This window comes from Loxodonta africana, chromosome 1 (genome assembly GCF_030014295.1).
Source record: "Loxodonta africana isolate mLoxAfr1 chromosome 1, mLoxAfr1.hap2, whole genome shotgun sequence".
Lineage (NCBI taxonomy): Eukaryota > Metazoa > Chordata > Mammalia > Proboscidea > Elephantidae > Loxodonta > Loxodonta africana.
The window spans coordinates 75,505,484-75,649,662 of NC_087342.1; the positions used below are offsets into that span (position 1 = coordinate 75,505,484).

Consider the following 144,179-nt stretch of genomic DNA (forward strand, 5'->3'; position numbering starts at 1 on the left):
AAAGAAAAGAAACACAAAAACTACCTCCACCAGAAATCAGCTGTGCTCCTCCATTGCAAAATAAGACGTTCTGGAGCTTGTCTATTTCTTCCCTAGAGAAACATTGACTAGAGGGTGCTCCTTCATTCTTCCCCAGGAAGCCTTTGAGAAGGGTACTGCAACCCCTGGAAAAGATCAGGTGGATCAGGGCGTGAGGATTCCCTTCCAGACAGGAAAGAGGATCCCCGTTGGATCCGCCCTGTGCGTTCCTATATCCTGGAGAAACGGCCTCTTCTTTGTGCTCCCTCAAAGGCTAAAGTTGATTAATTTCCAATTTAGGGCAAAATGTAATAGGCAGAGTACCTCTGTGAAAACACCTAAAGAGACTTTTTATCTCCTGAGCCTTGTATGGTCCATGGATATTTAGACTCTCAGGGCACTTGCAGGGGATAACATTGGTTCACTATATTAATGACATATGATTCATTGCCATATGAATAGAGAATGATCCAGCTCCAAAATCCCATTCAATGTATGGTTTCTTGACCACTCCTGGCACAAGCTGTATTCACGTGGATTAGATATTTGTGTGCAGGAAGTTTATTAGGGAATGATATAGGAACAATACCTGTAAAGCAGTGAGCGATGCAGGGTTAGAAGGGGAAAAGTTGACAGGTAGCAAGAGAGGCCTGAGCTGATCCCATGAGGAGCCTTGGAAATGGGAGGGCCCTTCAGAGTTAAGGCAAGAGAGTCAGACCTTTATAGGTATGTATTGAGCGTCCATTACTGTGGGCTGTTCAGAGAGGGAACATGGCCTTGACTGAGGCAGTTCCTTTCAGCTGAGGGCAATTCCTAGAGAGGACCTCAACTTTGTGCCATGAGGGAGCAACACTTGTGGCAGCTGGGGAAATGAATGCCTTGGTCCTGAAAGGAGGGAACCTGGGTGTCACAACCCAGCACACAACACAGAGAACAAGGTTGGAGGCAGGCTTAGCAGGCAGCTGCTAACCAGCAGAAGGAAGGTTGTTAGGTTACTGCAGTAATTCAGGCAAGAGATGTAGATAGTTGGGTCAGATTGGTAGCAGTTCAGGAGCTGAGAACTTTGTAGCATGTCGCAGGAGCACCAACAGGACATCCTGACAGGAGGAAATGTTGTGATGCCTAGGTAAGAAGTGCATTTCATTATCCAGCTTTTGATTTTAGAGGACACTTGAGTCATGAAATAATATCATATCCAATTTATGATTAATAGGCACATGAACCTTCATACTAAAAAGTAATAGAAATGAAATTAGAAATTCTACCATTGATCCAATTCTTGAAAAGCTCCCATAAAAAAAAAAAATGGAAAAACATAAGAGCTAAAATCATAATCATGCTATGACTATTTCTTTTATATAGAATTTTAAAATATGGAAGTTATTACTAGCTTAAGATAATAATTTCAGATGAATGTGGGATTAGATTGATTACTTTGCCAAAGGCTTGCTCTCATTTAAAATGGTAAAGATTAATTTATATTTTTTTAAATAGCTTCTTTTCCCACAAGGAAGAATTAGGAATCTTTTGTCAGGGCCAGTGCTGCCAAGGAAATCCATGTGACTGTGGATGACATCAATTTTGAAGACAGTGTCTAAAGCAGAATCTCTCCTAACAAGCTGTAGAACTCTGTGTCCCTAATGAGCTATTTTAAAAATATTTTAAAGAATAAAACAAAGAAAAATATTGACCAAATTATGCTACTACTATTTTTTATGCCCTAAAATATTTATTTTAGAAAATGAAATCAACTTCTATAAATGAAAAGTAGGAATGGATTTTTTCCCCAAAGGTATTTAGCTAGTGACAGTGAAGCATAGAATCTTCTAATTCATCGCCAAGTGTTGCTTTCTGATTCATAGCGACCCTTTTCAGAAAAACACCCAGGCAAATCAAGACAAAAAGGAAAGCCTTTTCAACAATTAGTGCAGGGACAATTGGATATCCACACACAAAAAGAAGAATTTAGAGCCTTCCCTCAAACCATACACAAACATTAACTTAGAATCCATCATAGGCCGAAATGTAAGACCTCAAATTATGAAAGTTTTAGGTGTAAACACTGAAGAAAATTTTTGTGACCTTGGGTTAGGCAGAGTTCTTAGATATAACACCAAAAGCACTATCCATAAAGAAGAAAATTGACTAACAGGACTAAATCAAAATTTTGTACTTCAAAAGACACCATTAGAAAAATGAAAAGACAAACCATAGGTTGGGAGGAAATATCTGTGAATGAAATATCTCATGAAGGACTTGTACCCAGAATATGTAAAGAAATTTTATAAATCAATAATACTAAGATAAAGAACCAAATTTAAACACACAGAAGATTTGAATAGACATTTGTCCCAAGAAGACATACAAATGGCTAATGAGCACATGAAAAGATGTTCAACATCATAGTTGTAAACCTAGAAAAAAAAAAAAGGAAAAAGAAAAAAGCCCAAACTCTTTGCTGTCGAGTTCTAACACATAACCACCATATAGGAAAGTAGAAGTGCCCCATAGGGTTTCCAAAGACCAGCTGGTCAATTTGAACTGCAGACCTTTACTTAGCTGCTGTAGTACTTAACCACTATACAACCAGTGCTACTCACAGTCATCATGGATGTATAAATGAAACCACATTGACATAGCACTTCACACTTACTCTGTGCCTATACCAGAAAACATAGATAATAACCTGTGTTACTGATGATGTGGACAAATTTGTACTCTCATACAGTGCTGGTGGGAATGCAAAATGACACAGCCACTTTAGAAAACAGTTTGACTGTTTTTAAAAAGGTTAATAATAATTTTAACATATTGTTGTTACCGGTTAAATTGAATCCTCCAGATATATGTGTTGAAAATTTTAACCCCTGTTTTATCTGTGTACAAAATCCCATTTGGCAATAGGATTTGTTTGTTCTGTCAGTGAGGCCATATCGGTGTAGAGTGGGTCCTAAACCTACTAACGCTTGAGATGAAAACAGCAGATTAGACTCAGAGACAAGGGAGCACACACTGGGTGGAAGACAGGTGCTACCAGCAGACAACGGACACAGGTGAATCTACGTAGAAGCACATAAAGCAGCACAGGAAGTAGGATCACAGGCCGCTAAAAGGTTAAGTTGGCGCCACTGGGGATTGAACCCAGGATCTTCTGCATTTAAAGCAGATGTGTTAACCACTACGCCATGGAACCACTACAAATATAGTCCCATGGACATCCAGAAGAACTAACAAAACTGTATTGGAAGAAGTACAGCCAAAATGCTTACTAGAAGTGAGGATGGCAAGACTTCCTCTCATATATGACGTGCTATCAGAAGGGATCAGCCCTTTGAAAAGGACATTCTGCTTGGTACATGAGAGGGTCAGTGAAAAACAGAAAGACCTTCAATGAAATGGACTGACACAGCGCTGCTACAATGGCCTCAAGCATAACAATGTTTGTGGGGATGGCACAAGACCTGGCAGTGTTTTGTTCTCTTGTAGGGTCTGCTGTGAGTCAGAACCAGCTCCATGGCACCGAAAATCAACAAAATCAAAAAGTTGAACTAGATAAGGAAGGACCTCCCCCCAGAAACACACATTGAAGTTGGTCTTCTAGCCTCCTGAACTGTGGAAAAAAAGAAAGCAAAAAAAATCCTGTTCTTTAATCCACCCAAAGGACTGGTCCCTCCTGATAACAAGTGGAAAGCATCTAAGAGGAGGTCTCACCAACCTTGCTTCTAATGAGAATCCTGGCTGTACTTCTTCCAAGACATTTTGTTAGTTCTTCTGGCAGTCCGTGGGAACGTACTTGTTGTGGTTGCATGGTATAGTGGTTAGCGTAACTGCTTCACATGCAGAAGATCTTGGGTTTGATCCCCAGTGGAGCCAGTGGTATTTCAGTCACAGCAGCACTAAGAAACTAAGACATCATTATGTCAGGGAACACATCTGTTTTGCTACCTTTGTATTGGCAGAGATTGGCACACAATAGTACATCAATACCTGTTGCCATCAAGCTAATTCACTGTTCCATAGGGTTTCTGTGGGGCTGCTGCTAACACTTTAGTTAGCAGCTGAGCTCTTAACGTCAATGCTACCAGGGCCTTTCTATATCAATGTATGTGCTACATGTTGGGGGAAATCCTTCAGCTGTCTTGGGGAGGTGAGGCAGGCACAGAATTTTAGTGTGATGTGAGGCCCACGGAGCTATGGCTAGTCTAAAGATTAAATCTTTCCCTCGGGAGCAATTCTCGGGGGGTCAAGCATTGTCCAATCTTCTCTCAGAACCAGTTCCTCACTGATTTGAAAGTCCATTGAACTAAACTTGTCTTTGTTCTGGGATAGTGACAACTAGACCAGTGACCAACATCATGATAAATGGAGAAAAGATTGAAGTTATCAAGGATTTCATTTTTCTTGCATCCACAATCAATAGCAATGGAAACAGCAGTGAAGAAATCAAAAGATGCACTGCATTGCATAAATCTGCTGCAAATGATCTCTTCAAAGTGTTGAAGAGAAAAGATGTCACCTTGAAGACTAAGGTGTGCTGACCCAAGACATGGTATTTTCAATCGCATCATGTGCATGTGAAAGCTGGGCCATGAATAAGGAAGACTGAAGAAGAATTAACACCTTTGAATTATGGTGTTGGTGAAGAATATTGAATATACCATGGACTGTCAAAAGAACGAACAAATCTGTCTTAGAAGAAGTACAGCCAGAATGCTCCTTAGAGGCAAGGATGGCGAAACGGCATCTTACATACTTTGGACATGTTGTGAGGAAGGATCAGTCCCTGGAGAAGGACATCATGCTTGGCAGAATAGAGTACAGGGTCAGCGGAAAAGAGGAAGACCCTCAATTAGGTGGGTTGACGCAGTGGCTGCAATAAAGATCTAAAGCATAACAATGATTTTAAGGATGGCTCAGGACCAGGCAGTGTTTCCTTCTGTTGTGCATAGGGTCGCTATGAGTCAGAACCGACTCAACACCACATAACAACAACAACAGTGACATTACCCCAAAAGTATGAAGGATAAGTAGTTAAGCTCTTGGATTGAAAAACTAGCACCATCTCGAAGGAGTTATGTTTTTATATGGCTATTTATCTTGTCTGGAAATGCAGAAATAAATCCTTCATACTGAATTGTTGTAAAACACAAACCTTTCAGAAGGATGGTGGGCCATCCCAAGTTTTGTATTGAGTTCCTGTGCTAATCAGGCCTCCTTATCCTCATTCACCTCTGAAATGAGCTCAATCTCTTCAAACTGTATTTCCAGCACCCTTAAAACTTTGACACTTTTATTGTGTGCTTTTAGGTCAAAAAATCTGTGAGCTCCCAATGTACAGGGTGCTAATTCAGCCTAGCCTCCCCACATAGTAGAGCCTTCATGTTCAGAAATGCTGGCTGTGGTATGATGAAGTTGTTACACTTGATAGCTACTGATGGGAAAGCTGACCCCAAACAGTGTGAAGGTTAAAAAAAGTTAAAACTCTCTTTCTGATAATAGAAACTAACCTGCAAGTGAGGGATGTCCTGGGCTGAAATGATCACAAAGTTATAATAAAGCAAGAAGAAAGAGTCTATTCCGCAAATGTTCAAAGGGGCAAAAATGGAAAATAGACAAGCATACTGCCAGAGCCATGTGTGCCAGAGTTCAAGGAATGTTACATAATTAAGCGTATATTAACATTACAAATGGGTAATATCATTAAAAGTTTCACCTTTTCAAACTGGCTAAAAACTGCTAAATATACATGATTCTACATTTTGAATTGTCTTTCTTCAGAAGCATTGGTTCAGATTTGAGTAATGGCAGTCAGGAAGGTCTTCACTGGGTGAACAAATCTAAGACAAAGAAAAGAGTGGAAAATACGTGGATCTTTTATGCTCTGTTTAAGATTGTTTATATGAAATTTTCCGTAAAAGATGCTTTCTAGGTTTTCCTAGCTATGGTTTTTATACCTCAGGACCCAGTTGATCTGTCCTTGTGAGTCCAGCTCCAGCTAGGTCACTTTATACTCACGGACAGGGAATAATGGCCCCAATTTGAACTCCTAGGTCACTAGGACCGTGTCCCTTCACCTCTTCGGCAAACACACTTATTGGAGGTCAATACCCTTGGTATAGTAGAAGGAACCCGAGGTATGACATCCAGTCACATCTGTTTCCATATAATATTTATTACATTGTTACAGAAAAGGGAAAATCAGTGATCTTTCTAGATCTCATTTTCATCATTTGCTAGTTGAAAAATTAAGCCAGAATACTCCTCAGAAGGGAAGATGTTGAGACTTTGTCTTATATGTTTGGACATGTTATCAGGCGGGACCAGGCCCTGGAGAAGGTCACATGCTAGGTAGCGAGTCAGCAAAAAAGAGGAAGACCCTCAATGACATGGGTTGACACGGTGGCTGCAACAATGAGCTCAAACATAGCAATGATTGTGTGGATTGTGCAGGACTGAGCAGTATCTCATTCTGTTGTACATGGAGTCACTATAAGATTGCACCTAACAACAACTACATTCTGTGCCAGGCATGGTTCTAGTAACAAATGCTACAGTAGTAAACAAACAAAAAAAGTCTTTTGAGTTTTCCCTCAATGTAGAACAAATCCGGCATTCCTAACCAAGACCAGATTTACTGAACTGATAGAGACTAGAGGAATCCCTGAGACTATTACTCTAAGACACCCTTTTAACTTGAAACTGAAGTCACCTCCAGAGGCCTCCTTTCAGTCAAATAATAGATTGGCTTAGAAAATAAATATCACCTGTGAGGAATGTGTTCCCTTAAACAATCAACTATATGAGATCAAATGGTCAACATTGACCCAAACACAAGAAGGCAAAGAAGGGTAGGGAAGCTAGATAAATGGACATAGAACAAACAGAATGGAAACAATGAGAATGCTGACACATTGCAAAAACTGTAGCCAATGTCACGGAACAATTTGTACAGAAATTGTAAAATGGGAACCTAATTTGCTGTGTAAAATTTCACCTAAAACACAGTAAACATTTTTAAAAACACACAAAAAAGTCTTTTCCCTATAAGTCTTACGTTCCAGTGACAAAGAAAGGCAAAATGCAAACTGATTATGTAAATTACATAGTTTATTAGATGTACATAAATATATTGTCAAAAAATCAGGAATGAGGATAAGGTGTTCAGGAGTAGTGAAACTCTGGAAGTCCACGGTGGGTTCACTAATAATGTGATATTTGAAGAAGATGAGTTAGTGCACATTTCTGGAATAGAGTGTTGAAAGCAAAGGCAGTGGCTAGTGCGAAGGTCTTGAGGCAGAAAGATGTCTAATGTATTTAAAGTACAATGACAAGGTCAATAATAACTTTAGCAGAGTGAGCAAGAGGGAGAGCAGTAGGAGAATAGGTCAGAGAGGAAATTGGGTAGGGAGCAGGGACATTATGTAGAGTCCTGTAGATTATTACAAGGATTTTGGCTTTTTTTTTTTTTTTTTTTCCTCTGAGTACAGTAAGGATCCATTGATGCGTTTTTAGTACAGAGAACAATAAGGAGTCATTGTCGGGTTTTAAACATTCCTTAGACAGGATCTTGTTAAAGTAAATGGAAGCAAACTCAAGACATAATGAGAGATATTGATAATATTCTGGACCCCTGGTGGGGCATGGTTAAGAGCTCGTTGGTTGCTAACCAACAGCTCAGCAGTTAGAATCCACCAGCTACTTGGAAACCCGATGGAGCAGGTCAGCTCTGTTCTATAGAATTATCTTGAGTTGGAATCAACTCCATGGCAACAGGTAATAATATTCTACATTAGAGAATATTATGGCTAAAGCCAAGCTAATAGTAATGGAAGGATCTAAGAACTGGCCATATTGCAGATATATTTTGAAGATAAAGCAAGGACAATTTTCAGAGTGACTGGATATGCTGAATAGAGCAAAAATGGAGTCAGTGAAGATCCCAAATTCTTAGTCCTAAACAGCTGAAAGGATGGAGTTGCACTTAAATGAGACAGAGATCAATATGTTTGGAACAGTTTCAGAGGATAGATATGAATTCCACTTTGGGATATGTTCAGGTTAAGATGCTTACTGTAAGACTTCTAAGAGGAGATAATCAGTCGGCTAGAGATACACAATGGTACTCCAATGAAGACCAAGGAGATGTAAACCATGAGATGATGAGCTTAGCCAGGGAATGACAACAAAAAACAGAAGAGGCCTGAGGATTGAGATCTGAGACTTTACAATGTTTACCCAAAAGCCAAAGAGGTCAGGTAAAGGAGTTAATCAGGTAGAGAAAGTGCTTGACAGTCATATGGATATAGTGCACTAGACCCTGAAAAAGGGATGGGGAGAACAAGATGTCAGATGGACAGTGGCCATCAGACACACAACCCATATCCAAGGCCATCCCCACTCCCAGCATCATTTTCTTCACTGAAATTTCTATCTTAAGGCTTTATGTCACTTGTTTCAAAAACCTATTTCTTCTTCTCCCCACCCACCCCTTAGAGGTAGAGCAAAGATGGTAGCTGTCACTATCTAGGATTAAAGAAATAAAGGTGACGTTTGATCTAGGTTTTATGTCAAAGAGGCTATTTTCAATAGTTCAGCTGGGTATGAGGTGAGTAGAGCAATGTCTTCTCTTGACCCAGCACGGGCATCAAACCAGGGACCTTGTCTTTATTACTACCACCTAACCACCTGAACTAGCCTGCCAGGAGTAAAAAAGTTATTTTACATTTAGAAACTGCTAAGTATGTTGGCTCCCTCATCACTCATCAAACGAACCCTCTCATTTACCCAATCTTAACTGTTACTAAATGACACCATGTTTTCAAGTTTCTCTTTATATTTTCTATTTCCCTTTTCCACACTCCTGCAAAAAGAAGAAGAAACACAAAAACTGTACCTCCAGCAAAAAGACGGTCTGGAGCTCATGGAATTCATCCGAGAGAAACTCTCACTAGAGAGGGTTCCTTCATCCTACCCCAAGAAGCCTTTGAGAAAGATTCAGAGACCCCTGCGAAGGATTTGTTGGATTGGGCCCCAGCTCAGGACATGAATATTCCTCTCCAGAATGTCCCAGGTGGATCAGCCCCACCTGCTACTAAATCCTGGGGAGATGCCCCTTCTCTGTGTTCTGGGAAGGCTAAAGTTGATTAATTACAATTTAGGGCAAAATGTAATAGGTAAAATACCTCTGTGAAAATATCTAAAGAGACTTTTCACTCATGAGCCTTATATTGTCCATGGCTAGTAAGACTGTCTGGACATTTGTAGAGGATGACATGGGGTCACTATATTAATTGCCACAGGAATACAGAGCGATCCAGCTTCAAAATCCCATTTAGTGTATGGTTTCTTGGACCACTCCTGGCACAAACTGTATTCAAATGGGTTAGATATTTGTACACAGGAAGTTTATTAGGGAATGCTATGGGAACAACACCTGTGAGGGAGTGAGGGAAGCACGATTACAAGGGGAAAAGTTGACAGGCAGCAACAGAGGCCTGATCTGATCCCTTGAGGAGCTCTGAAAATAGGATGGCCCTTCAGAGTTGATGCAAGAGAGTCAGACCTTTATAGGCATACATTAGTCATTACTGTGGGCTGCTTTCAGAGAGGTGACATGACCTTGATAGAGGCAGTTCCTTTCACCTGAGGGCAATTCCTAGAGCAGGCTTCAAATTTGTTCCATGAGGGAGCAACACTCCTGGCAGCTGGGGAAATGAATGCCTTGGTCCTGAAAGGAGGAAACTTGGGTGGCACAACACATCACAGAGAACAAGGTTGGAGGCAGGCTTAGCAGGCAGCTGATAACTAGCAGGAGAAAAGTTGTTAGGCTACTGCAATAATTCAGACAAGAAATGCAGGTAGTTTGGGCCAAATTCGTAGCAGTTCAGTAGTCGAGAATGTTGTATCATTTTGAAGTAGCGCCAACAGGACATCCTGACAGGAAGAAAGGTTGTGATGTCCACAAGAGAAGTGTATTTCTTTTGATTTTACTGAATACATGAGTCCTAAAATAATATATCCAGTTTATGATTAATATGCACATGAACCTTAGTACTCAAAAATAATGGAAATGAAATTAGAAATTCTACCATTGATCCAATTCTTGAAATGCTCAGAAGTAATGAAAAGAGAAAAATATAATCCCTAAGAATATAATCATGCTGTGACTATTTCTTTATGTAGAATGTTGAAATATGGACGTTATTTGCTATATTAAGATAATGATTTTAGGTGCACGTCATACTAGAGGAATTGACTACGGTGCAATTGGCTTCTTCTCATATAAAATGCTGAGATAATAAGCTGATTAATCACAAGATAATGATCTTAGCTTTTATGATATTAGAATAAAGAGAGAAGAGGAGAAGTTTGAGGTCTGAGTTCTGAGGCTGTCCAATGTTTACCCAAAAGCCAAAGAAGCCTTGGGATCCAAATGGGCAACGCTGTGTTCCTCTTTAAAGCAGTTACTTCTTTCCTACTCATCATATTCAGATTGAAATCTAACCTCCATACTGTACAGGACCTTCCCTCACCTCTCTGTTCTTGCACCTGTTATTCCACTTACCTTCTCTTCTCTGAGGGCTCTGATTCAAACCTACACCTGAAGCTCTCTGTACTCCACTTACTCTCTATCCTCTTTACCCAAGATCAGAATCCCCCTTCCATTCAACTGCTCTTCAACCAACTCATTTTTTTTTTTTTAATTAACTGAAGTGTTGTTTAGCCACCAATTTCGTTATCATTAGGACTGGGGGTGATGCCCCTTTTCTGTGCTCCTCTGAGAAAACCCTGTGATTTTTATCGGTTGTTCTACTCACCAATTTTACTGTAACTAAATTACTATGGGAAAATTTCTCATAATGATCACTTTAGGTGCCCCTTTCCTCCTTCTAGCATTTCATTTCCCTAAGGCCATCTGGTACTTCTATTCACCAGCATGAGATTGGGCTGCTCAATAATTTCTTCAAAATAAGTATTAAGGCAAATTTTTGAGAAAGGTTAATGAAGAAACATAGGTGTTGAATGGAATCGCTGTCTAACCTGCAGATCTGATCTGAAAATAGTGTCAAGCTTGAGATTGTGCTAATAAGAAACATGCTTTTCGCCTCCTTTACCCCCAGTATTTTCATCAGGTTGTTTTTTAGCTGCCAAAGAAGGAGACATAAAGTGATCTTTCTCAGAGACTGAGAAATCTCTCTAGTCAAAAATTTCTAATACTTGGGAACAAGCACATTTTCGCTGCTGAACACCTGGACCTATACTCGACCGTTGGAAAGTTTAATTTTAGAGCCCTGGTGGTGAAGTGGTTAGGCTGGGGCTGCTAATCAAAAAGATGAGCAGTTCAAATCCCCCAGGCGCTCCTTGGAAACTCCATGGGGCAGTTCTACTCTGTCCTATAGGGTCTCTATGAGTCAGAATCTACTCGACAGCAAGGGGTTTGCCTTTTTCGTTTGGTGGTGTAGTGGTTAAAAGCTCAGCTGCTGACCAAAAACTCAGCAGTTCAAATCCACCAGCGGCTCCTTGGAAACCCTATGGGACAGTTCTACTCTGTCCTATAGGGTCCATGTGAGTCAGAAACGACAGGGAGGCACCTGACAGGAACAACAGAAGAAGATTGCTTCCAGTCTCTAAGGGAAGGACACTGATTCAAGACAGCTGAAATGAAATGAATAACAAATAAGAGTCAGATACATCACAATGGTCATCTTCCTGCTATAAAACAGATTTAAGGGTTTCGGACACAGAATTTACACGTTCCAGAACAGAATTTATGAGTGATACAGATTAGAACTTGGTTTGATGCTCAGAATAGAGCTTCATTTGACGTCTAATAGACTCACTCGCCACAGATTACACTTCCATAGATCCCCACCACCCTCACGACCCTCGGATAGCAGAAAACTGGGCACAGCCCGACACCCACACCCTCTGCTCCTCGGTCTCTCTCGCTAGTGCCGAGGCACAAATTGCCGAGGGCCTACTGAAACCAGCCCTTCGTACTATTTCCTAAGGGTTCACGTTCAGTCATCGGGAGATGAAGATCATTGCGTCTTGCACCAGCAGAGAAATGAGATCAGAATTTATCAAGAAATTTCTTGAAACTTGCCCGTGATTTTCCTGGTACTTGGAAAGGAGTTGGGACCCTGGGAGTAGCATTTGCTTGACTATGATTTCTCGAGTTTTGATACTGCTGATTATAAGAATGGGAAAGTACAAGGGGAAATAATATTTCTCAACCTGAAAATATCCTGAAGGAAAGCACATATTTCCTATCAATCAATTACAAACGGGAAAGCAATGTAGAGAAGCGAGTTTCCGTAGTGTAGTGGTTATCACGTTCGCCTAACACGCGAAAGGTCCCCGGTTCGAACCGGGCGGAAACAAACTGGGCGTTGCATTTGTGAGTTCCGAATTTCACTGCACAAACTCTTAATCGGAACATGCTTCAACGAATCCCCTAACCTCCGCTTTCCTTTTGTAGCACCTGACTTTAAATTAAAACAATAATGTACTTGACTTGCCTCCTCGCCCGCCCCCGGACGCTTGTCAGGTTTTCCATTTCCCACTGGGTTACAAAAGTTTCTGCACCCGGTAGAAAAGCGAGGTCTCCATCGTTCTCTGGCACAGGATTCAAAGTGAAGAGTCCTGAGAAAATAGAGTGGCTGCTGTGTACAAAAAAAAAAAAAAAAGTTGCTGTCCGGTCACTTGCGACTCACAGAGAAATATGGGACTCAGCATAAAAAAAAAGGGCCCCATTAATTTTCCTACAGTAGATCTTAGACTCGAACTGCTGACATTTCAGATAACAACCAAGCTGTTAAGCAAATCGCCACCAAGGCTCTGTACATGAAATAAAACAAATTAAAAAAAAAAAAAGCCCATTGCCACGGAATCAATTCTGACTCATAGCAACCCCATACAACCGGGTAGAAATGCCCCCACAGAGTTTCCAAGGAGCACCTGGTGGATTTGAACTGCCAACCTTTTGCTTAGCAGTCATAGCACCTTACTACACCACCAGGTTTTCCAGACATGAAATTGAAATAAATAAATAAATAATAGGGGGTCTTAAAGGTATGTACGTGCTTGGCCAAAAGTAGTGAGGCTGAAGCAGGCTGCATAGACTAAAATCTATTTTTATTTTCAAGTTTGGTAAGCGGTCGTAGTTAATGCTGGAAACCACTATGTGTGAGTGTTTGTTAAAATCAGTATGGAAAGTTCCAGAAAGGAATAACAGTACAAGCTGAAACTCATTATTTTCATTGTTTCCGTACCTAGGGGTGGACTGTTCCATGAAGGGTACTGTATCTTAACCAACAAAGAACTGTGCCACAGGGAAGTTATGCTCTCACAAAGGAGCTTATTGTAATTTCCTTTTGACTGCCCTCAGAACCTGTTGAAAGTCACCAAACCAAGAACAGATGTTGCCAGGCTGTTCCCAAGGAAATGGAATCTAGCCAACAAAGATTCCTTAAATCAATCATGTATCCCCATAGGTGATGTTTCCCACCTTTGACAATCATGTAACTTTTCTTAATTTACTTCCTTCTGTAACAGTATATTGGAGACTCCTTGACTGTGAATCAGTGGCTTCTGCTAGTCTCTTGTGCCCAGTACACACTGGCAAAGTCCTCGTGGCAATGATCATCTTTGTCCTTGTCCTTGCTTAATAAAAATCTCTTTAGATTACATTTGACTGTGGGGTCAGTTTCTCCTATGACAGACGAGATGGTGGCTGTCAAGGGAGTGAGAAATAGTCACAGTCTGGATATATTTTGAAGATAGAAGAAAAATTCCTGACATACTGGGTGTGAGGTATGAGAGAAAGAGTAAAATAAATGATGACTTCGAGGAATTTTTTGCCTCAAAGACTAGAAGAACTGAGCTGTCATTAACTGAAATGCTGAAGCTTGGATGCAGTAGGATTATTAGAGAAAAGTGGGAGTTCAGTTTTAGACTTGCTAACTTTTAGATGCCTAGTACAAAACATCCAAGTGGCAATGCCAAGGAAATCAGTTGTATATACAAGACATAAGGTTAATGGAGTGGTCTAGACTGCAGATACAAATTTGTGAGTTGCAGGCATATAAACCAAAAAGCCAAACCCATTATGATCAAGAAGTTAAGGGCTCAGCTGCTAGCCGAAAAGTCACCAGTTCAAACCCACCACCCACTCCATGAGTGAAAGATGTGGCAGTCTGCTTCTTTAAAGATCATAGCCTTAGAAACCCTATGGGGCAGCTCTACTGTGTCCTATAAGGTTACTAGGAGATGATGTAGGCATACAGATGATTTAAGCTATGAGAATGGGTGAGATTCCCAGGGAGTGAGTATATATAAATTACAGGTTTGAGGACCAACCTGTGGGACTTTCTAATATAGAATGGGTGAGGAGAGGCGAAAGAAACAAAGGATATTGAGAAGGTTGAGCCAGTGAGGTAGAAAGATAGTCAGGACAGTAGTGTTTTGGAAGACAAATTTAAAAAAAAGAAAAAAACTTTTAAGACAGTAAGTATGTTTATTGACACTGAGAAGTTGTCTTAATTTCTTAGTGCTGCTGTAACTGAAATACCACAAGTGGTTTTCTTTAAGGAATAGAAATTTATTTTCTCACAGTTTAAGAAGCTGGAAGTCCAAATTCAGGGCACTACTGTAGGGGAATGCTCTCTCCCTCTTAGCCCTGGGAAAAAATCTTTCTCTTCGTTTCTATACCCCCAGAGTTCCTGGTTCCTTAGTAATCATCAGGTGTGTTTCTCTCTTCCTCAGTTTGTGCTCTCTTATCTCAGTGCCAGTCTGTTCTTTTTCTATCTCAAAAGTGATTAAATTTAAGACATACCCTACACTGATATGGCCTCATTAACATAAAAATAAAACTGATTCCAAAATGGGATTAAATCTCCAGGTACGGAGGTTTAGATTCTATCACATATTTTGGGGAGACATAATTGAATCCGTAACTGAAGTCAAGGAAGATAAGGTCTTGAAAAAGTGAGAAGAATTCATTAGTAATCTTGACAAGGAGATTCCATGAACTGATGGTGTAAAAAAAAAAAAAAAAAAAAAAAAAAACCAGAATGTAGTGGATTTAAAAACACAAGGAGAGGAATTGGAGACAGTAAATCTGGATAACCCTTTAGAAGTGATTTTTATAAGGCCATCTGAGAAACAGGGTAGTACCTAGAGGGGTATGTTGGGTCAAGAGAAACCCTTTTAAGACAGGAGACAAATAGCATATTTGAATGTTCCTGGAAATAATACAATAGGCACAAATTGAGAGGTTTCACACATTTAGTCTGACTTTGGCACACTTCTAGGTAATGGTAATCCAGAAAAAAAAAAAAATCTGACTTTGCGGACAAATATTATGGTGAAGGCCAACTGGTAGACAAAATTTTAAAAAAGAAAAATATGCATTAAGTCTGACTGCGATTATTTTAACAGCTCAAAGTATCAATTTCAACATTATGAAAGGGCAGTGCAAGGGATGAGTTGTGAGTCACAAAAAAATCAGATAGAGAAAGTGCTTGAGGGCCACATGGTAGACAGTGCGCTGGACACTGAAAAAGGGACAAGGAGAATGGGATGCTCTTATGGACAGCGGCCATCAGGCGCACACCCCATCCCCAAGACCATCCTCACTCCTAGCCTGGTTTTCTTCACTAAGATTTCTGTCTTAAGGCTTAATGTCACTTGTTCCAGAAAACCGTTTTTTCTCGCCCCACCCCCCTTTAGAGGGGGGTGAAGGGGGTATAGTCGCCATTACTGTGGATTAAGGAAATAAAGTCGAAGTTGGATCCAGAATTGGTGTCACAGAGGTTATTTTCAAACTGCAGCTAAGTATACCGCAAGGTTTTTTTTAAAAAAAAATAAGCTCCTTTGGCCCGTACGGAGATCGAACCCGCGACCTTGGCGTTATTAGCACCACGATCTAACCAACTGAGATAACCGGACGCTTGAACAAGAGATTCTTTCTTATTTGAAAAGATCGCAGATTGCTCACTCCCTCGCCATCCATCCAAAGGATACTCACTTTTACACAATGTTAACCAGGACCAAATGACACTGTGTTGAAACTTCTCTTTAGGTTTTCCGTTTTCCCTTTCCTCACTCCCGCAAAAAGAAAAAGGAACAAAAACTCTACCTCCAGCAGAAATGAATTCCTCCTCCTATGGAAAATAAGACGTTCTGGAGCTCGTCGATTTCGTCCCGACAGAAACATTCGCTTGAGAGGGCTCCCCCATCCTACCCCAGGAAGCCTTTGAAAAGGATGCAGACACCTCCGGGAGGGATCTGGTGGATTTGGTCCCCGCTCAGGGCGTGAGGATTTCTTTCCACACGGGAAGGAACATCCCCCGTGGATCTGACCAGCGTCTCCCTGTATCCTGTGGTGATGCCCCTTCTTTGTGTTCTGTGAAAACGCCCTGCCCCGTGGATCTCTGTCGGTCCATTTTGCGATTTTATTGTCATTAACTCCCTATGTTCCTCTTTCCTTTCCTGGAGGACGACGACTGTGTCAACTCATTCTTTCGTCCTCTGGTAGCCCCTGTGCCCGCACAGCACAGTGGTTGACTCAATAATTGAAGTTCACGAACGGGAAAAAGCGTACAGAAAATCATGTTTGCTGATGATCAAGTCCTAGAAAAATTAAAAGGCTCTAGATTTTGCTAACCTGAACATACATTCTTTCAATAACTACCTGCAATATTCAAACAGTGGAGTTCAAGACGCTCAGATTACTTCGGAGGTGTCAAGCTGCTCTCTCTGTCCCAAGCACCCCCAGAATAAAAGGGACTCTGAGACGAAGAAGCACAGACATCATCACCATCTCCCACTGCTCTGGGGACAACTGCCATCTCTAAACTCAACACAAAGTGTGTGGGTCCGCCATACCAAGTGATGCTTAAGGAAGAACCTGGAAAAAGGCAGCTAGCTTCTAGCTAACCAAAAGAAGAAAAGAAATGTTAGGGGAAGGTAGAGAAAAGGGAGGGTACAAGAAAGAAAAGAAAAATATATCAGAGTTTTCATTCTCAGCCAGTAAATCAAATAAGTGGTACAAGAAAACTGCAGACACAATTCAAAGAATTAGGCATGTGTGAAGCAAAATCTAAGTATGTTTGTCATCCCAGAGATGGACAATATACAGTTCAGCCTAGGAAACCACCCCATCCCCATGCATCTGGCCCTACAGCTTCACATTCCCAGGTCATATCCCTCCAGCTGCCCAGGCCCAAGTGTGGACCCACAGACCTCCAGAGTTCAGTCCTGAGGACCTTGAGCCCTGCTTCCTAAAGGGTCATTTTCTTTCACTAGAAAACATACACAAGAGAAACTGCCAAGGGACAATATTGAGGAGTTTCTTGAAATCAAATCCTTCGCTCTTGCCAGCCTGCCTGTGTTTTTAAAGGAACTGGGGACTTGAGTGAAGACTTTGACTGTTATGAATAATGGCGTTTGGTTGTTAATTTTAATACACAAATACTATCAGTGAAAGAAATGTACCGTCCCCACGACAATTTCCTTGAGGAAAAGACGGCTTCAAGATTACTCAGCCTGGGGTATCTAGAAAAACACTATTTTATCCTGTGGAGGCAACTTGTTTCTGAAGACAAGTTTCATTGTAGATGAGGTTATCGCCTTTGCTCAATGCAGGGAAGGCCTTGCTTTGAAAGCAAGTGGGAAAATGTCTGTTTTTTCAAAGTTAGAATTGAATTGATTTTGTATGGGAGATTTTCCCTCCTAACCCAGCATGTAAGAGTGAATATATTTTGACCAACATTCAAAAAAGCTCATGCCATCCCTGCACTCCTCGGCTTGAAAGCATGGCTTTGTTTCCCTAGAGGCCTTGAGACCTGGGTGTTTGCCCCACCTCCAGTGTGGATCAGCCCCTCCCCTCCCCCATTTCTCTCTGTTTCTGTGTATTCCAAGTGGGTGGAGGCAGGTGTCAATGGAATGAGGTGCCTGCCTCTTAAACCCCAGTCTGCAAGGTAAAGTGGATCAGGCTTCCTTCAGAATGCAGGGAGTGGGATTTACTGCCTTCTGGCAAGTGAAGATTTCAAATTCTAGAAGGAAAGGGCTCCCTTCCAAACCAAACTCTAGGACCTTCAGGGTCAAGACAAATGTCATTAGGAGTCTCCATCAATTTTTCTTTTCTTGCCAAATGTCTTGTTCATTTGGTCTAATTAACATGATGTTATTAATATAGTGAGAAAGACGTCTGGTGCATTATATAATAGAATGATGTCTCTGTATTTAAAGTAGAGGAAGAAATTCAATAGTAACTGCAGCATAGTGCGATGGGGAGAGTCCTAGGAGAAAAGGTCAGAGAGGCAAACGAGTAGGGAGCAGGGAGATTGTGTAGAGATTTGCCGGTCATTATAAGAATTTCATTTTATCTTCCTTTTTAATTTTTTTGAGTGCAGTAATGAGCCATTGCTGGATTTTAAGCAATGAATACAATATGGAGTCCTTTTGGGTTTTAAAAAGGACCCCTTAAACGTTCTATAGAAACCATCATGTTAAAGGAAATGGAGGAAACCGCAAAACATATTAAGAAACACCAATAATACTCCACATCAGAGAATATTATGGATTGGGGAATGTTAGTAAGAGTTAAAGTGTGGAGAAGTGGCCAAATTCCAGATATATTTTAAAGATAAAGCAATGAAAGTTTTCTGAGTGATTGGATAGGGGAAATAGAGCAAAAATGGAGTCAGTGAAGATCCCAAATTCTTAGTCCTAAACAGCTGGAGGAAGAGAGTTGAAGCTAAGTGAGACAGGGATCAATACGGTTGGATCAGTTTCAGAGGATACATATGAATTCCAGTTCGGAATATGTTAACTATAAAATGTTTATTCTGAGACTTCAAAGAGGAGATATCCAGTAGGCTAGAGGCACACAGTGGTCCTCAGATGAAGACCATGTAAAATGTAAACCATTAGATGTTGCCTCACCAGGTGATTAGAATCAATAGAGAAGAGAAGAGGCCTAAGAACTGAACTCTGAGAGATGTTCCAGTGTTCATGCAAAGGCCAAAGCCGTCTTTGGATCAAAATGGGCAATGTCATGTTCCTCTTTAAAACAGTCACTTCTTCCCTACTCACCACATTCAGATCAAAATTTAACCTCCCTACTGTCGAGAACCCTCCCTGACCTCCCTGATCCTGGGCATATTATCCCACTTACCTTCCCTCTCTGCACAGTCTGAATGAAACCTCCAAGTGCAGCTCCCCACACTCCACTTCCTGTCTACTCCATTTTCACCCAAGGCCAGAATCCCCCTCCATTCAACTGCTCTTCAACCACTTTTTAGTTATTTTTTTAATCAAAAAAAGTATAGATTCGCCACCAATTTCCCCAGCAAGTCGGGATCCTCAGGACTGGTGTTGATGTCTCTTTTCTGTGCTTCTGTGAGGGAACCCGGAGATTTTTATGTGTCATTCTACTCAGCAATTTTATTATAACTAAACTACTGAGAGAACAGTTGTCATAATGATTAGTTGAGGTGCACTTCCCTCTTTCTAGTTTGCCATTTCCCTAAGGACATCAGGTACTTCCAGTGACCACTATGAGATTGGGCTGCTCAATAGTTTCTTTGAAATAAATATTAAAGCAAAGTTTTGAGAAAAGTTAACAAATTAACATATGTGTTAAATGGAATCTCTGTTTATCCCGCTGATCTTATCTCAAAACAAAAGAGAGTCAGGGTTGAGATGGTGCTAATAAGAAAGAAACATGCTTTTCCCCTCCTTTACCCACAATATTTTCATCAGTTTGTGCTTTAGCTGCCACAGAAGGAGACATTAAGTGACCTTTCTCAAAGGCTCAGAAATGTCTCTTGTCAAGAGTTTCTAATACTTCCCAGACAAGCATATATTCACTGGCCAGCACTTTCACCAGGACTCTGCCTTGGGAAAGTTTCATTTAGAATCTAGTAGAAAGCCCATTGTTTCCAATACGGGCAGTTAGGACAGTGATTTAAGACTGTAAAAATGGAATGAAGAACAAAGAAGAGTCAGGTACATCATAAAGGTCATTTACGCGCTATGAAACAGATTAAAAGGTATGGGACACCGAGTTTATCGGATATGAGTGATACAGAACTGAAGAGAAGTTCATTTGAGGTCTAGTAGACTCACTCGCCACAGGTTTCACTTCCACGAAGTCCACACCACGCCCACGACACAGAAGTGGGCACAGCTTGAGACCCATACCCTGTGGCCCTCAATCGCTTCCGCTACTACCGGGGCACAAAGTGCGGAAGCCCTACTGAGCTCAGATGGTTCCTACTAGTTCCTAAAGGTTCAAGTTCGGTCACCAGGAGATGAAGATGATTATGTCTTGCACCGCCAGAGAAATGAGCCTAGAACTTTTCAAGAAATTCCTTGGAACTCGCCCGAGATTTTTCTACCTGGTGCTTGTGAAGGAATTGGGTCCCTGGGAGTAACATTTGCTTGGCTATGATTTATCTTGTTTTGATATTGTTGATTCTAAGAATCGGAAAGTGTAAGTGAAAAAAAAAAATGCTCTTCATCCATGAACACATCCTGGAAAAAAGGCACAGATTTCAGATGAAGCATCTCTGAAGCCCTAAGGCATTATCACAAAGAAGTTTCCTTAGTGTTGTGGTTATCACGTGGCTTCGTGGTTATCACGAAGTGTAGTGGTTATCACGTAGTGTAGTGGTTATCAAGTCCGCATAACACCTGAAAGATTCCTGGCTGAGAAAAGGGCGGAAATAAAACTGGTCGTACTTTTCGAGAATTCTGGATTTGCTCCAGAAACTCTTCATCTGTATACCCTTACGTTTCAACCAAGCCCCTAACCTTCCCGTTGCCTTTGCAGTCCCAGACTTTAAATTCTCAGAATAGCGTAGCCAGCTTGCCTCCTTGTCCGCCACAGCAGGCTGTCAGGTCCTCGGTTATCTCCTGGGTTAGAAAATATCTTACACCTGCTGCAGTAGCTAGCCACAGGAGGAGGTGAGAACCCCGTTAGTTCTCAGTACAGCATTCAGAGTGAAGGGTCCTGAGACTGCAGTGTGGCTGCTGTATGCAAGGAGGATCAAGAAGCCAATTGTAACTGCAGCAGAGTGCGCAAGGTGCACAGAGTACTGTTGTTGTTGTTAGGTGCCGTCAAGTTGGTTCCGACTCATAGCGACCCTATGCACAACAGAACGAAACACTGCCTGGTCTTGCGCCATCCTCACAATCGTTGTACTTGAGCTCATTCTTGCAGCCACCATGTCAACCCACCTCCTGAGGGTCTTCCTCGTTTCCACCACCATGTACTCTGCCAAGCATGATGTCCTTCTCTGGGGATTCATCCCTCCTGACAACATGTCCAAAGTATGTAAGACGCAGTCTCGCTATCCTTGCCTCTAAGGAGCATACTATCTGCACTTCTTCCAAGACACATTTGTTCCTTCTTTTGGCAGTCCATGGTATATTCAATATTCTTCGCCAACACCACAATTCAAAGGCTTCAACTCTTCTTCGGTCTTCCTTATTCATTGTCCAGCTTTCACATGCATATGATATGATTGAAAATACCATGGCTTGGGTCACACGAACCTTTGCTCTTCAACACTTTGATGAAGTCCTTTGTAGCAGATTTGCCCAATGCAATGGGTCTTTTGATTTCTTGACTGCTGCTTCCATGGCTGTTGATTGTGGATCCAAGTAAAATGAAACCTTTGACAACTTCAATCTTTTCTCCGTTTATCACGATGTTGCTCATTGGTCCAGTTGTGAGGATTTTTGTTTTCTTTATATTGAGGTGTAATCCATACTGAAGGCTATGGCCTTTGATCTTCCTTAGTAAGTGCTTCAAGTCCTCTTCACCCTCAGCAAGCAAGGTTGTGTCATCTGCATAATGCAGGTTGTTAATGAGTCTTCCTCCAATCCTGATGTCCCGTTCTTCTTCGTATACTCCAGCTTGTCATATTATTTGTTCAGCATACAGGTTAAATAGGTATGGTGAAAGAATAGCACCCTGACACACACCTTTCCTGACTTTAAACCAATCAGTATCCCCTTGTTCTGTCCGAACAACTGTCTCTTGATCCATGTAAAGGTTGCTCATAAGCACAATTAAGTGCTCTGGAATTCCCATTCTTTACGGTGTTATCCATAGATTACTATGTTCCACACAATCGAATGCCTTTGCATAGTCAGTAAAACACAGGTAAACATCCTTCTGGTATTCTCTGCTTTCAGCCAGGATCCATCTGACATCAGCAATGATAGCCCTGGTTCCACGTCCTCTTCTGAATCCAGCCTGAATTTCTGGCAGTTCCCTGTCGATATACTGCTGCAGCCGTTTTTGAATGATCTTCACCAAAATTTTGCTTGCATGTGATATTAACGATATTGTTCTATAATTTCTGCGTTCAGGTGGATCACCTTTCTTGGGAATAGGCATAAATATGGATCTCTTCCAGTCAGTTGGCCAGGAAGCTGTCTTCCATATTTCTTGGCAAAGATGAGTGAGCATCTCCAGCGCTGCATCGGTTTGTTGAAACATCTCAATTGATATTCCATCAATTCCTGGAGCCTTGTTTTTCACCAATGCCTTCTGAGCAGCTTGGGCTTCTTCCTTCAGTACCATCGGTTCCTGATCATATGCCACCTCTTGAAATGGTTGAATATCGACTAATTCTTTTTGGTAAAATGACTCTGTGTATTCCTTCCATCTTCTTTTGATGTTTCCTGCATTCTTTAATATTTACCCCATGGAATCCTTCACTATTGCAACTCGAGGCTTGAATTTTTTCTTCAGTTCTTTCACCTTGAGAAATGCCGAGTGAGTTCTTCCCTTTTGGTTTTCCATCTCCAGCTCTTTGCATATGCCATTATAATACTTTACTTTGTCTTCTCAAGTCACCCTTTGAAATCTTCTGTTCAGTTCTTTTACTTCATCAATTCTTCCTTTTGCTTTAGCTGCTCGACGCTCAAGAGCAAGTTTCAGAGTCTCCTCTGACATCCACCTCGGTCTTTTCTTTCTTTCCTGTCTTTTCAGTGACCTCTTGCTTTCTTCATGGATGATGTCCTTGATGTCATTCCACAGCTCGTGTGGTCTGTGGTCATTAGTGTTTAATGCGTGTAATCTATTCTTGAGATGGTCTCTAAATTCGGGTGGGATATACTTAAAGTCATATTTTGGCTCTCGTGGACTTGCTCTGATTTTCTTCAGTTTCAGCTTGAACCTGCATATGAGCAATTGACGGTCTGTTCCACAGTCAGCCCCTGGCCTTGTTCTGACTGATGATATTGAGCTTTTCCGTTGTCTCTTTCCACAGATGTGTCAGTTTGACTTTGGTGTGTTCCGTCTGTCGAGGACCAAGTGCATAGTCGCCATTTATGTTGGTGAAAGAAGGTATTTGTGATGCAGATGTCGTTGGTCTTGCAAAATTCTATCATTCAATCTCTGGCATTGTTTCTATCCCCAAGGCCATATTTCCAACTACTGATCCTTCTCCTTTGTTTCCAATTTTTGCAGTACAATCCCCAGTAATTATCAATGAATCTTGATTGCATATTCGATCAATTTCAGAGTGTAGCAGCTGATAAAAATCTTCTATTTCTTCATCTTTGGCTCTAGTGGTTGGTGCATAAATTTGAATAATAGTCGTATTAACTGGTCTTCCTTGTAGGCATATGGATATTATCCTATCACTGACAGCATTGTACTTCAGGATAGGTTTTGAAACGTTCTTCTTGACGATGAATGCAACACCATTCCTCTTCAAGTTGTCATTCCCAGCGTAGTACTATATGATTGTCTGATTCAAAATGGCCAATACCAGTCCATTTCAGCTCACTACTGCCCAGGATATCGATGTTTATGCATTCCATTTCATTTTTGATGATTTCCAATTTCGCTAGATTCATACTTCATACATTCCAGGTTCTGATTATTAATGAATGTTTGCAGCTCTTTCTTCTCATTTTGAGTCGTGCCACATCAGCAAATGAAGGTCCCGGAAGCTTTACTCCATCCACGTCATTAAGGTTGACTCTACTTTGAGGAGGCAGCTCTTCCCCAGTCATCTTTTGGGTGCCTTCCAACCTGGGGGGCTCATCTTCCAGCAGTATATCAGACAATGTTCTGCTTCTATTCATAAGGTTTTCACTGCCTAATGCTTTTCAGAAGTAGACTGCTGAGTCCTTCTTCCTAGTCTCTCTTAGTCTGGAAGCTCAGCTTAAACCTGTTCCCTATGGGTGACCCTGCTGGTATCTGAATACCAGTGGCATAGCTTCCAGCATCACAGCAACACACAAGCCCCCACAGTACGACAAACTGACAGACACGTGGGGGGAGAGACAGTAGTAGGAGCAAACAAATCAAGTGGAGGATTGTTAGGCCTGTCAAAGTGTAAAAATAAGGAGAATTTTCGAAGAAGAGAAATGATAGTTGCATTGCAGAGTAGGTAACAAAAACAACAACCCAAGTTGGGATATTATTCGAAAGTGCTCCAAATTCTGAAGAAGAGAAGTGTTTTTATGCATGAGGGCTGGGGCCACACATGGGATACTAAACCTCTTGTTTTCAATTTGATTCAGACTCACGGTGACCCTATAGGACAGAGTAGAACTGCCCCATAAGATTTCCAAGGAGGGGGCTGGTGGAATAATAACTGCTGACCTTTTGGCTAGCAGCAGAGTTCTTAACTACTGCGCCACCCACTCTCCATCAGATACATATGAAGTGCAAATAAAACTTTCATGTCAGTTAATGATCACAGATTTTTGGGGGACAAATGGCATACATAAACATTTTTCGGTGAATATTCTCACCTTTCCCTTTATGGAACATTCTTATCACGTGCTTATGCATAAGCCATGACGTTGTCATACATCAGTAACAAGTCTTCTTTCTGAGACCAATAATATTTTTGTCGTAATATCACTACATAGTGGTTCACTTAAGGTGGGGCTCACATATTTTGAAAGCAGAAGAAAAAAGGGATAAAGCACAAAGGGAAGTTTCAGTTCAAACCTGTGTCCGTCACAGTCATGGCGGTAACCTCAGTTTTAAGGTGATCTTTCGCATATGCCCCTTCTGATGATGGATCTTCACAGAGGTTTCTTGACACCATTATAAGAGTGCTTTCTTTTCCCTAGAGCCCTGGTGGTGCAGTGGTTAAGAGTTTGGCTGCTAACTACATGATCAGCAGTTCCAATCGAACACCTGCTCCCTGGAAACCCCATCGGGCAGTTCTACTCTGTTCATAGGGTTGCTATGGCTTGGAATTCACTGAACACCAATGGGTTTGGGTGTTTTTGTTTTCTTTTGCGTGGGTGTACTCTATGGATATTTACTTCTGTACTTATAATATCCTATACAGACCCCCTGCTTTACCATGCCATAACTCATATACTCTGCTTCTGTGATCTTCTGGTTGGGGGCACATACAGAGTAAGACCACATTTGGAGGAATAACTTGACATTTCAAAACATTAACTCAAGGTTTGAAACTAGATTTCCCTACAAATTTGTTTAGGAAATTTTTTTTGTACATTGGTGGGAAAATAGGAGTTGGATTACAAACATTAAAAAAGTAGTGTATATGATTAAGATAATTAACCCAACCAGTAAGAAAGAACACAACTAAGAGCCAATATTATTAGGTAACTAAAAAAAAATTAAGAAAAGGGATATCAGGCATAGGAGGCACTGAATGAAGTTAAGTAGCTTTTTGGTGAAATTTTCTGATATGTTGTTGCATTTCTCCCTGTAGTGCTTACCTAGTCATAATAAGAAATATTCGCAATGGCATGGGCTAATACTAAACAAAATCCTTAAAATTCAGTAACGTGCATGAGGTCTCATTCCTTGATCTTTGGAGGAGTTGTCAGGTTCAAGTATAGTCTTCTTCTGGCCACTGAGGCCCTTGGATATAATCTTTAAGGCCCCAGAAGGATGGTGTATCCACAGGGATGTTTTTGGCTTTCTTTTTAAATTGAGATAAAGAGATCCAAGGTTTAATTTTTGGAGTTTGGTTATACATGGAATGGTGGGGAGAACTAACTATGGTCCTTTTCATAAGTACAATATGGTAAAATATCTTGAAATATTATGGTCAAGCATTTTCAGGGAATTAGCAAAGTAAAATTTACTTGCAAATGACAAACTTAAAAATGGCTATGGATGACTTTAATAATAATTCTAAAAAGTGATGGACATGATGGAAATTAAGTATATAACTAATATAGAATTAAACAATGTCAATTCAAAAAAATCTTTAGATGAAAATATTGTTAAACGTAATGAATCACCTGAATTTCAAATAGCTTTAGATATACAATCATCTTGGAACATAATATTAGATAGTTAGGCTATACCAAGATTACTAAATTTTTTAACATCTGAATAGTCACAAAAAATTTCCTGGATAAACAATGTGAATTTCTCAGTTAAAACCCTTTCATGACATGTGGGATAGAACCTGTCCGTAAATATTTTCAGGATCTCAGGTTACTTGGGAGGGTACTTTTCCCACTGAAAGTATTTGCTGCCGTCCAGTGGGGGCTTGATTAATGTTGAAAATAGGAAAGAAAAGTTTTTTGGCGAACATTCACTACAGTAGGAGGCTTAGGTAAGAGGCAGTTCTACTACAAAGTGTGATTGGGTCATACTTCCTGGCTTTTGTACACCTTCATAAGTCTTCCAAGAACATTTATGGCCTTTTTTGGTCAGCTTTAGAGCATCTTGGCAGCTTTAGATTTTGTGTGTGTGTCATATTTGAAAGATCAATGTAACCAAAAGGACTTTTCTCATTTTTGAAAAGTGTTACTTTTGGGGGACATGTGTTACTCACAAATGATGTATCAAAATTTGTAATTCAAAACCTAAATTCAGAAGGACTTCTTGATTCAACATGCCTTCCATTACTGAAAACACAAGGCATCAAAATTTTTTCCAAAGGATAAAATAATACGGTCTTGATGATATTAGATTTAAAAGAAGCAATAACTGTAACGAAGTCAGAAATTGAAATTATAAAATTATGACATAAACTTTAACTCAGGTCAAATGTGGTAATGTTCTCAGTATGACAATATATTTCATTTAATTGATAACATATTTCATAAAATTCTTAAGCATTTTTCTCTATGAAATGGAAACAAATCTTTTCTGGCTTTCTATGAGATTTGAAAATAGTCAGGATATTCAAATTACCATATTCAGGAATTTATTGTGTTACAACTCTTGCTTTTAAGGCAGATTGCACAAGAAGAAAATTAAATCTACAACCCAGTAAACAAGGAAAATTTTTTTTTAACAATGAGTAACTCGTTTCTTTGCTTCCTATGTTATTTGATATTCAATTTTTTTTTTAATTCTCATGGGGAGGCGGGGCCAAGATGGCTGACTAAGTAGACGCTACCTCGGATCCCTCTTGCAACAAAGACTCAGAAAAATAAGTGAATGGATCACATACATGACAATCTACGAACCCTGACCCTCAAACACAGATCTAAAGAGTTGACCTGAGTGACAGAGACTGAGAACTAACAACCAAGGGGAAGCAGCGACCGTTTTTGGAGCCTGGAGCCAGCGTCCCAGTCAGGAAAGCTTGGCGCCGGGCTTTGGACCGGGCGCAGGGGAGCTGAGCACTGCACCCTGAGAGGGCGCAAAAACGGGGCACAGCCCTAGACCCCTGAACTGACCTCCGGGGAAGCCCAGCCAGTGCATGCAGGCAGCACAGCAACGAGACTGACAGGAGGAGGAGTCACCGGGAGGCAGCGACTGGTTTTGGAGCCGGGAGTGCAGCGTCACAGCCAGGGAATCTTGGCGCTGGGTTTTGGACTGGGAGCGGAGGAACTAACCGCGGCATCTTAGACAGTGCAAGCATGGCAGGCCTGACCATCGGGGACAATCTCTACCCACCCAGAGCGCACACAGTCCACGCGCCCCTAGGGAATCTCAGATATAACAGTCATCCCAAGCAAGATAAGTAACTTTGTCGACATTCTGGGGTGCTACTCTCTCCTGCTTCTCTGAACCCTCCTCTCCCCTTCCCAGGTGGCTTCATTAACATTGGAATTTCCTGAGCCAGAGGGAGAACTGCTCCACGGTTTTTCTTTTCCTTTTTTTTTTTTTTTTTGTCTTTTCCTAACCCATTCTTCTGGCCTGAGAGAAGCAACCAAATAAACCCAGGGACCAAAAATCCTTCCCTAATTGGACTAAAAACACAGAACCAGCTCCAGCCAAGCATATGTGATCCACAGTCTCGGGCTTTCATCCCTACAGGGAACAAGGTGGCTATTATAATGCAAGGGCATTTCTGATAGGGATATGACTGCGTTTGTTTTAGCGACTTTACTGGAAAGACAAGTTTCCCAGGTCTGATGTCTCTGCATATTCAACAGAACCCTCATTGACCCACAACAGGGAACTGAGGGCTGAAGCTCCCCTCAGACCAGCTAGCCTCCTGCCTCAGGGGTCTAAGGAGGGTGACACCTACCAATCTGTAGAGGTACTTGCATTGGGGGCCTAAGGTCTGGTGCACACAACTATCACCACTGCTTCTCTAGGTGGACCCAAAATCAGATTCTACCTAAGAATAGTGAATGGACTCAGGCTTATATATCTGGTAACAGCCCAAACCAGCTGGTAATAGGACAGTGAGTCAAGGGCTACAACAATCAAGACAGCACAATCTAGTAGCCCATCCACATATATTGAAAGAAAACAAAACAAGATAAGACTCAGTGAGCAAATATAGAATAAATCACTACAATATCTTAGTGATGGCTCAGAGACAGCAGTCGATATCAAACCACATAAAGAAGCAGACCATGACTGCTTCTACAACTCCCCAAACTAAAGAATCAAAATCTTTCCCAAATGAAGATACAATCCTGGAATTGCCAGATACAGAATATAAAAAACTAATTTACAGAATGTTTCAAGACATCAGGGATGACCTCAAAAATGAAATAAGGCAATCTACAGAAAAAACCAAGGAACATACTGATAAAGCAGTTGAAGAACTCAAAAAGATTATTCAAGAACATAGTGGAAAAATTAATTAGTTGCAAAAATCAATAGAGAGACAGCATTCAAAAATCCAAAAGATTAACAATAAAATTACAGAATTAGACAATGCAATAGGAAGTCAGAGGAGCAGATTCGAGCAATTAGAATGGAGACTGGGACATCTGGAGGACCAGGGAATTAACATCAATATAGCTGAAAAAAAATCAGATAAAAGAATTTTAAAAAATGAAGAAACCCTAAGAATCATGTGAGACTCTATCAAGAAGAATAACTTGCGTGTGATTGGAGTCCCAGAACAGGGAGGGACAACAGAAAACACAGAGAGAGTAGTTGAAGATCTGTTGGCAGAAAAGTTCCCTGACATCATGAAAGACGAAAGGATATCTATCCAAGATGCTCATCGAACCCCATTTGAGAATGATCCAAAAAGAAAATCACCAAGACATATTATCATCAAACTTGCCAAAACCAAAGATAAAGAGAAAATTTTAAAAGCAGCCAGGGATAAAAGAAATGTCACCGACAAGGGAGAATCAATAAGAATAAGTTCAGACTACTCAGCAGAAACCATGCAGGCAAGAAGGCAATGGGATGACATATACAGAGCACTGAAGGAGAAAAACTGCCAGCCAAGGATCATATATCCAGCAAAACTCTCTCTGAAATATGAAGGTGAAATTAAGACATTTACAAAAAAACACAAGCTTGGAGAATTTGCAAAAATCAAACCAAAGCTACAAGAAATACCAAAGGAAATTGTTTGGTCAGAAAACCAATAATATCAGATACCAGCACAACACAAGGTCACAGAACAGAACATCCTGATATCAACTCAAATAGGGAAATCACAAAAACAAATTAAGATTAATTAAAAAAAAAAAAAAACGCTCAAAACAGGGAATCATTGAAGTCAACATGTAAAAGATCACAATAATTAAAAAGAGGGACTAAATACAGGTGGCACAGAACTGCCATATGGAGAGGGATACAAGGTGATATAGGACAATACAAGTTAGGTTTTTACTTAGAAAAATAGGGGTAAATATTAAGGTAACCACAAAGAGGTATAACAACTCCATAACTCAAAATAAAAAGCAAGAAAAACGTAACAACTCAGCAAACATAAAGTCAAAGACTATGAAAATGAGGAACACACAATTTACAAAGAAAAACCTCTCACCACAAAAAAGTAAATGAAAAAATAAAATTGTCAACAACACACAAAAAAAGGCATCAAAATGACAGCACTAAACACATACTTATGTATAATTACACTGAATGTAAATGGACTAAACGCACCCATAAAGAGACAGAGAGTCTCAGACTGGATAAAGAAACACGATCCGTCTATATGCTGCCTACAAGAGACACACCTTAGACTTAGAGACACAAACAAACTAAAACTCAAAGGATGGAAAAAATTACATCAAGCAAACAATAAGCAAAAAAGAAGAGGAGCAGCAATATTAATTTCTGACAAAATAGACTTTAAACTTAAATCCACCACAAAGGATAAAGAAGGACACTACATAATGATAAAAGGGACAATTGGCCAGGAAGATATAACCATATTAAATATTTATGCCCCCAATGACAGGGCTGCTAGATACATAAAACAAACTCTAACAGAACTGAAAAGTGAAATAGACACCTCCACAATTACAGTAGGAGACTTCAACACACCACTTTCGGAGAAGGACAGGACATCCAGTAAGAAGCTCAACAGGGACACGGAAGACCTAATTACTACAATCAACCAACTTGGCCTCATTGACTTGTACAGAACTCTCCACCCAACCGCTGCAAAGTATACTTTTTTTTCTAGCGCACATGGAACATTCTCTAGGATAGACCACATATTAGGTCATAAAACAAACCTTTGCAGAATCCAAAACATCGAAATATTACAAAGCATCTTCTCAGACCACAAGGCCATAAAAGTGGAAATCAATAACAGAAAAATTAGGGAAAAGAAATCAAACACTTGGAAACTGAACAATACTCTGCTGAAAAAAGACTGGGTTATAGAAGACATTAAGGAGGGAATAAAGAAATTCATAGAACGCAACGAGAATGAAAATAGTTCCTATCAAAACCTCTGGGACACAGCAAAAGCAGTGCTCAGAGGCCAATTTATATCGATAAATGCACACATACAAAAAGAAGATAGAGCCAAAATCAGAGAACTGTCCCTACAATTTGAACAAATAGAAAGTGAGCAACAAAAGAATCCATCAGGCACCAGAAGAAAACAAATAATAAAAATGAGAGCTGAACTAAATGAATTAGAGAACAGAAAAGCAATTGAAAGAATTAACAAAGCCAAAAGCTGGTTCTTTGAAAAAATTAACAGAATTGATAAACCATTGGCTAGACTCACTAAAGAAATACAGGAAAGGAAACAAATAACCCGAATAAGAAACGAGATGGGCCACATCACAACAGGCCCAACTGAAATTAAAAGAATCATATCAGATTATTACGAAAAATTGTACTCTAAGAAATTTGCAAACCTAAAAGAAATGGATGAATTCCTGGAAAAACACTACCTACCTAAACTAACACAATCAGAAGTAGAACAACTAAATAGACCCATAATAAAAAAAAAGATTGAAACGGTAATCCAAAAACTCACAACAAAAAAAAGCCCTGGCCCAGATGGCTTTACTGCAGAGTTCTACCAAACTTTCAGAGAAGAGTTAACACCACTACTACTAAAGGTATTTCAAAACATAGAAAATGACGGAATACTACCTAACTCATTCTATGAAGCCACCATATCCCTGATACCAAAACCAAAAGTAAAGACATCACAAAAAAAGAAAATTACAGACCTATAACCCTCATGAACATAGATGCAAAAATCCTCAACAAAATTCTAGCCAACAGAATTCAACAACATATCAAAAAAAATAATCCACCAAGACCAAGTGGGATTTATACCAGGTATGCAAGGCTGGTTTTATATTAGAAAAACCATTAATGTAATCCACCATGTAAATAAAACAAAAGACAAAAACCACATAATCTTATCAATTGATGCAGAAAAGGCATTTGACGAAGTCCAACACCCATTTATGATAAAAACTCTCAGAAAAATAGGAATTGAAGGAAAATTCCTCAAGATAATTAAGGGCATCTATAAAAAAAAAAAAAAAAAAATTATACAAAGCCAACAGCCAACATCACTCTAAATGGAGAGAACCTGAAAGCATTTCCCTTGAGAAAGGGAACCAGACAAGGATGCCCTTTATCACCGCTCTTATTCAACATTGTGCTAGAGATCCTAGCCAGAGCAATTAGGCTAGACAAAGAAATAAAGGGCATCCGGATTGGCAAGGAAGAAGTAAAATTATCTCTATTTGCAGATGACATGATCTTATACACAGAAAACCCTAAGGAATCCTCCAGAAAACTACTGAAACTAATAGAAGAGTTTGGCAGAGTCTCAGGTTATAACATAAACATACAAAAAACACTTGGATTCCTCTACATCAACAAAAACAACATCGAAGAGGAAATAACCAAATCAATACCATTCACAGTAGCCCCCAAGAAGATAAAATACTTAGGAATAAATCTTACCAAAGAAGTAAAAGACCTATACAAAGAAAACTACAAAGTACTACTACAAGAAACTAAAAAGGACCTGCTTAAGTGGAAAAACATACCTTGCTCATGGATAGGAAGACTTAACATAGTAGAAATGTCTATTCTACCAAAAGCCATCTATACATACAATGCACTTCCGATCCAAATTCCAATGACATTGTTTAATGTGATGGAGAAACAAATCACCAACTTCATATGGAAGGGAAAGAAGCCCCGGATAAGTAAAGCATTCCTGAAAAAGAAGAAGAAAGTGGGAGGCCTCACTCTACCTGATTTCAGAACCTATTATACAGCCACAGTAGTCAAAACAGCCTGGTACTGGTACAACAACAGACACATAGACCAATGGAACAGAATTGAGAACCCAGATATAAATCCACCCATATATGAGCAGCTGATATTTGACAAAGGCCCAGTGTCAGTTAATTGGGGAAAAGATAGTCTTTTTAACAAATGGTGCTAGCATAACTGGATATCCATTTGCAAAAAGGTGAAACAGGACCCATACCTCACACCATGCACAACAACTAACTCCAAGTAGACCAAAGACCTAAACATAAAGACTAAAACATAAAGATCACGGAAGAAAAAATAAGGACAACGTTAGGAGCCCTAATACAAGGCATAAACAGAATACAAAACATTACCAAAAATGATGAAGAGAAACCCGATAACTGGGAGCTCCTAAAAATCAAACACCTATGCTCATCTAAAGACTTCGCCAAAAGGGTAAAAAGACCACCTACAGATTGGGAAAAAAAATTTCAGCTATGACATCTCTGACCAGCGCCTGATCTCTAAAATCTATATAATTCTGCTAAAACTCAACCACAAAAAGACAAACAACCCAATCAAAAAGTGGGCAAAGGATATGAACACACACTTCACTAAAGAAGATATTCAGGCAGCTAACAGATACATGAGAAAATGCTCTCGATCATTAGCCATTAGAAAAATGCAAATTAAAACTACAATGAGATTCCATCTCACTCCAACAAGGCTGGCATTAATCCAAAAAACACAAAATAATAAATGTTGGAGAGGCTGCGGAGAGATTGGAACTCTCTTACACTGCTGGTGGAAATGTAAAATGGTACAACCACTTTGGAAATGTATCTAGCATTTTCTTAAAAAGTTAGAAATAGAACTACCATACAACACAGAAATCCCGCTCCTCAGAATATACCCTAGAGAAATAAGAGCCTTCACACGAACAGATGTATGCACACCCATGTTTATTGTAGCTCTGTTTACAATAGCAAAAAGCTGGAAGTAACCAAGGTGTCCATCAACCAATGAATGGTTAAATAAATTGTGGTATATTCACACAATGGAATACTACACATCAATAAAGAACAGTGACGAATCGGTGAAACATTTCATGACATGGAGGAACCTGGAAGGCATTATGCTGAGTGAAATTAGTCAGAGGCAAAAGGACAAATATTGTATAAGACCACTATTATAAGATCTTGAGAAATAGTATAAACTGAGAAGAACACATACTTTTGTGGTTATGGGGGGGAGGAGAGAGGTAGGGTGGGTTATTTACTGATTAGTTAGTAGATAAGAACTACTTTAGGTGAAGGGAAGGACAATACTCAATACATGGAAGGTCAGCTCAACTGGACTGGACCAAAACAAAGAAGTTTCCGGGATAAACTGAATGCTCCAAAGGTCAGCGGAGCAATGGCGGGGGTTTGGGACTATGGCTTAAGGGGACTTCTAAGTCAATTGGCAAAATAATTCTATTATGAAAACATTCCGCATCCCACTTTGAAATGTGGCATCTGGGGTCCTAAATGCTAACAAGCGGCCATCTAAGATGCATCAATTGGTCTCAACCCACCTGGATTAAAGGAGAATGAAGAACACCAAGGGCACACGATATCTATGAGCCCAAGAGACAGAAAGGGTCACATGAACCAGAGACTTACATCATCCTGAGACCAGAAGAACTAGATGGTGCCCGGCCACAACCGATGACTGCCCTGACAGGGAGCACAACAGAGAACCCCTGAGGAAGCAGGAGATCAGTGGGATGCAGTCCCCAAATTCTCATAAAAAGACCATACTTAATGGTCTGACTGAGTCTAGAGGAATCCCGGTGGTCATGGTCCCCAAACCTTCTGTTGGCCCAGGACAGGAACCATTCCTGAAGACAACTCATCAGACATGGAAGGGACTGGACAATGGGTAGGAGAGAGATGCTGATGAAGAGTGGGCTACTTGTATCAGGTGGACACTTGAGACTGTGTTGGCATCTCCTGTCTGGAGGGGAGATCGGAGGGTAGAGAGGGTTAGAAACTGGCAAAATTGTCACGAAAGGAGAGACTGGAAGGGCTGACTCATTACTCATTAGGGGGAGAGTAAGTGGGAGTAAGCTGTATATAAGCTAATATGTGACAGACTGACTTGATTTGTAAACATTCACTTAAAGCTCAATAAAAATTATAATAAAAAAAGAAAGAAAATACGAGGGGAAAAAAATTCTCATGGATTAACTCATCAAACTTTAGCTGCAGCAGTATAAAAACACAGACCACATCAATCAAATTCCTTCTTTAAGAAAACTTTCAAATTTCTTGCCTTTGGGATGTATTTCTCATTTTATAATCCTTCAGTACACAAACTCAAACCCTCAATACACATAATATACTTTTTTCTGTAGCATACTACCTTTCTATTTGACCTTCTTTCAACATTCTATAACACTGAATAATCATCTAAATTCTTTTTCCATCCTTACCTCTTTTTCATCTCGGTAATTTTCTACACCTTCCCTCTAGCCTTCTACAACTTTCTATATCCATCCAAATTCTTTTACTGAAACACATTTCATATATTTAATCTAGCCTTAGTTACTTAAGGAAATGTTGGAAACTGTTTTTAAATTCACATATGACAAAACGTAAAAATTCTGCAGAACAAGTTCCCTTTCATTAATTCTTGGGAATATTAAAAATATTAAGATTACTCAATTTCTGTAGATGCTCATTTATCATCAAACCAATCAGAGTAAGTTCTGTGAAGAAATATTATAATCTAATTTAGTAATACCATATGGAGGTTGGAAATTATTGTATTTTCATAGTGTTGTCTTTGGCATGCAGTGTAGGATCTTTAGACAAATAATTTGTCCTTTTTTAAGACTTTGCTACACCAATTAAAATAACTTATTTTATTTTCAGGTGTGTTTTTAAACAGAGCCATTGATACCAAAGATTCTTAGGATAGTTATTAAAAGCCGAGATTATGAAAAAAGGAGTAAGAGAGAAATGAGCTGAAATTTTAGAAAGCCCTATGAAAAATCTTTAAAGTGTTCAAAAGGAAACATGTCACTTTGAGGACTAAGGTGCACCTGACTGAAGCCATGTTCTTTTCAATTGCCTCATATGCATGTTTAGTTGGATGGATTTTATTCAGATATTTTGACTAAAGCTGAAAATTAAACAAAAGGTTGCCCAGAGGAAAGAAAAGACAATTGCAAGTAGGAACTCATTTTCCCAAAGTGATCCCTGAAATTCTCAATTAGTGTATTAGGATGGGTTTTAGAAGGCACTTGAAAGAGAGGTTTGTTGCCTAGTTTCATTGAAAAGAAAGTAAATTCAATCAGCTTTGTTATCAGAACCAAAAGGAGGAGCAGCTGGCAATTCAACAGAGGGGAGTAGGAGTTGAAATTTAACTCTGCAATTTTTTATTCTGTTTAGTAGCTTAGAGACAGTGTCTTGCAAGAAAGTAAAACCAAAAAACAAAAACTGTCTAGGGAGAGCTCAAATAAAAATCCAAATAAAAACTTTGACTTGCAAGAATCAAAACAACAAGAACAAAAAACTAAACAAGAACCCAACAAACAATAAAAACTTCAAGAACCAGAAGAAACCTATACTAAAACTCAAAAAATTTTGATGTAGCAGAGCTCGTTTTCAAGAAGTTATTAAGCAGACTCTGAGAAATCATGGCATTGGAGACCAGGGTCTGGGTCCTCAGCATCTCAGTTGCCTAAAAGATAATGCACCATCAAATCCCACTTGTGACACCAGATAAGTCAAAGTGCAAGCTAACAAGAACTCTGTAAGGAGAGAAAAGATAGATTTTACTGTAGAATAGAAAACAACCAAAGCAACAGCCCAGTTTGGAGGCAGCACTGAGAAGTGCCCCCATGTTGCAGTAGCACTGGGAGGTGCTCCAATCTCTGAAAAGTGAGGAAGGTTCTTATACATGAGGGCTGGGTGTTACACATGTGTCACATATGAGTCACAAAGTTTTCACAAGCTCAGTTAATCATCATAGACTTTCTGTGAGCAAAGTGTGTACATAAACAGCTTTCTAGGGAGCATATGGACATTACCTTCCTGGAACATTCTATTGCTTGCTTATTCATGAACTACGACTTTGTCATACATCAGCTACAAGTGTTCTTTCTGAGAACAAAACATATTTATCATAGTATGACTACATAGTTGTTCACTAAAGAGGTGGAGGGTACACATATGCTGAAAGAAGAGGACAAAGGGGACATAAGACAAAGGGAAGTTTGGATTCAAATCTGTGTCAGTTACACTCTGCCTTCTCCACCTTGGGTTCCCTATTGCCAGCTTTCCTGTCCCCTCCTGCCTTCTAGTCTTTGCCTCTGTGCTGTTGTGCCCCTTTAGTCTTGTTTTCTTTCATGGGCCTGTCTAATCTTTGGCTGACGGGTGAACCTCAGGCATGACTGCATTACTGAGCAGAAAGGATTTCGGGGGCCATACTCTCAGGGTTTCTCCAGTCTCTGTCAGGCCTGTAAGTCTCGTCTTTTTTGTGATTTACAATTTTGTTCCACATTTTTCTCCAGCTCTGTCCCAGACCCTCTATTGTGATCCCTGTCAGAACAGTCAGTGGTGGTAGCCAGGCATCATCTAGCTGTACTGGACTCAGTCTGGTGGTAGATGTGGTCCGTTAGTCCTTGGGGCTAATCAGTCTTGTTTTAGTCTTCTTCATTCTTCCTTGCTCCCAAAGGGGTGAGACCAGCGGTGTATCTTAGATGGCTGCTCACAGGCTTTTAAGACCCCAGATGCTAATACCCAAAGTAGAACATAGGAGATTTTCTTTATAAACTATGTTATGCCAATTTAGCTACATGTTCCCCGAGACCATGGTTCCCACAGCCCTCAGCTCAGCAATTCAGTCCCTCAGGGAGTTTGGATTTGTAAGGAGCTTCCATGACCTTTTTACATGCCATTTTTTAAGGCCATTTTATTCTGACAAAATGAGTGGATGATGGGTTTTAAGCAGTGAAGTAACTCCATGTGATTATGTTTTTTAAAGCATCCCTTTGCCAGTTCTGTGGAGAATGTTTTTTACAGAGAGAAGAATAAATACTGGAGATTTGTTAAGTCCCTTTCCTAGTGCTACATGTGAGAAATGACAATGGCTTGAACGTGACATCCCCCCCCCAAAAAAAAGTCAAACTCATTGCCATGGAGTTGACTCAGCCAAGTAGCGACCCTATATGACAGAGCAGAACTGCCCCCAATAGAGTTTCCAAGGAGTGTTGGTGGACTCAAATTGCCAACTTTTGGTTAGCAGCCATAGCTCTTAACCACTGCTCCACCAGGGTTCTGGGCATGACCTAGGGAGCCTTAAATTTATATAGGTGTCTTGCCAGAAGTAGCGAGGCTGAATAAAGTCCAAGGGCTAGAGTCTATTTTTATACAAAAGTTTCTTAAGGGGTAGTAGTTAATGCTGGAATCCGTTTTGCGTGAACATTTAAAATCATTATGAAAAGCTCCAGAAAGAAATGAGAGACAGTACACACAGAAACTCATTGTTTCATCATTTTCCATACATAGGGGAGGGATGTTCCACCAAAGGTACTTTATCTTAGCCTACAAAGAGGCTGTGCTATAGGGAAATTACGCTCTCACAAAGCAGCGTATTGCGAATTCCTCGTGACTGACCTGACAACCCATTCCAAGTCACTAAAGCAAGAGTGGATGTTCCCAGGTTGTTCCCAATGAAACATCACCCTAGTATAAATGGTTATAAAGCCAAGGAAGACTCCTTAAGCCAATCATGTATTCCCATATGATACTTTTCTGACCTTTGACAATAATGTAATTTTTCTTAATTTACTTCCTTCTGTAGTAGTATATTAGAGACTCCCTGACTGTGAGTCAGTAGATTCTGTTAGTCTCTTGTGTCTGGTGCACACTGGCACATCTCTCATTGCAACGATCACCTTTGTATTTGCTTAATAAATATCTCTTTTCATCAAATTTGATTCTGGGGTCTTTTTCTCCAACGCCAGACAAGATGGTGGCTGTCAAGGGTAGTAAGAAGTAGTCAGAGTCTGGATATATTTTGAAGGTAGAGAGAAGAGAAATTCCTGACAACCTGGATGTGAGATATGACAGAGAGAATAAAATAAATGATGACTTCAAGGTCTTTTAGCCTGAAAGAGTGAAAAAATTGAGTTGCAACTAACGGAAATATGGAAGACTGTATATAGTAGGATTATTAGAGAAAAATGGGAGTTCAGTTTTACACATGCTAACTTTTAAATGCCTAGTATAAAACATCCAAGTGGTAATGGCAAAGAATCAGTTGTATATACAAGATGTGAGGTTCATGGAGTGGTCTAGAATACAGATACACATTTGTGAGTTGTAGGCATATAAACCAAAAAACCAAACCCGTTTTCATCAAGTGGTTAAGGGTTTGTCTGCTAGCCAAAGGGTCACCAGTTCAAACCCACCAGTCACTCCATGGGAGAAAGATGTGGCAGTCTGCTTCCAGAAAGATGATAACCTTGGAAACCCTATGGGGCAGCTCTAATGTGTTGATGATTGAAAGCATGAGAATGGGTGAGATTACCAGGGAGGGAGTACGTATAGAGAAAATGTTCAAGGACCAATCTGTGGGACATTCTCCTATAGAATGGGTGAGGAGAGGTGACACCAACAAAAACTATTGAGAAGGATGAGCCAGTGAGGTAGAAAGGCAGTCAGGACAGCAGTGTCTTGGAAGTCAGAAAAAAAAAAAAAAGTTTTAAGATAGTGTTTACTGACATTGAGAAGTTGTGTTATTTCCTTATGGCTATTTTTTTTTTTTTTTTACTGTTACAGGAATACCACAATTGTTTTCTTTAAGAAGCAGAAGTGTATTTTCTCACAGTGTAGGAGTCTGGAAGTCCAAATTCAGGGCACAGCTCTAGGGGAATTCTTTCTTCCTGTTGGCCCTGGGGGAAGATCCTTGCCTCAGTTTCCGTTTCCATAGCCTCAGAGTTCCTGGGGTCCTTGTTGATCCTCACATGTGCTTCCGTCTTCCTCAGTTTGTCCTCCCTTGTCACAGGGCCTAATCTGTTCTTTTTGTATCTCAAGAGTTATTACATTTAAAACATACCCTACACTGATTATGGTCTCATTAACAGAACAAAGAAAACTGGTTCCCCAATGGGAATAAATTCCCAGGTATAGGGGTTTGGATTTCAACACAAATTTTAGGGGGACACAATTGAATCCTTAACAGAAGTCAAGGAAGAGAAGTTCTTGAAACAGTGAGAAGTCATTGGTAATCTTGACAGGAAGTTTCCATGAACTGGTGGTGTCAAAAACCAGAATGTAGTGGATTTCAAAACTGGAGCTAGGAAATCTGGATAATTCTCTAGGAGATGTTATAAAGCCATCTGAGAAACAGGGTAGTAGCTAGAGGGATATGTTGGGTCAAGAGAAACCTTGTTAAGTTAGGAGACAGCACATGTGAATATTCGTGGAAATAACACAATAGTCAGGAGACTACCCAGAGGTTTCCCGTGTTCATCTGACTTTGGCACCGTTCTAGATCTTGGAGATCCAGAAAAAGAAGAAAAAAAATCTGTCTTCATGGGCAGAAATTGTATCATGCACAGAAGCCAACTTGTAGGTTAAAAGAATGGAAATATGCATTATATTTGACTGTCCTTATTTAATAAGTAGAAACACCATGTTCAAGAGTAGGAAAGCGCATTATAAGGGATGAATAAACACTCAGGTAGAGGAGATAATCAGGTAGAGAAAGTGCTTGACGGCGACACAGAGTCAGAGTGAGCTGGACCCTGAGAAAGGCACAAGGAAAATGAGATGCTGAGATGCACAGCGGCCATCAGAGGCACACCTCATCTCCAAAACCATCCCCACTCTCACCCTGGTTTTCTTCACTCAAATTTCTATCTGAAGGCTTTGTATCACTTCTTCCAAAAAACTGTGCCCCCCCCACCGCCCGCCGATAGAGGGGGAACAAAGAGTGTATAGGTGTTACTACTGAGGATTAGGGAAATAAAGTCGGCAATTGATCTAGATTTGATATCGCAGAGGTTATTTTCAACGTGCAGCTGAGTGTACAGTGAGGACAGCAAGATTTTTTTCTTAATCAGAAAACTTTTCCCCTTGGCCAGTACGGGGATTGAACCCGCGACCTTGGCGTTATTAGCACCACGCTCTAACCAACTGAGCTAACCGGCCACCTCAAGGATAAAATTTTTTTATGTTCACACACTAGGAAGACTTTTCACACCTTCTTCACTCATCCAAACGATACGTGCTTTTACATAATCTTAACTATGAATAAATGACACTCCTTTTTCACGCTTCTCTGTATGATTTTATTTCCTCTTTCCTCACTCCCGCAGAAACAGGCACAAAATCTCTACCTCCAGCAGAGATGAATTCGCTTCTCCTATGGAAAATAAGAAGTTCTGGAGCCGTCGATTTCATCCCAACAGAAACATTACTAGAGAGGGCTCCTTCAGCCTACCCCAGGAAGCAAACCTTTGAGAACTATTCAGACACCTCAGGAGAAGGACCTGGTTGATTTGGTCCCTGCTGACCTCCTGAGGATTCCCCTCCTGACAGGAAGGAACATCCCGGTGGATCTTCCTTGCCTGTTCCGAAATCCTGGGCAGATGACCCTTCTCTGTGTTCGAGAAAACGCCCTGCAGCGTGGATCTCTGTGGGTTCTTTTTTTTTTTTTTTTTTTTTTTGTCATTCACCTCTCATGTCCCTCTTTCCTTTCTCTAAGGACGAGGACTGTGTTGTCTCGTTCTTTACTCCTCTAGGGTCCCGGGTGCCTGCACAGCATGGTGGGTTGGTCAATAATTTCAGTTCAAGAATTGGAAAAAGCGTACAGAATATCATCTTGGCTGATAATCAGGTTTTGGAAAAATAAACAAAGGCTCTAGATTTTGCTAACTGGCCAATATATTCTTTTAATCATTGCCTGCAATATTCGAAAAGTGTAGGTCTTGACGCTCAGATTATTTCGGAGGTTTCAAGCTGCTCTTTTCTAGCCAACCCCATAAAACGTGGAGGCTGGAGTGGAGAAGCGCAGACACCACCATCTTCTCCCTACTGATCTGGGGGCAACTGCCATCTCTACACTAGGTACTGAGTGTGTGGGTCCGCTATACTAAGCGATGCTTAAGGCAAAACCTGGAAAAAGGCGACTCCCTTTACCTAAGCAAAAAAGGGAATGTTAAGAGAAGATAGTGAAAACGGCAGGAAGAAGTAAAGAAAAACATATCACTGTTTTCCTCCAGTAAATCAAGTAAATGCAACAAGAAACTGTAGACTAATTTAAAAGAACTAGGCATGTGTGAAGCCGAATATAAAGATGTGTGATGTCCCAGGGATGAACAATACAGAGTCCAGTTTTGCAAATCACCCCTCCCCTGTATCTGGCCTGCAGCTTGACATTCCAGGGTCATATCCCTGAAGCTAGCTGCCCGGCCCCTAGTGTGGACTCACCGGCTTCCAGAGTTCGGTCCTGAGGGTCTGGGGCTCTGGTTCCTAAAAGGTAATTTCTTTCCCTAGAGGGGCATACACAAGAGTAATTTCCATGGGACAATACTGAGGAGTTTCTTAAAATTAAATGTTCCCTTCCTGTCTCCAGCCCGCCTGTGTTTGTAAAGGAATGGGGTCTATAAGGGAAGACTTTGATTGTTGTGAATAGTGGAGTTTGCTTGGTCGTTTTAATAGGCAAAAAGTATGAGTGAAAGAAGTGTACCGTCACTGTGAGAATTTCCTGGAGGAAAAGACGACTTTGAGATTATCCAGCCTGGGGCATCTAGAAAAACTCTAGGCTATAGAGGGAACTTGAGACGGAAGGCCAGTTTCATCGTAATTGCGGTGATTGGGTTTGCCCAATACAGGAAAGGCCTTGCTTGCTATGAAACACGGTGGGAAAGCATCTGTTTTCTGAGCTTAGAAATGAATTAATTTTGTACCGGAGATCCTTCCTCCTTACCGAACATATAAAAAGCAACCACCCATTGCCATTAACCGAACATAGAAGAGCGTATATTTTGTGACCAACGCAAGAACTCTCCTGCCCTCTGTGTTGGCCTGGGCTTGAAAGCAGTACATCATGTCCCTAGAGACACTGACACTGAGGTCTTAGCCCACCCATAACTGGTGCAGCGCCTCCCCTGCCCAGTTCCTCTCTGTTTCCGTGGTTTCCAAGAGGGTAGAGGCGGGTCTCAAGAGAAGGCCCCTGCCCCAAAGATCCCCGTCTGCGTGGAGCCGGTGGACATGGCTCCCTTCAGATTCAGAGCGTGGAATGTACAGGTTTTCTGTCAAGTGAGGACCCCAAAAGCTTACGTGCTTTGAAGTCGACTCCTAGGGACTTCCGGTGTCAAGTCAAATGTCATCAGGAGTCTCCATCAATTTTTTTCTTCTTTCCGAAGGTCTTGTTCATTTGGTTTAATCAACATGATGTCATTAATATGTTGATAATTCTTCAAAGTGAAAGACTTTAGGGGAATTATTTGTATAACGAATGTAAGGCTACATAAAGCAACTTTTAAAGTATTTTTAAACATTATGATTAACAATTTCAAAGAGCTTTCAACACAACATATAATAATCTTGGAATATTAAATAGTTAGGACATACCAAGAATACATCAAGATTATTAAGTTTTTTCTAACTTCTGAATAGTAATGAAAAATTTCATGGGTAAACAATGTGAATTTCCCAGTTAAAACTCTTTCATGACACGTTGGAAAGAAAGTGTCCACAAACATTTTTGAGATCTTAGGATTCTTACTCTGTCCTATAGGGTCGCTATGAGTCAGAATCGACTCCAGGGCAATGGGTTTGGTTTTTGGTTTTTGATTAGGATTCTTGGAAGGGGATTCTGCCACTGAAAGTGTTTGCTGCCCTCCAGTGGGGGTCAGTGTAATGTTGAAAAATAAAAGAAAAGTTCTTTGGGGAATATTAGTTAAGTATGAGGCAATGCACCCAGGAAGTCTGGTTGGGTCAAACTTTTGTCTTTTTTGGCTTTTGTACAGCAGGATAAGTCTTATAAGCACATTTACGATTCCTGGGTCATAGTTAGAGAGGCCTGGTGGCTTTGGGTTGTGCATGTTTGTGTGTGTATGTTTTGAGGGGGGGGATGTGGAGTATTTGAGAAATCAATGCATCCAAATGGATTTTGCAGCATGTTTGAAAAGTTTTACTTTTTTTGGAATATGTGTTGCCCACAAATTATGTATCAAAATGTTTCAAAATTCGTTATTTTAAGGCAGGAGACAAATGGCATATATGAATATTTATGGAAGTAACACGAAAGTCAAGAGAAAATTAAGAGGTTTCATACATTCACTCTGGCTTTGGCATCATTCTAGGTCCTGGAGATCCAGAAAAGGAAAAAACAAAAAAAAATCTCTCTTCATGGACAGAAATTAGAGTGGAAGTCAATTGATACCTTAAAAAAAAAGAAAGAAGGAAGGAAAATATGCATTGTGTCTGACTGAGATTACAATAAATCTATAGGGATTAGTTTCAGCGGTAAGAAAGAGCAGTGCAAGGGCTGAGGTGACAATCAGGTAGCAGAGATAATCAGGTAGAGAAAGTACTTGACAGTCCCATGGAAACACAGTTCATTGGACCCTGGAAAAAGGACGAGAACAAGATGTCAGATGGACAATGGCCTCCATGCACACCGCCCATCCCCAAGGCCATCCCCACTCCTAGCCTCCTTTTCTTCACTAAAATTTCTATCTTATGGCTTTGTGTCACTTGTTTCAAAAATCTCTTTGTTTCTTGTCTTCACCATGCCCATTTTTGAGGGGGAACAAAGAGGGTAGGTGTCACTATTGAGGATTATTAAAGACATACAGTTGACATTTGAACTAGATTTTATATCAGAGTGCCTATTTTCTCAGTTTAGCTGGGTGTGAATTGAGTGCAAAGTTATTTGTGTATTTATTTTTAATGAACAGAAATCTTGTTTTCCTGGCTCAAACATAGACCAAAGCTGGGAACTTGGCATTATTAACACCACGCTCTAAACAAACATTCTAACCAGACAACTGTTTAAAAAAAAAAAAAAAAGTACTCTTTTACATTCAGATAGATCTGTCTTTGTTGTCTTCCTCTTCACTCATCCAAAGGAGACTGTCATATACATAATCTTAACTATGACTAGATGACACTATTTTTTCAAGCTTCTCTTTGTGCTTTCTATTTCCCCTTTCTGCACTCCTGCAAAAAGAAAGAGAAAAGAAACTCAAAAACTACCTCCAGCAGAAATGAACTTTGCTCCTCCATTGCAAAATAAGACATTCTGCAGCTTGTCTATTTCTTCCCTAGAGAAACATTGACTAGAGAGTGCTCCTTCATTCTTCCACAGAAAGCCTTTGAGAAGGGTACTGCAACCCCTGGAAAGGATCAGGTGGATCAGGGCGTGAGGATTCCCTTCCAGACAGGAAAGAGGATCCCCGTTGGATCCGCCCTGTGCGTTCCTATATCCTGGAGAAACGGCCTCTTCTTTGTGCTCCCTCAAAGGCTAAAGTTGATTAATTTCCAATTTAGGGCAAAATGTAATAGGCAGAGTACCTCTGTGAAAACACCTAAAGAGACTTTTTATCTCCTGAGCCTTGTATGGTCCATGGATATTTAGATTCTCAGGGCACTAGTAGGGGATGACATTGGTTCACTATATTAATGACATATGATTCATTCCCATATGAATAGAGAATGATCCAGCTTCAAAATCCCATTCAATGTATGGTTTCTTGACCACTCCTGGCACAAGCTGTATTCACGTGGATTAGATATTTGTGTGCAGGAAGTTTATTAGGGAATGATATGGGAACAACACCTGTAAAGGAGTGAGGGAAGCAGGGTTAAAGGGGGAAAGTGGACAGGCAGCAACAGAGTCCTGAGCTGATCCCATGAGGAACCTTGGAAATCGGATGGCCCTTCAGAGTTAAGGCAGGAGAGTCAGACCTTTATAGGTATGTATTGAGCGTCCATTACTGTGGGCTGTTCAGAGAGGGAACATGGCCTTGACTGAGGCAGTTCCTTTCAGCTGAGGGCAATTCCTAGAGAGGGCCTCAACTTTGTGCCATGAGGGAGCAACACTTGTGGCAGCTGGGGAAATGAATGCCTTGGTCCTGAAAGGAGGGAACCTGGGTGTCACAACCCAGCACACAACACAGAGAACAAGGTTGGAGGCAGGCTTAGCAGGCAGCTGCTAACCAGCAGTAGGAAGGTTGTTAGGTTACTGCAGTAATTCAGGCAAGAGATACAGGTAGTTTGGGCCAGATTGGAAGCAGTTCAGGAGCTGAGAATTTTGTATCATGTCGCAGGAACACCAACAGGACATCCCCACAGGAGAAAATGTTGTGATGCCTAGGTAAGAAGTGCATTTCATTATCCAGCTTTTGACTTTAGAGGACACTTGAGTCATGAAACAATATTATATCCAATTTACGAATAATAGGTACATGAACCTTCATACTAAAAAGTAATGGAAACAAAATTAGAAATTCTACCATTGATCCAATTCTTGAAAAGCTCATAGGTAATAAAAATGGAAAAACATAATAGCTAAAATTACAATCATGCTATGACTATTTCTTTTATATAGTATTTTAAAATATGGAAGTTATTACTAGCTTAAAATAATGATTTCAGATGAATGTGGGATTAGATTAATTGATTACTTTGCTAATGGCTTGCTCTCATTTAAAATGGTAAAGATTAATTTATATTTTTTTAAATGGCTTCTTTTCCCACAAGGAAGAATTAGTAATCTTTTGTCAGGGCCAGTGGTGCCGAGGAGATCCATGTAACTGTGGATGAAATCAATTTTGAAGACAGTGTCTAAAGCAGAATCTCGCCTAACAGGCTGTAGAACTCTGGGTCCCTAATGAACTATTTTAAAAATATTTTAAAGAATAAAACAAAGAAAAATATTGACAAAATTATGCTAGTACTATTTTTTATGCCCTAAAACATTTATTTTAGAAAGTGAAATCAACTTCTATAAATGAAAAGTAGGAATGGATTTTTTCCCCAAAGTTATTTAGCTAGTGAGAGCGAAGCATAGAATCTTCTCATTCATAGCCAAGTGGTGCTTTCCGTTTCATAGGAACCCTTTTCAGAAAAATACCCAGGCAAACCAAGACAAAAAGGATAGCTTTTCAATAATTAGTGCTGGGACAAATGGATATCCACACACAAAAAGAAGAATTTAGAGCCTTCCCTCAAACCATACACAAACGTTAACTTAGAATCCATCATAGACCAAAATGTAAGACCTCAAATTATGAAAGTTTTAGGTGTAAACACTGAAGAAAATCTTTGTGACCTTGGACACCAAAAGCACTATCCATAAAGAAAAAAACTGAATAACAGGACTAAATCAAAATTAAAATCTTTTGCACTTCGAAAGACACCATTAGGAAAATGAAAAGACAAACCATTGGCTGGGAGAAAATATCCCTGAATCAAATATCTCATGAAGGACTTGAATCCAGAATATGTAAAGAAATTTTATAAATCAATAATACTAAGATAAAGAACCAAATTTAAACACACAGAAGATTTGAATACACATTTGTCCAAATAAGAGATGCAAATGGCTAATGAGCACATGTAAAGATGTTCAACATCATAGTTATAAAACCAAAAAAAAAAAAGCCCAAACTCTTTGCTGTCGAGTTCTAACACATAACCACCACATAGGAAAGTAGAAGTGCCCCATAGAGTTTCCAAAGACCAGCTGATAGATTTGAACTGCAGACGTTTACTTAGCCGCTGTAGTACTTAACCACTATACAACCAGTACTACTCACAGTCATCATGGATGTATAAATTAAACCACATTGACATAGCACTTCACAATTACTCTGTGCCTATACCAGAAAACATAGATGATAACCTGTGTTACTGATGATGTGGACAAATTTGAACTCTCATACAGTGCTGGTGGGAATGCAAAATGACACAGCCACTTTAGAAAACAGTCTGACTGTTTTTAAAAAGGTTAATAATAATTTTAACATATTGTCATTACAGGTTGAATTGAATCCTCCAGAAATATGTGTTGAAAATTTTAACCCCTATATCTGTGTACAAAATCCCATTTGGCAATAGGATTTGTTTGTTCTGTCAGTGAGGCCATATCGGTGTAGAGTGTGTCCTAAACCTACTAACACTTGAGATGAAAACAGCAGATTAGACTCAGAGACAAGGGAGCACACACTGGGTGGAAGACAGGTGCTACCAGAAAACACACACAGGTGAATCTACGTAGAAGCACATAAAGCAGTACAGAAAGAAGGATTGCAGGCTGCTAAAAGGTTATGTTGGCTCCACTGGGGATTGAACCCAGGATCTTCTGCATGTAAAGCAGATGTGCTAACCACTACACCATGGAACCACTACAAGTATAGTCCCATGGACATCCAGAAGAACTAACAAATCTGTATTGGAAGAAGTACAGCCAGAATGCTCACTAGAAGTGAAGATGGCAAGACGTCCTCTCACATATGACGTGATATCAGAAGGGATCAGCCTTCTGAAAAGGACATTCTGCTTGGTAAATCAGAGGGTCAGTGAAGAACAGAAAGACCTTCAATGAAATGGACTGACACAGCGCTGCTACAATGGCCTCGAGCATAACAATGTTTGTGGGGATGGCACAACAGCTGGCAGTGTTTTGTTCTCTTGTAGGGTCTGCTGTGAGTCAGAACCAGCTAGCTCCATGGCACCGAAAAACAACAAAATCAAAAAGTTGAACTAGACGAGAAAGAACCTCCCTCCAGAGACACATACTGAAGTTGGCCTTCTAGCCTCCTGAACTGTGAAAAAGAAAGAAAGAAAGAAAAAAAATCCTGTTCTTTAATCCACCCAAAGGACTGGTCCCTCCTGATAACATGTGGAAAGCATCTAAGAGGAGGCCTCACCATCTTCGCTTCTAATGAGCATTCTGGCTGTACTTCTTCCAAGACATTTTGTTAGTTTTTCTGGTAGTCCATGGGACTGTACTTGTTGTGGTTCCATGGTGTAGTGATTAGCATATCAGCTTTACATGCACAAGATCCTGGGTTTGATCCCCAGTGGAGCCAGTGGTATTTCAGTCACAGCAGCACGAAGAAACTAAGACATCATTATGTCAGGGACCACATCTGTTTTGCTACCTTTGTATTGGCAGGGACTGGCACACAATAGTACATCAATACCTGTTGCCATCAAGCCAATTCACTCTTTGGTTAGCAGCTGAGCTCTTAACCTCAATGCCACCAGGGCCTTTCTGTATCAATGTATCTGCTACATGTTGAGGGAAATCCTTCAGCTGTCTTGGGGAGGTGAGGCAGGCACAGAATTTTAGTATGATGTGAGGCCCATGGAGCTATGGCTAGTCTAAAGGTTAAATCTTTACTTCGGGAGCAATTCTCGTGGGGCCAAGCATTGTCCAATATTCTCTCAGAATCAGTTCCTCACTGATTTGAAAGTCCATTGAACTAAACTTGTCTTTGGTCTGGGATAGTGACAACTAGACCAATGACCAACATCATGATAAATGGAGAAAAGATTGAAGTTGTCAAGAATTTCATTTTACTTGGATCCACAATCAATAGCACTGGAAGGAGCAGTCAAGAAATCAAAAGATGCATTGCATTGGGTAAATCTGCTGCAAAGGACCTGTTCAAAGTGTTGAAGAGGAAGAATGTCACCTTGAAGACTAAGGTGTGCTGACCCAAGACATGGTATTTTCAATCGCATGATACGCATGTGAAAGCTGGACAATGAATAAGGAAGACTGAAGAAGAATTGATGCCTTTGAATTGTGGTGTTGGTGAAGAATATTGAATATACCATGGATTGTCAAAAGAACGAACAAATCTGTCTTAGAAGAAGCACAGCCAGAGTGCTCCTTAGAGGCAAGGATGGCAAAACTGCATCTTACATACTTTGGACGTGTTGTCCGGAAGAATCAGTCCCTGGAGAAGGACATCATGCTTGGCAGAGTACAGGGTCAGCGGAAAAGAGGAAGACCCTCAATGAGGTGGATTGACACAGTAGCTGCAACAATGAGCTAAAGCATAACAACGATTGTAAGGATAGCTCAGGACCAGGCAGTGCTTCGTTCTGTTGTGCATAGGGTCGCTATGAGTCACAACCAACTCAAGAGCAAATAACAACAACAGTGACATTACCCCAAAAGTATGAAGGATAAATAGTTAAGCTGTTGGGTTGAAAAACCAGCAGCATCTCAATGGACTTATGTTTTTATATGGCTATTTATCTTGTCTGCAAATGCAGAAATAAATCCTTCATACTGAATTGTTGTGAAACACAAACCTTTCAGAAGGATGGTGGGCCATCCCAAGTTTTGTATTGAGTTCCTGTGCTAATCAGGCCTCCTTATCCTCATTCACCTCTGAAATGAGCTCAATCTCTTCAAACTGTATTTCCAGAACCCTTAAAACTTTGACACTTTTATTGTGTGCTTTTAGGTCAAAGAATCTGTGAGCTCCCGATGTACAGGGTGCTAATTCAGCCTAGCCTCCCCACATAGTAGAGCCTTCATGTTCAGAAATGCTGGCTGTGATATGATGAAGTTGTTACACTTGATAGCTGCTGATGGGAAAGCTGACCCCAAACAGTGTGAAGGTTAAAAGAAGTTAAAACTCTCTTTCTGATAATAGAAACTAACATGGAAGTGAGGGATGTTCTGGGCTGAAATGATCACAAAGTTATAATAAAGCAAGAAGAAAGAGTCTATTCCACAAAGGTTCACAGAGGCAGAAACGGAAAATAGACAAGCAAACGGCCAGAGCCACGTCTGCCCAAGTTCAAGGAATGTTACAGAATCGAGTATATAGTAACATTACAAATGGGTAATATCATTAAAAGTTTCACCTTTTCAAACTAGCTAAAAACTGCTAAATATACATGATTCTACATTTTGAATTGTCTTTCTTCAGAAGCATTGGTTCAGATTTGAGTAATGGCAGTCAGGAAGGTCTTCATTGGTTCAATACATCTTACTATTTACTAAATGCTAAAAGACAAAGAAAAGAGTGGAAAATGCGTGGATATTTTGTGCTCTGTTTAAGATTTGTTTATATGAAATTTTCCCTAAAGGATACTTTCCAGGTATCCCTAGCTATTGCTTTTATACCTCAGGACCCAGTTGATCTGTCCTTGTGAGTCCAGCTCCAGCTAGGTCACTTTATACTCACGGACAGGGAATAATGGCCCCAATTTGAACTCCTAGGTCACTAGGACCGTGTCCCTTCACCTCTTCGGCAAACACACTTATTGGAGGTCAATAACCTTGGTATAGTAGAAGGAACCCGAGGTATGACATCCAGTCACATCTGTTTCCATATAATATTTATTACATTGTTACAGAAAAGGGAAAATCAGTGATCTTTCTAGATCTCATTTTCATCATTTGCTAGTTGAAAAATTAAGCCAGAATGCTCCTCAGAAGGGAAGATGTTGAGACTTTGTCTTATATGTTTGGACATGTTATCAGGCGGGACCAGGCCCTGGAGAAGGTCACATTCTAGGTAGAGAGTCAGCAAAAAAGAGGAAGACCCTCAATGACATGGATTGACACAGTGGCTGCAACACTGAGCTCAAACATAGCAATGATTGTCAGGATTGTGCAGGACCAAGCAGTGTCTCATTCTGTTGTACATGGAGTCACTATAAGACTGCACCTAACAGGAACAACTACTTTCTGTGCCAGACACGGTTCTAGTAACAAATGCTACAGTAGTAAACGAACAAAAAAGTCTTTTGACTTTTCCCTCAATGTAGAACAAAACCGGCATTCCTAACCAAGACCAGATTTACTGAACTGATAGAGACTAGAGGAATCCCTGAGACTATTACCCTAAGACACCCTTTTAACTTGGAACTGAAGTCACCTCCAGAGGCCTCCTTTCAGTCAAATAATAGATTGGCTTAGAAAATAAATATCACCTGTGAGGAATGTGCTCCCTCAAACAATCAACTATACGAGACCAAATGGTCAACATTTACCCTAACACGAGAAGGCAAAAATGGGTAGGGAAACTAGATAAATGGACATAGAACAAACAGAATGGAAATAATGAGAATGCTGACATCTTGCAAAAACTGTAGCCAATGTTGTGGAAAATTTGTACAAAAATTGTAAAATGGGAACCTAATTTGCTGTGTAAAATTTCACCTAAAACACAATAAACATTTTTAAAAACACACAAAAAAGTCTTTTCCCTCATAGACCGTACGTTCCAGTGATAAAGAAAGGCAGAATGCAAAATGATTATGTAAATTACATAGTTTATTAGATGTACATAAATATATTCACAAAAAAATCAGGAATGAGGATAAGGTGTTCAGGAGTAGTGAAACTCTGGAAGTCCACGGTGGATTCACTAATAATGTGATATTTGAAGAAGATGAGTTAGTGCACATATCTGGAAGACAGTGTTGAAAGCAACGGCAGTGGCTAGTGCGAAGGTCCTGAGGCAGAAAGATGTCTAATGTATTTAAAGTACAACAAGAAGGTTAATAATAACTTTAGCAGAGTGAGCAAGGGGGAGAGCAGTAGGAGAAAAGGTCAGAGAGGAAATTGATTAGGGAGCAGGGACATTATGTAGAGCCTGGTAGATTATTACAAGGATTTTGCCTTTTTTTTTTTTTTTCCTCTGAGTACAGTAAGGATCCAATGATGCATTTTTAGTAGAGAACAATAAGGAGCCACTGTCGCGTACTAAATATTCTGTATAAAGTATCTTGTTAAAGGCAATGGAAGCAAACTCAAGACATAATAAGAGATACTGATAATATTCTGGACCCCTGGTGGTGCATGGTGAAGAGCTCGTTGGCTGTTAACCAAGAGATCAGCAGTTAGAATCCACCAGCTACTTGGAAATGCGATGGGGCAGTTCAACTCTGTTCTCTAGAATTACCCTGAGTTGGAATCAACTCCATGGCAACAGGTAATAATACTCTACATTAGAGAATATTATGGCTAGAGCCAAGCTAATAGTAATGGAAGTATCTGAGAACTGGCCATATTCCAGATATATTTTGAAGATAAAGCAAGGACAATTTTCAGAGTGACTGCATATGCTGAATAGAGCAAAAATGGAGTCAGTGAAGATCCCAAATTCTTAGTCCTAAACAGCTGAAAGGATGGAGTTGCAGTTAAATGAGATAGAGATCAATATGTTTGGAACAGTTTCAGAGGATAGATATGAATTCCACTTTGGGATATGTTCAGGTTAAGATGCTTACTGTAAGACTTCTAAGAGGAGATAATCAGTCGGCTAGAGATACACAATGGTACTCCAATGAAGACCCTGTAGAATGTAAACCGTGAGATGATGAGCTTAGCCAGGGAATGACAACAAAAACAGAAGAGGCCTGAGGATTGAGCTCTGAGACTTTACAATGTTTACCCAAAAGCCAAAGAGGTCAGATAAGGAGATAATCAGGTAGCGAAAGTACTTGACAGTCATATAGATATAGTGCACTGGACCCTGAAAAAGGGACAGGGAGAACAAGATGTCAGATGGACAGTGGCCATCAGACGCACAACCCACTTCCAAGGCCATCCCCACTCCCAGCATCATTTTCTTCACTGAAATTTCTATCTTAAGGCTTTATGTCACTTGTTTCAAAAACCTCTTTCTTCTTCTCCTCACCCACCCCTTTAGAGGGAGAGCAAAGAGGGTAGGAGTCACTACCTAGGATTAAAGAAATAAAGTTGACATTTGATCTAGGTTTTATGTCAAAGAGGCTATTTTCAATAGTTCAGCTGGGTGTGAAGTGAGTACAGCAACATCTTCTCTTGACCGAGCATGGGCATCAAACTGGGCACCTTGTCTTTATTAGCACCTCCTAACCACCTGAACTAACCCGCCACCAGTAAAAAAGTTATTTTACATTTAGAAACTGCTAAGTATGTTGACTCCCTCATCACTCATCAAAAGAAGCCTCTCATTTACCCAATCTTAACTATTACTAAATGGCACTAGGTTTTCGAGTTTCTCTTTCTGTTTCCTATTTCCCTTTTCCACAATCCTGCAAAAAGAAGAAGAAACACAAAATCTGTACCTCCAGCAAAAACGAACTTCGCTCCTCCGTCACAAAATAAGATGTTCTGGAGCTCATGGAATTCATCTGAGAGAAACTTTCACTAGAGAGGCTTCCTTCATCCTACCCCAAGAAGCCTTTGAGAAAGATTCGGAGACCCCTGGGAAGGATTTGTTGGATTTGGCGGCAGCTCAGGACATGAGGATTCCTCTCCCGAATGTCCCAGGTGGATCAGCCCAACCTGCTACTAAATCCTGGGGAGATGCCCCTTTTCTGTGTTCCGGGAAGGCTAAAGTTGATTAATTACAATTTAGGGCAAAATGTGATAGGCAAAATACCTCTGTAAAAGTATCTAAAGAGAATTCTATCTCATGAGCCTTATATTGTCCTTGGCTATTAAGACTGTCTGGACATTTGCAGAGGATACCATGGGTTCACTATATTAATTGCCATAGGAATACGGAGCGATCCAGCTTCAAAATCCCATTTAGTGTATGGTTTCTTGGACCACTCCTGGCACAAACTGTATTCAAATGGGTTAGATATTTGTACACAGGAATTTTATTAGGGGATGCTATAGGAACAACACCTGTGAGGGAGTGAGGGAAGCAGGATTACAAGGGGAAAAGTTGACAGGGAGCAATGGAGGCCGGAGCTGATCCCTTGAGGAGCTCTGAAAATAGGATGGCCCTTCAGAGTTGAATCAAGAGAGTCAGACCTTTACAGGCATGTATTGAGCAGTCATTAGTGTGGGCTGCTTTCAGAGAGGGGACATGACCTTGATAGAGGCAGTTCCTTTCACCTGAGAGCAATTCCTAGAGCAGGCTTCAAATTTGTTCCATGAGGGAGCAACACTAATGGCAGCTGGGGACATGAATGCCTTGGTCCTGAAAGGAGGAAACCTGGGTGGCACAACACATCAGAGAGAACAAGGTTAGAGGCAGGCTTAGCAGGCGGCTGATAACCAGCAGGAGGGAGGTTGTTAGGCTACTGCAATAATTCAGACAAGACATTGCAGGTAGTTTGGGCCAAATTCATAGCAGTTCAGTAGTCGAGAATGTTGTATCATTTTGAAGTAGCGCCAACAGGACATCCTGACAGGAAGAAAGGTTGTGATGCCCACATGAAAAGTGTATTTCTTTTGATTTTTGATTTTACAGAATACTTGAGTCATTGAATATGCACACAAAGCATAATACTCAAAAATAATGGAAATGAAATTAGAAATTCTACCATTGATCCAATTCTTGAAATGCTCAGAAGTAATGAAAATAGAAAAATATAATCCCTAAGAATATAACCATGCTATGACTATTTCTTTATGTAGAATGTTAAAATACAGACGTTATTTACTATATTAAGGTAATGATTTAGGTGCACGTCATAGTAGATGAATTGACTATGGTTCAATTGGCTTCTTTGCATATAAAATGCTGAAATAATAAGCTGATTAATCACAAGATAATGACCTTAGCTTTTATGATATTAGAATAAATAGAGAAGAGGAGAAGTCTAAGGACTGAGTTCTGAGGCTGTCCAATGTTTACCCAAAAGCCAAAGAAGCCTTGGGATGAAAATGGGCAACGCTGTGTTCCTCTTTAAAGCAGTTACTTCTTTCCTACTCATCATATTCAGATTAAAATCTAACCTCCTTACTGTACAGGACCTTCCCTGACCTCCCTGTTCTTGCACCTGTTATTCCACTTACCTTCTCTTCTCTGAGGGCTCTGATTCAAACCTACACCTGAAGCTCTCTGTACACCACTTACTCTCTATCCTGTTTACCCAAGATCAGAATCTCCCCTCCATTCAACTGCTCTTCAACCAACTCATTTTTTTTTTTTTAATTAACTGAAGTGTTGTTTAGCCACCAATGTCGTGATCATTAGGACTGGGGGTGATGCCTCTTTTCTGTGCTCCTCTGAGAAAACCCTGTGATTTTTATCGGTTGTTCTACTCACCAATTTTACTGTAACTAAATTACTATGGGAAAATTTCTCATAATGATCACTTTAGGTGCCCCTTTCCTCCTTCTAGCATTTCATTTCCCTAAGGCCATCTGGTACTTCTATTCACCAGCATGAGATTGGGCTGCTCAATAATTTCTTCAAAATAAGTATTAAGGCAAATTTTTGAGAAAGGTTAATGAAGAAACATAGGTGTTGAATGGAATCGCTGTCTAACCTGCAGATCTGATCTGAAAATAGTGTCAAGCTTGAGATTGTGCTAATAAGAAACATGCTTTTCGCCTCCTTTACCCCCAGTATTTTCATCAGGTTGTTTTTTAGCTGCCAAAGAAGGAGACATAAAGTGATCTTTCTCAGAGACTGAGAAATCTCTCTAGTCAAAAATTTCTAATACTTGGGAACAAGCACATTTTCGCTGCTGAACACCTGGACCTAGACTCGACCTTTGGAAAGTTTAATTTTAGAGCCCTGGTGGTTTATTGGTTAGGCCGGGACTGCTAATCAAAAAGATGAGCAGTTCACATCCACCAGGCACTCCTTGGAAACTCCATGGGGCAGTTCTACTCTGTCCTATAGGGTCTCTATGAGTCGGAATCTACTCGACAGCAAGGGGTTTGCCTTTTTGCTTTGGTTCTGTAGTGGTTAAGAGCTCAGCTGCTGACCAAAAACTCAGCAGTTCAAATCCACCAGCGGCTCCTTGGAAACCCTATGGAACAGTTCTACTCTGTCCTATAGGGTCCATGTGAGTCAGAAACGACAGGGCGGCACCTGACAGGAACAACAGAAGAAGATTGCTTCCAGTCTCCAAGGGAAGGACACTGATTCAAGACAGCAAAAATGAAATTAATAACAAATAAGAGTCAGATACATCACAATGGTCATCTTCCTGCTATAAAACAGATTTAAGGGTTTCGGACACAGAGTTTACACGTTCCAGAACAGAAAATATGAGTGATACAGAATAGAACTTGGTTTGATGCTCAGAATAGAGCTTCATTTGACGTCTAATAGACTCACTCGCCACAGATTACACTTCCATAGATCCCCACCACCCTCACGACCCTCGGATAGCAGAAAACTGGGCACAGCCCGACACCCACACCCTCTGCTCCTCGGTCTCTCTCGCTAGTGCCGAGGCACAAATTGCCGAGGGCCTACTGAAACCAGCCCTTTCGTCCTGTTTCCTAAGGGTTCATGTTCAGTCATGGGGAGATGAAGATCATTGCGTCTTCCACCAGCAGAGAAATGAGATCAGAATTTATCAAGAAATTTCTTGAAACTTGCCCGTGATTTTCCTGGTGCTTGGAAAGGAATTGGGACCCTGGGAGTAGCATTTCCTTAACTATGATTTCTCGAGTTTTGATACTGCTGATTATAAGAATGGGAAAGTACAAGGGGAAAAAATATTTCTCAACCTGAAAATATCCTGAAGGAAAACACATATTTCCTATTAATCTATTAAAAATAGGAAAGCAATGTAGACAAGCGAGTTTCCGTAGTGTAGTGGTTATCACGTTCGCTTAACACGCGAAAGGTCCCCGGTTCAAAACCGGGCGGAAACAAACTGGGTGTTACTAGTGAGTTCTGAATTTCACTGCACAAACTCTTAATCCGAACATGCTTCAACGAATCCCCTAACCTTCGCTTTCCTTTTGTAGCACCTGACTTTAAATTAAAAGAATAATGTGCTTGACTTGGCTCCTCGCCCGCCCCCGGACGCTTGTCAGGTTTTCCATTTCCCATTGGGTTACAAAAGTTTCTGCACCCGGTAGAAAAGCGAGGTCTCCATCGTTCTCTGGCACAGGATTCAAAGCGAAGAGTCCTGAGACAATAGAGTGGCTGCTGTAAAAAAAAAAAAAAAAAGTTGCTGTCAGGTCACTTACGACTCACAGAGAAATATGGGACTCAGCATAACGGCCCCATTAATTTTCCTACAGTAGATCTTAGACTCGAACTGCTGACATTTCGGATAACAACCAAGCTGTTAACCAAATCGCCACCAAGGCTCTGGACATGAAATAAAACAAATTAAAAAAAAAAAAAAAAGCCCATTGCCATGGAATCAATTCTGACTCATACCAACCCCATACAAATGCCCCACAGAGTTTCCACGGAGCGCCTGGTGGATTCGAACTGCCAACCTTTTGGTTAGAAGTCGTAGCACCTTACTACACCACCAGGTTTTCCGGACATGAAATAGGGGATCTTAAAGGTATGTACGTGCTTGGCCAAAAGTAGTGAGGCTGAAGCAGGCTGCATAGACTAAAATCTATTTTTATTTACAAGTTTGGTAAGCGGTCATAGTTAATACTGGAAACCACTATGTGTGAGTGTTTTTTAAAATCAGTATGGAAAGTTGCAGAAAGGAATAACAGTACAAGCTGAAACTCATTATTTTCATTGTTTCCCTACCTAGGGGTGGACTGTTCCATGAAGGGTACTGTATCTTAACCAACAAAGAACTGCGCCACGGGGAAGGAGCTTATTGTAATTTCCTTTTGACTGCCCTCAGAACCTGTTGAAAGTCACCAAACCAAGAACAGATGTTGCCAGGCTGTTCCCAAGGAAATGGAATCTAGCCAACAAAGATTCCTTAAATCAATCATGTATTCCCATAGGTGATGTTTCCCACCTTTGACAATCATGTAACTTTTCTTAATTTACTTCCCTCTGTAACAGTATATTGGAGACTCCCTGACTGTGAATCAGTGGATTCTCCTAGTCTGTTGTGCCCAGCACACACTGGCAAAGTCCTCGTGGCAATGATCTTCTTTGTCCTTGCTTAATAAAAATCTCTTTTGATTACATTTGACTGTGGGGTCATTTTCTCCTACGACAGACAAGATGGTGGCCGTCAAGGGAGTGAGAAATAGTCACAGTCTGGATATATTTTGAAGATAGAAGAAAAATTCCTGACATACTGGGTGTGAGGTATGAGAGAAAGAGTAAAATAAATGATGACTTCGAGGGTTTTTTTGCCTCAAACACTAGAAGAACTGAGCTGCCATTAACCGAAATGGTAAAGCTTGGATGTAGTAGGATTGTTAGAGAAAAGTGGGAGTTCAGTTTTAGACTTGCTAACTTTTAGATGCCTAGTACAAAACATCCAAGTGGCAATGCCAAGGAAATCAGTTGTATATACAAGACACAAGGTTAATGGAGAGGTCTAGACTGCAGATACAAATTTGTGAGTTGCAGGCATATAAACCAAAAAGCCACACCCATTTTGATCAAGAAGTTAAGGGCTCAGCTGCTAGCCAAAAGGTCACCAGTTCAAACCCACCACCCACTCCATGAGTGAAAGATGTGGCAGTCTGCTTCTTTAAAGATCATAGCCTTAGAAATCCTATGGGGCAGCTCTACTCTGTCCTATAAGGTTACTATGAGATGATGTAGGCATACAGATGATTTAAGCTATGAGAATGGGTGAGATTCCCAGGGAGTGAGTATATATAAATTACAGGTTTGAGGACCAACCTGTGGGACTTTCTAATATAGAAGGGGTGAGGAGGGGCGAAAGAAATAAAGGACATTGAGAAGGTTGAGCCAGCGAGGTAGAAAGATAGTCAGGACAGTAGTGTTTTGGAAGACAAATTTAAAAAAAAGAAAAAAACTTTTAAGACAGTAAGTATGTTTATTGACACTGAGAAGTTGTCTTAATTTCTTAGTGCTGCTGTAACTGAAATACCACAAGTGGTTTTCTTTAAGGAATAGAAATTTATTTTCTCACAGTTTAAGCAGCTGGAAGTCCAAATTCAGGGCACTACTGTAGGGGAATGCTCTCTCCCTCTTAGCCCTGGGAAAAAATCTTTCTCTCCGTTTCTATACCCCCAGAGTTCCTGGTTCCTTAGTAATCATCAGGTGTGTTTCTGTCTTCCTCAGTTTGTGCTCTCTTATCTCAGTGCCAGTCTGTTCTTTTTCTATCTCAAAAGTGATTAAATTTAAGACATACCCTACACTGATATGGCCTCATTAACATAAAAATAAAACTGATTCCAAAATGGGATTAAATCTCCAGGTATGGAGGTTTAGATTCTATCACATATTTTGGGGAGACATAATTGAATCCGTAACTGAAGTCAAGGAAGATAAGGTCTTGAAAAAGTGAGAAGAATTCATTAGTAATCTTGACAAGGAGATTCCATGAACTGATGGTGTAAAAAAAAAAAAAAAAAAAAACCAGAATGTAGTGGATTTAAAAACACAAGGAGAGGAATTGGAGACAGTAAATCTGGATAACCCTTTAGAAGTGATTTTTATAAGGCCATCTGAGAAACAGGGTAGTACCTAGAGGGGTATGTTGGGTCAAGAGAAACCCTTTTAAGACAGGAGACAAATAGCATATTTGAATGTTCCTGGAAATAATACAATAGGCACAAGTTGAGAGGTTTCACACATTTAGTCTGACTTTGGCACACTTCTAGGTAATGGTAATCCAGAAAAAAAAAAAATCTGACTTTGCGGACAAATATTATGGTGAAGGCCAACTGGTAGACAAAATTTTAAAAAAGAAAAATATGCATTAAGTCTGACTGCGATTATTTTAACAGCTCAAAGTATCAATTTCAACATTATGAAAGGGCAGTGCAAGGGATGAGTTGTGAGTCACAAAAAATCAGATAGAGAAAGTGCTTGAGGGCCACATGGTAGACAGTGTGCTGGACACTGAAAAAGGGACAAGGAGAATGGGATGCTCTTATGGACAGCGGCCATCAGGCGCACACCCCATTCCCAAGACCATTCTCACTCCTAGCCTGGTTTTCTTCACTAAGATTTCTATCTTAAGGCTTAATGTCACTTGTTCCAGAAAACCGTTTTTTCTCGCCCCACCCCCCTTTAGAGGGGGGTGAAGGGGGTATAGTCGCCATTACTGTGGCTTAAGGAAATAAAGTCGAAGTTTGATCCCGAATTGGTGTCACAGAGGTTATTTTCAAACTGCAGCTAGGTATACCGCAAGGGTTTTTTTTAATCAGAAACAAGCTCCTTTGTTTGGCCCGTACGGGGATCGAACCCGCGACCTTGGCATTATTAGCACCAAGCTCTAACCAACTGAGCTAACCGGCCTCTTACGCAAAAGATCCCTTCATATTCGTAAAGTTGGAAGATTGCTCACTCCCTCGTCATTCATCCAAAGGATGCTCTCTTTTTTTTATGCAATGTTCAAAAACAAAAAAAAACTTTTTTTTTTTTAATGTTAGCTATGACCAAATGGCACTGTGATCAAGCTTCTCTTTAGGTTTTCCGTTTTCCCTTTCCTCACTCCCGCAAACAGAAAAAGGAACAAAAACTCTACCTCCAGCAGAAATGAATTCCTCCTCCTATGGAAAATAAGATGTTCTAGAGCTCGTCGATTTCGTCCCGACAGAAACATTCGCTTAAGAGGGCTCCCCCATCCTAGCCCAGGAAGCCTTTGAAAAGGATGCAGACACCTCCGGGAGGGATCTGGTGGATTTGGTCCCCTTTTTTTTTTTTTCAGGGCGTGAGGATTTCTTTCCACACGGGAAGGAACATGCCCCGTTGGATCTGACCAGAGTCTCCCTATATCCTCGGGTGATGCCCCTTTGTGTTTTGTGAAAACGCCCTGCCCCGTGGATCTCTGTCGGTCCATTTTGCGATTTTATTGTCATTAACTGCCTATGTTCTTCTTTCCTTTCCTGGAGGACGACGGCTGTGTCGACTCATTCTTTCGTCTTCTGGTAGCCCCTGTGCCCGCACAGCACAGTGGTTGACTCAATAATTGAAGTTCACGAACGGGAAAAAGCGTACAGAAAATCATGTTTGCTGATGATCAAGTCCTAGAAAAATTAAAACAGCTCTAGATTTTGCTAACCTGAAAATATATTCTTTCAATCATTACCTGCAATATTCAAACAGTGGAGTTCAAGACGCTCAGATTACTTCGGAGGTGTCAAGCTGCTCTCTCTGTCCCAGGCACCCCCAGAAAAAAAGGGACTCTGACATGAAGAAGCACAGACATCACCACCATCTCCCACTGCTCTGGGTACAACTGCCATCTCTAAACTCAACACAAAGTGTGTGGGTCCGCCATGCCAAGTGATGCTTAAGGAAGAACCTGGAAAAAGGCAGCTAGCTTCTAGCTAACCAAAAGAAGAAAAGTACTGTTAGGGGAAGATAGAGAAAAGGGAGGGTAGAAGAAAGAAAAGAAAAATATATCAGAGTTTTCATTCTCACCCAGTAAATCAAATAAGTGATACAAGAAAACTGCAGACACAATTCAAAGAATTAGGCGTGTGTGGGGCAAAATCTAAGGATGTTTGTCATCCCAGAGATGGACGTTATAGAGTCCAGTCTAGGAAACCACCCCAACCCCATGTATCTGGCCCTGCAGCTTCACATTCCCAGGTCATATCCGTCCAGCTGCCCAGGCCCAAGTGTGGACCCACAGACCTCCAGAGTTCAGTCCTGAGGACCTTGAGCCCTGCTTCCTAAAGGGTCATTTTCTTTCAGTAGAAAACATAAAAAAAAAAACATACACAAGAGAAACTGACAAGGGACAATATTGAGGAGTTTCTTGAAATCAAATCCTTCCCCTCTTGCGAGCCTGCCTGTGTTTGTAAAGGAATTGGGGACCTGAGTGAAGACTTTAACTGTTTTGAATAATGGCGTTTGGTTTTTAATTTTAATACATAAATAGTATCAGTAAAAGAAAAGTACTGTCACCACGACAATTTCCTTGAGGAAAAGACGGTTTCAAGATTATTCAGCCTGGGGGTATCTAGAAAAACTCTATTTTATCCTGTGGAGGCAACTTGTTACTGAAGACAAGTTTCATTGTAGATGAGGTTATCACCTTTGCCCAATGCAGGAAAGGCCTTGCTTTGAAAGCAGGTGGGAAAATGTCTGTGTTTTCAAAGTTAGAATTGAATTGATTTTGTATGGAGATCTTCCCTCCTAACCCAACATATACGCAACATGTAAGAGTGAAAATATTTTGACCAACATTCGAAAAAGCTCATGCTGTCCCTGCACTCCTGGGCTTGAAATCATGGCTTTGTTTCCCTCGAGCCCTTGACACCTGGGTGTTCACCCCACCTCCAGTGTGGGCCAGCCTGTCCCCTCCCCCATTTCTCTCTGTTTCTGTGTATTCCAAGTGGGTGGAGGCAGGTGTCAAAGGAATGAGGTGCCTGCCCCTTAAACCCCAGTCTGCAAGGTAAGGTGGATCAGGATCCCTTCAGAATCCAGGGAGTGGGATTTACTGCCTTCTGGAAAGTGAAAATTTCAAATTCTAGAAGGAAAGGGCTCCTCTTCCAAACCGAACACTAGGACGTTCGGGTTCAAGACAAATGTCATTAGGAGTCTCCATCAATTTTTCTTTCCTTGCCAAATGTCTTGTTCATTTGGTCTAATTAATATGATGTTATTAATATAGTGAGAAAGACGTCTGGTGCATTATACAATAGAATGATGTCTGTGTATTTAAAGTAGAGCAAGAAATTCAATAGTAACTGCAGGGTAGTGCAATGGGGAGAGTCCTAGGAGAAAAGGTCAGAGAGGAAAATGAGTGGGGAGCAGGGAGATTGTGTAGAGATTTGAGGGTCATTATAAGAATTTTGAATTTTTCTTTCCTTTTTTATTTTTTTTGAGGGCAATAATGAGCCATTGCTGGATTTTAACCAGTGAATACAATAAGGAGTCCTTTTGGGGTTTTAAAAAGGACCCATGATGCTAAAGGAAATGGAGGAAACCTCAAAACATATTAAGAGACACCAGTAATACTCCACATCAGAGAATATTATGGATTGGGGAATGTTAGTGAGAGTTGAAGTGTGGAAAAGTGGCCAAATTCCAGATATATTTTAAAGATAAAGCAATGAAAGTTTTCTGAGTGATTGGATGGGGGAATAGAGCAAAAATGGAGTCAGTGAAGATGCCAAATTCTTAGTCCTAAACAGCTGGAGGAAGAGAGCTGCAGCTAAGTGAGACAGGGATCAATACGGTTGGATCAGTTTCAGAGGATACATATGAATTCCAGTTCGGAATATGTTAACTATAAAATGTTTATTCTGAGACTTCAAAGAGGAGATATCCAGTAGGCTAGAGGCACACAGTGGTCCTCAGATGAAGACCATGTAAAATGTAAATCATTAGATGGTGCCTCGCCAGGTGATTAGAAGCAATAGAGAAGAGAAGAGGCCTAAGAACTGAACTCTGAGAGATGTTCCAATGTTCCTGCAAAGGCCAAAGCCGTCTTTGGGCAAAACGGGCAATGTCATGTTCCTCTTTAAACCAGTCACTTCTTCCCTACTCACCACGTTCAGATCAAAATTTAACCTCCCTACTCTCGAGAACCCTCCCTGACCTCCCTGATCCTGGGCATATTATCCCACTTACCTTCCCTCTCTGCACAGTCTGAATGAAACCTCCAAGTGCAGCTCCCCACACTCCACTTCCTCTCTATTCCATTTTCACCCAAGGCCAGGATCCCCCCTCCATTCAACTGCTCGTCAACCACTTTACTTATTTTTTTAATCAAATAAAGTGTAGATTAGCCACCAATTTCCCCAGCAAGTCGGGATCCTCGGGACTGGTGTTGATGCCTCTTTTCTGTGCTTCTGTGAGGGAACCCGGAGATTTTTATGTGTCATTCTACTCAGCAATTTTATTATAACTACTGTGAGAACAGTTGTCAAAATGATCAGTTGAGGTGCACTTCCCTCTTTCTAGTTTGCCATTTCCCCAAGGACATCAGGTACTTCCAGTGACCACTATGAGATTGGGCTGCTCAATAGTTGCTTTAAAATAAATATTAAAGCAAATTTTTGAGAAAAGTTAACAAATTAACATATGTGTTAAATGAAATCTCTGTTTATCCTGCTGATCTTATCTCAAAACAAAATAGAGTCAGGCTTGAGATGGTACTACTAAGAAAGAAACATTCTTTTCCCCTCCTTTACCCACAATATTTTCATCAGTTTGTGCTTTAGCTGCCACAGAAGGAGACATTAAGTGACCTTTCTCAGAGGCTCAGAAATGTCTCTTGTCAAGAGTTTCTAATACTTCCCAGACGAGCACATATTCACTGGCCAGCACTTTCACCAGGACTCTGCCTTGGGAAAGTTTCATTTAGAATCTAGTAGAAAGCCCATTGTTTCCAATACCGGCAGTTAGGACAGTGATTTAAGACAGTTAACATGGAATGAAGAACAAAGAAGAGTCAGGTTCATCATAAAGGTCATTTACACGCTATAAAACAGATTAAAAGGTATGGGACACCGAGTTTATCGGATATGAGTGATACAGAACTGAAGAGAAGTTCATTTGACGTCTAATAGACTCACTCGCCACAGGTTTCACTTCCACGAAGTCCACACCACGCCCAAGACACAGAACTGGGCACAGCTTGAGACCCATACCCTGTGGCCCTCAATCCCTTCTGCTACCAAAGTGCGGAAGCCCTACTGAGTTCAGATGGTTCCTACTAGTTCCTAAAGGTTCAAGTTCGATCACCTGGAGATGAAGATAATTGCGTCTTGCACCGCCAGAGAAATGAGCCTGGAACTTATCAAGAAATTCCTTGGAACTCGTCCGAGATTTTTCTCCCTGGTGCTTGTGAAGTAATTGGGTCCCTGGGAGTAGCATTTGCTTGGCTATGATTTATCTGGTTTTGATATTGCTGATAGTAAGAATGGGAAAGTTTAAGTGGAAAATACAATGCTCTTCATCCAAGAACACACCCTGGAAAAAAGGCACAGATTTCAGATGAAGCATCTCTGAAGCCCTAAGGCATTATCACAAAGAAGTTTCCTTAGTGTTGTGGTTATCACGTGGTGTCGTGGTTATCATGAGGTGTAGTGGTTATCACGAAGTGTAGTGGTTATCAAGTCCGCATAACACCTGAAAGATTCCTGGCTGAAAAAAGGGCGGAAACAAACTGGTCGTTCTTTTCGTGAATTCTGGATTTGCTCCAGAAACTCTTCATGTGCATGCCCTTACGTTTCAACCAAGCCCCTAACCTTCCCTTTGCCTTTGCAGTCCCAGACTTTAAATTCTCAGAATAACGTAGCCAACTTGCCTCCTTGTCCGCCACAGCAGGTTGTCAGGTGCTGGGTTATCTCCTGGGTTAGAAAATATCTTACACCCGCTGCAGTAGCTAGCTATAGGAGGAGGCGAGGACCCCATTAGTTCTCAGCACAGCATTCAGAGTGAAGGGTCCTGAGACTGCAGTGTGGCTGCTGTATGCAAGGAGGATCAAGAAGCCAATTGTAACTGCAGCAGAGTGAACAAGTTGCAGAGAGAATTGTTGTTGTTAGGTGCCATCAGGTGGGCTCCGACTCATAGCAACCCTATGCACAACAGAACGATGCACTGCCTGGTCTTGCACCATCCTCACAATCGTTATACTTGAGCTCATTGTTGCAGCCACCGTGTCAACCCCCTCGTGGAGGGTCTTCCTCTTTTCTGCTGACCCTGTACTCTGCCAAGCATGATGCCCTTCTCCAGGGACTCATCCCTCCTGACAACATGTCCACAGTACTTAAGACTCAGTCTCGCCATCCTTGCCTCTAAGGAGCATTCTGGCCGCACTTCTTCCAAGAAAGATTTGTTCGTTCTTTTCGTAGTCCATGGTATATTCAATATTCGCCAACACCACAATTCAAAGGTGTCAACTCTTCTTCGGTCTTCCTTATTCATTGTCCAGCTTTCACATGCATATGATGTGATTGAAAATACCATGGCTTGGGTCAGACGAACCTTAGTCTTCAAGATGACATCTTAGCTTGTCAACACTTTAAAGAGGTCCTTTGCAGCAGATTTGCCCAATGCAATGCGTCTTTTGATTTCGTGACTGCTGCTTCCATGGCTGTTGTTTGTGGATCCAAGTAAAATGAAATACTTGACACCTTCAATCTTTTCTCCGTTTATCATGATGTTGCTCATTGGTCCAGTTGTGAGGATTTTTGTTTTCTTTATGTTGAGGCGCAATGCATACTGAAGGCTGTGGTCTTTGATCTTCATTAGTAAGTGCTTCAAGTCCTCTTCACTTTCAGCAAGCAAGATTGTGTCATCTGCATAACACAGGTTGTTAATGAGTCTTCCTCCAATCCTGATGCCCCATTCTTCTTCATATAGTCCAGCTCCTCATATTATTTTTTCAGTTTTGTGTACAGGTTAAATAGGTATGGTGAAAGAAGAAAACTCTGACGCACACCTTTCCTGACTTTAAACCAATCAGTATCCCCTTGTTCTCTCGGAACGACTTCCTCTTGATCCATGTAAACGTTGCTCATGAGCACAATTAAGTGTTCTGGAATTCCCATCCTTCACGGTGTTATCCATAGATCGTTATGATCCACACAGTCGAACGCCTTTGCACAGTCAATAAAACACAGGTAAACATCCTTCTGGTATTCTCTGCTTTCAGCCAGGATCCACCTGGCATCAGCAATGATAGCCCTGGTTCCACGTCCTGTTCTGAATCCAGCCTGAATTTCTGGCAGTTCCCTGTCAATATACTGCTGCAGCCGTTTTGGAATGATCTTCAGCAAAATTTTTCTTGCATGGGATATTAACGATATTGTTCTATAATTTCTGTGTTCAGTTAGATCACCTTTCTTGGGGATAGCCATAAATATGGATCTCTTCCAGTCAGTTGGCCAGGAAGCTGTCTTCCATATTTCTTGGCATAGACGAGTATAGCACCTCCAGTGCTGCATCTGTTTGTTGAAACATGTCAATTGATATTCCATCAATTCCTGGAGCCCTGTTTTTTGCCAATGCCTTCCGAGCAGCTTGGACTTCTTCCTTCAGTACCATCGGTTCCTGAGCATATGCCACCTCTTGAAATGGTTGAATATCAACTAATTCTTTTTGGTATAATGAATCTGTGTATTCCTTCCATCTTCTTTTGATGTTTCCAGCATCATTTAATATTTCCCCATGGAATCCTTCACTATTGCAACTCAAGGCTTCAATTTTTTCTTCAGTTCTTTCAGCTTGAGAAACGCCGAGCATGTTCTTCCCTTTTGGTTTTCCATCTCCAGCTCTTTGCACATGTTATTATAATACTTTACTTTGTCTTCTCAAGCCGCCCTTTGAAATCTTCTGTTCAGTTCTTCTGCTTCATCAATTCTTCCTTTTGCTTTAGCTGCTCGAAGCTGAAGAGCAAGTTTCAGACTCTCCTCTGACATCCATCTTGGTCTTTTCTTTCTTTCCTGTCTTTTCAGTGACCTCCGGCTTTCTTCATGGATGATGTTCTTGATGTCATTCCACAACTCGTCTCTCCGGCAGTCACTAGTGTTCAATGCATCCAATCTATTCTTGAGATGGTCTCTAAATTCAAGAGGGATATACTCAAAGTCATATTTTGGCTCTCGTGGACTTGCTCTGATTGTCTTCAGTTTCAGCTTGAACTTGCATAGGAGCAATTGATGGTCTGTTCCACAGTTGTCCCCTGGCCTTGTTCTGACTGATGATATTGAGCTTTTCCATTGTCTCTTTCCACAGATACAGTCAATTTGATTTCTGTGTGTTCTTTCTGGTGAGGTCCATGGGTATAGTCACCGTTTACGTTGGTGAAATAAGGTTATTTGCAATGAAAAAGTCGTCGGTCTTGCAAAATTCTATCATTCAATCTCTGGCATTGTTTCTATCCCCAAGGCCATATTGTCCAACTACTGATACTTCTTCTTTGTTTCCAACTTTTGCATTTCAATCGCCAGTAATTGTGAATGCATCTTGATTGCATTTTCGATCAATTTCACACTGTAGCAGCTGATAAAAATCTTTTATTTCTTTATCTTTGGCCCTAGTGGTTGGTGAGTAAATTTCAATAATAGTCGTATTAACTAGTCTTCCTTGTAGACCTATGGATATTATCCTATCACTGACAGTGTTGTACTTCAGGATAGGTTTTGAAACATTCTTCTTGACGATGAATGCAACACCATTCCTCTTCAAGTTGTCATTCCCAGCGTAGTACTATATGATTGTCTGATTCAAAATGGCCAATACCAGTCCATTTCAGCTCATTAAGGCCCAGGATATTGATGTTTATGCATTCCATGTCATTTTTGATGATTTCCGATTTCTCTCCATTCATGCTTCATACAGTCCAGGTTGTGATTATTAATGAATGTTTGCAGCTGTTTCTTCTCATTTTGAGTTGTGTCACATCAGCAGATGAAGGTCCCGAAAGCTTTACTCCATTCACATCATTAAGATGGACTCTACCTTGAGGGGGCAGCTCTTCCCCAGTCATCTTTTGAGTGCCTTCCAACCTGGGGGGACTCATCTTACAGGACTAAATCAGACAATGTTCCCCTGCTATTCATAAGGTTTTCACTGGCTAATGCTTTTCAGAAGTAGACTGCCGGGTCCTTCTTCCTAGTTTGTCTTAGTCTGAAAGCTCAGCTTAAACCTGTCCTCCATGGGTGACCCTGCTGGCATCTGAATACCAGTGGCATAGCTTCCAGCATCACAGCAACACACAAGCCCCCACAGTATGACAAACTGACAGACACTTGGGCGGGAGAGAGTAGTAGGAGCAAACGAATAGAGTGGAGGATTGTTAGGCCTGTCAAAGTGTAAAAATAAGGAAAATTTTCTAACAGAAATGATGGTTGCATTGCAGAGTAGGTAACAAAAACAACAACCCAAGTTGGGATATCATTCGGAAGTGCTCCAAATTCTGAAAGAAGAGAAGTGTTTTTATGCGTGAGGGGTGGGGACCACACATGGGATACTAAACCTCTTGTTGTCAGTTTGATTCAGACTCATGGTGACCCTATAGGACAGAGTAGAACTGCCCCATAGGATTTCCAAGAAGGGGGCTGGTGGATTCTGACTGCTGACCTTTTGGCTAGCAGCAGAGTTCTTAACTGCTATGCTACCCAGGCTCCATCAGATGCATATAAGGTGCAAATAAAACTTTCATGGCAGTTAATGATCACAGATTTGGGGGGGGGGGGAAATGGCATACATAAACACCTTTTTGGTGAATATTCTCACCTTTCCCTTTATGGAACATGCTTATCACGTGCTTATGCTTAAGCCATGACGTTGTCATAAATCAGTAACAAGTGTTCTTTCTGAGACCAATAGTATTTTTGTCACAATGTCACTACATAGTTGTTCACTTAAGGTGGAGCTCACATATTTTAAAAGCAGAAGAAGAAAGGGATAAAGCACAAATGGAAGTTTCAGTTCAAACCTATGTCAGTCACAGTCATGGCAGTAACCTCAGGTTTTTTTTTTTTTAATAATTTTTATTGAGCTTTAAGTGAACATTTACAAATCAAGTCAGTCTGTCACATATAAGTTTATATACACCTTACTCCATACTCCCACTGGCTCTCCCCCTAATGAGTCAGCCCTTCCAGTCTCTCCTTTCGTGACAATTTTGCCAGCTTTCAACTCTCTCTATCCTCCCATCCCCCCGCCAGACAGGAGATGCCAACACAGTCTCAAGTGTCCACCTGATACAAATAGCTCACTCTTCATCAGTATCTCTGTCCTACCCATTGTCCAGTCCCTTCCATGTCTGATGAGTTGTCTTCGGGAATGGTTCCTGTCCTGGGCCAACAGAAGGTTTGGGGACCATGGCCGCCGGGATTCCTCTAGTCTCAGTCAGACCATTAAGTATGGTCTTTTTGTGAGAATTTGGGGTCTGCATCCCACTGATCTCCTGCTCCCTCAGGGGTTCTCTGTTGTGCTCCCTGTCAGGGCAGTCATCCGTTGTGGCCGGGCACCAACTAGTTCTTCTGGTCTCAGGATGGTGTAAGTCTCTGGTTCATGTGGCCCTTTCTGTCTCTTGGGCTCATAGTTATCGTGTGACCTTGGTGTTCTTCATTCTCCTTTGATCCAGGTGGATTGAGACCAATTGGTGTATCTTAGATGGCCCCTTGTTAGCATTTAAGACCCCAGACGCCACATTTCAAAGTGGGATGCAGAATGTTTTCATAATAGAATTATTTTGCCAATTGACTTAGAAGTCCCCTTAAACCATGGTCCCCAAACCCCCGCCCTTGCTCCGCTGCACTTTGAAGCATTCAGTTTATCCCGGAAACTTATTTGCTTTTGGTCCAGTCCACTTGAGCTGACCTTCCATGTATTGAGTGTTGTCCTTCCCTTCACCTAAAGCAGTTCTTATCTATTGACTAATCAGTAAAAAAAACCCTCTCCCACCCTTGTAACCACAAAAGTATGTGTTCTTCTCAGTTTATACTATTTCTCAATATCTTATAATAGTGGTCTTATACAATATTTGTCCTTTTGCCTCTGACTAATTTCGCTCAGCGTAATGCCTTCCAGGTTCCTCCATGTTGTTGTTTGTCTTTTTGTGGTTGAGTTTTAAGAGAATCACATAGATTTTAGAGATCAGGTGCTGGTCGGAGATGTCATAGCTGAAAATTCTTTCTCAGTCTGTAGGTGGTCTTTTTACTCTTTTGGTGAAGTCTTTAGATTTTTACGAGCTCCCAGTTATCTGGTTTCTCTTCGTCATTTTTGGTAACATTTTGTATTCTGTTTATGCCTTGTATTAGGGCTCCTACCGTTGTCCCTATTTTTTCTTCCACGATCTTTATCGTTTTAGTCTTTATGTTTAGGTCTTTGATCCACTTGGAGTTAGTTTTTGTGCATGGTGTGAGGTATGGGTCCTATTTATTTTTTTGCAAATGGATATCCAGTTATGCCAGCACCATTTGTTAAAAAGACTTTCTTTTCCCCAATTAACCGACACCGGGTCTTTGTAAAATACCAGCTGCTCATATGTGGATGGATTTATATCTGGGTTCTGAATTCTGTGCCATTGGTCTATGTGCCTGTTGTTGTACCAGTACCAGGCTGTTTTGACTACTGTGGCTGTATAATAGGTTCTAAAATCAAGTAGAATGAGGCCTCCCACTTTCTTCTTCTTTTTCAGGAATGCTTTACTTATCCGAGGCTTCTTCCCCTTCCATATGAAGTTGGTGATTTGTTTCTCTATCACATTAAAAAATGTCATTGGAATTTGGATCGGAAGTGCATTGTATGTATAGATGGCTTTTGGTAGAATAGACATTTTTACTATGTTAAGTCTTCCTATCCATGAGCAAGGTATGTTTTTCCACTTAAGTAGGTCCTTTTTAGTTTCTTGTAGTAGTACTTTGTAGTTTTCTTTACATAGGTCTTTTACATCTTTGGTGAGATTTATTCCTAAGTATTTTATCTTCTTGGGAGCTACTGTGAATGGTATTGATTTCGTTATTTCATCTTCAATGTTCTTTTTGTTGATGTAGAGGAATCCAAGTGATTTTTGTATGTTTATGTTATAACCTGAGACTCTGCCAAACTCTTCTACTAGTTTCAGTAGTTTTCTGGATGATTCCTTAGGGTTTTCTGTGTAGAAGATCATGTCATCTGCAAATAGAGATAATTTTACTTCCTCCTTGCCAATCCCAATGACCTTTATTTCTTTGTCTAGCCTAATTGCTCTGGCTAGGACCTCTAGCACAATGTTGAATAAGAGCGGTGATAAAGGGCATCCTTGTCTGGTTCCCGTTCTCAAGGGAAATGCTTTCAGGCTCTCTCCATTTACAATGATGTTGGCTCTGGCTTTGTATAGATGTCCTTTATTATGTTGAGGAATTTTCCTTCAATTCCTATTTTGGTGAGAGTTTTTATCATAAATGGGTGTTGGACTTTGTCAAATGCCTTTTAATAAGGTCATGTTAACCTCAGTTTTAAGGTACTCTTTCACATATGCCCCTTCTGATGATGGATCTTCACAGAGGTTTCTTGACCCCATTATAAGAGTGCTTTCTTTTCCATGGAGCCCTGGTGGTGCAGTGGTTAAGAGTTTGGCTGCTAACTACATGATCAGCAGTTCCAATTGAACAGCTGCTCCCTGGAAACCCCATCGGGCAGTTCTACTCTGTTCATAGGGTTGCTATGGCTTGGAATTCACTGAACACCAATGGGTTTGGGTGTTTTTTGTTTTCTTTTCTTTTGCATGGATTTACTCTGTGGATGTTTACTTCTCTAATTATAATATCATATACAGACCCCCTGCTTTACCATGCCATAACTCATATACTCTGCTTCTGTGATCTTCTGGTTGGGGGCACATACAGAGTAAGACCACATTTGGAGGAATAACTTGACATTTCCAAAACATTAACTGAAGGTTCGAAACTAGATTTCCCTACAAATTTGTTTAGGAAATTTTTTTTGTACATTGGTGGGAAAATAGGAGTTGGATTACAAACATTAAAAAAGTAGTGTATATGATTAAGATAATTAACCCAACCAGTAAGAAAGAACACAACTAAGAGCCAATATTATTAGGTAACTAAAAAAAAAAAAAAATAAGAAAAGGGATATCAGGCATAGGAGGCACTGAATGAAGTTAAATAGCTTTTTGATGAATTTTTCTGATATGTTGTTTCATTTCTCCCTGTAGTGTTTACCTAGTCATAATAAGAAATATTCGCAATGGCATGGGCTAATACTAAACAAAATCCTTAAAATTCAGTAACGTGCATGAGGTCTCATTCCTTGATCTTGGGAGGAGTTCTCAGGTTCAGGTAGAGTCTCCTTCTGGCCACTGAGGCTCTTGGATATAATCTTTAATGCCCCAGAAGGATGGTATATCCAAAGAGAAGTTTTTGGCTTTCTTAAATTGAGATAAAGAGATCCAAGGCTTAATTTTTGGAGTTTGGTTGTACATGGAATGGTGGGGAGAACTAACTATGGTCCTTTTCATAAGTACAATATGGTAAAATATATTGAAATATTATGGTCAAGCATTTTCAGGGAATTAGCAAAGTAAAATTTACTTGCAAATGACAAACTTAAAAATGGCTTTGGATGACTTTAATAATAATTCTAAAAAGTGATGGACATGATGGAAATTAAGCATATAACTAATATAGAATTAAACAATGTCAATTCAAAAAAATCTTTAGATGAAAATATTGTTAAACATAATGAATTACCTGAATTTCAAAGAGCTTTAGATATAACATATAATCATCTTAGAACATAATATTAGATAGTTAGGCTATACCAAGATTACTAAGTTTTTTAACATCTGAATAGTCACAAAAAATTTCCTAGATAAACAATGTGAATTTCTCAGTTAAAACCCTTTCATGATATGTGGAATAGAACCTGTCCATATATATTTTCAGGATCTCACATTACTTGGGGAGGTACTTTTCCCACTGAATGTATTTGCTGCCCTCCAGTGGGGGCTTGATTAATGTTGAAAAAGGAAAGAAAAGTTCTTTGGCAAACATTCACTAAGGTAGGAGGTTTAGGTAAGAGGCAGTTCTCCCACGAAGTGTGATTGAGTCATACTTCCTGGCTTTTGTACAGCTTCGTAAGTCTTCCAAGAACATTTATGGCCTTTTTTTTTTCAGTTTTAGACCATTTTGGCAACTTTAGATTTTCCATGTGTGTCATATTTGAAAAACCAATGCAACCAAAAGGACTTTTCTCATTTTTGAAAAGTGTTACTTTTGGGGGACATGTGTTACTCACAAATTATGTACCAAAATTTGTAATTCAAAACCTAAATTCAGAAGGACTTCTTGATTCAACATGCCTTCCATTACTGAAAACACAAGGCATCAAAATTTTTTCCAAAGGATAAAGTAATAGGGTCTTGATGATATTAGATTTAAAAGAAGGAATAACTGTAACGAAGTCAGAAATTGAAATGATAAAATTATGACACAAATTTTAACTCAGGTCAAATGTGGTAATGTTCTCAGTATGACAATATATTTCATGTAATTCATAACATATTTCATAAAATTCTTAAGCATTTTTCTCTATGAAATGGAAACAAATCTTTTCTGGCTTCTATGAGATTTGAAAACAGTCAGGATATTCAAATTATCATATTCGGGAACTTATTGTGTTACAACTCTTGCTTTTAAGGCAGATTGCAGAAGAAGAAAATTAAATCTACAACCCAGTAAACAAGGAAAAATTTTTTTTTAACAATGAGAAACTCGTTTCTTTGTTTACTATGTTATTTGATATTCAATTTTTTTTTTAATTCTCATGGATTAACTCATCAAACTTTAGCTGCAGCAGTATAAAAACCCAGACTACATCAAACAAATTCCTTCTTTAAGAAAACTTTCAAATTTCTTGCCTTTGGGATGTATTTCTCATTTTGCAATCCTTCAGTACACAAACACAAACCCTCAATACACATAGATACATGCTCTTTTCTGTGGCATACTAGCTTTCTATTTGACCTTCTTTCAACATTCTATAAAGCTGAACAATCATCTAAATTCTTTTTCCATCCTTGCCTCTTTTTCATCTCGGTAATTTTCTACACCTTTCCTCTAGCCTTCTATAACTTTCTATATCCATCCAAATCCTTTAACTAAAACACATTTCATATGTTTAATCCAGCCTTAGTTACTTAAGGAAATGTTGGAAACTGCTTTTAAATTCACATATGATAAAACATAAAAAATTGTGTCAGAGCAAGTTCCTTTTCATTAGTTCTTGGGAATATTAGGATTACTCAATTTCTGTAGGTGCTCATTTATCACCAAACCAATCAGAGTAAGTTCTTTGAAGAAATATTATAAGTTAGTAATACCATACGGAGGCTGGAAATTATTGTGTTTTCATAACGTTGTCTTTGGCATGCAGTGTAGGATTTTTAGAGAAATAATTTAGAATAATTTGCCCTTTTTTAACGCTTATGCTACACCAACTAAAATAACTTATTTTTTTTTTCAGGTGTGTTTTTAAACAGAGCCATTTATATCAAAGTTCCTTAGGATAGGTATTAAAAGCCTAGATTATGAAACAGGAGTAAGAGAGAAATGAGCTGAAATTTTAGAAAGCACTATGAAAAAACTTTAAAGTGTTCAAGAGGAAACATGTCACTTTGAGGACTAGGGTGCGCCTGACTGAAGCCATGTTCTTTTCAATTGCCTCATATGCATGCTTAGATGGATGGATTTTATTTAGTTTTTTTTACTAAAGCTAAAAATTAAACAAAAGGTTGCCAAGAAGAAAGAAAAGACAAGTGCAAGTAGGAACTCATTTTCCCAAAGTGGCCACTGAAATTCTAAATTAGTGTATTAGGACAGATTTTAAAAGGCACTTGAAAGAGAGGTTTGTTGCCTAGTTTCATTGAAAAGGAAGTAAGTTCAATCAGCTTTGTTAGCAGAACCAAAAGGAGGAGCAGCTGACAATTCAACAGAGGGGGGTAGGAGTTGAAATTTAACTCTGCAATTCTTTATTCTCTTTAGCAACTTAGAGACAGTGTCTTGCAAAAAAGTAAAACCAAAAAACAAAAACTGTCTAGGGGGAGCTCAAATAAAAATCCAAGTACAAACTTTGACTTGCAAGAATCAAAACAAGAACAAAAAACTAAACGAGAACCAAACAAACAATAAAAACTTCAAGAACCAGAAGAAACCTACACTAAAACTCAAAAAACTTTGATCCAAGAAAGCAGAGCTCGTTTTCAAGAAGTTATTAAGCAGACTCTGAGAAATCATGGCATTGGAGACCAGGGTCTGGGTCCTGAGCATCTCAGGTGCCTAAAAGATAATGCACCATCGAATCCCACTTGTGACCTCAGATAAGTCAAAGTGCAAGCTAACAAGAACTCTGTAAGGAGAGAAATGATAGATTTTACTGTAGAATAGAAAACAACCAAAGCCAACAGCCCAGTTTGGAGGCAGCACTGAGAAGTGCCCCCATGTTGCAGTAGCACTGGGAGGTGCTCCAAACTCTGAAAAGGGAGGAAGGTTTTTATACCTGAGGGCGGGGTATTACACATGTGTCACATATGAGTCACAAGTAAAGTTTTCACAAGCTCAGTTAATCATCATAGACTTTCTGTAAGCAAAGTGTGTACATAAACAGCTTTCTAGGGAGCATATGGACATTACCTTGCTGGAACATTCTATTGCTTGCTTATTCATGAACTACGACTTTGTCATACATCAGTTACAAGTGTTCTTTCTAAGAACAAAACATTTATCATAGTACGACTACATAGTTGTTCACTCAAGAGGTGGAGGGTACACATATGCTGAAAGAAGAGGACAAAGGGGACATAAGACAAAGAGAAGTTTAGATTCAAATCTTTGTCAGTTAGTCATGTCAAGTGTCTCAGTTTTAACATGTTCTTTCACAGGCCTTTTTTTTTTTAATGTGAAAAGTGTATTTGTTTCTCCTTCATGCAGCCAATTGGAAACCAGCACTTTCTTCTTTTCTTTTTTATTGTGCTTTAGAAGAAGGTTTACAGAACAAACTTGTTTCTCTTTAAACACTTGGTACACATATTTTTTTATGACATTGGTTAACAACCACGCAACATGTCAACACTCTGCCTTCTCCACCTTGGGTTCCCTATTGCCAGCTTTCCTGTCCCCTCCTGCCTTCTAGTCTTTGCCTCTGTGCTGTTGTGCCCCTTTAGTCTTGTTTTCTTTCATGGGCCTGTCTAATCTTTGGCTGAAGGGTGAACCTCAGGTGTGACTGCATTACTGAGCAGAAAGGATTTCAGGAGACATACTCTCAGAGTTTCTCCAGTCTCTGTCAGGCCTGTAAGTCTGGTCTTCTTTGTGATTTACAATTTTGTTCTACATTTTTCTTCAGCTCTGTCCCAGAATCTCTATTGTGATCCCTGTCAGAGCAGTCAGTGGTGGTAGCCGGGCATCATCTAGCTGTAGTGGACTCAGTCTGGTGGTAGATGTGGTCCGTTAGTCCTTGGGGCTAATCAGTCTTGTTTTAGTCTTCTTCATTCTTCCTTGCTCCCAAAGGGGTGAGACCAGCGGTGTATCTTAGATGGCTGCTCACAGGCTTTTAAGACCCCAGATGCTAATACCCAAAGTAGAACATAGAAGATTTTCTTTATAAACTATGTTATGCCAATTTAGCTAGATGTAGCCGCAGACCATGGTTCCCACAGCCCTCAGCTCAGCAATTCAGTCCCTCAGGGAGTTTGGATTTGTAAGGAGCTTCCATGACCTTTTTACATGCCATTTTTTAAGGTCACTTCTATTCTGATAAAATGAGTGGATGATGGCTTTTAAGCAGTGAAGTAACTCCATGTGATTATGTTTTTAAAAGGTCCCTTTGCCAGTTCTGTGGAGAATGTTTTTTACAGCGGGAAGAATAAATACAAGGAGATTTGTTAAGTCCCTTTCCTCATGCTACATGTAACAAATGACAATGGCTTGAATGTGACAACCCCCCTCCCAAAAAAAAAGTCAAACTCATTGCTATGGAGTTGACTCAGCCAAGTAGCGACCCTATACGACAGAGCAGAACTGCCCCCAATAGAGTTTCCAAGGAGTGTTGGTGGATTCAAATTGCCAACCTTTTGGTTAGCAGCCATAGCTCTTAACCACTGCTCCACCAGGGTGCTGGACATGACTAGGGAGTCTAAAATTTATATAGGTGCCTTGCCGGAAGTAGCGAGGCTGAATAAAGTCCAGGGGCTAAAATCTATTTTTATACAAAAGTTTCTTAAGGGGTAGTAGTTAATGCTGGAATCTGTTTTGTGTGAACATTTGTTAAAATCATTATGAAAAGTTCCAGAAAGAAATGAGAGACAGCACACACAGAAACTTATCGTTTCCCATACGCAGGGGAAGGATGTCCCACCAAAGGTACTTTATCTTAGCCTACAAAGAGGCTATGCTATAGGAAAATTACGCTCTCACAAAGCAGCGTAGTGCAATTTCCTCGTGACTGACCTGACAACCCATTCCAAGTCACTAAAGCAAGAGTGGATGTTCCCAGGTTGTTCCCAATGAAACATCTCCCTACTAACTAAATGGGTATAAAGTCAAGGAAGACTCCTTAAGCCAATCATGTATTCCCATATGATATGTTTCTGACCTTTGGCAATAATGTAATTTTTCTTAATTTACTTCCTTCTGTAGTAGTATATTAGAGACTCCCTGATTGTGATTCAGTGGCTTCTGTTAGTCTCTTGTGTCTGGTGCACACTGGCACATCTCTCATTGCAACGATCACCTTTGTATTTGCTTAATAAATACCTCTTTTCATCAAATTTGATTCTGGGGTCTTTTTCTCCAATGCCAGACAAGATGGTGGCTGTCAAGAGTAGTAAGAAGTAGTCAGGGTCTGGATATATTTTGAAGATAGAGAGAAGGGAAATTCCTCACAAACTGGATGTGAGATATGACACAGAGAAAAAAATAAATGATGACTTCAAGGTCTTTTAGCCTGAAAGAGCGGAAGAATTGAGTTGAAAGACTGTATATAGTAGGATTATTAGAGAAAAATGGGAGTTCATTTTTATACATGCTAACTTTTAAATGCCTAGTATAAAACTTTCAAGTGGTAACGTCAAAGAATCAGTTGTATATACAAGATGTGAGGTTCATGGAGTGGTCTAGAATGCAGATACACATTTGTGAGTTGTAGGCATATAAACCAAAAAACCAAACCCGTTTTCATCAAGTGGTTAAGGGTTTGTCTGCTAGCCAAAGGGTCACCAGTTCAAACCCACCAGTCACTCCATGGGAGAAAGATGTGGCAGTCTGCTTCCAGAAAGAAGATAACCTTGGAAACCCTATGGGGCAGCTCTAATGTGTTGATGATTGAAAGCATGAGAATGGGTGAGATTACCAGGGAGGGAGTACATATAGAGAAAATGTTCAAGGACCAGTCTGTGGGACATGCTCCTATACAATGGGTGAGGAGAGGTGACACCAACAAAAACTATTGAGAAGGATGAGCCAGTGAGGTAGAAAGGCAGTCAGGACAGCAGTGTCTTGGAATTCAAAAAAAAAAAAAAAAGAAGTTTTAAGATAGTGTTTACTGACATTGAGAAGTTGTCTTATTTCCTTCGGGCTAGAGTCTGGAAGTCCAAATTCAGGGCACAGCTCTAGGGGAATTCTTTCTTTCTGTTGGCCCTGGGGGAAGATCCTTGCCTCAGTTTCCATAGCCTCAGAGTTCCTGGGGTCCTTATTGATCCTCACATGTGCTTCTGTCTTCCTCAGTTTGTCCTCCCTTGTCACAGGGCCTAATCTGTTCTTTTTGTATCTCAAGAGTTATTACATTTAAAACATACCCTACACTGATTATGGCCTCATTAACAGAACAAAGAAAACTGGTTCCCCAATGGGAATAAATTCCCAGGTATAGGGGTTTGGATTTCAACACAAATTTTAGGGGGGCACAATTGAATCCTTAACAGAAGTCAAGGAAGAGACGGTCTTGAAAAAGTGAGAAGTCATTGGTAATCTTGACAAGAAGTTTCCATGAACTGGTGGTGTCAAAAACCAGAATGTAGTGGATTTCAGAACTGGAGCTAGGAAATCTGGATAATTCTCTAGGGGATGTTATAAAGCCATCTGAGAAACAGGGTAGTAGCTAGAGGGATATGTTGGGTCAAGAGAAACCTTGTTAAGTTAGGAGACAGCACATGTGAATATTCGTGGAAATAACACAATAGTCAGGAGACTATTCAGAGGTTTCCCGTGCTCATCTGACTTTGGCACCGTTCTAGGTCTTGGGGATCCAGAAAAAGAAATCTGTCTTCATGGACAGAAATTGTATCATGGACAGAAGCCAACTTGTAGGTTAAAAAAATGGAAATTTGCATTATATTTGACTGTCCTTATTTCATAAGTAGAAACACCATGTTCAAGAGTAGGAAAGCGCATTATAAGGGATGAATAAACACTCAGTAGAGGAGATAATCAGTTAGAGAACGTGCTTGACAGTGTCAAGGAGTCACAGTGAGCTGGACCCTGAGAAAGGCACAAGGAAAATGAGATACTGAGATGCACAGCGGCCATCAGACGCACACCTCATCTCCAAGACCATCCCCACTCTTGCCCTGGTTTTCTTCACTCAAATTTCTATCTGAAGGCTTTATATCACTTGTTCCAAAAAACTGTCCCCTCCCCCGTCCCCCGTTAGAGGGGGAACAAAGAGTGTATAGGTGTTACTACTGAGGATTAGGGAAATAAAGTCGACAATTGACCTAGATTTGATGTCACAGAGATTATTTTCAACGTGCAGCTGGGTGTACAGTGAGGATAGCAAGATTTTTTTCTTAATCAGAAAACTTTTCCCCTTGGCCAGTACGGGGATTGAACCCGCGACCTTGGCGTTATTAGCACCACGCTCTAACCAACTGAGCTAACCGGCCACCTCAGGGAGAAAATTTTTTTATGTTCACACACTAGGAAGATTTTTCACACCTTCTTCACTCATCCAAACGATACTTGCTTTTACATCATCTTAACTATGAATAAATGACACTCCTTTTTCAAGCTTCTCTGTAGGTTTTTTATTTCCTCTTTCCTCACTCCCGCAGAAACAGGCACAAAATCTCTACCTCCAGCAGAGATGAATTCGCTTCTCCTGTGGAAAACAAGAAGTTCTGGAGCCGTCGATTTCATCCCAACAGAAACATTACTAGAGAGGGCTCCTTCAGCCTACCCCAGGAAGCAAACCTTTGAGAACGATTCAGACACCTCAGGAGAAGGACCTGGTTGATTTGGTCCCTGCTGACCTCCTGAGGATTCCCCTCTTGACAGGAAGGAACATCCCGGTGGATCTTCCTTGCCTGTTCCGAAATCCTGGGCAGATGACCCTTCTTCTGTGTTCGAGAAAATGCCCTGCAGCGTGGATCTCTGTGGGTCCATTTTGCGATTTTATTGTCATTCACCGCTCATGTCCCTCTTTCCTTTCCCTGAGGACGAGGACTGTGTTGTCTCGCTCTTCACTCCTCTAGGGTCCCAGGTGCCTGCACAGCATGGTTGGTTGGTCAATAATTTCAGTTCGAGAATTGGAAAAAGCGTACAGAATATCATCTTGGCTGATAATCAGGTTTTGGAAAAATAAACAAAGGCTCTAGATTTTGCTAACTGGCCAATATATTCTTTTAAATATTACCTGCAATATTCAAACAGTGGAGGTCTTGACGCTCAGATTATTTCGGAGGTTTCAAGCTGCTCTTTTCTAGCCACCCCCATAAAACGTGGAGGCTGGATTGGAGAAGCGCAGACACCACCATCTTCTCCCTACTGATCTGGGGGCACCTGCCATCATACACTAGATACTGAGTGTGTGGGTTCGCTATATTAAGCGATGCTTAAGGCAAAATCTGGAAAAAGGCGACTCCCTTTACCTAAGCAAAAAAGGGAATGTTAAGATAGTGAAAACGGCAGGAAGAAGAAGTAAAGAAAAACATATCATTGTTTTCCTCCAGTAAATCAAGTAAATGCAACAAGAAACTGTAGACTAATTTAAAAGAATTAGGCATGTGTGAAGCCGTATATAAAGATGTGTGATGTCCCAGGGATGAACAATATAGAGTCCAGTCTTGCAAATCACCCCTCCCCTGTATCTGGCCTGCAGCTTGACATTCCGGGGTCATATCCCTGCAGCTAGCTGCCCGGCCCCTAGTGCGGACTCACGGGCTTCCAGAGTTCGGTCCTGAGGGTCTGAGGCTCTGGTTCCTAAAGGGTAATTTCTTTCCCTAGAGGGTCATACACAAGAGTAATTTCCATGGGACAATACTGAGGAGTTTCTTAAAATTAAATGCCCCTTCCTGTCGCCAGCCCGCCTGTGTTTGTAAAGGAATGGGGTCTATAAGGGAAGACTTTGATTGTTGTGAATAGTGGAGTTTGATAGGCAAAAAGTATGAGTGAAAGAAGTGTACCGTCACCGTGAGTATTTCCTGGAGGAAAAGACGACTTTGAGATTATCCAGCCTGGGGCATCTAGAAAAACTCTATTCTGTAGAGGGAACTTGAGACTGAAGGCCAGTTTCATCGTAATTGCGGTAATTGGGTTTGCCCAATATAGGAAAGGCCTTGCTTGCTATGAAACACGGTGGGAAAACAGCGTTTTCTGAGCTTAGAAATGAATTAATTTTGTACCGGAGATCCTTCCTCCTTACCGAACATATAAAAAGCAACCACCCATTGCCATTAACCGAACATAGAAGAGCGTATATATTGTGACCAACGCAAGAACTCTCCTGCCCTCTGTGTTGGCCTGGGCTTGAAAGCAGTACATCATGTCCCTAGAGACGCTGACACTCAGGTCTTCGCCCACCCATAGCCGGTGCCAGCGCCTCCCCTGCCCCGTTCCTCTCTGTTTCCGTGGTTTCCAAGAGGGTGGAGGCGGGTCTCAAGAGAAGGCTCCTGCCCCAAAGATCCCCGTCTTCGTGGAGCCGGTGGACATGGCTCCCTTCAGATTCAGAGAGCGGAATGTACAGGTTTTCTGTCAAGTGAGGACCTCAAAAGCTTATCCGCTTTGAAATCGACCCCTGGGGACTTCCGGTGTCAAAACAAATGTCATCAGGAGTCTCCATCAATTTTTTTCATCATTCCAAAGGTCTTGTTCATTTGGTTTAATCAACATGATGTCATTAATATGTTGAGAATTCTTAAAAGGGAAAGACTTCAGGGGAATTATTTATATAACTAATGTAAGGCTAAATAAAGCAAATTTTAAAGTATTTTTAAACATAATGATTACCATTAATTTCAAAGAGCTTTCGACAGAACATAGAATAATCTTGGAATATTAAATAGTTAGGACATACCAAGAATATATCAAGATTATTAAGTTTTTTCTAACTTCTGAATAGTAATGAAAAATTTCATGGGTAAACAATGTGAATTTCCCAGTTAAAACTCTTTCATGACACGTCGGAAAGAAAGTGTCCACAAACATTTTTGGGATCTTAGGATTCTTACTCTGACCTATAGGGTCGCTGTGAGTCAGAATCAACTCCATGGAATGGGTTTGGTTTTTTGTTTTTGGTTAGGATTCTTGGAAGGGAATTCTTCCACTGAAAGTATTTGTGCCCTCTAGTGGGAGTTGGTGTAATGTTGAAAAATGAAAGAAAAGTTCTTTGGGGAATGTTAGCTTAAGTATGAGACAACGCATCCAGAAAGTCTGGTTGGGTCAAACTTTTGTCTTTTTTGGCTTTTGTACAGCAGGATAAGTCTTATAAGCACATTTACGATTCCTGGGTCATAGTTAGAGAGGCCTGGTGGCTTTGGGTTGTGCAAGTGTGTGTGTCTATGTTTTGGGGGGGGGTGTGGAGTATTTGAGAAATCAATGCAACCACATGGATTTTGCAGCATGTTTGAAAAGTTTTACGTTTTTTGGAACATGTGTTGCCCACAAATTATGTATCAAAATGTATCAAAATTCATTATTTTAAGGCAGGAGACAAATGGGATATATGAATATTTATGAAAGTCAAGAGAAAATTAAGAGGTTTCATACATTCACTCTGGCTTTGGCATCATTCTAGGTCCTGGAGATCCAGAAAAGGAAAAAACAAACAAAAAAAAATCTCTCTTCATGGACAGAAATTAGAGTGGAAGTCAATTGATACCTCAAAAAAAAAAAAAGAAAGAAGGAAGGAAAATATGCATTGTGTCTGACTGGGATTACTATAAATCTATAGGGATTAGTTTCAGCGGTAAGAAAGAGCAGTGCAAGGGCTGAGGTGACAATCAGGTAGCAGAGATAATCAGGTAGAGAAAGTACTTGACAGTCCCATGGAAACACAGTGTGTTGGACCCTGGAAAAGGGACAAGAACAAGGTGTCAGAAGGCAATGGCCTCCATGCACACCGCCCATCCCCAAGGCCATCCCCGCTCCTAGCCTCCTTTTCGTCACTAAAATGTCTATTTGTTCCAAAAATCTCTTTGTTTCTTCTATTCACCATGCCCATTTTTGAGGGGGAACAAAGAGGGTAGGTGTCACTACTGAGGATTATTAAAGAGATACAGTTGACTTTTGAACTAGATTTTATATCAGAGTGCCTATTTTCTCAGTTTAGCTGGGTGTGAATTGAGTGCAAAGTTATTTGTGTATTTATTTTTAATCAACAGAAATCTTGTTTTCCTGGCTCAAACATAGACCAAAGCTGGGAACTTGGCATTATTAACACCACGCTCTAAACAAACAAGCTAACCAGACAACTGTTTAAAAAAAAAAAAAAGTACTCTTTTACATTCAGATAGATCTGTCTTTGTTGTCTTCCTCTTCACTCATCCAAAGGAGACTGTCATATACATAATCTTAACTATGACTAGATGACACTATGTTTTCAAGCTTCTCTTTGTGCTTTCTATTTCCCCTTTCTGCACTCCTGCAAAAAGAAAAAGAAAAGAAACACAAAAACTACCTCCACCAGAAATCAGCTGCACTCCTCCATTGTAAAATAAGACGTTCTGGAGCTTGTCTATTTCTTCCCTAGAGAAACATTGACTAGAGAGTGCTCCTTCATCCTTCCCCAGGAAGCCTTTGAGAAGGGTACTGCAACCCCTGGAAAGGATCAGGTGGATCAGGGCGTGAGGATTCCCTTCCAGACAGGAAAGAGGATCCCGATTGTATCCGCCGTGTGCGTTCCTATATCCTGGAGAAAAGGCCTCTTCTTTGTGCTCCCTCAAAGGATAAAGTTGATTAATTTCCAATTTAGGGCAAAATGTAATAGGCAGAGTACCTCTGTGAAAGCACCTAAAGAGACTTTTTATCTCCTGAGCCTTGTATGGTCCATGGATATTTAGACTCTCAGGGCACTTGCAGGGGATAACATTGGTTCACTATATTAATGACATATGATTCATTGCCATATGAATAGAGAATGATCCAGCTCCAAAATCCCATTCAGTGTATGGTTTCTTGACCACTCCTGGCACAAGCTGTATTCACGTGGATTAGATATTTGTGTGCAGGAAGTTTATTAGGGAATGATATGGGAACAACACCTGTAAAGGAGTGACGGAAGCAGGGTTAAAGGTGGAAAGTTGACAGGCAGCAAGAGAGGCCTGAGCTGATCCCATGAGGAGCCTTGGAAATGGGAGGGCCCTTCAGAGTTAAGGCAAGAGAGTCAGACCTTTATAGGTATGTATTGAGCATCCATTACTGTGAGCTGAGTTCAGAGAGGGAACATGGCCTTGACTGAGGCAGTTCCTTTCACCTGAGGGCAATTCCTAGAGAGGGCCTCAACTTTGTGCCATGAGGGAGCAACACTTGTGGCAGCTGGGGAAATGAATGCCTTGGTCCTGAAAGGAGGGAACCTGGGTGTCACAACCCAGCACACAATACAGAGAACAAGGTTGGAGGCAGGCTTAGCAGGCAGCTGCTAACCAGCAGTAGGAAGGTTGTTAGGTTACTGCAGTAATTCAGGCAAGAGATGCAGGTAGATTGGGTCAGACTGGAAGCAGTTCAGGAGCTGAGAATTTTGTATCATGTCGCAGGAGCACCAACAGGACATCCGGACAGGAAGAAATGTTGTGATGCCTAGGTAAGAAGTGCATTTCATTATCCAGCTTTTGATTTTAGAGGACACTTGAGTCATGAAACAATATTATATCCAATTTATGATTAATAGGCACATGAACCTTCATACTAAAAAGTAATGGAAACAAAATTAGGAATTCTACCATTGATCCAATTCTTGAAAAGCTCCCATAGGTAATAAAAATGGAAAAACATAATAGCTAAAATTATAATCATGCTATGACTATTTCTTTTATATAGAATTTTAAAATATGGAAGTTATTACTAGCTTAAGATAATAATTTCAGATGAATGTGGGATTAGATTAATTGATTACTCTGCCAATGGCTTGCTCTCATTTAAAATGGTAAAGATTAATTTATATATTTTTTAAATGGCTTCTTTTCCCACAAGGAAGAATTAGTAATCTTTTGTCAGGGCCAGTGGTGCCAAGGAAATCCATGTGACTGTGGATGAAATCAATTTTGAAGACAGTGTCTAAAGCAGAAATCTCTCCTAACAGGCTGTATAGAACTCTGTGTCCCTAATGAACTATTTTAAAAATATTTTAAAGAATAAAACAAAGAAAAATATTGACAAAATTATGCTAGTACTATTTTTTATGCCCTTTTAGAAAATTAAATCAACTTCTATAAATGAAAAGTAGGAATGGATTTTTTCCCCAAAGTTATTTAGCTAGTGAGAGTGAAGCATAGAATCTTCTCATTCATAGCCAAGTGGTGGTTTCCGATTCATAGTGACCCTTTTCAGAAAAATACCCAGGCAAATCAAGACAAAAAGGATAGCTTTTAAATAATTAGTGCTGGGACAAATGGATATCCACACACAAAAAGAAGAATTTAGAGCCTTCCCTCAAACCATACACAAAAGTTAACTTAGAATCCACCATAGACCGAAGTAAGACCTCAAATTATGAAAGTTTTAGGTGTAAACACTAAAGAAAATTTTTGTAACCTTGGACACCAAAAGCACCATCCATAAAGTAAAAAATTGACTAACAGAACTAAATCGAAATTAAAATCTTTTGCAATTCGAAAGACACCATTAGGAAAATGAAAAGACAAACCATTGGCTGGGAGGAAATATCCCTGAATCAAATATCTCATGAAGGACTTGAATCCAGAATATGTAAAGAAATTTTATAAATCAATAATACTAAGATAAAGAACCAAATTTAAACACACAGAAGATTTGAATACACATTTGTCCAAATAAGACATACAAATGGCTAATGAGCACATGTAAAGATGTTCCACATCATAGTTATAAAACCAAAAAAAGAAAAAAGCCCAAACTCTTTGCCGTTGAGTTCTAACACATAACCACCACATAGGAAAGTAGAAGTGCCCCATAGAGTTTCCAAAGACCAGCTGGTAGATTTGAACTGCAGACCTTTACTTAGCCGCTGTAGTACTTAACCACTATACAACCAGTACTACTCACAGTCATCATGGATGTATAAATTAAACCACATTGACATAGCACTTCACAATTACTCTGTGCCTATACCAGAAAACATAGATGATAACCTGTGTTACTGATGATGTGGACAAATTTGAACTCTCATACAGTGCTGGTGGGAATGCAAAATGACACAGCCACTTTAGAAAACAGTCTGACTGTTTTTAAAAAGGTTAATAATAATTTTAACATATTGTTGTTACAGGTTGAATTGAATCCTCCAGAAATATGTGTTGAAAATTTTAACCCCTATATCTGTGTACAAAATCCCATTTGGCAATAGGATTTGTTTGTTCTGTCAGTGAGGCCATATCGGTGTAGAGTGTGTCCTAAACCTACTAACACTTGAGATGAAAACAGCAGATTAGACTCAGAGACAAGGGAGCACACACTGGGTGGAAGACAGGTGCTACCAGAAAACACACACAGGTGAATCTACGTAGAAGCACATAAAGCAGCACAGGAAGTAGGATTGCAGGCCGCTAAAAGGTTACGTTGGCTCCACTGGGGATTGAACCCAGGATCTTCTGCGTGTAAAGCAGATGTGCTAACCACTACACCATGGAACCACTACAAGTATTGTCCCATGGACGTCCAGAAGAACTAACAAATTTGTATTGGAAGAAGTCCAGCCAGAATGCTCACTAGAAGTGAGGATGGCAAGACTTCCTCTCACATATGACGTGATATCAGAAGGGATCAGCCTTTTGAAAAGGACATTCTGCTTGGTAAATCAGACGGTCAGTGAAAAATAGAAAGACCTTCAATGAAATGGACTGACACAGCACTGCTACAATGGCCTCAAGCATAACAATGGTTGTGGGGATGGCACAAGACCTGGCAGTGTTTTGTTCTCTTGTAGGGTCTGCTGTAAGTCAGAACCAGCTCCATGTCACGGAAAAACAACAAAATCAAAAAGTTGAACTAGACGAGAAAGAACCTCCCCCCAGAGACACATACTGAAGTTGGCCTTCTAGCCTCCTGAACTGTGAAAAAGAAAGAAAGAAAGAAAAAAAATCCTGTTCTTTAATCCACCCAAAGGACTGGTCCCTCCTGATAACATGTGGAAAGCATCTAAGAGGAGGCCTCACCATCTTCGCTTCTAATGAGCATTCTGGCTGTACTTCTTCCAAGACATTTTGTTAGTTTTTCTGGTAGTCCATGGGACTGTACTTGTTGTGGTTCCATGGTGTAGTGATTAGCATATCAGCTTTACATGCACAAGATCCTGGGTTTGATCCCCAGTGGAGCCAGTGGTATTTCAGTCACAGCAGCACGAAGAAACTAAGACATCATTATGTCAGGGACCACATCTGTTTTGCTACCTTTGTATTGGCAGGGACTGGCACACAATAGTACATCAATACCTGTTGCCATCAAGCCAATTCACTCTTTGGTTAGCAGCTGAGCTCTTAACCTCAATGCCACCAGGGCCTTTCTGTATCAATGTATCTGCTACATGTTGAGGGAAATCCTTCAGCTGTCTTGGGGAGGTGAGGCAGGCACAGAATTTTAGTATGATGTGAGGCCCATGGAGCTATGGCTAGTCTAAAGGTTAAATCTTTACTTCGGGAGCAATTCTCGTGGGGCCAAACATTGTCCAATATTCTCTCAGAATCCGTTCCTCACTGATTTGAAAGTCCATTGAACTAAACTTGTCTTTGGTCTGGGATAGTGACAACTAGACCAATGACCAACATCCTGATTAATGAAGAAAAGATTGAAGTTGTCAAGGATTTCATTTTACTTGGATCCACAATCAATAGCACTGGAAGGAGCAGTCAAGAAATCAAAAGATGCATTGCATTGGGTAAATCTGCTGCAAAGGACATCTTCAAAGTGTTGAAGAGCAAAGATGTCACCTTGAAGACTAAGGTGTGCTGACCCAAGACATGGTATTTTCAATCGCATCGTATATATGTGAAAGCTGGACCATGAATAAGGAAGACTGAAGAAGAATTGATGCCTTTGAATTGTGGTGTTGGTGAAGAATATTGAATATACCATGAATTGTCAAAAGAACGAACAAATCTGTCTTAGAAGAAGCACAGCCAGAATGCTCCTTAGAGGCAAGGATGGCGAAACTGCGTCTTACATACTTTGGACATGTTGTGAGGAAGGATCAGTCCCTGGAGAAGGGCATCATGCTTGGAAGAGTACAGGGTCAGCGGAAAAGAGGAAGACCCTCAATGAGGTGGATTTACACAGTGGCTGCAACAATGAGCTAAAGCATAACAACGATTGTAAGGATGGCTCAGGACCAGGCAGTGTTTCCTTCTGTTGTGCATAGGGTCGCTATGAGTCAGAACCAACTCAACACTACATAACAACAACAACAGTGACATTACCCCAAAAGTGTGAAGGATAAATAGTTAAGCTGTTGGGTTGAAAAAACAGTAGCATCTCAATGGATTATGTTTTTATATGGCTATTTATCTTGTCTGGAATTGCAGAAATAAATCCTTCATACTGAATTGTTGTGAAACACAAACCTTTCAGAAGGATGGTGGGCCATCCCAAGTTTTGTATTGAGTTCCTGTGCTAATTAGGCCTCCTTATCCTCATTCACCTCTGAAATGAGCTCAATCTCTTCAAACTGTATTTCCAGCACCCTTAAAACTTTGACACTTTTATTGTGTACTTTTAGGTCAAAGAAATCTGTGAACTCCTGATGTACAGGGTGCTAATTCAGCCTAGCCTCCCCACATAGTAGAGCCTTCATGTTCAGAAATGCTGGCTGTGATATGATGAAGTTGTTACACTTGATAGCTGCTGATGGGAAAGCTGACCCCAAACAGTGTGAAGGTTAAAAAAAAGTTAAAACTCTCGTTCTGATAATAGAAACTAACATGGAAGTGAGGGATGTCCTGGGCTGAAATCATCACAAAGTTATAATAAAGCAAGAAGAAAGAGTCTATTCCGCAAAGGTTCACAGAGGCAGAAACGGAAAATAGACAAGCAAACTGCCAGAGCCACGTCTGCCCGAGTTCAAGGAATGTTACAGAATCGAGTATATATTAACATTACAAATGGGTAATATCATTAAAAGTTTCACCTTTTCAAACTGGCTAAAAACTACTAACTATACATGATTCTACATTTTGAATTGTCTTTCTTCATAAGCATTGGTTCAGATCTGAGTAATGGCAGTCAGGAAGGTCTTCCTTGGTTCAACACATCTTACTATTTACTAAATGCTAAAAGACAAAGAGAAGAGTGGAAAATACGTGGATCTTTTATGCTCTGTTTAAGATTTGTTTATATGAAATTTTCCCTAAAGGATGCTTTCCAGGTTTCCCTAGCTATTGTTTTTATACCTCAGGACCCAGTTGATCTGTCCTTGTGAGTCCAGCTCCAGCTAGGTCACTTTATACTCACGGACAGGGAATAATGGCCCCAATTTGAACTCCTAGGTCACTAGGACCGTGTCCCTTCACCTCTTCGGCAAACACACTTATTGGAGGTCAATAACCTTCGTATAGTAGAAGGAACCCAAGGTATGACATCCAGTTACATCTGTTTCCATATAATATTTATTACATTGTTACAGAAAAGGGAAAATCAGTGATCTTTCTAGATCTCATTTTCATCATTTGCTAGTTGAAAAATTAAGCCAGAATACTCCTCAGAAGGGAAGATGTTGAGACTTTGTCTTATATGTTTGGACATGTTATCAGGCGGGACCAGGCCCTGGAGAAGGTCACATGCTAGGTAGAGAGTCAGCAAAAAAGAGCAAGACCCTCAACGACATGGGTTGACACGGTGGCTGCAACAATGAGCTCAAACATAGCAATGATTGTGAGAATTGTGCAGGACCGAGCAGTGTCTCATTCTGTTGTACATGAAGTAACTATAAGACTGCACCTAACAACAACAACTACATTCTGTGCCAGACACGGTTCTAGTAACAAATGCTACAGTAGTAAACGAACAAAAAAGTCTTTTGACTTTTCCCTCAATGTAGGGCAAAACCGGCATTCCTAACCAAGACCAGATTTACTGAACCGATAGAGACTAGAGGAATCCCTGAGACTATTGCCCTAAGACACCCTTTTAACTTGGAACTGAACTCACCTCCAGAGGCCTTCTTTCAGTCAAATAATAGATTGGCTTATAAAATAAATATCACCTGTGAGGAATGTGTTCCCTTAAACAATCAACTATACGAGACCGAATGGTCAACATTTACCCAAACACGAGAAGGCAAAAATGGGTAGGGAAACTAGATAAATGGACATAGAACAAACAGAATGGAAATAATGAGAATGCTGACACCTTGCAAAAACTCTAGCCAATGTCATGGAAAATTTGTACAAAAATTGTAAAATAGGAACCTAATTTGCTGTGTAAAATTTCACCTAAAACACAGTAAACATTTTTAAAAACACACAAAAAAGTCTTTTCCCTCATAGACCTTACGTTCCAGTGATAAAGAAAGGCAGATTGCAAAATGATTATGTAAATTACATAGTTTATTAGATGTACATAAATATATTGACAAGAAATATCAGGAATGAGGATAAGGTGTTCAGGAGTGGTGAAACTCTGGAAGTCCACGGTGGATTCACTAATAATGTGATATTTGAAGAAGATGAGTTAGTGCACGTATCTGGAATAGAGTGTTGAAAGCAAAGGCAGTGGTTAGTGCGAAGGTCTTGAGGCAGAAAGATGTCTAATGTATTTAAAGTACAACAAGAAGGTCAATGATAACTTTAGCAGAGTGAGCAAGGGGGAGAGCAGTAGGAGAAAAGGTCAGAGAGGAAATTGATTAGGGAGCAGGGACATTATGTAGAGCCTTGCAGATTATTATAAGGATTTTGGCTTTTTTTTTTTTCTCTAAGTAGAGTAAAGATCCAATGATGCATTTTTAGTAGACAGAACAATAAGGAGCCATTGTCGGGTTTTAAATATTCTGTAGACAGTATCTTGTTAAAGGCAATGGAAGCAAACTCAAGACATAGTAAGAGATACTGATAATATTCTGGACCCCTGGTGGTGCATGGTGAAGAGCTCGTTGGCTGCTAACCTAGAGGTCAGCAGTTAGAATCCACCAGCTACTTGGAAACGCGATGGGGCAGTTCAACTCTGTTCTCTAGAATTACCCTGAGTTGGAATCAACTCCATGGCAACAGGTAATAATATTCTACATTAGAGAATATTATGGCTAGAGCCAAGCTAATAGTAATGGAAGTATCTGAGAACTGGCCATATTCCAGATATATTTTGAAGATAAAGCAAGGATAATTTTCAGAGTGACTGGATATGCTGAATAGAGCAAAAATGGAGTCAGTGAAGATCCCAAATTCTTAGTCCTAAACAGCTGAAAGGATGGAGTTGCAGTTAAATGACATAGAGATCAATATGTTTGGAACAGTTTCAGAGGATAGATATGAATTCCACTTTGGGATATGTTCAGGTTAAGATGATTACTGAAAGACTTCTAAGAGGAGATAATCAGTCGGCTAGAGATACACAATGGTACTCCAATGAAGACCATGGAAGATGTAAACCGTGAGATGATGAGCTTAGCCAGGGAATGACAACAAAAACAGAAGAGGCCTGAGGATTGAGCTCTGAGACTTTACAATGTTTACCCAAAAGCCAAAGAGGTCAGATAAGGAGATAATCAGGTAGCGAAAGTACTTGACAGTCATATAGATATAGTGCACTGGACCCTGAAAAAGGGACAGGGAGAACAAGATGTCAGATGCACAGTGGCCATCAGACGCACAACCCACTTCCAAGGCCATCCCCACTCCCAGCATCATTTTCTTCACTGAAATTTCTATCTTAAGGCTTTATGTCACTTGTTTCAAAAACCTCTTTCTTCTTCTCCTCACCCACCCCTTTAGAGGGAGAGCAAAGAGGGTAGGAGTCACTACCTAGGATTAAAGAAATAAAGTTGACATTTGATCTAGGTTTTATGTCAAAGAGGCTATTTTCAACAGTTCAGCTGGGTGTGAAGTGAGTACAGCAACATCTTCTCTTGACCCAGCATGGGCATCAAATTGGGCACCTTGTCTTTATTAGCACCTCCTAACCAGCTGAACTAACCCGCCACCAGTAAAAAAGTTATTTTATATTTAGAAACTGCTAAGTATGTGGACTCCCTCATCACTCATCAAAAGAAGCCTCTCATTTACCCAATCTTAACTATTACAAAATGACACTATGTTTTCGAGTTTCTCTTTCTGTTTCCTATTTCCCTTTTCCACAATCCTGCAAAAAGAAGAAGAAACACAAAATCTGTACCGCCAGCAAGAACGAACTTCGCTCCTCCGTCGCAAAATAAGACGTTCTGGAGCTCATGGAATTCATCTGAGAGAAACTTTCACTAGAGAGGGTTCCTTCATCCTACCCCAAGAAGTCTTTGAGAAAGATTCGGAGACCCTGGGAAGGATTTGTTCGATTTGGCCCCAGCTCAGGATATGAGGATTCCTCTCCCGAATGTCCCAGGTGGATCAGTCCCACCTGCTACTAAATCCTGGGGAGATGCCCCTTTTCTGTGTTCCGGGAAGGCTAAAGTTGATTAATTACAATTTAGGGCAAAATGTAATAGGCAAAATACCTCTGTAAATGTGTCTAAAGAGACTTTTCTCTCATGAGCCTTATATTGTCCATGGCTAGTAAGACTGTCTGGACATTTGCAGAGGATGACATGGACTCACTATATTAATTGCCACAGGAATACAGAGCGATCCAGCTTCAAAATCCCATTTAGTGTATGGTTTCTTGGACCACTCCTGGAACAAACTGTATGCAAATGGGTTAGATATTTGTACACAGGAAGTTTATTAGGGGATGCTATGGGAACAACACCTGTCAGGGAGTGAGGGAAGCACGATTACAAGGGGAAAAGTTGACAGGGAGCAACGGAGGCCGGAGCTGATCCCTTGAGGAGCTCTGAAAATAGGGTGGCCCTTCAGAGTTGACCCAAGAGAGTCAGACCTTTACAGGCATGTATTGAGCAGTCATTAGTGTGGGCTGCTTTCAGAGAGGGGACATGACCTTGATAGAGGCAGTTCCTTTCACCTGAGGGCAATTCCTAGAGCAGGCTTCAAATTTGTTCCATGAGGGAGTAACACTCCTGTCAGCTGGGGAAATGAATGCCTTGGTCCTGAAAGGAGGAAACCTGGGTGGCACAACACATCACAGAGAACAAGGTTGGAGGCAGGCTTAGCAGGCGGCTGATAACCAGCAGGAGGAAGGTTGTTAGGTTACTGCAATAATTCAGACAAGAAATGCAGGTAGTTTGGGCCAAATTCATAGCACTTCAGCAGTCGAGAATGTTGTATCGTTTTGAAGTAGCGCCAACAGGACATCCTGACAGGAAGAAAGGTTGTGATGCCCACATGAGAAGTGTATTTCTTTTGATTTTTGATTTTACTGAACACATGAGTCTTAAAGCAATACATCCAGTTTATGATTAATATGCACATGAACCTTAATACTCAAAAATAATGGAAATGAAATTAGAAATTCTACCGTTGATCCAATTCTTGAAATGCTCAGAAGTAATGAAAATACAAAAATATAATCCCTAAGAATATAATCATGCTGTGACTATTTCTTTATGTAGAATGTTGAAATACAGACGTTATTTACTATATTAAGGTAATGATTTAGGTGCACGTCATATTAGATGAGTTGACTACAGTGCAATTGGCTTCTTTTCATATAAAATGCTGAGATAATAAGCTGATTAATCACAAGATAATGACCTTAGCTTTTATGACATTAGACTAAATAGAGACGAAGAGAAGTCTGAGGACTGATTTCTGAGGCTGTCCAATGTTTACCCAAAAGCCAAAGAAGCCTTGGGATCCAAATGGGCAACGTCGGGTTCCTCTTTAAAGCAGTCACTTCTTTCCTACTCATCATATTCAGATTGAAATCTAACCTCCATACTGTACAGGACCTTCCCTGACCTCCCTGTTCCTGTACCTGTTATTCCACTTACCTTCTCTTCTCTCAGGGCTCTGATTCAAACCGACACCTGAAGCTCTCTGTACTCCGCTTGCCCTCTATCCTATTCACCCAAAATCAGAATCCCCCCTCCATTCAACTACTCTTCAACCAACTCATTTTTTTTTTTTTTTAATTAACTGAAGTGTTGTTTAGCCACCAATGTCGTGATCATTAGGACTGGGGGTGATGCCCCTTTTCTGTGCACCTCTGAGAAAACCCTGTGATTTTTATCGGTTGTTCTACTCACCAATTTTACTGTAACTAAATTACTATGGGAAAATTTGTCATAATGATCACTTTAGGTGCCCCTTTCCTCCTTCTAGCATTTCATTTCCCTAAGGCCATCTGGTACTTCTATTCACCAGCATGAGATTGGGCTGCTCAATAATTTCTTCAAAATAAGTATTAAGGCAAATTTTTGAGAAAGGTTAATGAACAAACATAGGTGTTAAATGGAATCGCTGTATAACCTGACGGTCTGATCCCAAAATAGTGTCAAGCTTGAGATCGTGCTAATAAGAAACATACTTTTCACCTTCTGTACCCCCAGTATTTTCATCAGGTCGTTTTTTAGCTGCCAAAGAAGGAGACATAAAGTGATCTTTCTCAGAGACTGAGAAATCTCTCTAGTCAAAAATTTCTAATACTTGGGGACAAGCACATTTTCGCTGCTGAACACCTTGACCTAGACTCGACCTTCGGAAAGTTTAATTTTAGAGCCCTGGTGGTGTAATGGTTAGGCTGGGGCTGCTTATCAAAAGATGAGCAGTTCAAATCCACCAGGCGCTCCTTGGAAACTCCATGGGGCAGTTCTACTCTGTCCTATAGGGTCTCTATGAGTCGGAATCTACTCGACAGCAAGGGGTTTGCCTTTTTGCTTTGGTTCTGTAGTGGTTAAGAGCTCAGCTGCTGACCAAAAACTCAGCAGTTCAAATCCACCAGCGGCTCCTTGGAAACCCTATGGAACAGTTCTACTCTGTCCTATAGGGTCCATGTGAGTCAGAAACGACAGGGCGGCACCTGACAGGAACAACAGAAGGAAGATTGCTTCCAGTCTCCGAAGGAAGGACAGTGATTTAAGACAGCTGAGATGAAATGAATAACAAATAAGAGTCAGATACATCACAATGGTCATCTTCCTGCTATAAAACAGATTAAAGGGTTTCGGACACAGAGTTTACACGTTCCAGAACAGAAAATATGAGTGATACAGAATAGAACTTGGTTTGATGCTCAGAATAGAGCTTCATTTGACGTCTAATAGACTCACTCGCCACAGATTACACTTCCATAGATCCCCACCACCCTCACGACCCTCGGATAGCAGAAAACTGGGCACAGCCCGACACCCACACCCTCTGCTCCTCGGTCTCTCTCGCTAGTGCCGAGGCACAAATTGCCGAGGGCCTACTGAAACCAGCCCTTTCGTCCTGTTTCCTAAGGGTTCATGTTCAGTCATGGGGAGATGAAGATCATTGCGTCTTCCACCAGCAGAGAAATGAGATCAGAATTTATCAAGAAATTTCTTGAAACTTGCCCGTGATTTTCCTGGTGCTTGGAAAGGAATTGGGACCCTGGGAGTAGCATTTCCTTAACTATGATTTCTCGAGTTTTGATACTGCTGATTATAAGAATGGGAAAGTACAAGGGGAAAAAACATTTCTGAACTTGAAAATATCCTGAAGGAAAGCACATATTTCCTATCAATCAATTGCAAACGGGAAAGCAATGTAGACAAGCGAGTTTCCGTAGTGTAGTGGTTATCACGTTCGCCTAACACGCGAAAGGTCCCCGGTTCGAAACCGGGCGGAAACAAACTGGGCATTGCTTTTGTGAGTTCTGAATTTCACGGCAGAAACTCTTAATCCGAACATGTTTCAACGAACCCCTTAACCTTCGTTTTCCTTTTGTAGCACTTGACTTTAAATTAAAAGAATAATGTGCTTGACTTGCCTCCTCGCCCACCCCCGGACGCTTTTCAGGTTTTCCATTTCCCATTGGGTTACAAAAGTTACTGCACCCGGTAGAAAAGCGAGGTCTCCATCGTTCTCTGGCACAGGATTCAAAGTGAAGAGTCCTGAGACAATAGAGTGGCAGCTGTGTACAAAAAAAAAGTTCCGTCTTGTCACTTACGCCTCACAGAGACGCTATGGGACTCAACATAAAAAAAAAAAAAAAAAGCCCCCATTAATTTTCCTAAAGTAGCTCTTAGATTCGAACTACTGACGTGTCGGATAAAAACCAAGCTGTTGAGCAAACTGCCACCAAGGCTCTGGACATGAAATAAACCAAAAATAAAACAAATTTTAAAATTAAAAAAAAAAAAAACTCTTCTCCATGGAATCAATTCTGTCTCACAGCAACCCCATACAACAGGGTAGAACTGCCCCACAAGGTTTCTAAGGAGCGCTTGGTGGATTCGAACTGTCAACCTTTTGCTTAGCAGTCATAGCACCTTACTACACCACCAGGTTTCCTGGACATGAAATAGGGGATCTTAAAGGTATGTACGTGCTTGGCCAAGAGTAGTGAGGCTGAAGCAGGCTGCATAGACTAAAATCTATTTTTATTTACAAGTTTGGTAAGCAGTCATAGTTAATGCTGGAAACGACTATGTGTGAGTGTTTGTTAAAATCAGTATGGAAAGCTCCAGAAAGGAATAACAGTACAAGCTGAAACTCATTATTTTCATTGTTTTTGTACCTAGGGGTGGACTGTTCCATGAAGGGTGCTGTATCTTAACCAACAAAGAACTGTGCCACAGGGAAGTTATGCTCTCACAAAGGAGCTCATTTTAATTTCCTTTTGCCTGCCCTGAGAACCTGTTGAAAGTCACCCAACCAAGAATAGATGTTGCCAGGCTGTTCCCAAGGAAATGGAATCTAGCCAACAAAGATTCCTTAAATCAATCACGTATTCCCATAGGTGATGTTTCCCACCTTTGACAATCATGTAACTTTTCTTAATTTACTTCCTTCTGTAACTGTATATTGGAGACTCCCTGATTGTGATTCAGTGGATTCTGCTAGTCTCTTGTGCCCAGCACACACTGGCAAAATCCTCGTGGCAATGATCGTCTTTGTCCTTGTTTAATAAAAATCTCTTTTGATTAAATTTGACTGTGGGGTCATTTTCTCCTATGACAGACAAGATGGTGGCTGTCAAGGGAGTGAGAAATAGTCACAGTCTGGATATATTTTGAAGATAGAAGAAAAATTTCTGACATACTTGGGGTGAGGTATGAGGGAAAGAGTAAAATAAATGATGACTTCGAGGGTTTTTTTGCCTCAAAGACTAGAAGAACTGAGCTGTCATTAACTGAAATGGTGAAGCTTGGATGTAGTAGGATTGTCAGAGAAAAGTGGGAGTTCAGTTTTAGGCTTGCTAACTTTTAGATGCCTAGTACAAAACATCCAAGTGGCAATGCCAAGGAATCAGTTGTATATACAAGACACAAGGTTAATGGAGAGGTCTAGACTGCAGATACAAATTTGTGAGTTGCAGGCATATAAACCAAAAAACCAAACCCATTTCATCAAGAAGTTAAGGGCTCAGCTGGTAGCCAAAAGGTCACCAGTTCAAACCCACCACCCACTCCATGAGTGAAAGATGTGGCAGTCTGCTTCTCTAAAGATCATAGCCTTAGAAACCGTATGGGGCAGCTCTACTCTGTCCTATAAGCTTACTAGGAGATGATGTAGGCATACAGATGATTAAACTATGAGAATGGGTGAGATTCCCAGGGAGTGATTGTATATAAATTACAGGTTCAAGGACGAATCTGTGGGACTTTCTAGTATAGAATGGGTGAGGAGAGGGGAAAGAAACACAGGATATTGAGAAAGTTGAGCCAGAGAGACAGAAAGATAGTCAGGACAGTAGTGTCTTGAAAGCCAAATTAAGAAAAAAAAAAAAAAACTTTTAAGACAGTAAGTATGTTTATTGACACTGAGAAGTTGTCTTAATTTCTTAGTGCTGCTGTAACTGAAATACCACAAGTGGTTTTCTTTAAGGGATAGAAATTTATTTTCTCACAGTTTAAGCAGCTGGAAGTCCAAATTCAGGGCACTACTGTACGGGAATACTCTCTACCTCTTAGCCCTGGGAAAAAATCTTTCTCTTGGTTTCTATAACCCCAGAGTTCCTGGTTCCTTAGTAATCATCAGGTGTGTTTCTCTCTTCCTCAATTTGTGCTCTCTTATCTCAGTGCCAGTCTCTTCTTTTTGTATCTCAAAAGTCATTAGATTTAAGACATACCCTACACTGATACCACCTCTTTAACATAAAAAAGAAAACTGATTCCAAAATGGGATTAAATCTCCAGGTATGGAGGTTTGGATTCTATCACATATTTTGGGGGGACATAATTGAATCCATAACTGAAGTCAAGGAAGATAAGGTCTTGAAAAAGTGAGAAGAATTCATTAGCAATCTTGACAAGGAGTTTCTATGAACTGATGGTGTAAAAAAAAAAAAAACCAGAATGTAGTGGATTTAAAACACAAGGAGAGAAACTGGAGACAGTAAATCTGGATAACCCTTCAGAAGTGATTTTTATAAGGCCATCTGAGAAACAGGGTAGTACCTAGAGGGGTATGTTGGGTCAAGAGAAACCCTTTTAAGACAGGAGACAAATAGCATATTTGAATGTTTATGGGAATAATACAATAGGCACAAATTGAGAGGTTTCACACATTTAATCTGACTTTGGGACAATTCTAGGTAATGGTAATCCAGAAAAAAAAAAAAATCTGACTTCCTGGACAAAAATGATGGTGAACGCCAACTGGTAGATAAAATTTTAAAAAAGGAAAATATGCGTTATGTCTGACTGCGATTATTTTAACAGCTAAAAGTATCAATTTCAACATTATGAAAGGGCAGCGCAAGGGATGAGTTGTGAATCAGGTAGAGGACATAATCAGAGAACGTGCTTGAGGGCCACATGGTAGACAGTGCGCTGGACACTGAAAAAGGGACGAGGAGAATGGGATGCTCTTATGGACAGCGGCCATGAGGCGCACACCCCATCCCCAAGACCATCCCCACTCCTAGCCTAGTTTTCTTCACTAAGATTTCTATCTTAAGGTTTAATGTCACTTGTTCCAAAAGACTGTTCTTTTCCCGCCCCCCCATACCCCTTTGCTCCCCTTTAAAGCAAAGGGAGTATAGCCGTTATTACTGTGGATTAAGGAAATAAAGTCCAAGTTTGGTCCAGAATTGGTGTCACAGAGGTTATTTTCAAACTGCAGCTAGGTATAACCGAAGGTTTTTTTTAAACCAAAAACCAACTTCTTTTCTTGGCCCGTACGGGGATCGAACCCGCGACCTTGGCGTTATTAGCACCACGCTCTAACCAACTGAGCTAACCGGCCGCTTGTGCAAGAGATCCTTTCATATTCGCAAAGTTCGGAGATTGCTCACTCCCTCGTCATTCTTCCAAAGGTCACTCTCTTTTACGGAATGTTAACTATGACCAAATGACACTGTGTTCAAACTTCTCTTTAGGTTTTCCGTTTTCCCTTTCCTCACTCCCGCAAAAAGAAAAAGGAACAAAAACTCTACCTCCAGCAGAAATGAATTCCTCCTCCTATGGAAAATAGGACGTTCTGGAGCTCATCGATTTCATCCCGACAGAAACATTCGCTAGAGAGGGCTCCCCATCCTACCCCAGGAAGCCTTTGAAAAGGATGCAGACACCTCCGGGAAGGATCTGGTGCAATTGGTCCCCGCTCAGGGTGTGAGAATTTCTTTCCACACGGGAAGGAACATCCCCGGTTGGATCTGCCCAGCGTCTTCCTATACCCTAGGGTGATGCACCTTTGTGTTCTGTGAAAACGCCCTGCCGCGTGGATCTCTGTTGGTCCATTTTGCGATTTTATTGTCATTAACTGCCTATGTTCCTCTTTCCTTTCCTGGAGGACGAGGACTGCGTCGTCTCGTTCTTTCGTCCTCTGGTAGCCCCTGTGCCCGCACAGCACAGTGGTTGACTCAATAATTGAAGTTCACGAACGGGAAAAAGCGTACAGAAAATCATGTTTGCTGATGATCAAGTCCTAGAAAAATTAAAACAGCTCTAGATTTTGCTAACCTGAAAATATATTCTTTCAATCATTACCTGCAATATTGAGACAGTGGAGTTCACGACGCTGAGATTATTTGGGAGGTGTGACGCTGCTCTCTCTGTCCCAGGCACCCCCAGAAAAAAAGGGACTCTGAGATGAAGAAGCAGAAACATCACCACCACCTCCCACTGCTCTGGGGACAACTGCCATCTCTAAACTCAACACAAAGTGTGTGGGTCCGCCATGCCAAGTGATGCTTAAGGAAGAACATGGAAAAGGTAGCTGAGCAAAAGAAAGAAAAGAAATGTCAGGGGAAGATAGTGAAAAGGAAGGGTAGAAGAAAGAAAAGAAAAATATATCAGAGTTTTCATTCTCCCCCAGTAAATCAAATAAATGGAACAAGAAAACTGCAGACACAATTCAAAGAATTAGGCGTGTGTGAGGCAAAATACGAGGATTTTTTTTTGTCATCCCAGAAATGGACGATATAGAGTACAGTCTAGGAAACCACCCCACCCCATGCAGCTTGACATTCTGAGGTCACATCCCTCCAGCTGCCCAGCCCCAAGTGTGGACCCACAGGCCTCAGAGTTCAGTCCTGAGGACCTTGAGCCCTGGTTATTAAAGGATCATTTTCTTTCACTAGAAAACATACACAGCAGAAACTGCCAAGGGACAATATTGAAGAGTTTCTTGAAATCAAATCTTTCTTTCTCTCATGCCACCCTGCCTGTGTTTGTAAAGGAATTGGGGAGTTGAGCGAAGACTTTGACTGTTATGAATAATGGCATTCGGTTGTTAATTTTAATACACAGGTAATATGAGTGAAAGAAACGGATGGTCACCGTGACTACTTCCTTCAGGAAAAGAAGGCTTCAAGGTTATCCAGCCTGGGGCATCTAGAAAAACTCTATTTTATCCTGTGGAGGCAACTTGTGACTGTAGACAAGTTTCACCGTAGATGAGGTTATCGCGTTTGCCCAATGCAGGAAAGGCCTTGTCTTGAAAGCAGGTGGGAAAATGTCTGTTTTTCGAAAGTTAGAATTGAATTAGTTTTGTATGGGAGATTTTCCCTTCTAACCCAACATGTAAGAGTGAGTATATTTTGACCAACGTACAAAAAACCTCATGGCCTCTCTGCAATCCTGGGCTTGAAAGCGTGGTATTGTTTCCCTAGAGACGTTGACACGGGGGTGTTTGCACCACCTCCAGTGTGGGCCAGGCCCTCCCCTCCTCCATTTCTCTCTGTTTCTCGTGGATTCCAAGTGGGTAGAGGCAGGCATCAATGGAACGAGCCACCTGCCCCATAAATCCCAGTCCGCATGGAGCGGGTGGATCAAGCCCCCTTCAGAATCCAGGAAGTGGGATTTACTGCTTTCTGGCAAGTGAAGATTTCAAATTCTAGCAGGAAAGGACTCCTCTTCCAAACCGAACGCTAAGGACCTTCAGGGTCAAGAAATGTCATTAGGGGTCTCCATCAATTTTTCTCTTCTTGTCAAATGTCTTGTTCATTTGGTCTAATTAACATGATGTTATTAATATAGTGAGAAGGACATCTGGTGTATTATATAGCAGAATGATGTCTGCTGTATTTAAAGTAGAGCAAGAAGGTCAATAATAACTGCAGCACAGTGCAATGGGGAGAGTTGTAGGAGAAAAGGTCAGAGAGGAAATTGAGTGGGGAGCAGGGAGATTATGTACAGCCTTGTAGGTCCCCATAAGAATTTTTTTTTAAGCGCATTAAGACGCCATTGCTGGATTTTAAGCAGTGAGTACAATAAGGAGTCCTTTTTGGGGTTTTAAAAATGACCCTCCTAAACGTTCTGTAGAAAGCATCTTGTTAAAGGAAATGGAGAAAAACTCAAGACACGTTAAGAGACAATAATAATATTCTACATCAGAGAATATTATGGCTTGGGTCATGGTAGTAGTAATGGAAGTGTTGAGAACCGGCAGTATTCTGGATGTATTTTGAAGATAAAGCAGAGATTTCCTGAGTGATTGGATATGGGGAATAGAGCAAAAATGGAGTCAATGAAGGTCCCAAATTCTTAGTCCTAAACAGCTGGAAGGATGGAGTTGCAGTTAAATGAGATAGGGATCAATATGGTTGGAACCGTTTCAGAGGATAGATATGAATTCCAGTTTGGGATGTGTTAAGTTTAAGATACTTACTGTAAGACTTCTAAGAGAAAATAACCAGCAGGCTAAGATATACACAATGGTACTCAGATGAAGACCATGTAAAATGTAAACCATGAGATGATGAGCTTAGCCAGGGAATGACAAATAGAGAAGAGAAGAGGCCTAATGATTCAGTTCTGAGACATTCCAGTGTTTACGCAAAAGCCAAAGAGGTCTTTGGATCAAAATGGGCAATGTCATGCTCCTGTTTAAAACAGTCACTTCTTTCCTACTCACCACATTCAAATTAAAATCTAACCTCCAAACTGTGGAGGACCCTCCCTGACCTCCCTGCTCCTGCACATATTATCCCACTTGCCCTCTCTGCACACTCTGATTCAAATCTATGACTGAAGCTCCCCACATTCCACTTACTCTCTATTCCATATTCACCCGAGGCCAGAATCCTCCCTCCATCCAACTGCTCTTCAACAACTTTACTTATTTTTTTTTTTATAAACTAAAATATAGATTACCCACCAATTTCCCCAGCAAGTTGTGATCATTAAGGACTGCAGGTGATGCCCCTTTTCTGTGCTCCTGTAAGGAAGCCCTGTGTTTTTTTATGTCATTCTACTCATGAATTCTATTATAACTAAATTACTATGGGAAAATTTGTCATAATGATAAGTTTAGTTGACCCTTCCCTCTTTCTAGTTTATCGTTTCCCTAAGGACATCAGGTACTTCCAGTGACCACCATGGGATTGGGCTGCTCGACTGTTGCTTTAAAATAAATATTAAAGCAAATTTTTGAGAAAGATTAACAAACATATGTATTACATGGAATCTCTGTTTATACTGCTGATCTGATCTCAAAACAAAATAGAGACAGGCTTGAGATTGTGCTAATAAGAGAGATACATTTCTCCTTCTTTACTCACAATATTCTCATGAGGTCGTGTTTTAGCTGCCACAAGAGGGAGACATAGTGTGACCTTCCTCCGAGGCTAAGAACTCTCTCTTGTCGCCCGTTTCTAATACTTTGGGAAGAAGCACATTTTCGATGCTAAGTACCTTCATCCAGACTCAGCCTTTGGAAAGTTCAGTATTAAAAAATTAGTAAAAGGCAGGTTGCTTCTAGCCCCCGGGGTAAGGACAGTGACTTAAGACAGTCGAAATGGAATGAATAACAAAGAAGAGTCAGGTACATTACAATGGTCATCTTCCTGCTAGAAAACAGATTAAAGGATAGCGGACACCGAATTTACAAGTTCCAGAGGAGAAAACATCAGTGATATGGAACTGAAGAGAAGTTCATTTGACGTCTGATAGACTCACTAGCCACACATTTCACTTCCACAAAGTCCCCACCGCGCCCACGACCCTTGCTTGACACAGAACTGGGCACAACCTGAAACCCATATCCTGTGCCCCTCGGTTGCTCCCTCCTGAGCTCAGATGGTTCTTACTAGTTTCTAAAGGTTCAAGTTCAGTCATTGGGAGGTAAAGATAATTGCTTCTTGCACCGGCAGAGAAACGAGCCTAGAACTTATCAAGATATCTCTTAGAACTCGCCCGAGAATTTTCTATCTTGTGCTTGGGAAGGAATTGGGTCCTTGGGAGTAGCATTTGCTTGACTATGATTTATCTTGTTTGGATATTGTTGATTGTAAGAACTGGAAAGTGTAAGGGGAAAAAAAATGCTCTTGATCCAGGAAAATATCCTGAAGAAAAGCATAAACTGCAGATTTACGGTCTTTGACACCGAAAGGCATTACCACAAGTAAGTTTTCGTGGGGTAGTGGTTATCACGTCCACCTAAAACGCGAAAGATCCCCGGTTCAAAACCGGGCAGAAACAAACTGGTCGTTCTTCTTGTGAATTCTGAATTTGCTCCAGAAACTCTTCATCTGCATATGCTTACGTTTCAGCCAAGCCCCTAACCTTCACGTTGCCTTTACAATCCCAGACTTTAAATTATGAGAATGTTGTAGCAGACTTGCCTTCTTGTGCACCCACGTCGGGTTATCAGGTCCTAGGTTTTCCATTAGGTTAGAAAAGATGATGCCCCTGCTGCAGTAGTTATCCTTAGGAGGAGGCGAGGTCCCCATTAGTTCTGGGCACAGAACTCAGAGTTAAGGGTCCTGAGACAGCAGTGTGACTGCTGTATGCAAGGGGCATCAAGAAACCAATTGTAACCGCAGTAGAGTGAGCAAGTTGGAGAGAGTAGCAGAAACAGACAAATCTAGTGGAGGCTTGTCAGGCCTGTCAAAGTGTAAAAATAAGGAGAACTCTGTAAGAAGACTAATAATAGTGCTTTATTGCAGAATAGATAACAAGAGTGACATCCCAGGTAGGGGTATCACTGGGAGGTGCTCCAAATTCTGAAAGCAGAGAAGGATTTTTATACATGTGGGCGTGGGGGGCTACACATGAGATACACAAACCTGTTGCTCAAGTCGATTCAGACTTATACCGACCCTATAGGAGAAAGTAGAACTGCCCCATAGTATTTCCAAGGAGGGGCTGGTGGATTCTAACTGCTGACCTTTTGGTTAGCAACCAAGTTCTTAACCGTTGCACCACCAAGGCCCCATGAGATACATATGAGGCACAAATAATCCTTTCATAATGTCAGTTAATGATCACAGATTTCCGGGGGCAAATGGCATACATAAACATCTTTTTGGGGAATATTCTCTTCTTTCCCTTTCTGGAACATTCTTATCACTTGCTTGTGTATAAACCACAACTTTGTCATGCATCAGTTACAAGTGTTCTTTCTGAGAACAAAAACATTTTTATAATACGGCTACATAGTTGTTCACTTAAGGTGGGGTTCGCATGTTCTGAAAGCAGAAGAAAAAAAGGTTAAGGCACGAAGGGAAGTTTCGGTTCAAACCTGTGTCAGTCACAGTTATGCCAGTAACCTCAGTTTTAAGGTGCTCTTTCACATATACCCCTTCTGATCATGAATCTCCACAGAGATTTCTTGACACCATTATAAGAGTGCTTTCTTTTCCATGGAGCTCTGGCGGTGCAGTGGTTAGCTTGACTGCTAACCAAATGGCCAGCAGTTCCAATCCACCAGCTGCCCCTTGGAAACCCCATCAGACAGTTGTACTCTGTAGAGTGGCTCTGGGTCAGAACCAACTCAACAGCAATGGGTTTGGGTGTTTTTGTTTTCTTTTATTTTGCATGGATGTACTCTATGGATGTTTTCCTTCTGTACATATATCATATACAGACACCCTGCTTTACCATGCCATAGCTCATATACTCCATTTCTGTGATCTTCTGGTTGGGGACACATGTACAGCAAGGCCACATTTGGAGGAATAACATGGCATTTCCAAAACACTAACTCAAGTTCTGAAACTAGAGTTCCCTACGAATTTGTTTTCTCTTTGAGAAATTTTTTTTTTAATGCATTGCTCGGAAAACAGATTACAAATGTTAAAAAAAAAAAAAAAGTAGTATATGTGATTAAGGTAATTAAACCAATCAGTAATAAAGAATGCAACTAAAAGCAGGTATTATTACATAACTAACAAAAACATTAAGAAAAGAAATATCAGGCACAGGAGGCATTGAATAAAGTTAAGTAGCGTTTTGGGGAATTTTTATGATATTTTGTTGTATTTCTCCTTGTAGTGTTTACCTAGTCATAATAAGAAGTATTAGCAATGGCACAGACAAACACTAAACAAAATCCTTAAAATTCAGCAACATGCATGAGGTCTCATTCCTTGATCTTGGAAGTAGTTGTCTGCTTCAGATATAGTCTGCTTCTGGCCCCTGGGCCTTTGGAAATAAACTTTAAGTCCACAAAGGGATGGTTTGTCCAAAGAGATATCTTTGGCTTTCTTAAATTCAGATAAATAGATGTAAGGTTTAATTTTTTATAGTTTGATTATATATGGAATGGTGAGGAAAACTAATTATGGTCCTTTTCATAAATACTATATAGTAAAATTTGGTTGAAATACAATGGTCAAGCATTTTCACTGAATTAGCAAAGTAAATTTTACTTGCAAATGACAAACTTAAAAATGACTATGGATGACTTATAATAATAATTCTAAAAAGTGATAGACTTGATGGAAATTAATTATATAACTAATGCACGGTTAAACAAAGTCAATTTAAAAAATCTTTAGGTAAAAATATTGTTAAAAATGATTAATCTTAATTTCAAAGAGTTTTAGGTATAACATGTAATAATCTTGGGACATAATATTAAATAGGATATATCAAGATTATACAGAGATACGTTTTTTTTTTAAATTGTGCTTTAAGTGGAAGTTTATAATTCAAGCCAGTTTCTCATATAAAAACTTAAACACATATTGTTATGTGACCCTAGTTGCTCTCCCTACAACATGACAGCACACTCCTTCTCTCCCCCCTGTATTTCCCATGTCCATTCAATCAGCCCCTGTCCGCCTCTATCTTCTCATCGTGCCTCCAGACAGGAGCTGCCCACATAGTCTCACGTGTCTATTTGAGCTAAGAAGCACACTCCTCACCAGTATCATTTTACGTCCTATACTCCAGTCTAATCTTTGTGTGAAGAGTTGGCTTCTGGAATGGTTTTAGTTTTGGGATAACAGAGAGCCCGGGTGCCATGTCTTTTGGGGTTCCTCCAGTCTCAGTCAGACCTTTAAGTCTGGTCTTTTTACTAGAATTTGAGGTCTGCATCCCACTTTTCCCCTGCTCCATCAGGGATTCTCTGTTTTGTTCCCTGTCAGGGCAGTCATTGGTGGTAGCCCAGGCATTGTCTAGTTGTTCTGGTCTCAGGCTGATGGAGTCTCTGGCTTATGTGGCTTTCTGTCTTTTGGGCTCATATCTTCCTTGCATCTTTGGTGTTCTTCATTATCCTTTGCTCCAGGTGGGTTGAGAACAATTGATGCATCTTAGATGGCTGCTTGCTAGCTTTTAACACCCCAGACGACACTCACCGAAGTGGGATGCAGAATGTTTTCTTAATACACTTCGTTAGGCCAATTGACCCAGATGTCCCCTGAAACCATGGTCCCCAGACCCCTGCCCCTGCTACTCTGTCCCTTGACGTGTTTGGTTGTATTCAGGAAACTTCTTAGATTTTGGTTGAGTCCAGTTGTGCTAGCTTTCCCTGTATTGTGTGTTGTCCTTCCTTTTGCCTAAAATAATTCTTGTCTACTATCTAATTAAAAAAAAAAAATTTTTTTTTTTATCTAATTAGTGAATACCTTTCTCCATCCCTCCCCACCCTTGCAACCATCAAAGAATGTTTTCTGCTCTGTTTAAACCTTTTCTTGAGTTCCTGTAATAGTGGTCTCATACAATATTTGTCCTTTTGCAACTGACTAATTTCACTCAGCGTAATACCTTCCAGATTCCTCCATGTTATGAGATATTTCAAGGATTCATCATTGCTCTTTACGTTGCGTAGTATTCCATTGTGTGAATATACTGTAATTTGTTTATCCATTCATCCATTGATAGGCACCTTGGTTGTTTCCATCTTTTTGCTATTGTAAATGGTGCTGCAATGAACACTTATTTGTGTGACGGCTCCTATTTATCTAGGATATATTCCAAGGAATGGGATCACTGGACCTTATGGTAGTTCTTTTACTAGCTTTTTAAGGAAGTGCCGAATTGATTTCCACTAGCAGTGTACAAGTGTTCCAGACTCTCCACAACCTCTCCAACATTTATTATTTTGTGTTTTTTGTATTAATGCCAGCCTTGTTGGGGTGAGATTGTATCTCATTATATTTTGATTTGCATTTCTCTAATGGCTAATGATCATAAACATTTCCTCATGTGTCTTTTAACTGCCTGAATGTCTTTGGTGAAGTGCCTGCTCATATCCTTTGCCCATTTCTTAATTGAGCTGTCATTTCGTTGTTGACTTTTGCAGTATCTTGCAGATTTTAGAGATTAGAAGCTGATCAGATTTTCTGTAGCCAAAAATTTTTTCCCAGTCTGTAGGTTTTCTTTTTACTATTTGGGTGAAGTCTTTGGATGAACATAAGTGTTTGAATCTTAGGTGCTCCCATACCAGGGGCACCTAAAAATCACTTATCTAGTTTCTCTCCTGGTATTTATGCATTGTTAGTAATGTTTTGTATTTTGTTTATGCCATGTATTAGGTCTCCTAGCATTGTCTCTATTTTTTCTTCAATGATCTTTATCATTTTAGATTTTATATCTAGGTCTTTGATTCATTTTGATTTTATGTTTAGTCTTTGATCCGTAGTGTGAGGTATGGGTCTTGTTTCATTTTTTTGCAGATGGATATCCAGTTATGCCAGCACCATTTGTTATACCGTCTTTTCCCCATTTAACAGAATTTGGGCCTTTGTCAAATATCAGTTGCTCATAGGTGGATGAATTTATGTCTGGATTCTCAGTTCTGTTCCATTGCTATATATCTGCTGTTGTACAAGTACCAGGCTGTTTTGACTACGGTAGCAGTATAATAGGTTCTAAAATCCAGTAGTGTGAGGCCTCCCACTTTGTTCTTCTTTTTCAGTAATGCTTTTACTTATCCAGGGCCTCTTCCCTTTTCATACGATGTTGATGATTTGTTTCTCCATCTCATTAAAAAATGCCATTGAACTTTGGATCAGGATTGCATTGTATCTGTAGATCGCTTTGGGTAGAATAGACATTTTCACAAATGTTGAGTCTTCCTAACCATAAGTAAGGTGTATTTCCACTTACATAGGTCTCTTTGGTTCTTGCAATAGTGTCTTGTAGTTTTCTTTGTATAGGTCTTTTACATCTCTGGTTAGATTTATTACTAAGTATTTTATTTTCTTGGGGGCTACTGTAAATGGTATTGATTTGGTGGTTTCCTCTTTGAAGTTCTCTTTGTTGGTTTAGCGGAATCCAACTGATTTTTGTGTTTGTCTTGTATCCTGATACTTTGCTGAACTCCTTGATAAGTTCTAGGAGTTTTCTTATGGATTCTTTAGGGTTTTCTATGTATAAGATCATCTGCAAATAGACATACTTTTACTTCTTCCATACCAATTGTGAAGCCCTTTATTTCTTTTTCTAGCGTAATTGCTCTGGCTAGAACCTCCAGCACATTGTTGAATAAGAGCAGTGGTAAAGGGCATCCTTGTCTGGTTCCCGTTCTCAAAGGGAAAGCTTTCAGACTCTCTCCATTTAGGATGATGTTGGTGGCTATTGGCTTTGTATAAATGCCCTTTATTATGCTGAGGAATTTCCCTTCTATTCCTATATTGCTGAGAGCTCTTATCATGAATCGGTGTTGGACTTCGTCAAATGTCTTTTCTGCATCAATTGATAAGATCATGTGGTTCTTGTCTTTTATCTATGTGATGGATTACATTGATTGTTTTTCTAATGTTAAATCATCCCTGTATACCTGGTGTGAATCCCACTTGCTCATGGTGGATTACTTTTTTGACACATTGTTGAATCCCATTGGCTAGAATTTTGTTGAGGATTTTTACATCTAAGTTCCTGAGGGATATTTGTCTGTAATTTTCTTTTTTTGTAGTGTCTTTACCTGGTTTTTGTAGCAGGGTTATGCTGGCTTCACAGAATGAGTTTGGGCGTATTCCTTCCTTTTCTATGCCCTGAAATACCTTTAGTAGTGGTGGCTTTGACTCCTCTTTTAACGTTTGGTAGAATCCTCCAGTGAAGCCATCAGGGCCAGGGCTTTTTTTGTTGAAAGTTTTTTAATAACCTTTTTCAATCTCTTCTTTTTTTAACAGGTTTATTTAGTTGTTATATCTCTGTTTGTGTAAGATTAGGTAGGTAATGTGTTTCTAGAATTTTTCCATTTCTTCTGGGTTTTGAAATTTGTTAGAGTATGATTTTTCACAGCATTCTGTTATGATTCTTTTAATATCAGTTGGGTCTGTTGTGATATTGCCCATCTCATTTCTTATTCAGGTTATTTGCTTCCTCTCCTCTTTTTCTTTTGTCATTTTAGCCAATGGTTTCTCAATTTTGTTAATCTTTTCAAAAAGTCACCTTTTGGTCTTGTTAACACTTTCAGTTGTTTTTCTGTTCTCTATTTCATTTAATTCTGCTCTAATTTTTATTATATCCTTTCTTCTGGTGCCCAAGGGCTTCTTTTGCTGCTCTCTTTCTATTTGTTCAAGTTGTAGGGATAATTCTTTGATTTTCACCGTTTCTTCTTTCGGTATGTGTGCACTTATTTATATAGATTGGTCTCTGAGCACTGCTTTTGTTGTGTCCTAAAGTTTCTGGTAGGAAGTGTTTTCATTCTCACTTGATTCTATGAATTTCTTTATCCTGTCCTTAATTTCTTCTATAACCCAGTAGTTTTTGAGCAAGATGCTCAGTTTCCATGTGTTTGATTTTTTTTCCTTGCTTTTTCTGTTATTGATTTCTACTTTTATGGCTTTATGGTCAGAAAAGATGCTTTGTAATATTTCGATGTTTTGGATTCTGTCATGGCTTGCTTTATGACCATATGTGGTCTATTCTGGAGAATATTCCCTGTGCATCAGAAAAAAAAAGTATATTTGGCTGCTGTTGGGTGGAGTGTTCTGTATATGTCTATGAGGTCAAGTTGGTTGATTGTGGCATTTAGATCTTACCTGTCTTTATTGAGCTTCTTTCTGGATGTTTCATCATTCACCAAAAGTGGTCTGTTGAAGCCTCCTACTCTTATTGTGGAGTTCTCTATCTTTCTTTTCAATGCTGTTAGTGTGTCAATATTTATTATGGTTATGTCCTCCTGGTATATGGCCCTTTAATCATTATATAGTGTCCTTCCTTATCCTTTGTGGTAGATATTACTTTAAAAGTCTATTTTGTCAGAAATTACTATTGACACTCCTGCTCTTTTTTGATTGTTGTTTGCTTGATATATATTTTTTCCATCCTTTCAGTTTTAGTTTGTTTATGCCTTTAAATCTAAGGTGTGTCTTTTGTAGGCAGCATATAAAGGGGCTCTGTTTTTTTTTTTTTTTTTTTTAATCCATTCTGCCACTCTCTGTCTCTTTATTGGTGCATTTAGTCCATTTACATTCAGTGTAATTATTGATAGGTATGAGTTTTATGAGTTTAGTGCTGTCATTTTGATATCCCTTTTTGTGTGTGTTGTTGACAGTTTCTTTTTTCCACTTAGTTTTCTGTGCTGAATATTTTTTCTTTATATATTGTCTTTTCCTCTTTTTCATTGTTTTGCTTTCTTATTTTCTGAGTTTATGTTTTCCTTGTTTTTTATTTTGATGTGTAGAATTGTTAGTTTCCTTTGTGGTTACCTTAATATTTATCCCTATTTTTTTAAGTTTAAAGCAAACTTTTATTTCTTTATATCACCTTGACTTCCTTTTCATATGAAAGATCTATGACTACATTTTTTGGTCCCTCTTTTTTTAATTTTTTGTTGTCATCTTTTACACAATGACATCTCTGTTTCCGTGTTTTCAGTGTTTTAGCATTGATTTATTTCTGTGACTTTACCATCTGGGTTGATATCTGGTTGCTCTGTCCTGTGTTCTAGTCTTGGGTTGCTATTTGATGTTATTGGTTTTCTAGCCAGAGGACTCCCTTTAGTATTTCTTGTAATTTTGGTTTGGTTTTTGCAAATTCCCTAAACTTCTATTTATCTGGAAATGTCCTAATTTCACCTTCATATTTGAAAGACAGTTTTGCTAGATATATAATTCTTGGCTGGCAATTTTTTCACCTTCAAGGCTTTATATATGTCATCCCATTGCCTTCTTGCCTACATCATTTCTGCTGAGTAGTCCTATCTTAGTCTTATTGACTCTCCTTTGTAGGTGACTTTTCATTTATCCCTAGCTGCCCTTAAAATTCTCTGTTTGTCTTTGGTTTTGGTAAGTTTAGTTATAATACGTCTTGGTGACTTCCTTTGGGGATCTACCCTGTGTGGGGTTTGATGGGCATCTTGGATAGATATCTTCTCATCTATCACGATATCAGGGGAGTTTTCTGCTAACAAGTCTTCAACAATTCTCTATATTTTCTGTTATCCCATCCTGTTCTGGTACTCAAATCACTCTTGGGTTATTTCTCCTGATTGAGTCCCACATACTTCTTATGGCTTCTCCATTTTTTTTTAATTTTTTTATCTGATTTTTCCTCAAATATATTGGTGTCAGTGCTTTATCTTCAGTCTCACTAACTCTGACTTCCATTGCCTCAATTCTGCTTCTATGACTTTCTATTGAGTTGTCTAATTCTGTAATTTTATTGTTAATCTTCTGGATTTCTGTTTGCTGTCTCTCTATGAATTCTTGCAGGCTATTAACTTGTCATTATGCTCTTCTCTAATCTCCTTGAGTTCCTCCCATGCTATATCTGTGATTTCCTTGGCTTGTTCTGCATTTTGTCTGACCTCCTAAAGAGTTCTGTATATTAATCTTTTGTATTCTACCTATGGTAAAAAAAATGGTAGTTCCAGGAAATTCTCTTTATCTGAAGGATTTCTTAATTCATTGTTTTGGGAGCTTGCTGAAGCCATCATGGTCTGCCTTTATATGTGATTTGAAATTGACTGCTGTCTCCGAGCCATCAATAAGTCGTATTTGTTGTATTTATTTATTTATTTAATGTTTGCTTACTTTGTCCTAGCTTCATGTTTTGTTTTGTTTCAATATACCCAAATAGGCTGCTTGAGTGAGTTAGTCTGAGTGCTAGGGCCTTTGAAGCTCTAACATCCTGTCACCAGGTGGGTAGAACTGTTACGAGGTATATGAGCCCAGGAATCCATTTACTTTTCTTACATGGATTCAGCTCAGGTGTCCAGGTAGTCAATCACCAGGTGTGTGGTGTATCTTACCTACAGTCTTAGATGAGCAGGTGTGATTAGTGTAGGCACAGGTATCTGGCTGCAGTAGGGGGTCATGCACTGAGTAAGGCAGGACACTGGCAAGCACCCCTGAGTGTCTGTGAGGAAAATGTGTCCCTGTCCCCCAGATCCCCTAGGTGGGTGGGTTTTGTAGCTGAACTATGGATACCCAATGCTGTTGGCTGTAAGGACTGGGAGGTACCACTTATCCTTGGACCCCTGTCGACAGTGGCTGGATGGTGTAGGTGAGGCTACCAGCCCTCAGGCACCAGATGTGGGCAGGTGAGGACCCTGCTTATTAGGCAGAGAAGTGAAAACATCACAAACCTGTTTTTCCACCATATAGCTGAAACAGTTGACATTAAACTTCAGGTATATACCCTGTAGTACTGTGCTAATGAGAGCCTACACTGTTGAAATGGGCCCACACAGGTCTATACAGTGCTGAAAGGCATTCAAAATCTGTGGACTGCTTAAGCCTGTGCCTAGGCAAAGAAGCTGTTTCCACTCTGAGTTCTCAGCTTAGGGGAGCCAGAGGATTATTTTTTCCCTCTGCTTGTTAGTTTGTTCCTTCTCCAAGGCTGGAAGGGTGGCTCAGGGCACATGACAGGCCTTACTTCCAGCCCAGGGAAAGTAGCTATCATTGAAGTCGGCTTGGGACCCAGTGCAGAGCAGGAAGGGGGTTAGTTAAATGGGAGAGAGTTTTTCCCAAAGGACTGTTTTTTGGTTAGCCCAGTAGATTAGATGCAAGCATTTATCTTATGCTGAGAGCATTGCTTTTCACTGATTCTGGAGGTGTGAGTGGGATCTTTGCTGGTAGGTCTCTCCTGATGTAGAAAATGCATCCTGAATACCACTGCTTGCCTCACTGCACTCACAGCAGAGGATCTGGCCTATGGGGTGCAAGTTCCCACCAGGTCAGGGCTGGCTACTCCTCGCTGCTTCTGAACCATCTCTCCCTCCCCCTTCCACTCAGTCGGATTCTTCAGTTTTTCCTTTGATGTTCAGGGCTCCTAGATTGTCATATACAATCGATTCACTTGTTTTTCAGATCTTTGTTGTAAGAGGGACCACAGGAGCATCTGATTATGCCACCACCTTGGCCCTGCCCCTACCAAGTTTTTTAACATCTGAATAGCAATAAAAATTTTGTGGATAAATAATGTGAATTTCCTAGTTAAAATTGTTTCATGACATGTGGGACAGAAACTGTCCACAAACATTTTCAGGATTTCAGTTTGCTTGGGAAGGTACTTTTCCCACTGAAAGTATTTGCTGCCCTCCAGTGGAGGCTTGATTAATGTTGAAAGAAATGAAAGAAAAGTTCTTTGGTGAATATTCACTAAGGTAGGAAGCTTAGGTATGAGATGGTGCTACTAAGAAGTGTGGCTTGTTCAAACTTTTGTCTCTTTTGGCTTTTGTACAGCTTGGTAAGTCTTAAAAGCACATTTTTGGCCTTTTGTGCTAGTTTTAAGGCACCCTGGTGGCTTGGATTTTGTGTGTGTGTCATATTTGAAAAACCGATACCAAACGGATTTTGCTCCATGTTTGAAAAGTTTTACATTTTGGGGACATGTGTTGCCCACAAATCATATATCAAAAGTCATAATTCAAAGCCTAAATTCAGAAGGGCTTCTTGATTCAACATGCCTTCCATTAATGAAAACATAGCATCAAAATTTTTTCCATAGGGTCTTGAAAGGGTTAAAACTGTCAACTTCGATAATGTTAGATTTGAAGGAAGCAATAACTGTAACTAAGCCAGCAACTGAAATGATAAAATCATGACATAAATTTTCACTCAAAGAAAATGTGGTAATGTTCTCAATATGGCAATATGTTTCATGTAATTAATAATATATAAAATTCTTAAACATTATTCTCTGTATGAAATGGAAACAAATCTTTTGTGGCTTTCTATGAGATTTGAACATTGTCAAGAGTTTATCATATTAAGGAATTTATTGCGTTAAAACTCTTGCTTTTAAGGCAGATTGCACAAGAATAAAATTAACTCTTCAATGCAATAAACAAGGAAAATTTTGTTATTTTAACAGCAAGAAACTTGATTCTTTGTTTTCTATTTTATTTGATATTAATTTTTTTTAATTCTCATGAATTAACTTATCAAACTTTAGCTACAGCAGTATAAGAACTTCAACTACATCAAACAAATTCATTCTTTAAAAAACCTTTCAAATTTATTGCCTTCATTATGTATTTCTCATTTTATAATCCTTTGAAACACACAAACTCTCAATAAACATGAATATATCCTTTTTTTGTGGCATGCTAACTTTCTATTAGACATTCTTTTACCATTCTATAAGGTTGAATAATCATCCAAATTCTTTTTCAATGTTTATCTCTTTCTCGTCTCAGCTACTTAAACTCCTTCTAATTTTCTATGACTTTCCTCTAACCTTCTACAACTTTTTGCATCCATCCAAATTCTTCTAATAAAACACATTCCGTATGTTTAATCTGGCTTTAGTTACTTAAGGACATGCTGGAAACTGCTTTTAAGTTGACATATTACAAAACATTAAAAACTGTCAGAATGAATTTGTTTTCATTAATTCTTGGGCGTATTAAGATTACTCAATTTCTGTAAGTGCTCATTTATCATCAAACCAATCAGAGTAAGTTATTTGAAGAAATATTATACTCTAATTTAGTAATACCATATGGAGGTTGGAAATTATGTTTTCATAACCTTGTCTTTGCCATGCTTTATAGGATCTTTAGAGAGATAAATTTAGAATAATTAGTCCTTTTTTAAGGCTTTGTTATACCAATTAAAATAATTTACCTTTTTATGTGTATTTTTAAATAGAGCAATTTATATCAAAGTTTCTTAGGGTAACTATTAAAAGCCTAGATTATAAAAAAGGAATACGAACCAGCTTTTCCTGTAAATGAGCTGAAATTTTAGGAAGTCTTACGGAAAAACTTTAAAGTGTTCAACAGCAAACATGTAACTTTGAAGACTAAGGTGCACCAGACTGAAGCATGATATTTTCAATTGCCTCATATGCATGCAACAGCTGGACAATGAATAGAGAGAAATGAAGAAGAATTGATGCCTTTCAATTATGGTGTTGGTGAAGAATATTGAATATACCATGAACTGCCAGAAGAATGAACAAATCTGTCTTGGAAAAAGTACAACCAGAATTCTCCATCAAAACAAGGATGGTGAAACTTTGTCTCATGTACTTTGGACATGTTATGAGGAGGCCTGTCCCTGGAGAAGAACATCATGCTTGGTAAAGCAGAAGGCCAGTGAAAAAGAGGAAGACCTTCAATGAGATGAATGAACACAGTGGCTGCAACAATGAACTCAAGCATAACAACAATTGTGGGGATGGCAGAGAACAGGATAGCATTTCATTCTGTTGTCCATAGGGTCACTATGAGATGGAACTGACTCAACAGCACCTAATAACAACAACAATAATGAAAAAGCATCACCTTTGGTCTTCAACTTCATACAAGAAAGAAATTTAAACATAGCCCTCTAGAGGCAAGCTTTTAGAATAAAACAAACAGGAACAGCAACAACAACAACAAAAATCTATTTAAATTCATCTGTCTGTGAGATCAGCTTGAAAACTATAATTAACGTGCCAGGATCTTACATGAACGAATTTTATTTAGATTTTTTTACTAAAGTTGAAAATTAAACAAAAAATTTCTAGAGGAAAGAAAAGACAAATGCAAATAGGAAGTCTTTTTCCCAAAGTGAGTACTAAAATTCTAAATTAGTGTATTAGGGCAGACTTTAAAAGGAATCTGAAAGAGAGGTTTATTAACTAGTTTCTTCAGAATGAAATGGGGCTCGGTCAACTTTGTTATCAGAAGCAGAGAAAGGGTAACAGTTGGCAATGATGCAGAGAGTGTAGGAGCTGAAATTTAATCTTGCAATTCTTTATTCTGTTTAGTTAACAGTAAAACAAAAAGAACAAAAATTGTCAAGAGGCTCAAATAAAGATCCAAATGCAAACCTTTACTTGCAAGAATCAAAACAAGAGCCAAAAAAAAAAAAAAAACCTAAGAACCAAGCAAACAATAAAACCTGCCAGAACCAAAAGTATCTACAATAAAACAAAAAAAATTGACTCAAGAAAGCACAGCTCATTTTCAAGAGGCTATTTACATTAGGCGGAGTTTGAGAAATCATGGAATTGGAGATTAGGGCCTGGGTCCTCGACATTTCGGGGTTGTGAAAGATAATACACCATCGAATGCCACTTCTGACAGCAAATAAGTCAAAGTGTAAAACTAACAAGAACGCTGTAAGGAGAGAAATGATAGATTTCTATTGTAGAATAGAAAACAACCCAGTTTGAGGGTAGCACTGAGAAGCGCTCCCGCGTTGGAGTAGCACAAGGAGGTGCTCCAAACTCTAAAAGGGGACAAAGATTTTTATACATGAGGGCTAGGTAGGTGTTACGTATGAGTTACATATGAGTTACAAGTAAACTTTTCACAAGGTCAATTAATCATCATAGATTTTCTGTGGGCAAACTGTGCACATGAACATCTTTTTAGGGAATATCATGGTCATTACCTTCCTATGATATTCTATCACTTGCTTATTCATAAACTACGATTTTTCATACATCAGTTAGAAATGTTCTTTCTGAGAACAAAGCATATTTCTCATAGTATGACTACATAGTTGTTCACTCAAGGGGTGGAAGGTGCATATATTCTGAAAGCAGAAGAAAAATGGGATATAAGGCAAAGGGATGTTTGGATTCAAACCTGTGTCAGTCACTTAGTCATATCAAGCTTCTCAGTTTTAAGTTGTTTTTTCACAGGCCACCTTTACTCTGATAAAATGAGGAAATGCTGGGTTTTAAGCAGTGAAGTAACTCGCTACGACTTAAGTTTTTTAAAGGGCCCTTTTGCTGGCTCTGTGTAGAATATTTTTTACAGAAAAAAGAATAGAAGCAATGAGATCTGTTAAGTCCCTTTCCTAATGCTACATATAAGAAATGACAATGGCTTGGATATGATATCTAAAAAAAAAAGCCAAAACCTGTTGCTACTAAGTTGATTCCAAATCATAGCAATCATATAGGGCAAAATAGAACTTCCCCAACAGGGTTTCCAAGGAGTGATGGTGGATTTGAATTGCCTACCTTTTGGTCAGCAGCCATAGCTCTTAACCACTGCTCAACCAGGGTTCTGGACATGACTTAAAAGACCTTAAAATTATACAGGTGCTTGGCCAGAAGTAGTGAGGCTGAAGTAAGGCCCAAGATCTAGAATCTATTTTTACATACAAGTTTGTTAAGGGGTAATAGTTAATGCTGGAATCCACTTTGTGTGAACATTTATTAAAATCATTATTGAAAGTTCCAGAAAGAAATGAGACTACAAACTGAAACTCATTTGTTTCCCATACCTAGGGGAGGAATGTTCCATGAAGGGTAATTTATCTTAACCCAACAAAACGGCTATGCTACAGGGAAGGTATGCTCTCACAAATGAGGATATTGCAATTTCCTTGTGACTGGCTTGACAATCCTTTGTAAGTCACTAAGCCAAGAGCAGATGTTGCCAGGTTGTTCCCAAGGAAACATCCCCACAGTAACTAAATGGTATATAGCCAACAAAGACTCCTTAAATCAATCATGTATTCCCATATGTTATTTTTCCCACCTTTGACAACAATTTGACCACCTTTTCTTAATTTACTTCCTTCTGTATATTAGTATATTAGAGACTCCCTGATTGTGATTCCATGGATTCTGCTAGTCTCTTGTGTCTGGTGCACACTGGTGAGTCTCTTATGGCAATGATCATCTTTGTCTTTGCTCAACAAAAATCTCTTTTGATCAAATTTGATTCTGGGGTCTTTTTCCCCTATGCCAGACAAGATGGTGGCTGTCAAGGTAGTGAGAAGTAGTCAAAGTCTGCATGTATTTTGAAGACAGAGAGAAGTGAAATTCCTGACAAACTGGAAGTGACACATGAGAGAAAGAGTGAAAGAAATGATGACTTCAAGGTGTTTTTGCCTGAAAGAGTGAAAGAATTTAGTTGCCATTAACCAAAATGGGGAAGATTGGAAGTAGTAGGATTATTAGAGAAAAATGGGAGTTCAGTTTTAGACATGCTAACTTTTAGATGCCTAGTCTAAAACACCCAAGTAGTAATGCCAAGGAATCAGTTGTACATACAAGACGTGAGGTTAATGGAGTGGTCTAGACTGCAGATACAAATTTGTGAGTTGTAGGCATATAAACCAAAAAACGAAACTCTTTTTTTGTCAAGTGGTCAAGGGCTCAGTTGCTAGCCGAAGGGTCACCAGTTCAAACCCACCACGGGAGAAAGATGTGGCAATCTGCTCACGTAAAGATTATAACCTTGGAAACCCTATGGGGCAGCTCTAATCTGTCCTATAAAATTGCTATGAGATGTTGTAGACATACAGATGATTTAAACCATGAGAATGGATGAGATTACCAGGGAGTGAGTGTTTATAGAGAAGAGGTTCAAGGACAAATCTGTGGAACATTCTACTATAGAATGGGTGAGGGGAGGTGAAATAAACACAGAATATTGTGAAGGATGAAACAGTAAGGTAGAAAGACAGCCAGGACAGCAGTGTCTTAGAAAGCAAGTGGAAAAAAAAATCTTTTAAGACAGTAAGTGTGTTTAGTCCCACTGAGAAGTTGCCTTAGTTTCTTACTGCTGCTGCAACCAAAATAATACTAGTGGTTTTCTTTAAGGAACAGAAATTTGTTTTCTCACGGTTTAGGAAGCTGAGAGTCCAAACTCAGGGCAGAGCTCTAGGGGAATGCTCTTTCTGTGTTGGCCCTGGGGGAAGATGTTTATTTCAGTTTGTATAGCCCCAGAGTTCCTGAGTTCCTTGGTAATCCTCACACACGCTTCTTTTTTTCCCAGTTGTCCTCCCTTGTCTCACTACCTAATCTGTGTTTTTTGCATCTCAAAAGCGGTTAAATTTAAGACATACCCTATAGTGTTATGGCCTCATTAACATAACAAAGAAAACTGATTCCAAAATAGGGTTAAATACCCAGGTACAGGGAGTTTGGATTTCAACACAAATTTTGGGGTACACAATTGAATCCATAATAGAAGTCAAGGAAGAGAAGGTCTTAAAAAAATGAGAAGACATTGGTGATCTTGACAAGAAGTTTCCATGAACTGGTGGTGTCAGAAAACAGAAGAAGTCAAGGAAGAGAAGGTCTTAAAAAAAATGAGAAGACATTGGTGATCTTGACAAGAAGTTTCCATGAACTGGTGGTGTCAGAAAACAGAATGTAGTGGCTTTCAAAACAGCAGGAGAGAAACTGGATATAGGAAATCTGGATAACTCTTTGAAGCAGATTTTTTTTTAATAAACCATCTGTGAAACAAGGTAGTAGCTAGGGGATATGTTGGGTCAAGAGAAGCCTTTTTTTAAGACAGTAGACAAAGAGCATATTTGGATGTTCATGGGAATAACATGACAGCCAGCAGAAAACGCAAAGGTTTCACACACTCGCTCTGACTTTGGCACAGTTCTCGGTCCTGGGGATCCAGAACAAGGAAAAAAAAATCTGTCTTAATGGACAGAAATTATAGTGGAAGTCAACTGGTAGTTTAAAAAAATGAAAATATGCATTATGTTTGACTGTGATTATTTTAACAACTGGAAATATTATGTTCAAGAGTAGGAAAGCGCAGTGTAAGTGATGAGTAGACACTCAGGTAGAGGGGATAATCAGGTAGAGAAAGTGCTTGACCACCACACTGAGAGACAGTGACTGGACTCTGAAAAAGGAACAAGGAGAATGAGATGCTCAAATGGGCAGTGGCCATCAGAGGCACACCCCATCTCCAAGACCATCCCCACTCCTAGCCTGGTTTTCTTCGCTAAAATTTCTATCTTAAGGCTTCATGTCACTTGTTCCAAAAATCTGTTTTTTGTTTTTTTTCTCCCCTCCCCCCCCCCCGCCTTTTTTGAGGAGGAGCAAAGAGGGTGTATGTGTCACTTCTGAGGATTAAGGAAATAAAGTAGACATTTGATCCAGATTTGATACCACAGAAGCTATTTTCAAAGAACAGCTGTGAAGTAAGGACAGTACAGCTGAGTGTGAGGTAAGGGCAGCAAGATATTGTTTTTAAATATATTAAAAAAAAAAAAAACATTTAAATACGTGAGACATACTCTTGACCCGCAAAGGGATCAAACCCGAGACCTTGGCGTTATCAGCTCAACGCTCTTCTTTTACTTTCATAAGGTAGAACGATTGTTTAGTCGCTCTCCACTCATCAAAGGATATTTCTTTTACATAATCTTAACTATGACTAAGTGACACTATTTCCTCAAGCTTCTCTTTCTGTTTTCTATTTCCCCTTTCCGCACTACCGGAAAAAGAAAAGAAACAAAAACTCTACCTCCAGCAGAAATGAATTTTGCTCTTCGTTCCAAAATAAGACGTTCTGGAGCTCTTTGATTTCGTCCCAAGAGAAATATTCACTAAAGAGGTCTCCCTCATCCTACCCGCGGAAGCCTTTGAGAAGGATCCACACACCCTCGGGAAGGATCTGGTCGATTTTGTCCCGGCTCAGGGCGTGGGGATTCCCTCCAGACAGGAAGGAACGTCCCTGACGCATCTGCCCTGCCTGTTCCCCCTTCTCTGTGCTCGGTGAAAACGCCCTGCAGTGTAGATCTCTGTTGGTCCATTTTTGCGATTTTATTGCCATTCATTGCTTATGTTCCTCTTTCCGTTCCCTAAGGACGAGTGTGTTGTCTCTCTTTCTTTATTCCTTTGGTATCCCCGGTGTAGCACAGCAGGGTGAGTTGCTTAACAATTTAAGTGCACGAACGGGAATAAGCATAAAGAAAATTATGTTTGCTGATGATCAGGCCGTAGAAAAATAAACAAAGGCTCTAGTGAGGTAGTGATTTAAGAGTTGGCTGCTTGGTACTGGTACAAAAACAGATACATGTACCAATGGAACAGAATTGAGAATCCAGATATAAATCCATCCACATATGAGCAGCTGATATTTGACAAAGGCCCCAAAACAGTTAAATGGAGAAAAGACGGTCTTTTTAACAAATGGTGCTGGCATAACTGGATATCCGTCTGCAAAAAAAATGAAACAAGACCCATACCTCACTCCATGCACAAAAACTAATTCAAAATGGATCAAAGACCTAAATATAAAATCTAAAACAATAAAGATCATGGAAGGAAAAATAGGGACAAAGTTAGGAGCCCTAATACATGGCATAAACAGTATAGAAAACATTATAAGGAACGTAGAAGAAAAATTAGATAACTGGGAGCTCCTAAAAATCAAACACTTATGCTCAGCCAAAGACTTCACCAAAAGAGTAAAAAGACTACCTACAGACTGGGAAAAAGTTTTTAGCTATGACATTTCTGATCAACACCTGATCTCTAAAATCTACATGATACTGCAAAAACTCAACTACAAAAAGACAAACAACCCAATTAAAAAATGGGCAAAAGATATGAAGAGACACTTCACTAAAGAAGACATTCAGGTAGCTAAGAGATATATGAGGAAATGTTCATGATCATTAGCCATTAGAGAAATGCATATCAAAACTACAATGAGATTTCATCTCACTCCAGCAAGGCTGGCATTAATCCAAAACACACAAAATAATAAATGTTGGAGAGGCTGTGGAGAGATTGGAACACTTCTACACTGCTGGTGGGAATGTAAAATGGTACAACCACTTTGGAAATTGATCTGGTGCTTCCTTAAAAAGTTAGAAATAGAACTACCGTACGATCCAGCAGTCCCACTCCTTGGAATATATCCTAGAGAAATAAGAGCCTTTACATGAACAGATATATGCACGCCCATGTTTACTGCAGCACTGTTTACAATAGCAAAAACATGGAAGCAACCAAGGTGCCCATCAATGGATGAATGGATAAATAAATCATGGTATATTCACACAATGGAATACTATGCATCGATAAAGAACAGTGAGGAATCTGTGAAACATTTCACAACATGGAGGAACCTGGAAGGCATGATGCTGAGGCAGTCAGTCGCTAAAGGGCAAATATTATATAAGACCACTATTATAAGAACTTGATAAATAGTTTAAACTGAGAAAAAAACATTCTTTTGTGGTTACGAGGGGGGGAGGGAGGGAGGGTGGGAGAGGGGTATTCACTAACTAGATAGTAGGTAAGAACTACTTTAGTTGAAGGGAAAGACAGCACACAATACAGGGGAGATCAACAAAATTGGACTAAACCAAAAGGAAAGAAGTTTCCTGAATAAAATGAATGCTTCAAAGGCCAGCACAGCAGGGGCAGGGGTCTGGGGACCATGGTTTCAGGGGACATCTAAGTCAATTGGCATAATAAAATCTATTAACAAAACATTCTGCATCCCACTTTGAAGAGTGGCATCTGGGGTCTTAAATGCTAGCAAGCAGCCATCTAAGATGCATCAATTGGTTTCAACCCACCTGGATCAAAGGAGAATGAAGAACACCAAGGACACAAGGTGATTACGAGCCCAAGAGACAGAAAGGGCCACATGAACCAGAGACTACATCATCCTGAGACCAGAAGAACTAGATGGTGCCCGGCTACAACCGATGACTGCCCTGACAGGGAACACAACGGAGAACCCCTGAGGGGGCAAGAAAGCAGTGGGATGCAGACCCCAAATTCTCATAAGACCAGACTTAATCGTCTGATTGAGACTGGAAGGACCCTGGTGGTCATGGCCCCCAGACCTTCTGTTGGCCCACGACAGGAACCATTTCCAAAGCCAACTCTTCAGACATGGATTGGACAGGACAATGGGTTGGAGAGGGATGCTGGTGAGGAGTGAGCTTCTTGGATCAGGTGGATACTTGAGACTATGTTGGCATCTCCTGCCTGGAGGGGAGATGAGAGGGTGGAGGGGGTTAGAAGCTGGCAAAAAGGACACGAAAAGAGAGAGTGGAGGGAGAGAGCAGGCTGTCTCATTAGGGGGAGAGTTTTTTTTTTTTTAACTGGGAGTGTGTAGCAAGGTGTATATGGGTTTTTGTGTGACAGACTGACTTGATTTGTAAACTTTCACTTAAAGCACAATAAAAAATATTTTAAAAAAATAAAAAAGAGTTTGGCTGCTAACCAAGGGGTCGGTCGGCCGTTGGAATCCACCAGTGGCCTTTGGAAACCCTGTGGGGTAGTTCTACACTACGCTATGAGTTGGAATTCACTCGATGACAATGGGTTCTGGTTTTGGGTTTCTAGATTTTGCTAGCTGGCACTTGTGCTCTTTTAATTATTACTTTTAATATTCAAAGAGTGGAAGTTACCACGCTCAAATTATTTCGTAGTGTGAAATTGCTCTCTCTGTCCCAGCCACCCCCGGAAAAGATGGACTCTTGGGTGGAGAAGTGCAGGCACCACCATATTCTCTCTACTCTTCTGGGGGCAACTGCCGTCTCTAGACTTAGCGCAGAGTGCAAGTCGGCCATACCAAGTGAAGGCATAAGGCTGAATCTGGAAAAAGGCAGCTTGCTTGTAGCTAAGCAAAAGAAGATATGTTAAGGGAAGGTAGTGAAAAGGGAAGGAAGAAGAAATAGAAGAAAAATGTATCAGAGTTTTCATTCTCTTCCAGTAAACCAAGTAAATGGAACAAGGAAACTGCAGACACATTTCAAAGCATTAGACATGTGTGAGGCAGATTATAAGGGTGTTTAATGTCACAGGGATGGACTCTATAGAGCCCAGTCTTGCAAACCACCTACACCCCCATGTATCTGGCCCTGCAGCTTGACATTCTCGGGTCATATCCCTGCAGCTGCCCAGCCCCAAGTGCGAACCAAAGGGTCTCGTGGAGTTCAGTCCTGAGAGCCTGGGGGCCTGGTTCCTAAAGTGTAATTTTCTGTCACTAGAGAGGCATACACAAGAGAAATTACCATGGGACAATATTGAGGAGTTTCTTGAAATCAAATCTTCCATTCCCCCATGCCAGCCTGCCTTTGTTTGTTAAGGAATTGGATCCATGAGCAAAGACTTTGATTGTTATGAGTAATGCAGTCTGGTTGTTAATTTTAATACGCAAAAAGTGTGAGTGAAAGAAATCTACCATCACTGTGACAATTTCAGAGTTGAAGCAAGAGAGTCAGACCTTTATAGTCATTTATTGAGCAGTCATTACGGTGGCCTACTTTCAGGTGGGGGACATGGTCTTGATTAGGGCAGTTCCTTTCAGCTCAGGGCCGTTTCTAGAGAGTGCCTTAGCTTTATGCCATCAGGGGGCAGCACTTGGGGCAGCTGGGGACATGAATGCCTTGGTCCTGAAAGGAGCAACCCAGCACACAACACAGAGAACAAGGTTGGCAGCTGCTAACCAGCGGTAGGAAGGTTGTTAGGCTACTGCAGTAATTCAGGTAAGAGATGCAGGTAGTTTGGGCCAGACTGGTAGCAGTTCAGGAGTTGAGATTTTTGTATCATTTTGAAGTAGCACCAACAGGACATCCTGAAAGGAAGAGTGAAAAGTTGTGATGCATACATGAGAACTGTATTATGTTGCCCTGTTTTTGATTTTAGAGCATACGTGAGTCACAAAACAATATTATATCCAACTTACTGTTGATAAATGCACATGAACCTTAATCCTCAAAAATAATGGAAATGAAATTAGAAATTGTACCATTGATCCAGTTCTTGAGATGCTCATAGGTAATGAAAATAGAAAAATATACTCCCTAAAAATACAATCATGCTTTGACTATTTCTTTTATATAGAATTTGAAATATGGAAGTTATTATATTGAGAAAAAAATTTTGAATGTAATATTAGATGAATTGATTACTGTGCCACTGACTTGCTTTCATATAAAATAGCAGAGATTAATATGCCTCAATATTATTTTAAGCAGCTTTTTTCCCACAAGGAAGAATAAGTACCTCTTATTTAGGGCCGGTATGCAAAGGAAATGCATCTGGCTATGGATGAAGTCAACTGAAGACAACGTCTAAAGCAGAATCTGTCCTAGCAGACTGTAGAACTCTGTTGTTCATAAAGAGCTATTTTAAAAACATTTTAAAGGATAAATCAAAGAAAAAATATTGACAAAAATTAAGCTAATAGTATTTTTTTTTTTTACCTCCAAAGATATTTATTTTAGAAAATCAAATCAATTTCTGTAAATGACAACTAGGAATTAATTTTTTTTCCTCTAAGATATTTAGCCAGTCAGAGTGAAACATAGAATCTTCTGATTCATAACCAACTGATGATTTTTCTTTACAAAGATGTCCAGGTGACTGCCCTGACAGGGAGCACAACAGAGAACCCCTGAGGGAGCAGGAGAACAGTGGGATGCAGACCCCAAATTCTCATAAAAAGACCAGACTTAATGGTCTGATTGAGACTAGAGGAATCCCGGCGGTCATGGTCCCCAAACCTTCTGTTGGCCCAGGACAGGAACCATTCCTGAAGACAACTCATCAGACATGGAAGGGACTGGACAGTGGGTAGGAGAGAGGTGCTGATGAAGAGTGAGCTACTTGTATCAGGTGGACACTTGAGACTGTGTTGGCATCTCCTGTCTGGAGGGGAGATGGGAGGGTAGAGAGGGCTAGAAACTGGCAAAATGGTCATGAAAGGAGAGACTGGAAGGAGGGAGTGGGCTGACTCATTAGGGGGAGAGTAAATGGGTGTATGTAGTAAGGTGTATATAAGCTTATATGTGACAGACTGACTTGATTTGTAAACTTTCACTTAAAGCACAATAAAAATTATTTAAAGAAAAAAAAAGATGCTCAGGTAATTCAACATGGAAAGGATAGTCTTTTCAACAAACAGTACAGGGACTATTGGATATCCACAACCAAAAAGATGAGTTTAAAGCCTTACCTTAAAGCATACATTAACTCAGAATGGATCATAGACCTAAATGTAAGAGCTTAAATTATAAAAGTTTTAGGTGAAAACATTGGAGAAAATATTTGTGACCTTGGGTTAGGCAGAATTCTTAGATATAACACCAGAAGCACTATCCATAAAGCAAAAAATTGACAAACTTGGCTAAATCAAAATTAAAATCTTTTGCACTTCAGAAGACACCATTAGTAAAATGAAAAGATAAGCCACAGGCTGGGAGAAAATATCTGTGAATCATGTATCTCACGAAAGACTTATATTCAGAATACATAATGCTACTTTTACAAATCAATAATAATAATATAAACCGCCAAATTTAAAACAGACAAAAGGTTTGAATAGACATTTCTCCATAGAAGACATACAAATGGCTAATAAGCTCATGAAAAGATGCTCAACATCATAATCATTAGGGATGTACAAATGAAACCACAATGCAATACCACATCACACCTACAAGGAAACACAGATAATAACCTGTGATGTTGAGGATGTGGAGAAATTGGTACTCTCATACACTGCTGGTGGGAATGTAAAATGATACAACCATGTTAGAGAACATTTTGAAGTTTCTTAAAAGATTAGTTATAATTTTAACATGTTGTTGTGGATTGAATTGTGTCACCCAAATATACGTGTTGTAAATAGGAACTAGGCATTTAGCAAAGGGCAGAAGAGATGAAAACCCCTGCCCTCATGACCTGATTTTCTAGTCAGGGAGACAGATGATGAACCACACAAAGAAATAAAATATGCATAATATATCTGATAGTGATAAGCGCTGTGAAGAAGAATGAAGCAAGAAGAGGAATAGAGGAGGGCACCAGTTTGGCAATTTTTAAAAAGATGATCATGGAAGACCTTTGTGGACAGATGAAACCTGAGTAAAGATATGATTGAAGTGATGGAGCATGCCATGTGGATTCATGGAGAAATAGCAATCCAGAGAGTGGGAACAAGAGTATGAGTTTTGAGGCAGGAGCAAGCCTGGTGTGTTCAAAGAACCATAAGGAGTCTAAATAGAATGGTGAGATTGTGGGCTAGAGGGGGTGAGGGGCAGTGATAAGGAACAGAAAATAGGGAGACTGCAAAATAGACAGGGAGAGACTTCGGAACAGGGAGAGAGGCTGGAGTAGAGAGAAGGTTAAAGAGAGGTGGAAGAACTGGGGAACACCGAGAGGAGAGACTATTATGGCAAGCAGGGGTACTGAAGGTATGCCGAGGGGCATAGAAAGGAAGTCTGAGAGTAAGTGGGCAACTGTGGGTCCAAGAAGAGGTACCGAGGCAGAGACTGAAGGAGAGGCGGAGACTGAAGGACAATGAGGAGCAGAATTAGGCTAGAAAGGGAAGTCTAAGGAAAAGAGGGAGAAGACTGAAGGAGAGTGAGGGCATACTAAGGGACAGAGGGAAGACAGGCTGAGGGGCAGAGAGTTGGGAGAATCAGGGGCAGAGAGTTGGGAGAATCAGGAGCAGAGAGAAGAAACTGGATATTCCGGTGCCTCATCAGCATCCCTGGCGTCCCTGTCCCGCTTTAGCAGTTCCTAGAGAAGCTTGACCTGCCCTGAAGGCGTCTGAAAAGAAATCTGAACTCCTGATGAAAGATGATGAATTTAGAGCCCAGCCTCTGAGGATGTGATAAAAGCCCCCAGTGGGTAGGGCAGAACAAAGCACCTGAAGCCCTTGCAGAGAGGACTGAACAGCATGGCTGTCGGGCCTGCTCTGTGGCTGGGCTTTCTGCTCCTGGTTTCCTTCTTGGGACCCTCAGGTTCAGGTAGGAGGAGGAAGAGGACGCAGGCCTGGAATGCTAACAGGGCCTGGTCTGACTTCCTCCCCTCCGTGTCCCACAGCCTCCCTTCTTAGGCGCCTGGGTGAGCACACTCAGCAGCTTCAGGAGAGCTCTGGCCCAAACCTAGGGTTGAGCCTGGGCCAGGGTGCTGAGGCCCTCCCAAAAGAGGGCTGGCTGGAGCAGCTGCTGGACCCCTTCAACACATCTGATAGACGATCTTTCCTGCAGGTGAAGCCAGGAGTGGGGGGTAGAGTCCACTGTCTCCTCTGCCCTCTCCTAGACTGGCCATCAGTCTCCTCTTCACTCTATCTTTCAGTCTCCTCTCTCTTTGACCCTCAGTATCCACCACTCTCTATTTTCTTTCCCTTTTTTTCTACCTCAGCCTCTCTGAGCTCATCCCTGCCTGCTTCCTCACCACCACCCCAAAGCTTACTTGGCCCACATGTGCAAGTCCTTCCTTTACCTGGGCCACGCCAACTCTTTCCAGCCTCAGAACCTTGCCCTTGATGTCCCCTCTATCTGGTGTACACTTCCCTTTATCTTCTCATAGCTGAATTTGACTCATTGTTCAGATTTCAGCTCAAATATCCCCTCTGACCATTCTATGTAGTTTCTTTACACACTTAGTCCCTCTCCATGGAATTACCTTGTTATGTTCTTCCTGGTACCCACTACCAGGAAGACGTCTTTTACTATATTTATTGTTATATTTATATTTATTGCACATCTCCCCCTCTAAACTGTAACCTCCAATCAAGCAGTTGCCTAGCGTTGATTCTGGCCACTTCTTCCAGTTCCTAGTACACAGACCGGCACACAACAGGCACTCAAAATATCTGCTGAATGAATGAACAAATTCACCATCATTCAGTGTGTACTTCATACAGTCTCCAGAGGTCATCCCACCTAGGCCTTACTCCTAAATCTATCCTCATTTGTTACTTATTCTACAATTATTATTTCAATAATTAGCAAGTGCCTACCATGTGCCAGCCACTCTGCTCAATCCTGGAGATATTAGTAAAAAAGTAGACAAAAATATCTGTTAATATTAATCTTACACTCTAGATGAGGAGATAAACAGGAAGGAAGCAAACACATAAATAAACAAGCCCATTTCACAAATTACTTAGTAAGTAAAGAGAGATCTGTTAGGGTGAGAGGCCAGAATGAGGGGGTGGGAATAGGTCAGGACTCTCACAACACCATTTCTTTCTCCCTATTCCACCTGTTAGCGGTACTGGGTGAATGACCAACACTGGACTGGCCAGGATGGACCCGTATTCCTGTATCTTGGGGGTGAGGGCAGTCTTGGACCTGGCTCAGTGATGAGAGGTAAGGGGGGAAAGATATGGCTGGGGAAGTTGGTGGGGCCAGGCAGGGGAGCTGCGTATTGCAATGTTGTGAGACCTGTGGGGTGCAAGGGCTTACACCCAGTTGGCATCTCCCCCGCCCTCTCCTGCACTCTTCACAGGTCACCCTGCAGCCCTGGCCCCGGCCTTGGGGGCCCTGGTGGTAGGTTTGGAACACAGATTTTATGGCCTGAGTATACCTGTCAGGGGCCTGGACATGGCTCAGCTCCGCTTCTTGTCCAGTCGCCATGCGTGAGTAGGGGTAGGGCAAGTCTTTGGGATCACAGAACTGGGGATGTTTATATCTTGGCATCTCTGCATCTGTATCTCTCTTCCCCACTGCCCAAAGTCTATCCCTGAGCCTCTGGTATGGTCTTCTTTCTTTCATGGTGTCTTATTCTTTCTGTCTCTCCCTGTCTGTATCTTCCTCTTAAACTGTATCATGTCTGTTTCTGTCTCACTGTCTGAAATAGGCTATTTTCTCACTGTGGCTGACTGGTCCAGACCACCTGGCATCTCTTACCTGGATTACAGCCTCCTCACGGGTTTCCTTGTTTCTGCCCTTGCCCACTTCAGTCTGTTCTCCACACTGAAGTGCAAGTGATTCTGTTAGACTGGAAACTAGATTGTGACCCTCCCTAACTCAAATCTCTCTCGTGTCTCTTATCTCACACAGAGTAAAGGCCAAAGTCTTTACAGTGGCCATAGATAGGATTGGCTCTGGCCCCCCAGTTAACTCTCTGACTTCATTCTCTCACACTCCCAGGAAATCCTTGATGTTCTCCAAATTTAGAGGCACATTCCTGCCTTGAGCTTTTGAACTCTTGCCTCTGCAAGGAATGGGCTAACCCCAGATAGTCACATGGCTCCCTCCCTTATCTTCTTCAATGCGCTCTACTCATATTAACCCACCTACCCACCCCCCACCCCCCCCACCCACCCCACCCCACCCCACCCGCACACACACACCTTTCCTTCTTCACTCAGTCTGCTTTATTGTTCTTCGTGGCACTTTTTTCTCTCTCTCTCTTCCCTGCTTGGTATCTCTCTATGTAACTCTCTGTCTCAGTTTCTCTCTGCCTGTCTCTGTCTCTTTCTTGTCTCCATCTCACTATCTTATCCGTGTCTCATTACCTGTATGGCTCTTTCTTTCCATGTCTCAATCTTTTCCACAAGCCATACTGGTTTCAAACTGCAGCAGGATGACACTAACTGAAAATCATTTCAGAAAAGCTGGGTAGAAAAGAAAGTCTTCAGGATGGGAAGGAGGATGTTAGACATATCCAAACATCTATCTCTAGTTCTTTCTGTTTGTGTCTCTCCCTTCCCCCCATACTTTCTCACCTATCCAGCCTAGGATCTGTTCTCCTCTTCTTCCTCCTCTTCGATGTCCTCTTTGACTGCTCCCATCCGTCTCCAAATTTGCCAGGTTCACATTTAAATTGCCTTGGAGACTTTCCCTCTCCCGCCTAGCCTGGAAGGGAAGGAGGGCAGAGGATTCCCAGAGGGCAGCAGGGTCTCCCCTGGCCTAGGCACACATACGGAGAAGTATATGGGAGTGGGGAATCCTCAGAAATACACCGTGAGGGTCCTGGAAATCCAGGCTTCTGGCCAAACTCCTCCTATTCATGGCTATGGGTCTCTGGTTTCCGGGCCTGTACAGTACGGGGATCTTCAGGGATTCCCAGGGGTGAGGACCAATCGATCCTTCCCTCTGATCCCAGGTTGGCTGACGTGGCCTCTGCCCACCTCGCACTCTCCCGCCTCTTCAACGTCTCCTCCTCTAGCCCTTGGATCTGCTTTGGAGGCTCCTATGCAGGCTCCCTGGCCGCCTGGGCCCGGCTGAAGGTCCGCCAGGCTTCTCCGGGAGGGCTGGGGGGAGGGAACTCGGCCTCCGGGGTCCTCCTCTCAAATAACAGGAATACCCTACCCTACCCCCACCCCAGAAAACTTTCCTTAAGCTATCTTCGCAAGAACCTGGCGCATGGAAGGTAGGGGCTTGTCTGAGATTACACAACGAATGAGTGACTCAAAAAGAATCCCCGCCCAAACAGCAGAAGGGCGCAGTGGGGGAAGGAGGATACGGGGGTCCCAGTCCCTCAGCCTGACTTTTTTCTCCTGCCTCAGTTCCCGCATCTCATTTTCGCCTCGGTCGCCTCCTCGGCCCCTGTGCGCGCGGTGCTGGATTTCTCGGAGTATAATAACGTAAGGACGGCGGGCTGCGGATGGGGGAGGAGAAGGAGGGTCCCAGTAGTTGCGGTCCACTGATCCTTCTCCAGAGGTCCGTCCACAGGTGGTGTCCAGAAGCTTAATGAACACAGCGATTGGCGGATCCCCGGAGGTAGGATGTAGGAACTAGTCCGAGGGGAACTGGGGCGAGCAGAGGCGTTGGAAGCCGGGGAGAGGGGCCATAGAAGAAAGGTGAAGCCTCCGAGGCACCAGGGGCTGCGGGATAGAGGGAATCCCCGGGAGGTGGGCGGGTCCTGGAAGGAGGCGGGGTCTGAGAAGGAGTGGGGGCGGGGCATCATAGCGGGAGGCTCCCCGACAGGGGCGGGGCTCAGAAGGGAAGGTGGCGCATTAGGCCTAGGCCGGCCTCGGCTTGGGCCCGGGTCCTCGCTGGCCACGTCTCTCGCTCCCCGTAGTGCTGGTCGGCGGCGTCCGCTGCCTTCGCGGAGACGGAGCGGCGGCTGCGCGCCGGCGGGGAGGCCCAGGCGGCGCTGCGGGCGGAGCTGGGCGCGTGCGGACGCTTGAGCCGTGCTGAGGACCAGGCGGAGCTGCTGGAGGCGCTGCAGGCGCTGGTGGGGGGCACCGTGCAGTACAACGGGCAGGCGGGGGCGCCACTGAGTGTGCGACAGCTGTGCGGACTCCTCGTGGGCGGGGCCGATCGCGGCCGCACGGCACCCTATCGCGGCCTGCGCAGGGCAGCGCAGGTGAGAACTCACGGGGGCAGCAGAGAGGAGTCCGCAGACGAGGCTTTCTGCTTGCCCTCGGGCGTGTGATCTTGCGCAAGCGAAAACCCCCTCTGAGCCTTAGTTTTCTCACCTGTAGAATAGGGATGAAATGGTGCCTTCCGGAAGGTGAAATGAGATGGTATGTAAAGAGCTTATCAGGAAGTCTGGCTTGCAGTATGCAAATATTAACTTTGGCTATGACTATTACCTATGATTATATTATCTTATCTATGATTATCTATTCTGTTATCTGTTCTCTCCTGGAGCCCTGGTGGCGTGGTGGTTGATAACTTGGCTGCTAACCAAAAGGTTTGCCGTTCAAATCCACCAGCCGCTCCTTGAAAACCCTATGGGGCAGTTCTACTCTGTCTTACAGGCTGTGAGCTGGAATAAACAGCATGTTTGGTGGGGTTTTTTTGTTTTTGGTCGTTCTTCTGCGGAAAAATGTAGCCCTGGGGACAGAGTTTTCCTAGGGACTTTGGCCCCCAGTCTTGGAATCCACCTGTCACTGTCTGGCACTGGGCCAGGTGCCGTGTCAAATGCTTCACATGTATTATTTCACTGAATTCATACGGTAGTTCTAGGACATAGGCACTATTATCACCACCTACAGATAAGGAAACAGGTCCAAGATACTATCACTTACTCAAGGTCTCATAGATCACAGGGTCCTAGTCAAGCAGTACTTTGGCTCACAAGGACCCTGGAACCCATCCCCTGTGACCACTGACCCCCAGGAGAACCCAAGAACCCACCTTTTGACTTATGGTCCTTAACTTGTGGGAATCCAGGCCTCCAGACCCTGGTGTAGCCTGGGGATGGGTGTGGTGGAGCAGGATATGTATGTATGTATGTGTGTGTGTATATTGTCCTCAGATTGTGATGCATAGCCTGGGACAGAGGTGTTTAAGCACTTCCCGAGCAGAGACAGTGGCACAGCTGAAGGACACAGAACCTCAAGGGTCTGGTGTGGGTGACCGGCAGTGGTTGTACCAGACATGTACTGAGTTCGGCTTCTGTGAGTGACTTGTCCAGCCCCCATTCCCAGAGCATATATCCTGTGCTATGCCCAGATGGACCACCTCACAGGTGGTCTGGACTCGCTATCATTTCCATACGAAAACCAGCCTGACTCCTGGGCCTTGGATAGCCTGCTAGTGTGGTACTGGAGAGCAGACAGCCATACTAGTGTTTGTGTACTTAGCCTTCATCTGCCTCCACACACACGCTCAGGCCTCAACATGCATGATCTCCCCTTCAACCTGTCTTCTTCTGTGTCCCCATCCCAGGGATGGCCCCAGTCTGCTCCCACTCACCAGGCTAGACACCTTGGTGTTGTTTTGGATGCCTCTTCCCATTACCCCTGTAACCTGTCAGTTACTGAATCCTGCCCACTCTGCATGCCAAGTAACTCTCCAGTCCTCTCCTTGCCTTTTCCTATCCCCCCCATGCTCTCCTGCCTAGATCCCTGCCTCAGCCTCCTCCCTGGTTTCCAGGTTTTCACTCCACCCCTCAATCCACCTTCTGTACAGTGTCCAGAGAGATCTTTCTAAATATGCCCTTGTCCCTTCTCAGCTCCAAAACCTTTACATGGCTCACCAGTGACCCCAGGGTAGGATTGCCAGATGAAATACAGGATGCCCAGTTAAACTTGAATTTCAGATAAACAACAAGTAGCTTTTTAGTACAAGTATGTTCCAAATATTGCACAGGACGTACTAATAATAAAAATATGTTTTGTTGCTGTTTATCTGAAATTCAGTTTTAACTGTACATCCTGTTTTTTTATTTGCTAAATCTGGGCACTCTAACCCACAGTAAAGTTCAAAACCTCCTAGAGGCAGTGAAGATGATGGTTAAAAGCAAAAGGTACAAATTCTAGCTTCACCATTTCCTAGCTATGTGGCCTTGGGCAAACTTCAGCAAATGACTTAACCTGTCTATGCCTCAGTTTCCACATCTGTAAAATGGGGTAAATAACAGTGCTTCTTTCATAGGGTTTTTTGAGGATTAAAGGAGGTAATATATATAACATGCTTAGAATAATGCTGATGTAGATTAAGTTCTCCGTAAGTGCTTGCTTTTGTTACTGTTATTATTATTATAAAGCTTTACATATTTTAACCCTCTAATAAGTCATTAAGGAGCCTTGGTGGTGCAGTGGTTAAGGACTTGGCTGCTAACTGAAAGGTTGGTGGTTTGAACCACCTAGGGGTTCCATGGGAGAAAAGACCTGGTGATCTGCTCCATAAAGATTATAGCCTAGGAAACCCTGTGGGACAGGTCTACTCTATAGGGTCGTTATGAGTCAGAATTGACTTGGCCAAATACAACAAGAAGTCATCCTTCCTAACCTCTCATGGACTTTGCACATGTTGTTCCCTCTGTTTGGATTACTCATCTTCCCCTCTTAACACAGTTTATTCATCTTCAAGTCTCAACACGAGATGGCCCCTCCTCAGGAAGCTTTCCCTGATCTCTCATGCTAAGGTGCGTGCGTGCACACACACACACACGTGTACACACACATGCATACACAAAATGTCTCCTCGTTCTTCTTACTTTCCATGGTCTGTCATCGTAAATTCCTTATTGCTCATCTCCCCTTCTGGACTTGTGTCCTGTGACAGCAGAGCCTGAGGCTGTCTTGGTTGTCATTGTGTACCTAATAAAAACCAAAAAAACCCATTGCCATCAAGTCAATTCCAATTCATAGTGACCGTATAGTATGCCTAATATTGCCCAACATATAGCTGAGCACATAGTACGTGCTCAATAAATGGTGAAGGAAGGAATGAATGTGAGGCTAAAGAGGTTAGATTTACCCTAAAAACACATGAGAGCTATAGATTTTAAGCAAGAGAGGCATGGCCCAATTTGTGCTTTACGCACTTCAGTCTCCCTCTTACCTCCAGACCCTTGCACGTGCTGTTTCCTCTATTATGCCTTTTCACTTCTCCCTCTTTGCTTGGCTCACTCATGCTAATTTCTTAAGGTCTTATTTATTGCAAGATGCCATCTCTGAGCCCCTCATGCTCCCTCTGGGTTACCTGATGCCTGGCCTTTCTCTAGCACAGCCCTGATCATCTGGGCTGTCACTGTCTGGGGTGTGTTTGTCTCGCTCCATGGAATATAAGTTCATTGAAAGGAGGGGTGGGGGCTTTCTTGGTCATCACTGAGGAAAGCTCTTTAAATTATTATTAAGTGAGAGTGGCATTTTCCCACATACTTAACAGTTATCTTCCTCCACAGATATCACCTGTGAGGACCCAAGATGCCCTTTCTCCCAGCTCCCAGCACTGCCCTCCCAGCTAGGTCTTTGTGAGCAGGTATTCGGCCTCTCAGCCTCATCGGTAGCCCAGGCCATAGCCCAGACGAATTCCTACTATGGTGGCCAGACCCCGAGGGCCACCCAAGTACTGTTCGTTAATGGTGAGCATACCACCAGAACCTGGTTCCTAAGCCTACACCTATTCCCAGCTCAACACACCATCTTCTCCTTTATTTTCAGGGGACGCAGATCCCTGGCATGTGCTAAGTGTAACACAGTCTTTGGGACCCTTCGAGTCAGCCGTTCTCATCCCTAACGCCTCCCACTGCTTGGACATGGCAACTGAGAGACCCTCAGACTCCCCCAGCCTCCGTCTAGCACGCCAGGTGAGAGAAGGAAAGCTCTGGATAATTTGTGTTTTGTTGACATATTAATTTGCCCTCTCCCTGGTGGTTCAGTAGTTAAGAGCTTGGCTGCTAACCAAAAGGTCAGCAGTTCCAGTTCACCAGCCACTCCTTGGAAACCCCATGGGGCAGTTCTATAGTGTCCTGTAGGGTCGCTATGAGTTGGAATCAACTCCACGGCAATGGGTTTTGACCCTCACTTGGTGCTGGTGTCTGACTTTCAAAATTCTCCCCACAGAAGATCTTCCAGCAGCTACAGACCTGGTTGACCCTGACAAAGGAGAGCCAGGTTAGGGATGGAGCCTGAGGTTCACAACCTTGCCACTTCCTGTGTGGCCACTTCAGTCGTGGATGCATTCATTCATTCCACAAAAGGAAACAGCTTGTTTTGAAGAAGGAAATTGTCAGGAATTGGGAATCATCACTTGTTCTGAATACAACTGACTCCTGTCTGCAGAAGTCCTCACTCCCAACTATAAAGTGCTTTCTTATAAACAAATAGTTATATAAATATAAGTTGATGATTATTCTCATGGTAAATTTGTTATTTTGAATGTCAAATGTCAAAGAAATGAGGCTTCTCATGCTGGTGCCCTTCCCCTGCTAATCAGATTCCAGGTCAAGTCCCGCCACTCCAGCTCCGGGGCTGGTCCCTTTGCCGTGTGTGTCTCTCTCTCAACCTCAGACCCTAACCCGGCCTCTGGCCTCTGCTTCTCACTCGTTCTTTCACTGTGTCCTTCTCCCTCAGTCTCTTCCCCTCTATCTGGTCTCTATCTCTATTTGTCTCTCTCACTTGCTTTCTGTCTCTCTGATTATCTTTGTCTCTGTCTCTGTGTGTCTTAGTCTGTCTATTTCTCTGTCTCACAGCCTGTGTCTCTGTGCCTGTCGCTCAGTCACAGTGTCTTTCTCCCTCTTATTCTGTCCTTTCCTTTCCCCTCTTCTCTTCATCCCTCCTCTCCTCTTTTCACTTCTCTTCCGCTCTCCTTCTTCTTCCTTCTTTCTCTCTCTCTCTTCCTCTGCCCTTGGCTATCTTCACTACTCTCCACCTTCATTCTTGATCTCTGTGTCTCTTCTAGTCACCCTCTATCTCTATTTCCCTCTCTTAAGGCTTTCCCTAATGCTTTCCTTCATTGTCTTCTCAGTTTCTCTGCCTCCCTGAGGCTCTGCCTGTCTCTGATGTGCTTCCTTTCTCTCTCTATTCCTTCCTCTGCTCATCACCCAAACTTTGTCCTTCTCTGACACTCTCTTTCAGCCTTCCTCCCATAGTCAAATCAGTCACTCACGGGCATTTCTAGCTCCCAACCCTGGGTTCTGACCAAGCCTTCCTAATGGGAACATCCCAGGTCCTGGGAGGGTGGGCCTGATTTCAAGGGTGCCTGCTTAGCCTGTTTTAGCCACCTCCACAGTGCCATGTTTCATCATTCTAAGCAGCAGCCACCAAAAGGAGGAAGTAACGAATCATGGAGACTGAGTAGGGAGGATTTTTTTCCATGTTAAAGACACCACATTGTGGCACCAGTGACACTCTTATTTTCATGTCTACAATGAGTTTTGAATAAATAACCAGCACCTGATTCCAATACATCAGAACTTGATTCCTGACTTGCCTAAGCTCATTTCAGTTAGAAGTATTTTGTGCCATTTTCTAACCAATGTTTATTTACAGAATTACGGTTTGAGCTCTTCAGATGTAAGAGAGATTATACCGAAAACAGCAAACTCAGTAATTCCCAGCACTCCTCTTTTTCATTTCCAGCTTCATTTTTCTCCAAAGCATTTATCATAATTTCTCACATTGTGTAATCTTCTAAATTATTTCATATCCTGTGTAATTGTAAGCTTCGTAAAGAAAATGAGTTTTGTCTACCATTTACTTCTAAGTCCTCATCACCTAGGATAGTATCTGGCACTTAATCAAACTGTCACCAAACTCACTGCCATCGAGTTGATTACCGACTCATAGCGACTCTATAGGACAGAGTAGAACTGCCCCATACAGTTTCCAAGGAGCACCTGCTGGATTCCAACTGCAAATCTTTTGGTTAGCAGCCGTAGCTCTTAACCACTACTCCACCAGGTTTCTGGCACTTAATAGACATTCAAAAATATTTATTTAATCAATACATTAACTAGAATTTTATAGTCCATTTTGCAGATGAGAACTATGTAGTATCAGCATGTTATCAACCATCTCACAGTGACGAAGTTCATAAAACGCCTATAAAAACCCACTCATCTAAATATGACTCCCAGAGTTCTTTTTTGCACTACCAGGTTATCATGGGAAGTGTGTGTGTTGGCAGAAGTGGTGGAGGAAAAGACAAGTAGGGAAGTGGGATGGTTCTTGATGCTACTGTTGACACTCGGTCTTGGTTTTTTTTTGTTTTTTTTTTTTTAATAATACATTATTGAGTTTTTGATGAAAGTTTACATAGCAAGTCAGGATCCCATTTGATAATTTCCACACAAAATTTGGGGGGGACATTTAGTTACATGTATCACAATGTGTCAACATTCTCTTTAATTGTGTTCAGTTTGTTCCATTTCCAGTACTCTAGTTTCCCTGCCCCCTTATCTTCTTATCTTTGCCTTTTTAAAAAAATTGTACTTTAGATGAAGGTTTATTGAGCAAAATAGCTTCTCATTAAACAAATAATACACATATTGTTTTGTGACATTGGTTGCCAACCCGCGCTAAGTTAACACTCTCCCATTTTGACCTTAGGTTCCATATCACCCTCCTGCCTTCTCGTCCTTGCCCCTTGGCTGGTGTGCCCATTTAGTCTCATTTTGTTTTATAGGTCTGACTAATTTTTGGCTGAGGGGTGAACCTCAGGAGTGACTTCATTACTAAGCTAAAAGGGTGACCGGGACCATACTCTTGGGGTTTCTCCAGCCTCTGTCAGACCAGTAAGTCTGGCGACACTTGGCCTTGATTTGGGGGTTTGGGTTCTGCCCCCGGAAGGGGAGGGTCAGAGTTCAGGAGAGAGACAGTCCCCTAGTCTTTTCACCTTCCCGCCCTGGGCCAGAAGCATGTCGGGGTCGCGATGACCGGGAAGCACCCCGAGGCCAAGCTGCAGAGGAGTGGACCCTCCCAGAATGCTCTCCAGGAACGGAGAATAATCCGCACCCCGGGGCTGCAGCAGAGTACTCGGAGCGTGCGTAGCCAGTTCCGTGAACCGCCCGCCGCGACCTCAGAGCAGCTTCGCGTTGCCCCGGGCCTCCCCAGGGGAGCAGGAAGGAAGCCGGGTTCCGGACGCTGATCTGAATATTCTCGGATCAGAATTGGCCGTTTGGGAAAGACTAAGTTTACCCGCGAGAGGCAGGGTTCATTCCGGCCAAATGAAAAGCTTTTCTCTTTTTCTTATTCCTTTCCCCGTGGCGGGGGAGGTGGAAATAGGAAGAATGCAGAGATTTAAAAGAAAAAAAAGTTTCCTTTTTGTTGTTTTAGGTTTTTTGGTTTGTTTTTCCCAGAAAATTTAAAGAGACAATACCGTTTGGTGGTGGTTTATATTCTCTAAAGAGGAAAACCAACATTTGGCGTGTGGCCGGTTAGCTCAGTTGGTTAGAGCGTGGTGCTAATAACGCCAAGGTCGTGGGTTCGGTCCCCGTACGGGCCAAGCTGGAAAGATTCTCTTTTTCATTCCCGTACGGAGACAGATGTGGCAGTCTGCTTCAGTAAAGACTTACAGCCTTGGAAACCCTAATCGGGCAGCTCTGCGCTGCCCTATAGGGTCGCCATGAGTCGGAATCGACTCGACGGAAGTGGGTTGGTTTAGGTTTTCTACTTAGGCGAGGGCCCTCACGGTCTCAGGTCCACTCCGAGGTAAGGTCTCAATCAAAGTCTGCGAGAACTTCCTCGCTGAAATTTAGAGGATCTGAACTGAGACACTTATTTGATCAGACACTCCTGATGAGTTTCTTTCCTCCAGTCTTAGGTCCTCGTGTTGATTCCCATCTATAGAGCAAAGGGACAGTATTTCTTTCCATTGGGAAGTTGATTTAGTTCGGAAAACTGAACTCTTTGGATCGTTTCCAAGTGAAAAGAAAATAAAAACATACCCACTTCCACAATGGGTCTTCTCCAAAAACCCATTGCTGTTGAGTCCATTCCCACGCATGGCGACCCTACAGGACAGAGTAGAACTGTCCCTTTTTGGTTAGCAGCTGACCTCTTAGCCACTGAGCCGCCAGGGCTTTGGGCCTCACTAAAAAAAAAACTAGTTCATTGAAAAATGAAACAAGATTTTTAAAATGACATGTGAATAATTTTCTCAACACAGTTTCTTAACAAAGCTTGGTTTGAACATTCTAAAGACTGATTCGACATGTGGAAGACTCATTTTAAAAATATTTTAATTGTCCTAATTCCACCACCATATTTGAGAGATAGTTTTGCTGAAAACATTTGCTGAATTCTTGGCTGGCAATTTTTTTTTCCTTCAGGGCATTATATATGTCATCCCATTGCCTTCTTGCCTGCATGGTTTCTGCTGAGTAATTCAAGCTTAGTCTTAATGACCCTCCTTTGCAGATGACTTTTCATTTACCCTAGCCTCTCTTAAAATTTTCTCAATACCTTTGGTTTTGGCAAGTTTCATTATAATATGTCATAGTGACTTTCTTTTGGGATCTACCCTGTGTGGGGTTCAATGAGCTTCTTGGATAGATATCTTCTCGTCTTTCATGATATCAGGGAAGTTTTCTGCCAACAAATCTTCAACAATTATCTCTGTATTTTCTGTTATCCCTCCCTGTTCTTGTACTCCAATCACTTGTAGGTTAGTCCTCTTGGTAGAGTCCCACATAATTCTTAGGGTTTCTTAATTTTTTTTTAATTCTTTCACCTGATTTTTTCTCAAATTGATGTCAAGTGCTTTATCTTCAATCTCATTAATTCTGACTTCCATTGCCTCAATTCTGCTCCCACGACTTTCTATTGAGTTGTCTAATACTGAAGTTTTAATGTTAATCTTTTGGATTTCTATTTGCTATCTATCTATGGATTCTTGCAGCCTGTTAAATTTGTAACTGGTATTTAGAACTACCTTCTTCCACTGTGAAAACCCTGGTGGCATAATGGGTAAGCACTATGGTTGCCAACTAAAAGGTCAGCAGTTCAAATCCACCAGGCTCTCCTTGGAAACTCTATGGGGCAGTTCTCCTCTGTCCTATAAGGTCACAATGAGTCTGAATTATCTCAAGGGGAACAGGTTTGGTTTTTTTTTTGGGGGGGGGGATTCTTCCATTACCCATTCTGTATTCCCTTTGCCCTCAGCAAGCACCTCAGCTGGTCGTGGTTCTTTGCCTGGTGGGGTGACCCAAACTTTCATTCCTGGTCCATTAGAAGTCATGTCAGAATTAGGTTGCTGTAGTTTTCCATTGACTTTAATCACATGGCATGGTAGTACTAAGAGATGCCCTAAGGGATCTCCTGCATTCTTGATATACTCTTCTTTACCTCCATTATGTAATATACATCCAATTTCCTCTTGGTTATTGGAATCAATCACACCAGCCAGTATGTTAACTCCCTTCTTTGCCTGTTGATCTAGAGGCAGAAGGAGTCCAAAGTGGCCAGATGGCATTCTTAGCTTCCAGTACAATGAAATCAATGATATGTCTCCAGGTGGAAGCATTCCTCCCTTTGGAACTAAGACTTCTAGACCTGCAGAGTATAAGGTTGTAGGAACAGGACTCAAAAATCTTGCAAGTGGATCACTAGAGGTAATAGTGAGTGTTGCTACTTTCATATCCACCTCTTGATTCCTGGACCCACAAATCCTGGCTGTGGAAGATACAGGGCCATATATTGGATGCCGGTTTAGAGCATATACAGTACAGCCTCCTGGAGAACATTGTCCCAACCATGAAAGG

At 40.9% G+C, this 144,179-nt stretch overlaps 1 protein-coding gene and 11 non-coding genes across 12 annotated transcripts; 5 read left to right on the forward strand and 7 right to left on the reverse strand.

Moving 5' to 3' along the window:
- Nucleotides 1-3,138: 3,138 nt before the first annotated feature.
- Nucleotides 3,139-3,211, reverse strand: TRNAL-UAA (transfer RNA leucine (anticodon UAA)). The gene has a single exon. It is a non-coding gene; the product is annotated as a tRNA-Leu (tRNA).
- A 9,118-nt stretch (nt 3,212-12,329) lies between these two features.
- Nucleotides 12,330-12,401, forward strand: TRNAV-AAC (transfer RNA valine (anticodon AAC)). The gene has a single exon. It is a non-coding gene; the product is annotated as a tRNA-Val (tRNA).
- A 28,637-nt stretch (nt 12,402-41,038) lies between these two features.
- On the reverse strand, nt 41,039-41,112 carry TRNAI-AAU (transfer RNA isoleucine (anticodon AAU)). Its single transcript has one exon. It is a non-coding gene; the product is annotated as a tRNA-Ile (tRNA).
- Nucleotides 41,113-48,246: 7,134 nt separating this feature from the next.
- On the reverse strand, nt 48,247-48,319 carry TRNAV-UAC (transfer RNA valine (anticodon UAC)). The gene has a single exon. It is a non-coding gene; the product is annotated as a tRNA-Val (tRNA).
- A 9,119-nt stretch (nt 48,320-57,438) lies between these two features.
- Nucleotides 57,439-57,511, forward strand: TRNAV-AAC (transfer RNA valine (anticodon AAC)). The gene has a single exon. It is a non-coding gene; the product is annotated as a tRNA-Val (tRNA).
- Nucleotides 57,512-60,939: 3,428 nt separating this feature from the next.
- On the reverse strand, nt 60,940-61,013 carry TRNAI-AAU (transfer RNA isoleucine (anticodon AAU)). Its single transcript has one exon. It is a non-coding gene; the product is annotated as a tRNA-Ile (tRNA).
- Nucleotides 61,014-80,992: 19,979 nt separating this feature from the next.
- On the reverse strand, nt 80,993-81,066 carry TRNAI-AAU (transfer RNA isoleucine (anticodon AAU)). The gene has a single exon. It is a non-coding gene; the product is annotated as a tRNA-Ile (tRNA).
- Nucleotides 81,067-88,151: 7,085 nt separating this feature from the next.
- TRNAV-UAC (transfer RNA valine (anticodon UAC)) lies at nt 88,152-88,224 on the reverse strand. The gene has a single exon. It is a non-coding gene; the product is annotated as a tRNA-Val (tRNA).
- A 9,141-nt stretch (nt 88,225-97,365) lies between these two features.
- On the forward strand, nt 97,366-97,438 carry TRNAV-AAC (transfer RNA valine (anticodon AAC)). Its single transcript has one exon. It is a non-coding gene; the product is annotated as a tRNA-Val (tRNA).
- Nucleotides 97,439-100,924: 3,486 nt separating this feature from the next.
- On the reverse strand, nt 100,925-100,998 carry TRNAI-AAU (transfer RNA isoleucine (anticodon AAU)). Its single transcript has one exon. It is a non-coding gene; the product is annotated as a tRNA-Ile (tRNA).
- Nucleotides 100,999-129,259: 28,261 nt separating this feature from the next.
- Nucleotides 129,260-140,059, forward strand: PRSS16 (serine protease 16). Its single transcript, XM_064282105.1, has 11 exons — nt 129,260-130,552; nt 131,560-131,659; nt 131,799-131,928; nt 133,401-133,524; nt 133,804-133,881; nt 133,970-134,017; nt 134,319-134,606; nt 135,504-135,645; nt 137,880-138,059; nt 138,139-138,284; nt 138,541-140,059. Exons 1-11 carry the CDS (start codon nt 130,340-130,342, stop codon nt 138,607-138,609), a joined length of 1,518 nt encoding a protein of 505 aa, XP_064138175.1. The 5' UTR covers nt 129,260-130,339; the 3' UTR covers nt 138,610-140,059.
- Nucleotides 140,060-141,848: 1,789 nt separating this feature from the next.
- TRNAI-AAU (transfer RNA isoleucine (anticodon AAU)) lies at nt 141,849-141,922 on the forward strand. The gene has a single exon. It is a non-coding gene; the product is annotated as a tRNA-Ile (tRNA).
- The last annotated feature ends 2,257 nt before the right edge of the window (nt 141,923-144,179 follow it).

Excerpts from the sequence above, each read along its gene's own strand:
- PRSS16 (XM_064282105.1), top strand. The coding sequence starts at position 130,340 with ATGCTAACAGGGCCTGGTCTGACTTCCTCCCCTCCGTGTCCCACAGCC. Across the intron at positions 133,882-133,969 it reads ATTTCTCGGAGTATAATAAC|GTGGTGTCCAGAAGCTTAAT; the intron begins GTAAGGACGGCG and ends GTCCGTCCACAG. Across the intron at positions 134,607-135,503 it reads GCCTGCGCAGGGCAGCGCAG|ATTGTGATGCATAGCCTGGG; the intron begins GTGAGAACTCAC and ends TATTGTCCTCAG.